Here is a 144,179-nt window from a genome sequence, read left to right as displayed (position 1 = left end):
CACTGGTGGCTGAGTTCTCCTTCACTCCATTTAACTAATCTAATGAAGGGTTGAAGCAGGTTTCCTAAGGTACTACAGTACTTCGGCTTTGCTTCCTTAGTGGTTTCCTTTCCTTCTGTTGTGCCTGGACATACCCAAGGGGGCACCATCTCTCTTTTTCCTCACAAGCATTCAGCAAACTCACACTCATTTATGGGCAGATCTTTGCAGCAAACTCATTATTTACCACAAGACTCATCAATGGGACCTTGTCCCGGTCAATTTCTCTACTCTAATGGATGGCAGTAACAATTCAGGTATTTTTAGTTCTGCGACGGCTTCCACATCCTTGCAACAAAAGTTGCCTGCTTCTGTCAAACGTCCTAAGAAAGACACATATTTGCCCTCCAATTCACCGCCTACTCTCATGTTCGAGGATGTTATTGATGAAAATAAAGCCCTAAAACCCTTTGCGGTGGAAACAAATGTTGCTCTTATACGTATTGAGGAGAAATGGCCCATGCATGATTAACGACTTTCAGATGTAGAGCAGCGTATCATTGAGGTAGAGAATTCAATACCAGATGTTTCTCAGCTGAGAAAAGACATTGAGCAACTCAAGAAAGCCACAGAGGATTTGGATAGACAGAACTTGAAGGAACAATCTGCGTCTTTATGGCATATCAGAGTACTCAGAAGGCTCGAACATGATTTCTTTTGCAAAAATCACTTCCTTTCATAGTTCATTTACATAAGCACAACTTTCTAAACATTCAAAGGACTCCTCACCTGGGTCCCACAACTCCTGCTACTTCTTCGAATTCTCGACTTAGGGACATAGTTATTCTCTTTTTGCAGCATACTGACATAATGAGTATTCTTTCCGCTGCAAAACAAGCAGGGCCCTTGCAATGGTCTGGCCATAAGGTTTATATCTCACAGGATGCCTCAAACGTAGTGACTGCCAGACAGAAATGCTTCCTCGAATTTCGTCCATAACTAAAGTCCATGAACATCCAATACGGCTTAGTCCATCATTTCTTCGTCAACATCGTAATGAGGATATAGAAATTGGTGCTGCAGCCAAAACAGGACTGATGTTCTGATATATTGCTTGTTATTATGCTTAACCTATTGTTTTTTTTCCTTTCAGGAACTATATTTCCTTTGGGTAACTACTCATTTAGCCTTCTGTTTTCTTCCTTTGTATTTTAATATCAGGCCCTGATATGGAGTATTGCATCCGTCGTCATGCTCCCCACTCTCTTGTCATTATATACTGCTCCCGTGGGCTCCCTCCCTTTGTACTTGTTGGTAAGTCTTATGTTGTATTATTTGTCCATTTGTTTTTACTTGACTATTATGAATATCAAATTGTTCTGTATTTTGTTTGCTCCTTCATGTTCTTTTTTAGCGGTAATTCATAATCTTTTCTAAGTTCATTGTATTCCTTCTCTGGCACCGGGTCATACCTACTTCTATCTTCTTTGGGCACCCCATTCTCTCCACATCACTCGGGATGACTCTTTTCTTCATTGGTGTCACTTCGGCCACCGAGGTATTTTTTACTTCCAGTGTTGCCTTCCTGGCTCTATCTTTCTTTAGGGGTTTCTTCCCCATTATTTGTTCTTTTCTCTATCCTTATTTTCTATTTGTTTTCTTTACCCTCTTTGATTTCTCTAGTGGATACCCATTCTGTTTTCAACTAAGAAGTCTATGTATTATTTTGCTGTTATTTTATGACTTCTTTTAAAATGCCATTCAAAATAACAAGATGGAACCTCAAAGGCTTGAAAAATCCTTTCAAGCGATAATGGGGCTTGTCTCACCTCTCAAGATTAAAACGCCACTCAGCATTACTTCAAGAGACCCATGTCACAGGTGCAGATATTACCAAGCTCGAGAAACAATGGGTGGGTGAGCCTTATTTTTACCTCTCTGTTAGGGGTGGGTGGAATTTGTGAAATCCACTTTCGCAAATTATCGCGAAAATGTTAAAAATTATCGCAAACACGCTGAAATATCGCGAAGATGCGAAAGTTTTTTCCCGCATGTTCGCGAGATTTTCTGCATGGTTGCGGCTCGCCAACTTACCGATGTGGTTGCTCGCGGGCGCAGCCTTCTTGTTTTCAGTTGTCTCGCGGTGCATGATCGCGAGAAGAAAGAAGTGATCGCGCGATGCATGACGTCACTGCGGGCGCGAACTGTCGCGAGACAGCGCAAATGGCTAAAAACAATACAACATCTCATGGAGAACGTGACCGGATTAAGAAAACTTGTCGGCGAACGCAGGTATCAGGTAAGGCGATCGCGCGCGCGCGAGAATGTATTATTTTACAGCACGAGCAAGAAACAAATTATCGCCAAGCTGCGGAATGCGGAAATTTTGACATTTTCGTGCTCTCTGCGGAACGCGAAAATGTCAAATTATCGCAATTTCCGCGAACGGAACGAAATTTTCGCCCAGTCCTACTCTCTGTTCTACACAAAAATTGTGTGGTAATTTTGTGTCATAAATGTTTGAATATTTTGCTTGTTTCTCAGGAAAATGAGGAGGAGGGTAGGTGGGTTTTGGTTCAACTAAACATTGATGATGTAATTTTCACAATTATGAATGTTTATGGCCCTACACACCCTGACCCAGCCTTTTGGAGAAATATTTCTCAAAAGATTATGCAATATTCTGCTGCAGGCTTCAATTTGGGAGGAGATTGCAATCAAATCCTGGACCCATTCCTTGATAGACATTCCACCACTAAGTTCCTCCCTCATAAGGCCCACAAAGATTTTAAGAGCATCATTTCACACAACATTTTAGCTGATTCCTGGAGACTAGTCAACCCTACTCTCCAGGACTTTTTCTTCTACTCAGCCCCTCACAATTCCCAAACTCATATTGACTATATCTTCTCAGTAAAAACAAACCCAACACCTAGTTCACTGAGAGATCGGTTCCATTTTGATCTCAGACCATGCCCCTGAAGTACTGATCTGGATATTCTGCTGGATACTTCTTCCAAATCTCGTTGGTGATTTCATAATAACTTATTATCCAATAAGGTTTTACTTTCTTCTTACACAGCTTTTGTTCACAGCTTTTTTGCTACAAACGATGCAGAGGAGACCTTATTTTACTCTGTCTGGGATGCCTTTAAGGCTCCCTCTAGAGGTTTCATTATCAGCTATGTTTCTAAAAAAAACGGAAAGCTATGGAAAAGGAATCTTTTTCCATATTATCCACCATCAAACAATTGGAGCACAAATATTTGACCTAAAAAAATAATAAAACTGATTTGGATGTGTTAGTAGTGTTAAAATTCAATTGAACAAATCCACTACAGACAAAGCATTTGGTACTCTTTTAAAAATTAACCCATGGTATTACGGGGGCAAAAATAAAATGGGTTCTCGATTGGCCAAATTACCATCCATCGGGTGATAACCGATCTCATAACGATGACTTTGCTTGTTGCTGTGCAGATTATTATCAACCCTTGTATACTCCAGAATGCACACCTTCCGAAGAGTCCATTGAATACTTTTTTTTCTCACCTCACAATGCATAAGTCTACTCACACTGATTTGCCCATGCATTAACAATCACTTCACATTGAAGAATTATTTATTGCTGTCAAACACCTTCCTAGAGGTAAAGCACCTGTCCCAGATGCCTTCACCATTGAATTCTTTCAATACTTCCCAAAATGATTATTCCATAAACTATTTAAACTACTTCAGCACTTCCTCTCATTGAATAATTTCTCTGGTTCCTTCACAGAAGCTATGATCTGTTTCATTACAAAAAAGGATTGTGATTTATCCCAATGTCAGAATTATCAAGCTATAGCCATGATAAATACTGATTGTAAGATATTCTCTAGCATTAACCCTCCAACTTGATCATATCCAGATCTTGTAGGTACTGAACAATAGGGGTTTGTTTAAAATAGAAATATAGTTGACAATTCATGCATCTTTCTTAATATCCTCAGTAAAGCCCCCAAGCTTAATCATTCTATTGTGGCAATAGCTGTAGATGCTGAAAAAGGCTTTGATAGAGTTAACTGGCAATTTCTCATGTATGCTCTTTCTTGGTATGGTCTAGGCCCTCAATTTCTACAACTAATCTCTTTACTCTACTCTTCACCCCATTCATCTGTCATGGTCAATGGAGTCCAATCTCTTTAACTTCCCCCTATATTGAGGTACGCGGTAAGGGTGCCCCTTACCACCCCTGGTATTTATTCTTGCTCTTTAGTCTTTAACCCTTTCTGTATTGATTAAAGCACCCTAATGATATCTTTAGCTTTTTTTTTAAATGATAGGCATTTTAAATTTACAGAATATGCAGATGAATTCTTTCTTTATGTTTCCAAACCAGAATCGTCTCTTCCATCCTTTTTAAAGAGTTAAAAGTTTATTTGGAGTTATCTGGTTACAAGCTTAATGTGGATAATTTTGAAGTAATGTCATTGAACAAGTTATGTTTCAAACCCCCTTTGCTGGAAACCTGGTAAAATAAAATCCTGGGGGACTGGTATAGTAATAATCTTAGAGACACTTTAAAATCTAATATGGATGTTCTTATTTCCAAAATTAATAAACTCATTAACCTCAATACTATTAAAATGATGCTACTTCATATTATTAATTTCTATCTTATGATGTTACCTATGTTGTAGCGATCGACAAGCTTCTATCACGCTTTCTCTGGAATGGAAAAATTTGTAATAGATCTTTACAACATCTAAGGCTATCCAAATCTCTAGAAGGGGTTAATTTCCCTGATTGTACCCTTTATCAAAAAACAATGTCAGGGTTCCTTCTACAATCACCCTGGCTCACTATCTAAATTGTGGTATCTATTTAAACTTGCCATGATTTCCCCCTTTTCTCACAAGCACATTCTTTATGTGTCCTATCCTCCTAAGTATCAGATACATTCACTTACCTCTCACTCTTGTTCCTTATTCATGCCATATCTGGCTTCTCATCCATCCTCTTACGAGCACCTCGTTCAAAGTACTATTTTGTATAACAAATGGCTTTTAAAGAAAGGTAAATCACTGTTTTGGAAAGATTGGTCTAGTAGAGGTTTGCTAACAATCTCTCAATTGCTTCTACATGCGAATTCAGTTCTTTCTTTTGTGAATCATTCCCTATCCCATCACTTACCACCTAAGTGTGGGAAAGAATATCAGTATTTGCAACCCTTGCTCATGGCCACGCTCAATTCCTCTTCATCCTCTCTCTCTTAATATCATGGTTCCCAGATCACCCACTGTTAGACCTGTCAGCCCTTTGGGTGGTCCCTCCTCATCATTATTTATTTTGTCCCACTTTTGCCTCAAACCCTGTTATCATTTTTCCTTTTTGGGAACCACCAGACTTTTTAGTGTTGATGCAGGGTCAGGGAGCCATTTTCCCTACCCCTGGAACTTCTGTCTGAGGGCCTGAGACACAAAATGGTGGCCACCCATTGTCACCTGTGACATCACCAGAACACACTAGAGGTTTCTAGAAGCTTCTGCAACATTCTAGAACCCTGGGATAGAGGGAGGCAGTTTAGAATGTTGGGAAGCCATCTCAGGTTGGCAGTTGGCAGTTGGCACTTGACTGGAGAGGAGAGAGGACAGAGATTCAGAAGGAGGAAGGAGTGAGGCAGCAGGGGTGGAAACCAGTGCTTGGAGTGGGGTCCAGAAACCCACCCTTGATGCTAGTCCCTACTGACCAAGCCCAGCCTAGAGCCCTGTGTGGGACCAAGACCAGAAAAACCATCTTAAGGACCTAAATATTGTGAAGAGGCCTTAAAGAAGACGACCAGCAAGTTCCTGACCTGTACAGCAGTGTCCTCCTGGAGTCCTGACGTCGAGAAGCCTGGAGACCTGGAGCCCGAGGTGGAGAAGCGGCGCTGACGGAAAGCAGACGTCGTACCCGGAGCCGCCAGAGGTCGATAGAGGGCGCCGACGGAGGTCGTGGAGAGTCACCGGAGGTCGAGTAGGAAGTCACCTGAGGTCGAGGTGAGGCGTCGACGGGGGAGTGAAGTCCGCCCTCCGGAGTCGCCGGATACCAAGGTGAAGCGCGCAGGAGGTCAGGAGTGGAGATCGCACTCCGGAGTCGCCTGAGGTCGAGGTGAAGTGCGCAGGAGGTCGGGAGTGGAGATCGCACTCCGGAGTCGCCGGAACCCGAGGTGGAGCCGACGGAGGTCGGGAGTGGAGGTCGCACTCCGGAGACACCCGGAAGCGGGGAGACCGTGACCCTGTGACGCCGGAACACGACATCGAGCCAAGGCCGCCCAGCGACATCGATCCGGAGCCGCCTCACGGCACCGACCCGGCATCAAGTAAAGCAGATCGACGCGACATCGAACCGAGGCCGCCCAGCGACATCGAACCGGAACCGCCAGACGGCATCGACCCGGCATCAAGTGGAACAGATCGACGCGACATCGAACCGGAGCCGTCCAGCGACGTCGACCCGGCGCCGAGCGGAGCCGATCATCGTGAAAAGGGCAGTAAGTGGTAGAAAGGGCATCTGAGGCCCTGTGGAGCCCTAAAAGACCATTCTAGGGGCTAGAGGGGTGTTAGAACCAGCCTGGGAGTGCCAGGGGTGAACTGAGACTGGTGTAGTGACCTCTGTGAGGGGTTGTGTATTGTGGGGGAGCCAGATCCATTGGTTACCCTTATTCTACCTCAGTTCAGGCCCAGCCTTGACCAATCTAGGTGGGACACCCCCCATGTCATCCAAATGACCACAAGCTGTACTTGGGCATAGTGAAACCAGACTACCTCATAAATGTGATCTGATTTGCAATTGTTATTGATTGCTTATATTATTTATTGAAGGTGTTGTATTTATTGTCTGACAGTATTTATTTGCCCTCTGTATTTATTGCACCTATATTTATTCCTTGCTTATTTATGACCTGATCCTATTTATTGAAACCCCACTGTGGTATTATTTATTTGACCTGCTATTTTCAAGAAAATCTTATTGTATTGTATTGTATTTATTTTATGAAACCTGCAACTAAGAGAAAAAGATAAAGACAAACTACTTTCTTTCATAATTTTTACGGTGTAGTGTCGTTTTTGGAACAGATGAACGCATGGTTATTGTGAGGGTGTGACGTACGCTTAGCACGGTGCCTGACCCCCGACCGCTCGAGCCAAGCTACCATTGTGCTGGGAACCTGGTGACTGCTAACCCGGTTGCCCGGTTTCCAACATAAAATTGGTGTTCAGTGGTGGGATAGAGCTGTGCTTGCGTCTACTGGACAATAACTGTGGGTAGTCCATAGGCCTACACCGGGAGTTTTCTCCAAGCGGACTTCCTGATTTTGAGTTTTGTTTTTTCCAAATTTACTTCTGGTGGTGGGAGGAGGTATTACAAAAGGTACCCCCCTGCATAGCTTCTGTAAGCAACTGTCTTCTAACCTGAGTGGGCAAAATGGAGTTTGTACTACAGGATGTGGAAACTTATACTGTGGCCCAACTCAGAGAGTTTTGTGAGCGAGAGGGGGTGTTTTGCCCCCAAGGTGCAAAGAAGGGTGAACTCCAGACCAGCTTGAGGGCTTGGGGGAGGCACGGCGAGAAAGTAAGGTTGAGAAGGAGGACAGGGATGGAGAGCCTGACAGCGAGGGGGCTGGTTTGTACCAACCTGAGGTGGGGAACCTAGTAGCGGGGACCAGAACACCTTCAAGGAAGGGCAGCAGTGTCTCTAGCCACGGCTTATTAGAAGCAGAATTCACTGACCGGAGGGAGAAAAGACAGCTCACATGGGATTTGGCGAAGCTGGAGAATGAAAACGAGGAACGGAGGATGGCTCACGAGTTGAGGCTCAGGGAGATAGATCTCCAGATCCTACGGGTCGGGGCACACACTGTTCCTAGTGGTGGCAGCGAAGAAAGAGAAGTCACCAGGGAATCCAAACCCTATTTGCCAAAAGACATAGTAGCTAGTTATAGTGCGGGTGATGATATCGCCAAGTGGCTAGCGGCCTATGAGATCTCATTAAGAGTCCATGGGGTTCCAGAGAAGTATTGGGGAGGGGGATTGTATAAATACATGCCTCCAGCTGGTAGGGATACATTATTGGCCCTAGAGCAGGATGAGCAGACCCACTACCCCACCATGAAAGTGGCGCTCGTGAGAAAGTTTGGACTAACACTCGAGAAGTACAGACAGAAGTTCCGGGGTAGCCACAAACTGGGCACACAGAATTGGGTGGATTTCCTGGACTATGCAAAGAAGGCATTAGAGGGTTGGATACAAGGCAGTGAGGTGAGGGACTACGAGGGGTTGTTTGATTTGATATTGAAGGAACACCTGCTCGAAAAATGTTTCCCTGAACTGCGTCAACACCTGGTGGATAGCAAGCTGACCAATCCCCGGAAGCTTGCTGAGGAGGCGGACATTTGGGCTAGTTCCCGGGTGTCCACAAGGGGGACTGGAGGGGACTCTCAAAAGACCGGACAGGGCGCCCCCCAGAAGAAAGAGGGAGGGGAAAAGAAAACGGAGTTCTCTAAAGGCCCCCAAAATAGTTCCCAAGGGAAGGGAACAGGATTCACCCCTAGGGCTAACCCACCCAGAAACCCTAATCCTGGCCAGAGTCAGCAGCCAAGGGTTGTCCATTGCTACGAGTGCGGTGGTGTAGGACACTATAAGGGAGATGTGAAGTGCCCGAAAAGACCACACCCTCCCATCGGAGGAAAGACCCCCGGAGTAGCTAGTGTAGTGCTCGGGGAGGAGATGCCCTTAGATAAGGGAAGGGAGTGGGTGGGCGTCACTTTAGTGTCCCTGGGAGAACGGGAGATGGTTCCTAAGATGCAGGTGCCCGCAAATACCACAAAGTATGGGCAGTGGGTCACCATCAACGGCCAAAGAGGGGAGGCTCTGAGAGACACAGGAGCCAGTATGACTATGGTACGTAGCCAGCTGGTGTCTCCAGAGCAGGTGATTCCCCATGTACTCCACCCTGCCGCGATAGCTGACGGCAGAATGGGCCACTATCCGGTGGCCGAGGTTCCATTTGAATGGGAAGGGGTTGCAGGGTTACTTCGAGTTGCCGTAAGCCCTGCCGTGCCAGTCGATTGTCTGCTGGGGAATGACATGGAGCATAATGCTTGGAAGGAGGTGGAATACCGGACTCATGCTGAGATGCTGGGTACACCTGACTGGGCCTGTGTCAGCACAAGGTCTGCGACTACCCGGAAGGGGAGTTCGTTTAGGCGGGAGCCTGGAACAAAGGCACCGCCGGCTGCCAATCAAGGGAAGAACCGAGGACAGGAGGAGCCTGCCTCGGCATCCGCGCCCCGTGTGACGGATAGGCCACCGGAGGAGGTGAACCAGGAGTCCGCGGAGGGGGATGTTACCAAACTGGAGAACCTACCCATCCCGGCCGAGTGGCACATGGAGGGAGGGCCGACCAGGGAGGAATTCTGCAAGGGCCAGAAGGAGTGTCCTACCCTTGAGGGACTGAGGCGACAGGCCGAAGCCCAGGCAGCAGGGAACGTTGAGGGGAACTATAATATTTACTGGGAGGATGGCCTCCTCTACAGTGAACCCAAGGCACCCATGCACGGATCGTCACGGGCCTTGGTTGTCCCTCAACGTTACCGAGCCTTCCTTCTGGAATTGGCTCATGAGATCCCCTTGGCAGGACACCTGGGGCAAGACAAGACCTTTGCCCGTCTTGTCCCACACTTTTATTGGCCTCAAATGAAAGTGTCGTCCGACACCTACTGCCGGACGTGCGTGTCTTGTCAAGCCAGTGGGAAAACAGGGGTGAAGCTGAATGCTCCCCTGGAACCACTTCCTGTCGTTAGCACCCCCTTTGAAAGGGTGGGCATCGACATTGTGGGTCCGTTAGATCCACCTACTACAGCTGGTCACAGGTTTATCCTGGTTCTGGTGGATCATGCCACACGGTACCCAGAGGCTATACCTCTGAGGACCATTACTGCACCTGTTGTGGCTAGGGCCCTGATGGGAATCTTTACCCGAGTGGGTTTTCCCAAGGAAGTTGTGTCCGACAGGGGGACCAACTTCATGTCAGCATACATGCGGGCGATGTGGAAGGAGTGTGGAGTGACATACCGGTTCACCACTCCTTACCACCCCCAGACCAATGGTCTGGTGGAGAGGTTCAATAAAACCTTGAAAGGCATGATCAGAAGTCTGCCTGAAAGCCTGCGGAGGAAATGGGACGTCCTCCTACCCTGTCTACTGTTTTCTTACAGGGAAGTGCCACAGAAGGGAGTGGGCTTCAGCCCCTTCGAGCTTTTGTATGGGCACCCTGTGCGTGGACCTCTCAGCCTGATGAGAGACGGATGGGAAAGAACTCCCAGAAAGCTTCCCCAGGACGTGGTGAGCTACATGCTGGCCTTCCGAAGCCAAATGGCTAAGTTGTGGAAGCAAGCTTCTGACAACTTGGAAGCCAGCCAAGCAGTGATGAAGGCGTGGTATGACCACAATGCTCACCCGGTGGAGTTGGAGCCTGGCCAGAAGGTGTGGGTGATCGAACCAGGAGAGCTTAGCGCCCTCCAGGATCGCTGGTCAGGACCCTTTGAGGTGTTGGAGAAGAAGGGTAAGGCTACTTACTTGGTGGACCTGAAGACCCCTTGTCAGCCCCTACGGGTGCTGCATGCCAACCGCCTCAAACCCCACCATGAGAGGCCCGAAGTCATATTGTTAATGGTGACTGACGGAGCAGAGGACGTGGAAAGCGAGCCTCTCCCCGACTTATTTGCGTCTCAAGAAAAGGATGGGTTGGTGGAGGGAGTGATTCTCTCCCCGTCCCTAACTCCTGAACAGCAGGAGGACTGCCGCCAGGTCCTGGGGCAGTACTCTTCGTTGTTCTCCCTTGTTCCGGGTAGGACTCACCTGTGCGTCCATGACGTGGACACAGGAGACAGCCCACCTGTGAAGTCAAAGATCTACCGGATGACAGACAAGGTGAAGGCCAGCATTCACAGTGAAGTCACTAAGATGCTGGAGCTAGGAGTGATTGAACCTTCTAGCAGCCCCTGGTCCAGTCCGGTGGTACTAGTACCAAAAGCTGTACCACCGGGTGCCCAACCGGAACTGAGGTTCTGTGTGGACTACCGGGGACTGAACTCAGTAACCAAGACTGATGCTCATCCGATCCCGAGGGCGGATGAACTGATTGACCGGCTGGGAGCTGCCCAATATCTGAGTACCTTTGACCTTACTTCTGGGTACTGGCAGATCTCTCTGACTGATGGAGCTAAGGAAAGGTCAGCCTTCTCCACGCCCAAGGGCCACTACCAGTTCTGCGTGATGCCCTTTGGGCTCAAGAACGCACCTGCCACGTTTCAGCGTCTGGTGAACCAGATCCTCGCCGGAATGGAGAGTTTCTCTGCTGCTTATCTGGACGACATTGCCGTCTTCAGTAACAGCTGGGAGGATCACTTGCATCACCTGCAAGCTGTTCTCCAGGCCCTGAAACACGCTGGTTTAACGATCAAGGCCAGTAAATGCCAGATCGGGCAGGGGTCGGTAGTGTACCTTGGACACTTGGTGGGTAGGGGAGCGGTGCAACCCCTCCAGGCAAAAATCGAGGCAATCATGGCCTGGGAACCCCCCAAGACTCAGACAGAGGTCCGAGCTTTTCTGGGCCTCACCGGATATTACCGCCGCTTCGTGAAGGGGTATGGGACCATTGTGGCCCCCCTCACGGAGCTTACGTCCAAGAAACAACCTCGACGGGTAGTCTGGACGGAGGCTTGCCAGCAGGCCTTTGTGAAACTGAAGCAAGCCATGTGCGAGGCCCCGGTCTTAAGGGCCCCAGATTTTTCCAAGGAGTTCATTGTCCAGACGGATGCATCGGAACATGGCATTGGGGCAGTGTTATCGCAACTCAATGAAGAAGGTCTGGATCAACCCGTGGTCTTCCTATCCCGGAGACTACTTCCCAGAGAACAGAAGTGGAGTGCAATAGAGCGTGAAGCCTTTGCAGTGGTATGGGCTCTGAAGAAGTTGCGGCCATACCTGTTTGGCTCGCACTTCCTAGTTCAGACCGACCACCGACCCCTTCGTTGGCTGATGCAGATGAAGGGGGAGAATCCCAAGTTGCTCAGGTGGTCTATCTCTCTACAGGGAATGGACTTTCAGGTGGAACATCGGCCTGGAGTGGACCACGCCAATGCAGACGGTCTCTCAAGGTATTTCCGCCTTAGTGATGAGAACTCCCAAGGGGTTAGGTAGCTCTCCCCACTTTCAACTGGGGGGGACGCGTGTTAGACCTGTCAGCCCTTTGGGTGGTCCCTCCTCATCATTATTTATTTTGTCCCACTTTTGCCTCAAACCCTGTTATCATTTTTCCTTTTTGGGAACCACCAGACTTTTTAGTGTTGATGCAGGGTCAGGGAGCCATTTTCCCTACCCCTGGAACTTCTGTCTGAGGGCCTGAGACACAAAATGGTGGCCACCCATTGTCACCTGTGACATCACCAGAACACACTAGAAGTTTCTAGAACCTTCTGCAACATTCTAGAACCCTGGGATAGAGGGAGGCAGTTTAGAATGTTGGGAAGCCATCTCAGGTTGGCAGTTGGCAGTTGGCACTTGACTGGAGAGGAGAGAGGACAGAGATTCAGAAGGAGGAAGGAGTGAGGCAGCAGGGGTGGAAACCAGTGCTTGGAGTGGGGTCCAGAAACCCACCCTTGATGCTAGTCCCTACTGACCAAGCCCAGCCTAGAGCCCTGTGTGGGACCAAGACCAGAAAAACCATCTTAAGGACCTAAATATTGTGAAGATGCCTTAAAGAAGACGACCAGCAAGTTCCTGACCTGTACAGCAGTGTCCTCCTGGAGTCCTGACGTCGAGAAGCCTGGAGACCTGGAGCCCGAGGTGGAGAAGCGGCGCTGACGGAAAGCCGACGTCGTACCCGGAGCCGCCAGAGGTCGATAGAGGGCGCCGACGGAGGTCGTGGAGAGTCACCGGAGGTCGAGTAGGAAGTCACCTGAGGTCGAGGTGAGGCGTCGACGGGGGAGTGAAGTCCGCCCTCCGGAGTCGCCGGAAACCAAGGTGAAGCGCGCAGGAGGTCGGGAGTGGAGATCGCACTCTGGAGTCGCCTGAGGTCGAGGTGAAGCGCGCAGGAGGTCGGGAGTGGAGATCGCACTCCGGAGTCGCCGGAACCCGAGGTGGAGCCGACTGAGGTCGGGAGTGGAGGTCGCACTCCGGAGACACCCGGAAGCGGGGAGACCGTGACCCTGTGACGCCGGAACACGACATCGAGCCAAGGCCGCCCAGCGGCATCGATCCGGAGCCGCCTCACGGCACCGACCCAGCGTCAAGTAAAGCAGATCGACGCGACATCGAACCGAGGCCGCCCAGCGACATCGAACCGGAACCGCCAGACGGCATCGACACGGCATCAAGTGGAACAGATCGACGCGACATCGAACCGGAGACGTCCAGCGACGTCGACCCGGCGCCGAGCGGAGCCGATCATCGTGAAAAGGGCAGTAAGTGGTAGAAAGGGCATCTGAGGCCCTGTGGAGCCCTAAAAGACCATTCTAGGGGCTAGGGGGGTGTTAGAACCAGCCTGGGAGTGCCAGGGGTGAACTGAGACTGGTGTAGTGACCTCTGTGAGGGGTTGTGTATTGTGGGGGAGCCAGATCCATAGGTTACCCTTATTCTACCTCAGTTCAGGCCCAGCCTTGACCAATCTAGGTGGGACACCCCCCATGTCATCCAAATGACCACAAGCTGTACTTGGGCATAGTGAAACCAGACTACCTCATAAATGTGATCTGATTTGCAATTGTTATTGATTGCTTATATTATTTATTGAAGGTGTTGTATTTATTGTCTGACAGTATTTATTTGCCCTCTGTATTTATTGCACCTATATTTATTCCTTGCTTATTTATGACCTGATCCTATTTATTGAAACCCCACTGTGGTATTATTTATTTGACCTGCTATTTTCAAGAAAATCTTATTGTATTGTATTGTATTTATTTTATGAAACCTGCAACTAAGAGAAAAAGATAAAGACAAACTACTTTCTTTCATAATTTTTACGGTGTAGTGTCATTTTTGGAACGGATGAACGCATGGTTATTGTGAGGGTGTGACGTACGCTTAGCACGGTGCCTGACCCCCGACCGCTCGAGCCAAGCTACCATTGTGCTGGGAACCTGGTGACTGCTAACCCGGTTGCCCGGTTTCCAACACCCACAGATTCATAACCACCCCTTCAAAAGCGGCTGTTATTTATAATCTATTGAAAAACCTTCAATCAGACAGACCTAAATCTAAAATTGAACTCTCCTGGGAATAAAAGATACAAACTAATTGGTCCGCACCTTTTTGGGAGAAAATATGGGACATGGTTCACAACACCTGACACACTGCCAACTTATTCTACTCCTGTACATCTTTTTAAACTTAACTTGCTTCAACAAGGTATTCGTTGGAGATGTAACACGAGTTCTGAAACCTAAAAACATATTTTTTTTCAGTGTCCTAAGCAATCTCAATTTTGGGATCAAGTGTGTTCAAGTGTAACTGCCAATATGGGTATTGTGTCTCCATCTTGAATAACTGCGTTATTTCTAGGTAGCTTGGAAAATCTCTAGTCTCGTGATAGGGTGCATAAAAAATGAGTAGACCTTTTTATTGCAAGTGGTTTTCAGGTAATTACCTCTCACTGGAAATCCACGGACACTATTACTCTCCAAGAATAGTGAAACTTGGTCTGTCATAACCATCGTTGGGATCAACATAATTCACTGTCTACTTTCCAGCTTACTAAACGAGAAGCATTGTGGGAACCAATTACTAGATTTTTGTCCATACATGTATGCAGCAACTCCAGTTAACTTTAAGGTTATGGTACATTCCTGTTTCTATTAAGGTTGTATATTTACCATGCTATTTGTTTCTCTTTATGTCCTTGGTATTGATTTAAATTCACAATGATCAGATTACTTGATCAGTATATACTTTGCTTATTCTCTTTTCCTCACCTGTTCTCTTTCTCTCACCCTCTTTTCCTTTCCTTTCTTCTCTCTTTCTCAGTCTCATTACCTTTTCAGTATATCTGTTGGTCAACTTCTATATCACAAGCGTAACTTCCTCTATTTCTGCAGTTGAATATTGGGCAATATTTGTCTACTTAGTTTTCTAATGTAATATTTTTGAAACACTTGTCAAAGTTGTGTATAATGGTTATTACTCTTAATTAAAAATATTAAACATAAAAAACAAGAAATAAAAAGAATTTGAGATACGAAGTTTAAAATATGGCATTCAAGATCACCAGGGACACGGAAGAGATACTGAAGACATGGGAGTATAAATTAAATACAATCTACACAGCTCCTCCTACTTTTCAATTTGTAATCCCAGCCAGTGCTTAATGTGTGAAGAAATTAATAAGTGCCAGGGCACTCATCAGGAGGCCACTGCAGCTTGCAAAAACATTTCCCCCTGCTAAGTGTGACAATTCTGACTACTCGTGGCCCCAAAGCTATAAGAATGGCTTGGGTGGCAGGTTTTAGTCACTTTTAATGTATATTGATTGAATAAACAATGATTGTTGTGTTCATCTCAAAAGCAGACAAATAGCACCACCAATTAAATGTCAGTGCCAACCACAAGAAACAACCATCTCAAATTAAGCACAGCTTTCCCTGCTCCAACTTATCCTTCCATTTCACATCTTCCTTTTTACCTCCCAAACCTTCCCCTTTTCCCCTACTCGATTTCCTTTTCTTCACTTCTGTTTTTCAACCCTTTCTCTCCCCTTACTTATCCTACCCTTTTATACACTCTTTTCTGACTTATCCTATTTTCTTTTCTCATTTGAAATTTTCCTTCTGGTTCATTGGTCCATCCTTCTTTTCACTTAAAGCATTCTTCCAACCTTCTCCAATCCTCATCTCTGTCCCTATCCCTGCCTCTCTTTTTTTCTTTTCTTCTCTTGCCATTTCCAGTCCTTTCTCTTCTCTAAATTATTCTATCCTTTCCTAAACTTGCCTCTAGTTCCTAGTTCCCTACCTTTGCTTTTCCACCTTTCAAGTCTTCCCTTCCTACCACTCTTTTTTTCATCCATTTCCCGTTCTTCCTCTAACCTTACCTTTCATTCCCTTTCCACTTACTGAGCCTCTTATTCATTTTATACTTTTAGTTCTAGTCATTCCTTGCCTTTCATTCCCTTTCTTTATCTTGCCTTGATTTGTTAAGGCTTTCCCACCTGCCCCATATCCCCTCCCCCTGAGCCTTTCATTCTGTTGATTTCCCTTACCTTACCTTTCCTCTCCTGCCTGCCAATTCCTTTCCTCCCCTCTACTTCTATATTCTTTCCCATCAGTCCCTCCCACCTCTCAACTCCACTCACTCATCTGCCCTCTCTTATTTACTCTCCCATCATTCCCTTTCTTCCTCTTAATTTGCCTACTATTCCACTTCCTCATGTCTTATCTTATTTCAATATACTGTACCAACCCATCACTTTGCTTTTCTTGTCTTCCCTTGCCCTGTGTCACCTCGTTGGCCCTCTAGCTTTTCTCGATTTCTTTCCCCTCCATTCTCATTCTTTTTCTCCACTCTCCTTTCCTAACCTTATACTTTCCATAGCCTCCTCGCTCTGATTCTTCACCCGTGTTGCCTTCCTCTGAATTACATTCTATTCTCCTCATCATTCCTTCCCTTTCACCTTTCTGTCCATGTACCCTTTCTTCTTCTTTCCTTTCCTTGTCCATCTTTAATCTTTCCATTCCCTTCCTGTTTTCCATTCTATACATATTCTCATTTCTCCCTACTTTCCTCCTTTCAACTTTCCTTGCATTTTCTTACCCCACCTTTCCTGCACTACATTCCCTTTCCATTTCAACTTCCATTTTACTTCCTTTTCTTCTAATATCATCCCTTCCCTTCCCCTGCTATTGCTTTTCCCTTCCCTTCTCCAATCTACATTTCACCCTTCCCAAACCTTACCTTTTCGCTATGTCAATCTTTCTCTTCCCATCTCTTCACTTCCATTCCATTACTTCCCCACATCTCACATCACACTCCCCCATCTCTTCATTGACCCCTAACTTACCTCTACTCCCCTCTTTCTACTCTTCCCTTTTGCTTTCCTACCCCCCAATGTTCCCTTTTTTTTGTCTTAGCCATTATCTTCGTTCAGCTCCCTTCCTCAATCCCCTGTTCCCTCAGCATCCTTCACTTTTCCTTTCCTCCTTTCTGCTTCATTTTCCTTCTCATTGATTTACAATTCCTTTCCCTTTCCCATCATTCCAGGTCCTTTCCTTCACTTTCCCAACCCTTTTTTCTTCATCCTTCCCAGTTCCTACTTTGCATTCTCCTGGCCTTCCCAAAATATATTTTTTCTTAACAAATCCTACACCTTTCATAATCGCCCCTCTTGTTCCTTAGCATTCCTTTTCCTTCCCCTCTGTCCTGCTTTCCGCTCTCTCCTGCCCCTCTTTTTCTTCCCTTCCTTTTGTCCACTTTTGATTTGCCTACCTTTTCTTTATCCTTCATTGACTTTTCCTCTTCTTTTGCTCCAATCCTTTTGTCATACCCCTTCTCTCTTACTTTACCTTCAAACTCCCTATCTCCCTCTGATTCTCTTCATTTCTCTCCCTCCCCTCTGGTTCTTTAGCATTTACTCTTCCCTGTCCCCTTATGCCACCCCTTCCCATTCCTATCCCTCCTTTCCATTCCGTACCCATTTTTTAATTTCCTACTTTTCTTCCGAACTTTTTCTCCCATATTCCTGATTTCTGCTGCCCCTCACTCTAATTCATTTACTTGCCCTCCTTTCCTTTCCATCCCATCCCAGCTCTGTTCACTTAGCCTTCCTTAGCTTTTCTGTCCATTCTCTTGAGCTGAGGAGCTGGTGAATTGATTGGATGCAGACAGGAAACTGAGCACATGTGGTCTGATCATTGACTACTGGCAGAATACTTGGAGGCTTAATGACAAGACAACCTCATTCTCCACACCTCAAGGCACCTCAAGTTCATATTTATGCGATTCTGATCAAAAAATGCTCCTTTCACTTTTCAGGACCTGGTGTACGATGTGCATGATTTAAGAAGTTCAGTCTGGCCTGCTTGGATGTATTGCTGTGCACAGTGGTTCCAGGGAAGACCATATGTTGCAGCTGGAGCAGGTGCTGATGACAATGCAGGGGGCTGAAACTAACCATAAGAGCAAGTAAGTGCCAGACTGTTAGCCTACCTTGCCACCAGGTGGGTAATAAGAAGGTTTGACTGTTGGATGCGAAGGTCCAGGTAGTTCTGGACCAAGTTCCCACTCCTCAGAACCTGATGGAAGCTTTATTGGGCCTCCCAGGAACTTTGTAGATAAATATGGGACCAGAGATGCCCCCTTGTCAGCGCTGACCTCTATGAAGCATCCTATGAAACTGAAGTAACCAGTTTCACAATTATCTTCTTGATTTTAAGGTTACCCTTTGTGAAGCACCTGTGCTGAAGATGACTACTCCATAGGGAGCAGAACTCAAAAGGCCTAGTTTGGAATGATGTTTGAGGTCAAAACAGGTCATAAAACCATAAAGCACTGATGATGATGATGCATGGTCAGAACCTGAATTAGCTTCAGGGGTCCATTTCACTTCAGGAACTGTGTAGCTTAAGGCAGGTTTAATGGTTTGGAAAGCAGATATTTCCTTTTGGTTTACTAAATATATTGACTGAGCTTCTCCAAATGAGGATCTGGGAAGGGTGAACATTCGGATAGGGATGTCACGGCTATGGTTCTATAGTGCATGCACCCCTTCCTGGCTTTGCTTTCCTCAGTATAGCATAATTGTTTTTTTATTTCCCTCCGATGAGCCAGAAAATAAGATGGGTCTCGCTGTTACATAGATTGAACCCTCAGGTCTCCGCTCTGAGGTCAAAGGGGCACCCAAGTTCATCACTGTTTGAAAAAGTGGCTACTGCCCTCTCTACCCAGGCTTTGTAGTATTGGTGGTGGCAGCCATGCAATTGTAGTGAATGGGCAGGCCTGTTTCCCTGTTTACTTTGGAGCGGAATTCCTGTCGGTCTCCCCTGTTAAAAGGTTTTGCGCTAACTTGTGTCTTTCACTCAAATCTGCACGGGTAAGTGAAAGATATATCTGCATGTTTTTGTGGGTGGTGCAGAATGAGTATGGAGCCTGTGTGGCTGGTTACAGTGAGCAACAGAAAATGGAGGGTGGCTTTGTGCAAAGCTAGACAGATGTATGTTCACTTGGAAACCTGCACCTTTGTAATCCTTCCCTAACTCCATTAACCTACTGTAGAGGGTACAGTGTCCTCTGTGTGAGGGTGTCAAATTCCTCCCATTGTTGTTAACCTTAAAGCTTAGCATGCGGCCTTCTCCCAAACAATGATACACATAAATCTGTGGTAGTTTGGAAAAACATTGGTCGCAGTTTATTAAAACATTGATTTACAGCATGTGCCCTTTTCAAGTCTTTTATTAGGGTTAAAAATAATTTTGACAGGCCTAGCATAAATCGTATTGACATTTTAATAACCCGTTTGGGACCATAAATCATTGGTGACAACCTGCCATACATCACTTTGACATTTTTATGATGCTCAATAAATCTGTAAGCCCATCAATCACTTTCAGCATAATTGTCTTGTCATCCTGTCACTCATAAATCAACTAGCCATAAATCAATCAAAATGCTTGTGAGCAAATTGAGTCTTTGAGCTTGTGTTTCTCCTTTTGTGTGGGGGTACTCCTTTTAACCCTTGTAGGCTTAAATCACTACCATTGATCATTGGCTGCATCCTGCCTTCCGGCGGACTATGGCGGCGAGCAACGTGTTTCGATCACCCCTTCCACTGACTGTCTTACCCTGCCGTAAGGCATCCCGCTGTAAGTTGTCCAGCCACCCCTCAGTGTCGGGTGTGGCCTCCCCATCAACCTTATGCTCCTTTCCACCATCCTTCTGCTCTTTTACTCACTTTTTCACCTCTGCCCTGTCTGCAGTTTTTCTGGGATCTTGTCCTTAGGGGTGGGTGGGTGGGTCCTATTCCTATGTTTCATTGCCATCCCATTGAAATGTAGGGGTCCCGGCAGAGGAGGCCTACTTTTCAACACTCCAAAGCCCCTCAGGGGGTGTTTTGAACTTAAACACGGCCTACCATTAGCTGCTTGTGTTAGCACCCTTTTTGGTACATTTGGTGCTCTTTGCCCTCGTTTGCCTCCCCTCTCAGTCGGATAAGGGGGCGGGGTGTCATTTCCTCTTGGCACATTTTTTACACTTTTTGCTCTTTTGGCCGTGCCTTTTCCCAGGCCTCTGGGGTGTTTCCACTCTGGCCCCTTATGCCCCCTGCGGGTGCGGGCCTTTGCCCTAAACCCAAGCACGCGGTCTACTCCCGAACAATGATACGCATATATCTGTGGTAGTTTGGAAAAAATTGGCTGAAGTTTATTAAAACTTTGACTTGCAGCATGTGCCCCTTTCAAGTCTTTTATTAGGAGACATAAATCATTCTAGACAGGCCTAGCATAAATCACGTCAACATTTTTATGACCCATTCAGGGCCACAATTCATTGTGACAGTCTGCCATAAATTACTTTGACATTTTTATGATGCTCAATAAATCCGTAAAACCATCAATCATATTCATCCTTATTGTCTTGTCACCCTGTCACTCATAAATCAACTAGCCATAAATCGATCTAAATGTTTTTGAGCAAATTGAGTCTTTGTGCTGGCATATCTCCTTTTGTGTGGAGGGTACTCCTTTTAATCCATGTAGGCTTAACTCACTACCAATAATCATTGGGTGTGTCCTACCTTAAGGCGGACCTGTGCTCCCGGACGAGGCAGCCTACTTTAATACACCACAAAACCACTCTGGGGGTGTTTTAAACTTAAACACAGCCCACCTTTGGCCGCTTGAGTTTGCCCCCTTCTTGGTATATTTGGGGGGCTTCCTGCTCCGGCCCCTTAAGCCCCCTGCGTCTGCAGGCCTTCAACCTTATTTACCCCACCAGAGCCCCACCAGCAACCCCCCTCTTCCAGTCTAATCTGCCTTTCAAAGGAGATGGTCTCCTGTTTGGGCGCAACACATATCAACAGCTGAACTGAACAAATTGCTGAAAAGGGGATGTGAAGGAGAAAAGTACATATTAGACTAGGGAAGGAGATAGGGTAAGAGAAGATTTCGAAAGGAGAAAGGATGGGAAAGGATGCAGAAGGATGGCAGAAAGGAAAAGTTAAATAAAGTAGTGGGGGAGATGGGAGGAAAGGGAACTTGAGGCATTGAAGCCAAAACAAATAAGAAAATAAATGGCAGAGAAGCAGGTTAGAGAGGAGGAGAGGCAAGAGTAAGGTATGGAATGGGAGGGGAGCGGATCGGAGGGGAAGACCAGGCGAGGGGAGTGAAGTAAAGTAAAGGGATTTGAAGGGAGAGGAGGGAGAAGCTGAGAAAGGATGAGAGGTGACGGGAGAGCAAAGTGTGGAAGAAGAAGGGGCAGGGTTAGGTTAAGAGATAATGAAATAAAAGGAAGGAGGAGAAATGATGGGGTGCTAAGGTTGGACAAAGGGAATGGAAGGGAAACAAAGTTTTGATGAATCTAGTAGGCTGAAGGGAAGGGGAATAAATGGAAGTTAATGACAATAAAAGTATCAAAGAAAGTGGGGAACAGGTGGAAAAGGAATGGAGAAAGGTGGTGGGAAGAGAAATAGAGGGGAGTAGAAGAACGAGAATAAAATGGCATGGAGGGACAGGAGGGTGGGAAAGAAAACTGGCAAAGGTAAGGGGAAAGGGTAGAGACGCGTAAGGAAGGGTACAGAAAGATTTCAAAAAGTAGGAGAAGCTGATTTGCAAAAAAAGGTAAGGAAGGGAAAGGTTTCCCAAACTGGGGTCCGCGGACCCCCAGGGGTCCGTGACACATTCTCCGGGGGTCCGCAGGCAGCAGTTTTAAAAGCTCTGCAAAGTTCCTTGTATAATTAGCAGTTTGTGGGCAACAATAAAAGTGTCAAGATAACGCCAGTGATTAATGTACCTGCTAGAGAGAGATTAGAGTTTTGTCCAGTAGCAGCTTTGAATTATCTAAGGTAGCACAGAGGGTTAATATGCCTACAGCAAAGAACGTGTACCATGCAGTTTAAAAAAACTATTTTATGTGCATAGTTCAGTGGATTACTGCTTTTCTCACTTAGATTCTTTTGTTACTGCACAGTTCATAAATTACAATCGTAATCTAACACAGTGACCTATAAACTGTTGAAGAGCTGCTTGCAAACTGCATGGTATAAGTTAGTAACTTATGTTTTTCCCCAGTCTTTCATTATCCTGATGCTGCTAAAAAGGTTTATTGGTGTAGAAATACATTTTTATTATTAAAGTCAATGCTAACCACTTTATGTTCTGAATCCTGGGGTTTTGGTTTTTCAGAACAAGCACTCTTTCAAAATGCCTACCATTATGGATGACGTGTGAATCCTACACCTTGTAGTCCCTTTGCCGTATGTAACAATTTCTATACGCTGATTTACACATATGATTCATTGTCTCTATATGTGTGAGATGTAAAGTGCTCTGAAATCCTATACTGGCATAAGAGGTGCTATAAAACAAATGAAATACATGTGACTGAGGGGCTAAGGAGAGATGAGAGGCACTGTTGAAGGGTGATATTTAGGGAATCATTGAAGAACCCCAATAAAGATTGTCGTATCCTGGTGCACAGTAAGGCCATCATCTACTATTCTTTAAAAGCTAATACAATTCAATCTATAATGATAAATGTGTTTTAGAATGCACCATTGTTTCCTAAATTTTCTTGGGGGGAGAGCCTCCCAAAGCTCCCTTTGTTGTGGCCAGGCTCACTCACTGCACTTGCTGTGCACCGTATGTGGACTGGTCTGAAAACATTTGCCAGGGCTGTTTTGGGTATCTAGTCCGCCCCTGGCAGAAGCCTCTTACTGTGAAATAAAAACAACCATTTAAAAATCAATAAGGGAGACGCAGCACCAACCTTCCTATTAAAACATTTCACTTTTTGTAATTCTTTCAATATAAAATCCTTAGTAATTTGAGTATTTGTTAAATGTGCACAAGTGTTTATTTTTTTCAAATTACTGTTTTAATTAAATTTAAATCATACAAATTGCTTTGGGGTCCCCAGCTTCCAGTGGTGACTCAATGGAGGTCCTCAGGAGTCAAAGGTTTGGGAGCCACTGGTTTAGAGGAAGGCAAATGAAGAGAAGACTAGAAAGGGAAGGTATGTAAGGTAAGAGGGAAGGAAGAGAAAGGATTGAAAAGAAGAAACGGGATGAACAGATAGAATAGCAGGCCTGCGGTAGTATTGGAGGAAAGGCGAGGTTATTATGGTAGGGAATGGAAAGTGAAGGAGTTGGAAAGGAGAGGGAAGTGACGTGTAGGAACAGAGAGGTGATCACAAGAAAGGGAAAGTGCAGGGGTAGGGAGTGGAAGGGAGGGTTAGAACGTGAAGGGATTTAGAGGAAAGGTAATGAAACAGACAGAGAGGACGAAATGAAATAGTATTTGAGGAATAGGAAAGAGCTGGGAAGGGAAGTGAAAGGAACAGAAGAAGCATTGAGAAAGAAGGGGCTCAACATAAGATCTGAAGGTAGCAATAGGAAGGGTAGGGAGAGAAAGAGAGAATAGGAAAGGGAATGAGAGGGAAGGAGACAGGGTACAAGAAGGGGAGAGGAAAGGAAATGAGGTGTGGTGAGTAGAAAGAGTAGGTAAGTGGTGGCATAAACTCTTGTGGGTGGGAGAGCGGGGAAGAGATGTGGTGGAGAGAGGAGAGGAAAGGAAGGAATTGGAGAAGAGAAAGGTATGGAAATAAAGATTGTGCGACAGAACAACGCAGGGAAATAGGTCGCAAGCCTTAACCACGCATTTCTTACCACATTTGTTTACAACATGTATGTTTTTACAATGGGTGCTATTACCACACATTTTTGTATTCATTTAAGAACTACGTATTTGTGGAGGGAGACCTCCCACACCCTCCAACTTACCATAAATGCGCTGTAAAGGCATCCGTTGTAAAAACATACACGGTGTAAAAACAGGCATGCTTATAAATGAGTGGTACAGTCACAACGTGGGAAAAACCTGGTTATAAAGGCTATTTCCCTGTAATAAAACTGAGGGGGTGGAGGGAACGGCTGAGCTGGTATTGAGAAGGCAATAGAGGAAAAAAAAGTGGTGGAAAAATATCAGGGATTCGAAGGAAAGGTTAGGAGGGAATATTAAGAAATGGGAAAGATAGAGGAATAGGATGGTATTTAGAGGAGTAGGGCGAGTGAAGCGAATGAAAGAGAAGGGAATGCTAAGGGAAACGCGGAGTGTGTGTGTAATGGAAGGAACGTGACTTGGTCGTATAAACGTAAGGAAGGGCAAGGTGCAACGGAGCATAGGGGAGGGAAGCATAGAAGAAAGAAGAGCAGGGGAGTGCAGGGAAATTTAGGGAAAGGGGTAGCGAAGGGGCGGAAAGGAACTGGTGTACAATGATTGGAAAGGAAAAGTAAATGGAAAGGCACTTGTGGTATTGCGGTGTGCTGGAGATGAGGAAAGGAAAGGGTGGAAGTAATTCTGGGATTTGGGGAGGATTCTTGGCGGACTGTTACAATACATGATGTTGGAATAAAAGGCTACGGCAGATGTGGATTTAACTTCAGTTTTCCTTTAGTTTATTTACTTACATGTGTTCAGTTCCCCTCACTCCTTGATGATTTACTTTTTGGGCCTGGTCAACACATACGGCTCCTGGCCTTTCTGTCTTTTCGAGGCTGCAGCTACTCTCACGCCAGTCGCCTTCCGTGGCCATCGTCCAGGTATTCAGTGCTGCAACTCCCTGGTTACAGGCCTTGTATACAGAGCACGTCACAATGGCAACCTTTCCAATTGTCATGTGACATCACTACGGTGTGGATCAGACCATGGGCTTACAGGCTAAAAGGGGGAACAGGGCACGACATGCAGAATATCGTGTTTTTGACAACATTAACTATTAAGTCGCTAAATGTGATCTACACGTGAACTTGAGACGAAGGTCCTGTGCTACGCGACATGCTGCCTTAACAGTGACATCTCATTGTCTTTTCGGCACCGTAAGGCCGCCCCTATGGAAGTCCCCTGGCCTCGTGACATCACATTCGAGGGACTGTTGTGTCACTAGTGTTCCATTACCAAGGATCTGGTAAGACGGCCAGGCTTTAAAGGCTTTCAAATTAACTTTAAACTTGACATGTTTTCAGTCCGTTTTATGAAATGAATGGAATCTTTAATGTAATGCTTATTCCTATGATTTCTCTGCACAGTGCTCCCCCAGTTCGATGGTACTGCCCCATCGAGCTGAGTTGAGCTCTGAGCTCCAGCATCCAAGAGCAGTACCCGGGGGATTACACTGAGGCACCTGCCATCCGGACTGCAAGTAGGGATGCGCCGGCTCACTGACAGCGCGTGCAAACTAAGTCAGACAAACGGTGTGTCAGCTAGCAGCTCCGTCTCACAGTATATGTGGCTAGTTACAGTCGAAACACCACAGCCTCGAGCATCGCCTGTGCCTGTAGGTTTTTTTTACGTGACTGCCCACCAATCCTGGCTGCAGTTTCAATGAACGCAGAAGGGCAAGCACCAATCTGGCATTGCAGACAGGGCCGGCTCTAAATTACATTGACCGGGACAGCGCCCTGGGCTGACAGAAAACTTAGGGTCAGATTTACAAGCCCCGTGCGCCACCTTTGCGCCGCCGTTGAGTCACTTTTTTGATGCAGCGGCGGCGCAAAGCAAGCGCCATGCTGCGCCAGATTTACAACGTGACGCATCTAGGGAGATGCGTCACGTTGTAAAGCCCTGCGACACATTAAACCTGCGTCAGGTTTAATGTATGCAGGGTGGACGTTACGTCAGAAAAAGCCTCGGAAAAGTGACGCAGTGAAATCTACAAGATTTCACGCAGTCACTTTCCCGACGCTGGTGCGTCAAATCCTTACGCCTGCTTCAAGCAGGCGTAAGGCGTGACGCACCATGTTAGGGATAGGGTAGGTTGAACAGTGCAGGAGTTGCGTCGCTCTTGCGACACAATTTCAGCACTGCGCCAACCTTACGCCGGCAGATGCGTCACGCATCTGCTTGTCCTTGCGCCACGATGCACCGTATTGTAAATGCGGCACATCTGCGGTGGCGCAAGGGCAAACTTGCGTGACGCATCTTCCCTGGCGCATCCCTGCTGATTTGCAGGGATGCGCCAGGGAACATAAATCTGCCCCTAAATGTGTTTGTTGTGGAGGTGGGGGATGTTGCGGTGTGACTGGAGGAGGTGTTAGGAACATGGGAGGTGGGCTGGGGGTTGATGCTGTGATAAGAACTACGCTGAGGTAAATTAAGGACTTATTACAATGCCTTTAATGGGACAGGTTGAGACCAGATGGGATGGACGCGCTGCTGTTTGTATAACATTAAGTCAGGTAGCTCCCTGCTGCGCCCCTCGGAATATTGGTACCCTGGGCACAGCTCTCCCATGCCCAAGGCCGGCCCTGAGTGCACAACCCACCCCCCTGCATTGGTGGCCAGAAGGTCACATCCATTCTCATGTGATTTGTGCAGCCACCCAGGCGGCTGGTCACAGGCATCATGGGCACCATGAAGACGAAAACTAACAATAACACACTCGGCTGAGTTGAATGACTATTTTTGAATCCTGAGCTGTGAGGACCTTCCTCCAGAATGCGTTAATCTAACAAGGAATGTGCGGGAACTGGCAAGGCTGTCAAGACAAAATCTGAACGACTATCCTGAAAGACAACAGTGGCTCCAAAGGTCTGCTGTAATCTGTGAATCACTGCTCCAGCTGACCCATTTCACCATCCTTCCTCGTTACAAAATGACCTGAAACAGACATGGGACTGACAACTGTTGCCCAATAGTATACTACCCCTAAAGGCAAATAATTATGGCAACATAATCCTCTTCTCAATCATCAAACCACTCCCAGCTTAATCCCTTGCACACCTCTTTCCTATTGACGCGTTCTCCCTCTTCGCAGGATTCTTCCCCAAACAGGCCTAATCCTTCCCTTCCTAAGAAAACGAACCCTTAATTCAGACGAACATTTAAACCGCTGCCACATCATCTGCTTCCTTTTCCTTGAGCGAGCCCCACACAAGCCAGCCAAATGTCAATACCAATCTGGATTCCCGCAAAGCTCCACTGAGAATCCTATGGTCCGGGAAGTCAATGTTGCCCTTAGGACTGCCGATAACAGCGATCATTGTCTGCTAGTGCTCCCTTCACTTGTCAGCAGCATTTGATAGCAATGCCCATCTGCCATTGTAAGTAACCCTCAGCAGGCTGACAATACTCAACTTCATCTCAATGTTTGTTCGGTCACTAATATTCGTAAGTTCATGTCTTGCTAGGACACCATTCGAACATGGATGCCCAGTGTTTACCTTAAATTCAGCGCAACCAAAACTTTTCACGGCTCTCCCCACCACCAACTTTAGGCTTAACATTATCTGGAGGGCCTACCAGCCTCCCGCTCAACCCGTGAAAAGCCCCTGGCACTTTACACTGACTCAAGCCCTTCCTTCGTGGATCAAGAGACAGAAAGGACAGACAGCCAGGGTCCGAATCAGCCGACTACGCGTTATCAAGCACTTCTTCCAACAACGCAGCTTCTGTTTTACTGTCCAGGCTGACGTCCTCTCTCACATGGACCAGAGGCATTCTGCTGCTATAACACTACACTCGACACAGCTCTTCCGCTTCCTCTCCATTTTCCATCCATTACACACACTGATTGTTCTTTAACTCCCACACAGCTTTTGAAATGCAACATGGAATGCCACTGGTCGGATGTAGTCAGTTGGCATGTGCCATGATCCTTGGTTGTGATTCATACCCTTGGTCCCAGAGCAGGAGTACGCAGGGCACGTCCTAAAATAAGAGAGTCTTACCAAATTAGGCAGTATGCAAGTGACATCACAGTGCGTGTCATCGCTTGTGGCATCACAGGAAGTGACATCAAGACTCATGACCTGTACATTGATTTCCACACTTGTGTGCTTTATTGTCAATGTATAATATGTGTATGTGATTTAAAGCACTCTGACACCCTACATTGCGATGAGTAGCGCTATAAAGGATATACAAATAATTAGTGGCATCTAAATTATTGGTCGTCTAAATGCTCTTACAGACCAACACATCTGATATTCTTAAGGTGCATGCCAGAGAAAGAGTGATCGACTGGGAGTGACTGTTTCTTCGTGTCCGCTGCAGGTCGCTGTCGAGCACTGTTGAGGCGTTCTCAGTTTGGCGGCATCAGTGGAGACGGAGACGGAGACGGAGACGGTGCGGCCAGTGGGAGCAGTCGGGGTAGCGTTCGACCGAACCCCGGGCAGCGCGGACGGTGCGGACAGTGTGGACAGTGTGGTGGTCAACGGAGCGGCAGCGCAACGACAGAACAGTGGAACAGCCGGCACAGCGATTGAACAGCGGCACTGCCGGTATATCTAGATCAGCGGCGGGTCGACAGGTGAGCCGGAGGCTTGAATTCATTTCCGCGCGGCCTCTCTGTAGCTGCCTGTCCCCGGCCCCGGGGGAGCTGTACTGGTTTACCCGGCAGTATTACGCCTCGCCCGGCAGTGGTTAGCCGTTGCTGTTGTGGGCTGCGGTTTTGCAGGCCACGCATTCCACATAGTGCGGAGTACACCAAGGGCTTCGAAAAAAGGGAAAGACACTGAGGAGCTCAGGGGCCCTTCTGCTCCGCTCTGCTACTGCGGAAAAGGTTTACTCAATCACCCCACCTGCTCGCTGCCCAAAATCTACCTTCCTGCTTGTCTCGCGACATCGGTCCGCTGTCGGCGGCGCTTGGGTGGCACAGGCGGCACTGGTAGGGGCTGGGCGAGGGGGCAGGAGGGAGTGCCAATAAAGAGGGCAGTGAGGGTGGCAGAGACTTGTCCCCATAGGTATTTGAGGACATTTGGAGACACCAGGAGCCTTGTTGGCGGTTCCCATATCCTGACTTATTAGCCCGATTTACAGCACACTAGCCGCGGTGTGCAGCAGAGGCAAGCAGGAAACCTTAGCCACCATCTCGGCGTCCTAACCGGAAATGAGATCTGGAAAAGTCCGGCAAACGGCGGTAAGCAAAAGAAAAAAACCAAATCAAAATTCCAGAAATTAACCGAAGGAGGCTAACTCTCTGCCACAGAAAGGATTACAACGCACCAGAGAGAGCCCTAGAGAGAGGCTAGTCTCAGCACTGACCCCAGAACCATCTTTAACTCCAAGACGGAAATCCGGTCTCTACAAATTCTTTTATCTAAAGGACCCGTTGTCAGCGATTTACTCATCAACATCAACAGTTGAGGCTAGTAAATTACCAATCCCTATCGTCCCACTTAAGGCATCGCCCCCCTGTATCAAGAGTGGGACAAAAATCAAAATTGACGCTACGGGGTCCCAACCCTTGCAGCCACAGCTAATTCTCACAAACCACCCAAATCAGGCTTTAGTGTCAGTTCAAATGCATCATCCCAAAACTCCCATAAAGGAGATGGAATCAATAAAGAACACAGGAAAAAAGGAATGTACAGAAGACCCATCATCAAACGCAAAATGAGAATTGCGGAGCAGAATAGCATCACTGGTAGTGAAAGGCAAAGAACCGGGCTCTGTAAGTGAAGCCAAAATCTCTAAGGAGGAAAGTTTAAAATCAAGCATACCACAAACATTGTCCACCCAAGTGCCTGATTCATGGGCTAACTCTCTCGTTTTATCTTGCGATTGCCAACTCGAGGAACTTATGGAAATATTAACAAAAAATAATGTCAGCCAAGAGTCAGAGCTGGGTACTAATGACAATCAGATAAGCCCAGGTATAGCGGTCTCGACCCCTTGCAAAAAAGAGCAAAAAAGGCTAACCTTGGACGACAGTGGTATCATGCCAAGAAACCAAAATCTTCTAAATCACCCCAGTCAAACAGCTCCAATTACAATCTCGTCAGTGTGCACATTGGATCCAGTCGAAGAGCCAGATGAAATGCTAAATTGGTATAAAGAACACCCATCGAATCCATCAAATTTATGGGCCCAATCCCTCCTAGGCTCCCTAGATCAAGCAATAAAGGTGCTGAATTATCAATCAGACAAACTGGAGGTCCAGATTGACCTCATAAACCTAATAGCAGGCCACATTTCTGGAATAAATATGAAATTGGACCTACTGTCATCCCATTTGACTAACAGAGAGAAATTAGAATCCCGTGTTGTAGAAGAGAAACAACAACCCAGTTGTGGTTGCGGGAGCATTATTGAAAAACTAGTCAGTCTCCCGGACACACTCAAAGACATCCTAGAGGAGGTTAAACTAACCCGAACAAGTAAATTCGGCAAGGAATTACCTCAAAAGCAGAATATAACGACAACCACAAATACCAACGACACAACAGGAGACTCTAAAATCAATCTATCAGAGGACCCAGGGCAAATAATAGTAGGAAAAAACCTAGGAAAAAAAGAAAAGGAAATGGATATAACGCAGCTCACATATCAATTCCTCATTGCGGGAAAATCAACCAAGAGGGAAAGAAAAAAGGCAAGGAAGGCTAGATTAAACAACAAAAAGCAACTACAAACAAAAGACGGAAACATCTTTTCCATATTCAAATCTGTCACTCCAAAGGAGGAAAAAAATCGACAATTACAGGACGAAACAAAGGGAGTCCAGGCACCATCAAACAAGGGAGCCCCAGAAAACTCAATATGGGAAGGCTGGCAGGGACCCAAAGAGTCACAAGACTCACAAGAGCGTAAAATAACCAAGTCTTTCCTGTCAGAAGGAAACCAACAGAGTCTAACAACTTCGGCTCCCAAGTCAAAGTGTCATGGAAAACAACCAGTCAAAAATGAGCTCATAGTGGAGCCAGGGCATGTAGGTCCTTCCCAAACAACATCTTCTTCGAATTTGGTAGGACAAACGAGAAAAAACAGCGCAATTGGCGAGAAGTCCCGACAGGGAAGGGAAGCCAGCAACGCCCAGCTAACGCCAAACAAAACGGAGAACAGAACAATCGCAAAACATGAGGAGAAATCAAACTTAGAAAGCAACAGCGGACCAATCTCCTTGAGTGTCACCATTATGGGAAGCAAACGCAAATGTGCGCTACCCCTTGGGGACACCGCGATCGTTCCAAAACGTTCAATAAACACAGGAATAACGCAAATAATCAACGGCAAACCCAAGGAGGGGAAGGATGACCAAGACCAACAAACATACCTCAGGAGTGGCAATAATCCCACAACTTATGATCCTCTTCCACAAAGATCAGTTTCTCTAAAACATTCTAAAGATCTTTCAAACTACACAGAGGCTTTTGAATCCAAGTTGTCATTTGTGCCTGATTATCCAACAAAGGGGCAGCAAGATATCCTAAATCGAGGTAACCTGCTAAAACTGTTTAAGGAAATAGCAGAACTCAAAGAGATTACTTCCCAAGATCTAGTTTCTGTGGAATTCCAACCGAGCGCCCACAATATGGGCACCGAGGAATCTATAACAACTTGGGCTTCAAAGGACCTGGTAAACAAGATTTTTTCCGCAAGAACTCAGTTTGGTGCATGGGGTATCATTTTGCTGCAGCATAAGCGTCCAAGATATCCCTATCCCCTTTTAGAAAAATCTCATAATTCGAAAAAAGAAATAGGACTGAAGGAAATACAATCTACTTGCGTACGAGGAGCTAGAGGTCAATCACCGAAATTTTTAACAACAGGACATACAGGCACATGCATCAAGCAAAATACCGGTCGCAAACGGGCAGATTCTCAGAATCTGACCCTTTGCTCCCGGTATTTTTGCATTTGGGATGCATCATCCTAAATGCAAAAATCGCTATTTGAGGAATCTCAAAATTGGGATTCCTTAAATAGCGATTGCATTTAAGGAATCCCTAATTGAGATTCCTTAAATGCAATTCATTACAGTTTAAAAAATAGCGATTTCGCTATTGGCGTGAGCAAATTACCATGAGGCTGGACCTCATGGTAATTTGCGAAAACTTAGAAAAATGCACTTATTTGCATTTTTCTAAGTTTCATGTTGCCCACACACATGCCCTTAGAGCATGTGTGTATGCAACATTTGTGCAGAGTGAACATACATGGGTGCAATAGGGTGTCATTTTGACACCCTTGCACCATCGAAATTGCGGGAGCAATTTGCGAGTACCTACTGGTACTCGCAAATTGCTCCCACAATCTCTAATTCATTCCTATGGGTCTGGAGGCCCATAGGAATGAATGGGAAGACATTCCTTAATTGCGACACGCAATTTGCTAGTCGCAATTAAGGAATTTGTGGGAATCGCTATTTCTTTAGCGATTCCTACATGCATAGGGTTTTGCTATTCCTTAATTGCGATTCCTTAATAATCGCTATTAAGGAATCGCAAAACCCTATGATGATGCATGTGCCTGCAAGTGCCTTATCACCTGAAGGTCAACAAAGTATCAGACAGCAAACAGCTGTTAAGTTGGACTGGTCATGGCTGCCTAGGATTTTAAGCAATCAAAATTCCTAACATAGAGCATAATTACTCTGACGGAGAGCAAAGCCAGAAACAAAAACTTAGAAGATTAATGCCACAAAGTATTTCATTTTGTTCCTGGAATGTCCATGGTTTTCAAGAAATGGCCCTTGAGAACGACACATTTACCTTTTTTCAGCAACAAGACGTAATTCTGATTCAGGAATCATGGAAAATGTCTCCCTCGCCAATCGCAGGGTTCCAAGATTATCATATATTGGCAGAAAGATTATCACCCTTCGGGCATCCACGCGGTGGTCTGTCAACCTACGTATCCCAAAAATACAACTGGGCAACAGAAGAGCTGGACGTGGGCCTGTCCTGGGCCCAAGTGATTAAAATCACCGATTGTTCATCAACAGGAAACAAGAAATGGCAACTATTAGTGATTAACATCTATATCAACCCGAGAGGAAAACCCAGAAGGAGAAATATGCAAACTTATCATCTTTGATAATAGTTTTACAGAGATCGCACGCGCAATGCCCGATGTTTATTTCAGGAGATTTTAACAGCAATCTCATAGGGGAAAAACAGGTAGAAAAGACCAAAAAAGTAGTACGTGAGTTAGGAGACTTAGGTTTGTTAATTCTAAACGGAAAAACTAGGGGCGACATTCCGGCAGGCGTTACCTATCTGAGTGGTAAAGTCCATTCCATAATAGATTTCACAATAATAAGCAAGGGTCTAGCTTCTAGCATAGAATCATTCCAAATAGTCAAGCGTTTAGAAAGTGACCATTTTCCTCAAATAACTAGAATAAATATCGCACTCACTGCATTGCAAAACCTGCCGTCTGTACTACAACATGCCGAGAAGTTCAGTCTAAAGAAGTTAAAATGGCGTGGGGGAGGTCTGGAAAGCATTCTGGACACAGCAAAACAACACATGTCCAATTTAGGCCCTCAGCCTGAGGAAGATCGTATAAAGAATTGGGAGAATCTGATTCTGGCCCTCTTGCACAAATTCCCAGCAGCACCAGGGAACCCGGGATGTATAAAGGCAAGGAAGGAGCCATGGTTCAATCTGGACCTAAGAAAAAAAAAGAGAAGTGTTGCACGCGAGGTCAGGGCAGTTGCACAGGAAAAAAAAACGGGGACCAGCTCAAACAACCGCAAATTAAAAGAAGCAAGGAGCGTGTACAGGAAGTCGCTAAGGGCTGCAAAGAGAACGTATAAGGAAACCATTTGGATTAACCTACTGAGTGCGGGAAAACGACTGAAAAGCAGGGATTTTTGGGGAATCATTAATGACCTAAACAAAGGAGCAAGCCTTCAGCAAGAAGCAGGGGTAGGAGAGGATTCCTGGACTCGCCATGTGAAAACATTGTACGGAAATTCAGATTCAAGTAGTATTAATAGTCAACGGGGGAGAAAGTTGGATAACGGGAAAAACATAAGAAACGCTCTGGCAATTAAAGGAAAAGAGGACCAGGAAGAAGTAAATGGGATTACGGAAACCCCTCTTACCACCAAAAAACAACTTAGGGGTATAATAACAAGATTGAAGACAGAAGGAGCGGCAGGTCCGAATGGGCTGCCAAATATGCTCTTCAAATCGGATCCGGATTTCTGGTCAGAGTCTCTAACTCCCCTTTTCAACTACATATACACTCAAAACAAAGTCCCAGCATCTTGGCAAGGGAATATCATTCATCCCATTTTCAAACAGGGGGACCGTCGTAACCCCGCCAATTACAGGCTGATATCCCTAATAGACGTTGAAGCTAAGCTCTACGCCTTCTGCATCCTAATACAGCTACAAGATTGGATAGAAGAGACCAATATTATCCCAAAGTTCCAAACGGGGTTTAGGCAAGGAATGGGTACCATTACAAACTTGGCCAGTCTGTCGCTCTTAATGGAAAAAGCATTAACTGAGGGCTCCAGACTATATGCTTGCTTTATTGATATTAGGTCAGCATTCGACCGGGTATGCAGAGAACGCCTATGGTTAAAGTTGATCACTTGGGGATTCCCGAAACCCCTGTTAAACACCATAGCTACCCTGTATAATACCACATGGGCAAGAGTCAAGTTGGGCTACGGCGGTAGTATAACCTCGAGGATTTCGACGCACCAAGGTTTAAAGCAAGGCTGCGTGTTGGCCCCAAGCCTTTTTAACCTATTTCTCTTGGACATCAGTAAAGTTTTGGTTGCAGCAGAATGTCATCCGCCGAGACTGGCTAACAATCCAATCAACTTTTTACAATACGCGGATGACATAGTAGTATTGAGCAAATCACCAATCGGCCTACAAAGAGCAATCACTAAATTAGCGGAATATTTAAAACAGGAAAAGCTGGAATTAAACAAAGGCAAAACGAAGGTTGTCCGATTGGTGGAATCAAGTAAACTCAACTACAAATGGACGGCAAATGGGGAAACAGTAGAAGAACAACCATCATATAAATATCTGGGAATCACAATAGAGCAAGGTCTGAAACATAAGGAGCAAAAAGTTGCGATAAAAGCAAAAGCCCAGTCATTAATCTTTGCATACCGGCTACTGAAATCCAAATTGGACTGCCCCAATTTCAATCATCTATTGAAGGTTATGGCCGCGCAAATCCTGCCCACTTTGTCTTATGGGCTGGTTACTTGGCGCGGCAAGGAGGCAGATCTGCTAAACGCAATGCAGACAAAGATTTATAAAGCTGTTTTTAACCTGCCTCAATCTGCTTCCCCGTCGCAGATACGGTTAGAATTTGGCCTGCAAAATCAAAACTTCCGGAGCATGAGCGGCTTCGTGAAGCTTTGTAACAAATTTCGTTCTGCAAATCAGGAGTCCTTGGATCATCTATGCTGGGCAGAAATTATGCATCAGGCGGACAATAAATCCTTGAGTGCCTGGGGAAAGCATCTGAAAACTTGCTTGATAGAACTTGATCTAGAATCATTATGGGAATCCAGGATGGACAAAGCTGGTTTAAGTAGATTAACTAATAAGGCAGCCAAAATGAAATCCCTCGTGGAAGACAAAAATTTATTGGCCATACGCCGGCATGGGTGGACAGTTATTGCGTCCTATAAAACCACAAGCATACCTTTCCTCTCATTTCAGCGGGTTCCTAAAGAAATTCTTCATGGATTATCGGATGGGCCAGCATGTGTCAAAAGATTTACTTCCCTCCTGGAAACAGAGTTACCAATCAGAAAAATGCCGTCTATGCGGATACAAAATTGAATCTCTAGCCCATATTCTTTGTGTTTGTTCAGCAGTAATGGAGCAGAGAAGACGGTATTTAAAGCAAATTTTTAATGTCCTAAAAATTCAAACTTGCAGACAAGCAGTCATAAGTTGGCTGGGAGGATCCTCCATAATCCTGGTATGCAGGGGAATCAAATTTCTGGGGGAGGTAAGGACTCGCCTGAAGCAACTAGAGCAGGTAGATTGTAATACCGGAACTTTTGAGAGGGAAAAAAAAACAACAAAAAAACCAAACAGTATAAATAGACAATTTAGATTTTACAGAGATTGAATGTCCCGAGCCTGAAGCAAATTTTTAATAACTGTATATAATACGTTTTATGGAACTTTGGTGATAATGATAAGATGTTTTTCGGTAGTTTATAATTTTATATATATTTATTCATACATGTGGATATTGTGATAATTTTAACAAATTATACAATAAAACTTTTTGACTTTAAGGTGCATGCATATCACTAATATACCACGACTGAACAAAGTGACAAAGTGGAAGGCTTGCCTCCAAATTGTAGTTTTTCCTAAGTACTTGTGAAGTGATAATCTGTATGCCTTTGTTTCCTCTTCTTTGCATAATATCTCCCAGCCAGGATCAAACTGGAACAAAAGGCGGGCTGATGGCCCCTTAACTTTGGCCTTTATCATGGGACCAAAATGCAAAAGCCTACTCGCCGCTTGCACAGTGCTGCTCTGAACGGAAAGTAGACAATGTGCAGGCTCTGCTGAATGTGTCCCGGTGTCTGAAAATCCCATGGGATGAGTTCAGCATATTACATTGAGATCCCAACTTCTTGGCAGGGGAGACAGCGTCCATCCTGTGAGAAAAGTGGGTGGGCACAGTCTACCCACTTGTACCCCAGACTTGTACCATGGGAGTACCACACATTGACACCCGTTAAAAGATCACCTTTGGACGACTGGCATGATGCCGAATGCACAGATGGTCCTTGTAAGTTGCGGTGCCTACATAAACTGCACACAGAACTCCGACCTCACGGTATCATGGGTCAAAGAGGGGTTGAGTGTTGTTACTCAGAAGAGGAATGGGGGGACTGCAGGTTAGAGCCATTTAACTCAGAGGTGGGATTGGTCAATCGCTTCTCATTCATAAGGAGTTAAGATTAGGGCGAAGCATGAGGAATCGTTTCAGGAGGCAGCAGTTGGGATGTGAGAAGGAAGATGCAGGTGGCCTGTGCTTAATTTGTAAAATAGTAAGTGCCAGGGCCCTTGTAAGGAGGCCACTGCAGCTTGCACCACCCATTACCCCTGCCAGCACTGCCAGTGACAGTACCAACACAACTACTAACCATCACACTCCTACAAGTGTGACAATTCAGACTATTCCCTGCCCCAAAGCTATACGAATGGCTTGAGCGGGAGGTATTAGTCATTTTTAATGAGCATTGACTTAATAAACAACTGTTTTTGTGTTCATCTCTAAACTAGACAAACAGCGCCACCATGTGGCACACTGTTATAAGTGCGGTGTTGACATTTCGGTGCCGGTGCCAGCACTGGAAACTATCGGCTTAAATTAAGCACTGACAGAACAACTTTATTATAGATTCCTCTCAGTATTGCACTGGACATAATGAAGTGAGGCATACTTGATGAAAGAGGGTACACCCCTAACCTTCTACCAAATACAACCAAACTTGGCTGAGCACATTTTGATTGTTACTTACTTTGCAAACTTTAAGCCTCCATTTAAAAGTAAAACTCTTGAATAAGACACCTGTGTTGTAGATCGCATTATCAGCAAAGGCCACTTAGCTTCTTCTGACATCTAAAAAATGGTAACCTACACTTGGCCATGTTGAAACAGCTGCAAGGCTGGTCACTCGATATTATGCAATTAAACAATGCTCCGAGAACATATGGACCAATGACTTTGCCATTCTTTTAGAACAAAATTGAGTTATTCTCTCAAAAGAAATTGCACTTAATCCATCACACAAGTTGGGCCCCACACAACCTACTTAGGGTAGGCGTAAATGACGCAGAAAATTCTGGGACTCTGGATGCTCAGATGACTCATACATCATATGAGGATTCAGTGTCCAACCCTTCACATCCTCTGCTTACCGACAACTCTGTCAGATCATCAATATTAAGATGGCCACAAAGCCTAAATGTCGAAAGTCCAGACCAACAAAGTTTCAGACTGCGGATATGAATCAGGATAGACAACATCACTCTTAAGGTGTTAAGATAAATATGTTGTTTGTACTTCTCTACTTAGACCCTCTTTTACCTCTCCTTTGTTTGCAAATTTCAGAAAAAGTCTGAAACTGCATCACTGCACTTTTATCTGCATCACTCGACTCTACGCCTTTCTTTTCTACACTACTCCACTCTACTCTGTACCACTGCACTCTACCCCACACTAGTCCTCTATGCACCACTGCACGTTTCGCCACTGCACTCTAGTCCACTCCATGCCACTCCACTCTATGCTACCCTACTTTGTGACACTGCACTCTACACCACTTTACTCAAAACCAATGACTCTACGCTAGTCTATTCTTCACCACTGCCCTCTATGCAACTGCACTCTACACCACTCTACTCTGTCCCTGCACTTTACGCCACCCTGTTCTACTCTGCATCACTGTACTCAATGCCAGTGCTCTCTATGTCAATCTACTCTGCACCACTGCACTCTATGCAATGCACTCCACGCCACTCTACTATATACCACTGCACTCTACATCAGTATACTCTGCAGCACTGCACTCTCTGCCACTCTTCTTTTTGCAACTCTACTCTATGCCACTGCACTTTATGCCACTGAACTCTGTGCCACTCTACTCTGCAATGCTCCACTCTATGCCCATCCACTCTAATTGCTCTGCACTACTGCACTCTGCAACACTCTACTCTATACCACTGCACTCTACACCACTCTATTCCACTCTGCACTACTCCAATCTATGCCACTCCACATTACGCCACTCTATTCTACACTGCTGCACTCTGCCACTTCACTCTACACCAATGCGCACTACATGACTTTTCTCAAGACCAATACACTCGATGCAACTGCGCTCTATGCCGGTCTACTCTGCACCATTGAACTGTACGCCAATATGCTGCACTCTACACCACTCTACTCTACACCATTGCACTTTATGTCACTTTACTCTGTATCCTTCTACACCACTGCACTCTACACAAATGCACTCTACACCTTTCTACTCTACAACACTGCACTCTACAACACTACTCTGCAGCACTGCACTCTCTGCCACTGAACTCTATGCCACTGAACTCTATTTTTTTTTAAGTTCAGAAAATTTTTATTAAAGAAAAATGTTCAAATGTTACAAAATAAGACTTAAGATAAGAAAAGGATAACAAACAAAAGCAAATATCAGATTAAGTAATGGCAACAACACAGGCTGTAATATGGAACATCAAAGATTGAGAGTAATTATAAGCAAAAACTGGCAAATTATATGAAATAATGCATTAAAACAAGGGATATGAAATATACATTATGCATAAAAGATAAGTTAAAAAAGAAGGAGAAAGGAATACCTTGTTTAACAAAAAATAGGAAGTCATGGAGGTTTAGCAACTTCTTGCTGTAACGGGGATAAGGACAGAGAGGTACAAGCACTCAAGTCAAAAAATACTGTAACTGGACTCCACAATTCTCTTCGCTTAGTAGCTAAGGTTAAAGGATAAACAAAAGTCGTGTCTAATCTATGATTGTAGCAAACAGCATACCACCAAGCCTTATAAGATAGTTTGGTATAATCCTTCCAATTTTTAGTTATTTGCTGAAATGCTACCGCTAATAGCAAATCTATTATTCTAACACTGCAAGTACAATGACCCCAGATGGGAGAGAGACTCCCTAGGAAAATGTGCGAGAGAGAAAAGGAGTGGGTGGAAGAAAAAATCTTATTGATTTGAGACCAAACCTGCTTCCAGAAGCTAAGAACAAGGTGACAATTAAAAAGCATGTGAAAAAGATCTGCATTTGGTAAGGAGCAGGACCAACACCTGTCAGAGGTGTCTGGGAAGTGTTTGCTGAGAATGGATGGTGAAAACAATAAACGATTATAAATAAAAAACAGTGTTTGAGTGGTACTAGCGGCTCTGGAGGATCTACGAATCTTCAACCACAACTTGTCCCATAACTCAATGGGCCAAGAGGTTGGAAAATCTTTTTCCCAATTCTCCTCTGTCGCAGTTTTAATGCGGGGGAAGGATAGAGAGTGAAGAAAGGCATATATCTTTGAAGCTTTAGAATGTTTAAGAAGTAAAGAATTCAGCGAGGACGCATCAGAAGGTGCGCGATTTGATGAAGGAGGTACAGCAAGATGAACCTCGTAGGCTTGTTGTAATGCGTGTGTCAATAACAAATATTTGGCTCGAAAGGCGAGAGGTAAATTGAAGGAGGTAGCAGCTAGATCAAAGGAGATGATATGAGTATGATGAAACAGTTGGCGCACCCAAACAAGGCCACGAGATCTCCAGGATTTCCAAAAAATCGGCTTATTGTTGATTAAAATAGACGTGTTATGCCAAATAGGTTGATCAAAAAAGGATGAATCAGGTAAACAAGGAAAGATTTTTAAAGTATGTTTAAGAATGGGAGTTGATATAGATTGGGGACGACGAGAAAACATAAGAAATTCTTTGAAGGAAAATGGAGAAATAAAAGACTGTTCTAAGGTCAACCAGAGCGGAGAGGATGATGAGGAGTCTTCAATCCAATGAGAGACTTGATGTAACAGGAAGGACATGTGATACAAGGAAAAGTTCGGAAAGTTCACCCCACCTTCTCTTTTAGAGCGCATTAGCCTATATAAAGACATACGGGATTTTTTATGCCCCCATAAAAAGAAAGATAGAATAGAATTAATTTTCTTGAAATATTTTAAGGGAATAGCAAGTGGTATGTTGGATATTGTAAACAAAACAATGGGAGAGAGCATCATCTTGATTGTGTCCAATCGTCCCCACCACGACAAGTATAGAGGATGCCATTTGTTAGTGAGAGTGGTTAGTTTTTGTACACAATCGTCCATACACCTAGCGATCGTACCCGAAAGAGAGGAGTGAAAATTGAGTCCTAAATATTTAATGTAATTAGGGCTCCAAGTAAAACCTGAAGCAGAGAAATCACCTTTAAAAGTTACTTTAGTGAGTGGTAAAATTTCGCATTTATCTCTATTTAGTTTATAGCCCGACATTTGAGCAAAGGAGTGAACTTCGTCTAAAAATGCTGGAAGGGAAGTATCTGGTTGGGACAAAAATAATAGGACATCATCAGCGTAAGCTGCCATCTTAATGTCGGTACCATGAAAGTTAAAACCATGTATATTATCATTCTGCCGGATGTGCAAAAGAAAGGGTTCTAAAGCAAGATTAAACAGAAAGGGTGAAAGTGGGCAGCCCTGTCTAACACCTCTCCCTAGCGAAAAGTAGGAAGATAAGCCCCCGTTTGCCGAAATTGCTGCTCTGGGACAAGAATAGAGAAAAGATATCAGGGAAGAGACTTTTGTTCCAAAACCAAACCACCTCAAAGTTTTAAACAAATAAGGCCACTCAACCCGATCAAAAGCTTTTTCAGCATCCAAAGCTATGACTGCGAGGGAATGAGGGTAATGTGAGGACTTAGAGAGAATGTCAAAAAATAATCTAGTGTTATCCGACAACAGTCTGCCTTTGACAAAACCGGATTGTTCTTTCCCTAAAAGGTCAGGTAATGAAGACTCTAAACGCAAGGCTAATGCTTTGGAAAAGATTTTATAGTCTATGTTTACTAGGGAAATAGGACGGTAGTTTTTGCAGTGCTGAGGGTCCTTGCCCGGTTTCGGAATAATACAAATAAGGGCATCAGAGAAGGACACAGAGGCAGAACCGGTTTGAAGAAAGGTAGAAATAAGCAGATGTAATTTGGGGATTAGCAAATTAGAAAAACAGGAAAAGAATTCAACAGTGAAGCCATCCGGTCCCGGAGTCTTCCCATGTTTGAGGGTGTGAAGAGCCCGGAGGAGCTCCCTGTGAGTAAGATCGGTTTCTAAAGAGGAGAGATCCGGAGGAGTATTAAAAGGAGGAGAGATGGTTGACAAAAATTGGGATATGGACTGCTCAGTTGAAGATGCTTCGGAGGAATACAATGTTTCATAGAAGTGTAAGAATTCCTGTAAAATGTCTTCGCTTTTATGTTTCAAGAACCCGTCATGACCATAAACCGATTCAATGTTAACGTTATTTTGTCTCACCTTTAGATAATTAGCCAATAATTTTCCAGCCTTATTCTGCCCGCCATAGAACTTGGCACTGGACTTTAAGAGAAAGTTAGAAGCAAAATGTGGAATCTTTATTAAATTGAAGTTTGGCAGAAATGAGGTCGTTTAAGCAATCTTTTGATTTAGAAGTATAATATAAGTGCTCTAATTGTTTAATTTTGGAAAGTAGAACATAGGTGGCTTGCTGGGCTTTCTTTCGTTTACGAGAAACATAACTGATGATGAAATCTCTGGATGATGCTTTGAAAGCGTCCCAAACTACAGGAAAAGGAACTTCGCCTGTATGATTAAACAAAAAATATTCGTGAAAAAAGGATGTAAAAGAAGAAACAAATTGTTCATCAAGAAGGAGAGCATTATTAAAGCGCCATTTTTTAATGGAAGTAGGCTTTCGCAATACATTCAGGGTAATGGAAACTGGGGCATGGTCCGAAATCAAAATGGAGCCAATATCAGAAGAAATAAGGGATTGGGTAAGATGATGTGAGATGAAAAAATAATCTAGTCGAGATTGAGTCTGGTGAGGGGGTGAGAAGAAAGAATATTCACGCAAGGTAGGATTACATAACCTCCAGGCATCAGTGAGTTTGTATTGTGCAATGAGGTGAGTGAAAGACTTTTGTGATTTATGCGGAGTGTAAGCGCTAGCAGAATATCTATCCAGAAAGGGGTCAAACACTTCATTGCAATCACCTACTAAAATGAAGTTATCAACATAATGTTGAGTGATTAATGGAGCTAAAGAAGTCCAGAAGGAAGCGTCTCCACTTGTTGGAGCGTATACATTTAAAATGGAAATAGGAACATTATCTAGATTAAAATTAACTAACACCCATCTACCTGAAGTATCAACAAAATGCGTCACTGACTTGACTGGAAGAGATTTTTTAAATAGAATCAAAACGCCATTGCGCTTACCATCACCTGGGGAAAAATACACTTCACCCACCCACCCTCTTTTTAGTTTGGCAGACTCATCTGCTGACAAATGTGATTCCTGTAAACATGCTATATCTGCATTGAGTTTGGTCAGGTGAGATAGAACTCTCTGTCTTTTAATTGGTGAATGTAAACCTCTAACATTCCATGAAATTATTTTCAAAGGCATAAAACAATGTTAAGGGATTATATCAAGATACCAGTAAAGGATGAATTATGTAAATGAAAGATATTAAAAGCATATATACATATGGAGAAGAAACAACAAATATAAAGGTAGATAGATTCATAAAAAGCAGCAGAGTGAAAGCCAGTTAAATGATGGAGAAAAAAGGGGAGAATACAAACGAAGAAATCTAGTGAAGTCATAAGCAAAAAAGAAGAAAAATGAAGAGACTGAAACAGGGAGGAAGGACAGAAAATGTGCTGAAGAGAAATACAGCCAAGGGTGAAGTGAGGAACTGAGGAGCATAAAGAAGAAAGAAGAAGAAATGAAAAAACATTAGAACAACAGAGGAAGAATAAAAAACTTACATATTGTCGAGAACAAACAAAAGGGGAGGAGGGTGGAGGCCACATAGAACAGTGACGGGCCATAAGCTCCCAAGGGAAGGCAGGGAAGGAGGACAACCGCAACGAACTCCATGGATATGAAGGTGGATGGTGATGAAAAGGAAAAAATCTGTGCGAAAGGGAAGAAGGGGAACAAAGGATGCAAGTTAAACATAGAGAGTATATAAGCTTGACGTAAAACAAGCATTTAGGAAAACTGTATAAGCATAACAATCATGAAAAACCAACAAGAACATAGCATAGAATCATTAATATGAGATAAGTGAGTGATAACCAATTATTAAGAAGAACTGGATGAAGCAGCAATGTCCATATTGTTGACGTTATGAGAGTACAGAAAGCTTTTTAGTTTTATCGGGTCGTCATAAGTAGTAGTCTTGTTGTTGAAAGTCACCTTGAATAGGCAGGGATGAAAAAGTCCATATCTCGCTCCCATAGAACGAAGCTGTGGTCGAAGTGAAAGGAATTCTTTGCGCCGGTCAGCAGTGGCTTTAGCATAATCCTGTGAAAAGAAAAGCTGATTGCCAGACCAAGTAAGCCGAGGAAGTGCTTTGGCTGCAGATAGGACGGTGAGCAAATCTGTATATTCCAAAAAATAGAGGATAACCCCTCTCGGCCTTTTAGTGTGAGTAGTAGAAAAACCATTAGGAGGAGGACCTAAACGATGAGCCCTTTGTATGTTAAGATTACTGGTATCCGGCAACTGGAGAATCTTTGGCAAGAAGGATTTGAAAAAAGCAAGGGTATCAGACCCCTCTGAATTTTCCTCCAGGCCATAAATACGAAGATTATTTCTCCTACTTCTATTCTCCAAATTCTCAATTTGTTTGTGGAGCGTAGAGACTTGAACACACAATGGATCAACCTTGGCAACAGAAGAAGTAAGAGTATCCACATTTTGTTCTAGAAGGGTTACACGACCATCAATATTAGACCACTTGTCGGAAAGCAGCTGGAGAGTGTTTTTGGTTTCCTCAAGAGTAGTTTTGGTTTCTTCAATAAAAGGGCGCAAGGCTCTGATTTCTTCCAAAAGGATATCCATCGTTACTGATGAGGTTTGTTTGGGAGGAGAAGGTGGGTCTTTTTTTAGCCTTTTGGTGGAACCTTTGGTAACACCACTGGTTTGTGGCGCTAAAGTAGGAGAAGAGCTCTTAGTAGAGGGTTCAGATGAATCATCCATTTCCGGGCACCGATATCTAGATCCCGTGTGTAGGAGAAATTTACGAGCAGTCGGAGAAGGCTTGCGTAGCTCCTTATACAATCTACCCATAGAGGAGATGGCAAGAGCCACTAAAATATGCCACAGCAGGCAAACTAGCAATATAAGGCTCCTAACATAAATGCAAATCTAAACATGAATAAAATATGACCATATATAATAACAATTTTGAGTCATTAAAACAATTGGGCCATCGAAATAGAACTAGTAAACGAAATTGTGTACAAACAAGTGCAGTAAAACTAAGTGCTATGAGTACAAGTTATTATTGACTAAGCCTCAGAGATAGGTCAAGTAAAGATATAGCATGTTATATCAAGAAAGGAAAGAACTCCCAGGGAAAGAACATATAATGTAGGTAGTCAGTGTGAGAGGTTAATGAAGTTTGAAGGGTAGAAACAGGGAAGTGAAGAAAAAGGAAACGTAATATATAGTGTAGTGCAACAACAGGCTGGAAAAACATGACAGAAAAAGTAGAAGAAAAAATAGGGTCACCATTAGGTACATAGACAGTAACAGTTCTAGAAAAAAGAAATGATAAACTTAGCGATAAGAGCGCCAAGTAGAGCATGAGAAAAGAACATTTGATACATAAACAAATTAAACCTCATAAAAATCGGATATGGATTTACAGCAGTTTAAAGAAGAAATGCACTGTAAGAAAAAGTGACAATGACATCCAAAAGCGTGGTTAAAACAACCCTTCGTGGGTATAATTGAAAGAAACAGGGCTATTTATCCTTTAAATGAAACATTAGTCAGCTTAGAGGTACATTGCAAATCTACGGAGAGTAGAGCTCAATCAGCTACTTCAACAAGATGGCGGCTGCATTATCTGAAGAGAACACCTCATATAGTCATGGAATAATTAGGAACATGGCACATAAAAGTGAAAAAAGAAATGCGACCCATATTTGTTTAGGTGCAGAGGGGAGTATCTTCAAATAAATTAATGATTAGTCAAACTGCGACATCACTATGAAGGTGTAGTAAGAGTCAGAAGCGACAGGAAATGCAAACTGCTCAAAATTGCTCAAAAAAGAAAAAGAAACTCTCAAGCAGTAGCTGAATCACTTCAAGGCAGATAAGAGAGTCTGTCAAGGCGATCCACAGGCTGCCAGTAGAGAGAACACTCAGATTAAACCACCGATATCTTAACTGATCCAGAAACGCTAGAAGCGGAGCTCCGTCAGCGTTGGCACAAAATGGCGGCCGTTAGGCTGAATGCCGGCATCTCACACATTGCCGAGAGAAAAGGAATACCCACAGGCAATAACTGGCGTCCAAAATCATCCCAGCAGACCTTCACCCGTTCCGAAGTCGATATCCATGACTTCTGTGAGTGAAGACGTCGTAAGGAGTTTCATCGCGGTCCTCAACCTCTGCGCCGCCCGGGAGAGCTATTAAAAAGCCGCTATGTTCCGCGGGCGCTAGCCACGCCCCACGTTGACAACTTTAAATTAACTGCTTCTGTTGAGCTGTTCCACAACGTAATGAAAAGCAGAGAAGGAGTGTTGCATATTTGGACACAGCCAGTACTTCCTTCATTAATTAGTCTTCAAATGACAACCAACGTCAATATATCTTCACGTTGCCGGTGAAGGAATGCAGATATTAAGGCACAGACGCGCTACACTGTGAAAGCCGGTTCCCACAGCGCGCGAATGAAATGAAGAGCAAAAAGGGAGCGCTGCGTGTAAAACATGGCCATAACTCACTTTAGTAATTGTCCTTCAAATGACAACCTTCAGCAAAACATTTTCATGGACCAGTGAAAGAATGCAGACAGGAAAGCAAAGATGCGCTGCAATATGAAAGCCAGTCACCTCAGCGCGCGATAAGCGTCGAGGTAACGATGGCGGTTGCCGGAACAACAGCTGAAGGCTCAGTGAATAATAAACATGCTATTCATGTCGGAAAAGAGTTAAAGGACCTGTCGCTTCGTAGTCCCGATGTCCCGGTTGTTCACTCTTCATTATAACGGTGATTTATGATCCAGGCGGCGCAGGAAAATCCCTCAGACTGCCTCGCTTCCCCAGGCGAGTCACGGGAAAGCCGCCATCATTCTCAGGCGCTAGCCACGCCCCCTATGCCACTGAACTCTATGCCACTCTACTCTATGCCATTCTACTCTGTGCCTTTTTACTCTATGCCACAGCATGTTGTATTCCGCTTTAGGTGTCCGTATATAGGTTTTCATGATACATGTCCTTATATAGTCACAATTCGCATTGCCCTTATATAGGCATAGGATCCCAGTCCTTATTTAGGCATTAGTCATGCTATCCAAATACAGGCATGGTCACCTACATCCGTCCACCCCAACGTCACAACGAGTTCTTAGAAACCAGACCCTTAAGCACTTGGGAGTTCCCCTAGCACAGGATTATTGATTTCTCCAAGAACTCATTTATTATGTATAAACCGCTATTCCTTAAGGGTTCATTCCTGACGTCTTCCTCTGCCTGACTTTATGTCAATGCTAACATTCGAAGGCACCTACCTACCGGGTATAAATATACCTTCCCTTGCCCAAACAAGTAGAAGGAGACCTCGACTTTAGAGGAGCCCGTGTCCCGCCCTGACGCACTGACAAGAGACGCTGTCATCCCTGCTCGCAGAGAATCCAGCTTCCAGTGTTCTGACTCCCTTCACGGGGTGTTAGAGTTCGAGACCCGGAAAGAGATTCCCACCTCTCTCATTCTCAAGGTATGGAGCTGACTAGAACCTAGAGGGACTCTTGGCATCGTAAACTTGGCATACTAAACTTGGCATACCAGACTTGGCATACCGGACTATAGCATACCATACTATAGCATACCATACTATAGAATACATCACCTACTTCTTACCTTGTACTACACTTAGGTTAGGTACACTGGGGTAGAACTAGCTAGAGAAGCATCTTATGAGTACTCGCATTTTTAGCTTATGTTATTTATGTATATGAATATGTGTCATAGCTAAAAGATAATGCTAGCGCAGTATTATTTGTTTCTACTGCTTACGCCAGTGGTTCCCAAACTTTTTTGACCCGTGGCTCCCTTGACCTAATTGGCAGTTGGCCTTGGCTCCCCACCATTTTTTTCCGGGTGGGCGGGTGGGGGATGTAAGCCCGACCTCGGGAGTACTTCCTGTTGTCTTCCTTAAATTAATTAGGATGCAATGAAGGTATTATAATCATATTTGTAACAAAATACGAAGATAACAGCTGTTTAATAAAAATGTGTTAAGTGTGAAGCGATACAAGATTAATAGCCAAATATGTTTCCATGCAACTTTTTTTAACCACACAACAATAGTTCAAAAGCTGGGGTCAAAAGGGCGAGGCCGGGCCAGAGAGCCAGGCACAGCTGAGGCAGGCAGGGCCAGCAGGACTAGGCAGGGCCAGGCAGCGCCTTTGTTGCATTTACGCCCCTGTGCGAAGTCAGCACCCGGTGCGGTGGCACCGGTCGCACTGCCCTAGAGCCGGCCCTGAGTGAAGGGTGTCAGAGCACTGTACATAACACACACATTACACAGAGACTATCAAACATAGGTGTTCAAATCAGTGTATAGGACATGTTACATAAGACAAGGCATAACAAGGGGTGAATTCACATGTCATCCATATTGGTAGGCAGTATAGTTGAAGTGTACTTGGTCTGGAGAAGCACAAGAACAGATTTGTACACAAGTGAACCATTTGCTCAACATTTCAATAAGGAAAGTCTGGGGGGAAAACCCATATCTTCTAAATCTATACCTTGAAGTCTGCCAGCAGTTCTTTTATGACAGTTATTAGCTCACTGTAAACTGCAACTAACAAAAGGAAATCTCTGACAAACGCAGTAACCCACGGACATGTTTAAGTTACAATCAAAAGACCCATTCTCCGGAGCAAAGACGCACAGACAATGGCAACACTGAACCGATTAATTCAAGTATTACTTCAATCAGGTTTTGTGCATCCTGTTAGTCTCCCTAAATAGGATAGGAATGCTAAGATGTGGGTCCCAAACTCGCTGTGCCATAGGACTCAAACTGCACCTCAGTGATGAGGCCAAACAAGGCCAGAACCGGACTTGGATTGCTTGCATTCCTATTTAGAGAGGATCTGGTTTGGGAAGTCATTGAGAAGCTACATGCACAATTTACTGCTGCGGACAAACAATGCTCCAAGTTACTCTTCCAGGCGCTGTAGTATTAAACTGCCTGTGACGTCTGTTAGACATTATATATGTAATTCGACATTTAAAAAAAGATCTTGGATAAGGATCAGTCCTTTGCGCCACCAGAAGCTGCCCAAAAACATTTTTCTGGGTTAATTTATGTCCCAGTCTGTTCAGGTGCATTTCTGCACTTAAGTGCCAGTTCTTCTAAGAGTGAGTGCTGAGGCTCGAGCTAGTTAAATACGTCGCATGCCAAGGGATGTGGGCTTTGGACACATGGAGGTCAGTGGTCACTGCGGCCTCGGGTGAAGAGGTTGCACTCTGTGTATATTAGACACACCAGGTCTGCACTATGAGGGGCCAAGCTCACTGCAAGGGGGAGCTGAAAATAAACCGGCGAATCCCCTCTCCCCCTCAGCCTGGTTACAGAGAACCTCAGCTGCAATGTCAGTGAGAGCGTGCCGTGCAACACAGTCACTGAACGGACCCCACAGGAATCCCTCCCTTGCCAGGGTGTTTTTGTATTTTGAGTGTCTGCCATTTAGTGCAGTATTATACCTCTACTTGTACTTTGTACTCTTTTGTAACATGCACTCGTCACCTTTCCTTTTGTAACGTATCGTTTGCTACCTCTTGTATTTTGATTGCCTATGATACATGCGCAACGGCCACCACTGCCTCATGTAACGTAACTTTTGTTTTAGTGTTTTGAGTGTCTGCCATTTATTGCAATTTTTTTACCTCTACGAGTCTACGTGTACTTTGTATGCATTGTGCATGTTACCATTAAGAACGTACTACTCTAGCAGCTGGGATTTTTCTTTGCAAAGTATTTGATAACCCAGTAAGTTTGTTCAGTGCATATTTTTTCTGTTTAACTTCTGATTTGTGGTTCATGTGTATTCGACATGGTTGTGGTTCGAAAAGGCATGCAGTTTCCTTACAGTTTGTGTACAATCTCTAAAATGACCATAAGATTATCTTCTGCTGGTACGAGTTATTCTGTCATTATTTTTGCCTATAAATAAACCGCTTAACACTTGGTTGTAGTAAATCATGCACGCGCTAACGTTTGATCATTCTCATTAGCGAGAAACTTTGACGGCTGTTCACACTGCAGACCACGCATCGCTTGCCCCTTCCCACTCACACGTCACTCGCAGTGCCATGGCTCTGTGTGTGTGTAAACAGCGCGCGCTTCAGGCTGCGCCCACTGCAAGAGCTCTCTGCTCCCTCACCCCAGCCCCTAACAGCCCCGCTACTGTGGCTTCTTGGAAGCGGTGTGCGTTTCACCACCTCATTCAAACGCTGTTTTTTCTAGGGACAGTGTCAAGGTTTGATCCCGCCGTTGGAGGAGCCCCTGGCTCCTCATTACGGCACACCGGGGTGCCGCGGCGCACACTTTGGGAACCACGGGCTTACGCTGTACATAATATATCTCGCATACTGTCTTGTGATTGCAACAGCTCATATCTCTTACACAAGAAAAAAGACTGTTCAATAAATCCTTTTATTGAAACGTCCGTCTATTCTTTCTGTGTAACTCTGAAGAAACTAAGCATGCACGATTAGCTGAGTGAAACTGTTATCTGTTGTTTCCACGATTCTGAGAGTGTTCCGATTCTAAAGGGAAACAAAGTTGTCATGTTTACGCGGTTGCCAGAAACTAATCCCTTCTTGTTTACAATGAGTTTCTAGTGGCCTCTGAGTTAGCTGGTACAAATTAATTAAGTTTAATATACTTGATAGGGGCATACTGACCTCAGTCCTATGCCAAATCTATAGGGTATATTATTCCAATACGCAGAGCCTATTAGGGAAATAGGAACTACACTACAAGCACTCTGCTCTACACCAAGCTATGTCCACTCTACTGTACTCTTTGCCAATGCACTCTGTACCACTACACTCTATGCCACTCTATTCTACTTTACACCATTGCACTTTGACTCAGCACTCTGCACTGCTCCCCTCTACACCTCTATACTCTACTCTGCACGACTCTACTTTATGCCAGTACACTGTACAACACTCTAATATGCACTACTGCACTATTTGCCACTGCACTCTACAGCACTACGTCACTCCAGTCGAGGCCACTCCACTCTGCACCAATGCATTCTACGCCACTACTCTATACCACTCCACTCTACCCTGCCCCACTCCACTCCATTTTCCAGAAACAATGGCCCCTCACAACAAATATTTTTTTGAAAACATTGATATAGAGATACAAGGATGTCTATATTTATCTGTCCACCTGGACATGATCATTTAATGTGAGCAATTAAAAGAACAACATACAAGTGGGACCATATACAACATAACAGAAGAACTCAGGAATTTAGAGTAGCGAAGTCAGAACGCAATTTGATAGGCCAGTGAAAATACATTGCGTCACCATAGCACATCGTGAAAAGGAGTATAAGATTGTGTCAAGGTGCAAGAAGTTGACGTTTTGATCCCTTTAACAAAAAACTGGGCTCATCTTCAGGACATGTCAATTGGTGCTTGAGACAGATCCCTTTTAAAGTGTGGAATAGAAAGGGAGAACAAAAAAGGGGAAAAAGAAGGGGGACGAGAAATAGAAGGTAGAAAAATGAGGTAAGAGAATACATTATTAAAATAGGTAGGGAAAGATAATCAATTACTCGTTATCAACAAGTCATTCACAAGTGAAAGTCATGCTCAGTAATCTCGTACAGTCTCAGAACGGCTCTAGCAAGTATAGAGAGTGACAATCTCATATTGCTCAATATTAATCTGGTGCTAGAAAAGAGCCATTGGAAGTGAGGCATGCTTAAGAATTGGCATGCTCATTGTTAAACTTAGTGTGTGTTTGACGCAGGCAATTTTGGGTAAAAAGGCGTAAACTGTAAGTGAAGTATGCACTTGCACTCAGCATGCTCAGTGATGTGATGGTACAGTGAGATAAACTGGTTTAGGTGAAACAAATGAGTCATTAATTTCAGATAATGCTGAAGTGAATGCCAATATTAAGGACTGACCACTGAATGGTAGTGGACCCAGTCAACAGCGGAGAGTAGGTGGAAAAAGCCTGACATGGGCACTCTCGATGGATCTGGTAAAAGAAAAGTGGGGTCAGGCAGCACTGACTTGAACAATTAGAGGTATTGTGCTAAAAAATAAATGGATTACAAACTCTGAGGAGGTCTCTAGTGACAAGAATTGGCGGGCATGGTCTGGGCAAAAAAGCGATGGCTCACAGGCGATGGAGCAAACACTGTGGGGGATTAACAAGGATAGTTAGAAAATAGTGAAACTGGTGAGAGTCGATGTGTAGGGCCTGCATTAGTTCTTACCACTAGTTGTGAATGGTGACCTTCCTAGTTAACGATGGTGTTAGCGCGCTGCGATCCAAGTGAATGGCGAGCACGGGAAGGATTGACGTTAAAGGGGTCGCATTACCCTGGCAGAATGACGTAGCTAATGTGTGTCCGGATAAAGTGCTCTGTACCAGTTGTGAAGTGGTGCGGCTCTATTGGAATGGGGCATTGAAACAAAGAGCTGTATAGGATAGTGAAAAATGGCATTAAAGATACCGTAGTTGGTGCTACATAGAGAAGTAGAAGAAAATCACATTGGATAATAGTATAAAATGAGAAACAATGTTAGCAATGCATCAAACAATGGACCCATAAAGGTGTAAGTCACAGCATGAAAAAATGCAAAAAAGAGTCATTAAATAATAACAGCATTTTGGAAACGTGTTACTCACAAAATTGTGGAAGTAAGGATTGTGGAAAGGCATCAATTAAACTAACCATCTGGTATAGGAGAGCATACACATATGTAACAGTTGTGGTAGTACTATATGGGGGCACATATTAGGACAAGCATTGATTGAAGAAATCATCTGGTATTGGCGTGTATCTACATATGTAACATTGGTGGTAATCCTATATGGAGGGCACATATTAGAGGTCCATAGGGGGTCCGTCTATATAAGAGAGGTCCAATCCTCCATTCTTTTTAACCCTGTGTATAGACTCTTGGTGCGAATAATCCATTTGAGTTCCTCCTTGTTAAGGATTTGGTTGATGTCTGCACCTCTTGGTGGTTGTTTAACCACACTGATAACCTGCTAACGGAATTCGTCCTCTGCATGTCCCTTTAAGGAGAAGTGGTCCACCAGTGCAGCGGAGATGACTTCAATGTTGTCAGATGCAAATCCGTACCTTTTGAGTCATTTGTCCAATGTAGATCAAGTTATATAGACAAAAAATGGCATAAATCACATTGGGAGTGTTACAATTAGAAAACTGTTCCAGAGAAATTCTAATGGTATCAAATACAGATTCTTTGCTTTCAATAGTGAACTGACATGCAATACAATTACCACATTTAGAATGCCCGACTAGTGGTGAGAGACCCCAAAAGTCATTGAGTGTCTGTGTTGTTTTCTTTGGTGGGAGACTGGTTCTGACCAAATGGTCTTTAATGTTACTATTCTTGCGAAATACAAAAAGGGGTCGTTCCATATTGAAGTCACCAGCATTTAATGCTGGCCAGTGTCTAGGATACCTTTTCTCACTTTATTAGATATGGGTGAGAAAGTTGTCATGCATACTAATCGGTTAGTGGTGTCCTTTATTGTTCTTGGTGTGAGTAGTCTGTTGCCTGGGCAATACCAGGCTCTTTTGATTCATCCGCGCACTATTATGTGTGGGTACCCTGTGGGCAGCAGTCTATCAGTCAGAATGTTGGCTTCACGAAAATAGTCCTCTTTAAATGAACATTTTCTCCTGATATGGAAATATTGTGAGAATGGTAGTGAATCCCGTAGGGCACTTGGGTGATGGCTCCCATATAATAATACTTTCTTTCTTTCTTTCTTTATTTCTTTATTTCGGCCATATTAGGCCATAAAAGATATAGCAATATGATATCAGCATAAAACAAACTTGGGTAGGAACAATGAATAAAAATCAATAAAAGTACATTCAAATGGAGGTGTAAACACAGGATAGATTTTACAATTCATTTAATTAGAATTTAGACATTTAATAGTTTTCTCCTTATCTGCCACATGGCCATTATAAATTTAGCAACTGCGAAAACTATATGGGGGAGAGTGCTTGTTTTCAATATTCTATATGAGTGCAGATAGCTCCTTATGCCCAGATTTCTGCATAATGGCACTAGCCAATATTTCCTTGGTCTATTATAGGCTGGGCAGAAAAACAGTACGTGAGCTTCATCCTCCTCATGGTTACTACACCCAGGGCAGATTTTGCCGTCCCCCTTTGTCCATTTACAAGTAAAGGTTTTAATGGGCAAGGTGCCTAGCCTCCATTGAATAAACAATTTTCTAGTTAAAATAGGAAAAATAGTGTCCAGAAAACCCTCAAAGCAATAAGAATTTTTGAAAACCAGGAATCGATCAGTTAGAATACCGTTTTTAGAAGCAGAGACCAGAGAAGATAAACATTTCTCCTTATATATCTCCGCAAGTCTTTTTCGTGAGACCCTTTGGCAGCCTTGTTCAGGGAGCTCCCATAACTCAGGGAGTCTCAGCCGATACAGTTCTTTCTTTATAAAGGCCAACCACGGGATTCTATCACACTGGTTCAAATTCATTACGTGAGAGAGCTCTTGTCTATAGTGTACGAGCTCACCAGTGGACCAGAGCCTATGCCAGAATCTTAATGGCATTAATTCCAAATCCTCACCTATAGAAGGAAGGCCCAGATCTAGTCTCAAGGGAAACAAGGGTGTGCCGCGGGGGAGGGCCAGGAGACGTCTGAGGAAACTATTTTCTACGGTGACCAGTTCTGCCGCCGCTTTGTACCCCCATAACTCTCCACCATAAGATGCGGCCGCTTTAGCTTGAGTTTTATACACTTCTACTGCCGGGCTTATGGGTTTAAAACTAGAAGTGTTTACAACCTTCAAAATTGCCCCCGACAGTTGGGACAACTTTAGCCGACATCTTGCTATTTGAGGTTCCCAGGATAGGTTCTCTTGGAGGGTTACCCCCAGGTACTGGAAGGTTTTTACCCTCTCCAGTCTTACTGAGCTCAGTAATGGATTAGTTCGGGTTTTGGGTGAGGGATTGAATATCATGAACTTGGTCTTCTCTGTGTTGATCTCTAGACCATATTGTCTACAGAAAAGACCAAATCCATCTAAAATCCGCTGAATCCCCAACAGTATTTCTCTCTGTGGGTTTCCTGTAGAGAGAGGTAAATAGTTTACCCTTTATGTGTCTTAACATGAAATCTCGAAAGGTAATTTCCATACAGCTATATGTTAGTGTGAATCTTAACCCATTGAAGTTAGTATTAAGCCTTTCTAGGAAACTCAATAATGACCCTTGCAACCATGTCAAATTAGAAAATATCATCTGTGTAGCGTTCCCAGGTGGTTATGCTGTATAGGTACGAGTTAATGGGGGTCAACATTCTGGTGGCCTCAAGGTCGTCCATGTAGAGTATAGCAAATTTTGGGACAAAAACAGCTCTCATCGATGTACCCTTGACCTGCTGGTAAAATTGGCCATCGAAAGAGAAGAAATTACATGTTATCTATTCTATGTCACTGCATTCTATGCCACTGCACTCTGCGCCTCTCTACTTCACTCTGCGCATCTCCACTTTTCCCTACTGCAGTCTAAGCTGCATCACTCTTTACCATGCACACTATGCCACTATATGCCACTGCACTCTACACCACTACTCTGTACCACTCCTCTTCCCTGCACCACTCCACTATGCCCTGCACCACTCCACTCTACACCACTTCACTCTTCTGTGAAACAATCTTCTCTATTCCACTGCATTTTATGCCACTCTAAACCACTCCACTCTAAGCCACTGCAATCAACACTGCGCTACTCCACTCTATGCATTGCACTCTACGCTACTACACTATGCCACTGTGTTCTACCCTGCACCACTGTACTTTACCCATCACCACTCCACTCTACCATGAAACAATCTACTCTATGTCACTTCACCTCTATGCCACTGCACTCTACCCAACTCTACTCCACTCTATGCCACTGCATTCTACGCTTCTGCAGTCTACGCTATGCTAATGTAGTCTAAACCACTGCACTCTATGCAAATGCACTCTACACCACTTCACTCAAAACCAATGCATCCTATGCCACTGCGCCTATGTCAACTACTTTGCACCACTACACTTTATGCCACTATACTTCTACTCTATATCCCTGCACTCTATGCCACTGCACACTATGTCACTCTATACCACTGCACTCTACACCACTGCACTCTACGTCACTAAACTCTACGTCACTGCACTCTGCACCACTCTACTCTATGCTGCTCTTCTCTACACCACTCTACTATTCACCTCTGCACTACTCCACTCTACCATGCACCATTCCACTCTATGCCACTCTACTCCACTCTACTCTACACTATTGCACTCGACCCCACTGCAATCTACTCTGCACCGCTCTAATCTATATCGCCGCACTCTATGTTAATGCACTGTACATCACTTACTCAAAACCAATGCACTCTACACTACTGCACTCTACACCAATATACTCTGCACCACTGTACTTTACACAGCTTCAATCTAGGCCACTCTACTCCACTCTGCTATACTCCACTCTACAACACTCCACTCCAAGATACTCCACTCTATGATGCTCTACTCGATTAAACTCTGCCCCACTGACAATCTCTTTGTTTTTTTCAGTGAGTATATATATGTATTCACTGAAAAAAACAAAGGTTACAGGTATGTTATAGTTTGGCTCAGATTTCACTCATACAAAACTAGTGAAATTCAGCTGTTATAGTTACCTTAGCGGACTATAACTTACTCACCTGCAATGCACTGCTAATGACCTCATATATTACATCCCTGATGACATGGTCAGTGACATCACTGATGACATCACTAATGACATCTCAAATGCCGTCACTGATGACATCATCCAGTGAGTGTAAGTGTTTTGTAAACCTTTCTTTGACTTAAAGATATATACTAAGCTACAGCATAAGTAAAATTACAATTCTTTATGTACAAGTAATTAGTCAATATATTTGTAACATATCTCATCTGAGTGGCTGTGTGCTTGTCTGTATCAGTGTGTGTCTGAGTAGCTGTATGGATAGTGTGTCAGTGGCTGTATGAATGTGTTAGTGGTTGTGTGAGTATCTGTATTGGAGACCGAGTGGGCATGTGAGTGGCTGTATGGGTGAGTTAGTGGCTGTGTGAGTGGGTGTGTGAGTGGCAGTATGGGTGACTGAGTGGCTGTATGGTTGAAGAAGTGTGTATGTGAGTGGCTGTATGGTTGAGGGAATAGCTGTTTGAGTTTGCGTATAGGTAAGTGAGTGGGTGTTAGTGGCTGTATTGGAGAGTACGAGTCTGTGTGAGTGGCAGTAAGGGTGAGTGAGTGGGTTTGTGAGTGGTTGTATGGTCTATCAATGAGTATGTGAGTGGTTGTGTGGTTATGTGAGTGGGTTTATGTGAGGAAGTAAGGGTGTGTGAGTGAGTGAGTGTGTGAGTGAGTCTGTAAATGATGTCATCAGTGATATAGTTTGAGATGTCATCAGTCATGTCACTGTCCATGACATGAGTGATGAACTATATGAGGCCATAAGCAGTGCATTGTGGGGGTGTAAGTTATAGTTAGGTCAGGTAACTATAACTGCTGAATTGTGCAGGTTTTGTACAAGTGAAAATGAACCTAACTATAATGTCCCAGTAACCTTTGCTTTTTTCAGTGGATTTCTATTTTTTTATGTTATTTCCAAATTATAACATCCCTGTAACCTTTTGTTTTTAGCGAATTTCTAGCATTTTTAAACTTGTATTTCCTAACTTTAACCTGTAACCTTTGAGAGTGGGTGTGTGAGTGGCTGTATAGGTCAGTGAGTAGATATGTGAGTGGCTGTATGGGTGTGTGAGTATGTGTGTTAATTGATTTTGTGGGTGTGTGAGTGGCTGTATGGATCTGTGAGTGGGTGTATGGGTCTATGAGTGGGTATGTGAGTAACTGTATGAGTTGGTGAATCGTGTGTGAGTGGCTGTATGGATCTATAAGTGGGTGTATCAGTGGCTGTATGGATCTGTAAATAGGTGTGTGAACAGCTCTATGGATCTGTAAGTGGGTGTGTGAGTAGCTGTATGGGTGTGTGAGTGGGTTTGTGAGTAGTTTTCTGGGTGTGTTAGTGGTTGTATGGGTATGTATGACTATGTGTTGTGTGAGTGGCTGTATGGGTCTGTGAGTGGCTGTGTTAGTGGTTTTCTTAGCCCTCCCCCTGGGGGATCTTACAGAAGAACCGGAGTACTGATGTGTGGAGGCTCACTACCCTTCTGTATTCCACCGCACCCAAGTGGCTAGGGAACCTTGGATATATATATATAGATATATACCACCAAACTCAAAATCAGGCCCTTAGACTTTTAGGTTTGTGAACAGCATTTTTAAGTACTTTAGTAGCGTAACCGTAGTGCTACTAAATGTACTTCGTGGCTAGGCCCCTGTCTTTTCTAAGGAGTGGCCCTTACACATGTAAGTATACTACTTAGCAGTAAATGTGGGAGATACCACAGAGAATGGCTGGGACAAAGGGCATACTTACACATAATCAGAGGGATTTAGGGAGGAATAAGGAGGGATTTAGAAAGGGCTAGTGAGGGGTTTAGGGACTGACATACACTCACCCACAAAAGAATAAGGCCATTGCTATTCACAAACTGCCCTCCTAAAGTTACTATAGACAAAACGGGACCCCAAATAGTAAAAGGGTATTACTCCAGCTCATAACTTTAGTAAGTCTAGCACCACACATGTCCAACCACTGGTATAGCAAAATCCTCCTATAGAAAATAATAGTGATGGGCTCTCAAAATAAAATCCCAAAGGAAATAATGTTAAATTAAACTACATTATTTTAAATATTTTAAAAAAGAAATACATTTAATATAATGTTATAGAAAAATAAAAATCTATATTTATTATTTAACAAAAAAATATTTCAAGAACCTTTTTTCAAATGTATAAATTAATGTAACATTCATTTTTATTGAAAAAGAATTAAACTACTCTTAATTAAGGATATGAATCATTAAAAACATTAATGCATAATGAAAATATTTTTCGCTTTACTTGGGAATTTATATTTTAATATCAAAAACATACTTTTTCATTTAATTAAATACATTCAAAATATTTAAAGATTAATTTCAAAATTCATTTAAAAGTGCTATAGCATTTTCATTATTTTGTTCTCCATCTAAAATATAGAAAAATAGGTTGCAAACACAAACGTAAACAAGATGCCCCAGGATATTTTACAATCTTCCTCAGTTCATAAAAGACTTCCCCCTTGTCTGTCTGAGGTTTGTTGAGCACCTCACAGTTACCAAGGATCTATCCAAATGGTTGATTTCTGAAACATTGTAAGTAACAGTGGGAGAAACAGAGGTAGTGGAACTCGACACAATAGATATGTCAGAAAACATGCACCACACTCTTGTCAGCAAGGAGATTTCCCAAATCACACTAGTGGTCAGGGCAGACCCTGTATTATGGCTGCACCAGTTTTTTTGGTGCAGCCATGACACAAAATGCCAGTCAAGATTTACAAAGTCATATAAGAGCAGGTTTGAAAATAAAAATAAGAAAACGAAGCGCCTTGCGCTGTGTTACATGAAACAATGCCGGGAAGGCGTAACATGGGTGAAGTACAAGTGTTCCCATACATCCACCCATGTATTTTGATGCACACCCAGATTTACTACAGGCTGTAAATCTAGTTTTGCACTAAAATGTTGCACCTACCCGAGAGAGGTGTAATCAGGAGAAATATCTTCATTTCTCCTCCTTACTTCCTCTTCCCTTGTGTTCTACATTCAGTATCACACATAGAAAGAGGAATATGCATTACATTTTAAACACTGTTTTTGTGCAGGAAGGTGCTCATTACTGCCAAAACCAATACTGCCAATAAATTGCGGGTGACCTTGGGTCATGGCACAAGGGTCCCAGGATAGGCGCCAGCAACCACAAGTGCGCGCCGAAGAGAGAGCTGAGCAGTGCCATATCTTTGTGAATATAGCAATGTTCAGCTCTCTCGACTTAATGCAACTCAGTGCAGCAACTTGAATGCAAACATTTACTAAATCTGCCCCCCCTGTGTATACTACTGAAGAAGTATATTCATGGATTGAAATAGAAGATGCTGAGGCAGCAGAGCTATGTGCAAAATATGCAATAGGATATCCTCCAAACCACTGTGAGCTGAATGTCTTTTTTGAGGTGTCATTCTGCTACATGGATCACATGACTGTATGTCAAAGGAGATTACCATATGTGATGCAGAAAGTACTCATAGGTCCTTGGACCTTGCCAGGGCAATCATGGCTCACTTTAGCCACATCAACACCTCCAGATAGGGTTCATATTCCCCTATAATACCTATATATAGATAGCCAAGACAGAGTGAACTCCACCAGCAAAGCACTTAAATCTTTGGTACTGATCAGGCACTCATAAACACACAAGATATTGCAATTAATCCCTAAATTATAAATGCATTGTATATTGTCCAGGTAAGTGAAATGAAGTCCTGCTTTGAGTGGCTAGGAGGCTTATCAGCTGGAATCTGCGTATCCTCACTCAACTCTACCGGATAGGTACTGTATAATGAGCATGTGCCTTCCAATGGAAATGGTACCAAATCCATGACAGTGCCAACTAAGTGATATTATATGTGTTTCCTTGTACATCATCAAGCATGTTAGCAGTTTTTTCTGAGATCCTGATCCAGAAACAGAAGGAACATGGTGCTTCACCTGCAATTGACCTAGGTATGATATTACCAGCTAACATTAATACCATAGCTGAAATTATTCTGGGAAATATGAACAGTTATGTGGTTCTGTGGCCATTGACCAAAGATATGCTACAACTCCACCGGACCAGAAAGAAGGAGAGTTACCAAAGATTATTTCTCAAGTTTATGCCTCCATGGGAACATCATTGATACACATAAATCTGAATTAAAACTGAGATTAGAAAAACGAAAAGTAAAGAAACAGGAAGCGGAATGATTCCAAGAGGAGGGTGCAAAAATCCAGAGAGGATTTAGTAAAAAGAAAACCCAATATTACTGTAGAAATGAAGACCAAGGATGGTATAACTTGAGCGAAAGGAGGTAAATTAGGGCTCCAGAGAGATATTAACCTTCTGATCAACATTATTCTCATTCTTCACTGTATCATGGAAATGGAGAGGACCACTTTTCACAAGAACCTGACAGGTAACAGACCTATCTGCCTGTGAGATGGGACAGCTGGGGATTAGGACCAAGTAATCAGCACTTTCAGAAGAGGTAGCCTCAGCCAGAAATCAAGATGCCCTGTAGAAAGAGGGTCCTATTGAGCAATGGGGAGTGAGCAGTACCCATCCTAGACAGTGCAATGAAATAATAATAGCCCATCTGAAGCTCAACCCCTTCTGAACATAGAGGAAACTGAGGATTTTATTCCAGTAGAAATACTGAACAGGCAAAGCTTGGATTAAATTTGAAGGGGCTATTGAGTGGATGAGTTCATTAATTTTCTAGCACTCAATTGACTCATTCATATGTAATAATACTTGTCATATTGGAGATTTTTTCTTCTTTAATGCCCCAGTCACTAAAGAGTAAACCCCAAAATGGTCATCACTAATGGCTATAAAAATTAAGTGGAATAGTACATAAACAATATCTATCAATCTAGAGGCCAAACAGGAACTCAAAAGAATTTGGATGAATTACATTATCAAGAAACAATCACCCCATGCCCAACTACCATGAACAGTATTTAAACAAGATAAATCTGATAAAATTATTACTGGGTTTTTGCAGAATGAACCGACATAAGGGAGAACCAGTACATCATTAAAAGAGTAACTCCAGGGTAGAAGAATAGCCCAGGAATATTCACAGCATGAATAATCTAATTACTGCAAGATGATTTGAGTGTTATTTCTTATGTTTGAGCTATACATATATCTGCAGTACCAATGGCTGTGATTGGCTGGCAGAAACATGAAGTGAAATGTTGTGGCAGCCATTTTAGGACTCTGGGTCTGTACTGAAAATAAAAATAAAACAAATATAAGGCGGCAGGGGAGGGATACCCTGACCCCTTGGCACCTGTGTGTGGGGAGGTCCCTGAGTGTCAAAGTGAAAATAAATTACATTTATATAACTTATGGTTAGGTTCACAAATTACACAAAGAAAACCATAGAAATGCAGCAGATACAGTTAGATTTACCTTAGGGCATGTGTTATAGTTTATTGAAATAACTCTAACGAGGACTGCTGAATTTCTGTGGTTTTGTGTGTGTAAATTGTGAACCCAACTATAACGTCGCTGAAACTTCTGTTTTTTATAGTGAATTTCTAAGGTTTCTTAAAGTCTATTTCCTAACCTTACCATTCCTGTAACCTTTTTCAGTGAATTTCTAATGTTTTTTTAATGCAGCGGGAGATGGCCACAGGGCCCGACCTGGGGCACGAGCTAACCCCACGTGTGAGCCTGGTGGATGGTGCCATTGGTGTCTCTTTGTGTCCAGGTTTGTCCAAGGCCATGATGCACAGTGATTGCATTAGACCATAAGGCTTCTCTTAAACACTAATCTTTTAATGGTGGCCAGGAACATCATTTGAGGTTCTTTCTAACGGCTGTGGGATTTATTTTTTGAGTAATGTTCCCCAAGTGACAATCAGAGGGCTGCTTTAATTAGTTTTTTTCTGGTGTGTCCCAGGTCCTAAGCTCCTGCTTCCAAGAGAAGAAGTCAAGAAAATGAGGGTGCCTCAACATCTTCACCTCCACTCCAAACTCTCCAGTCTGACGAGTCTTGCCTAGATAAAATTATTTGCACTTTCACCCAACCCTAGTGTGTGTAGATACCCAGCCCTATTGCGACAAACCCATAATGAGGACATAATTGTTCATATTGAAAATGTTCAACATTGTTCAGATACAACATATAAACTAGAACAGAGTGTAATAAGAAAGAGAGGAACTTCGTACCAGGAACTCAAGACTGTGGGTCAAACAGAGCAGTGATTACTGTCCTTTGGTAAAAGCTACAGGGAAGGCACATCCAACCTTCACCCAGTGGGTTATCTACCTACCTGCAGATGCAGATGAGTTTCTTTGCTGAACATTGGTTCTATTTTTCAAAAGAGGTTTGCGGGTGTGAACCATCTCTGAAACTTGAAGTAGTACTCTTTTAGCGGTAAGTTTAGCTTAGTTACCCAATAGGAAGTTGTAGTTTGAGGTATTGATATAAAGATGCTTTAGATTGTAATCACAATATTATAATATTTTTTATTATCCATCCTCCTGATATGTATCCTTGCCACTATTTTGCTCTTTGTTGTAGTAGTTGCTATTAATAATGTATACACTAGGATAGGAGTTTGATTTTAAATAAACATTGAAAGTATATTCCAGTTTCCTAGTGTTGTTGAAGGAGTCTTTATAGTATGAAAGACTTTTGGTTTCCACTAACAATCATTGTGACTTCATACAGGACGTTTGCTAGAATGCATCTCACTGAAGAAATGTTCAGTGGTTTGCAGCGTGGTTGCAGTACACTGGGTTTCCTGTCCAAGTTTAGTATATTATATAAGACCTTAGTACCACAGAGTCTGAAAAACATATTTCTCAGCTGTATTCTGGAACAAAACCCCCCAAAACTATCAGGATTTGTACCATTCACTCAGACCATGAGTCGGCTAATATTTCTGCATTTTTAGCAGAAACACTCACTGAAGTGGGAGTACATCTCCAATTCTAACATACCTTTAGGCCTAGCTCAAATAGGGTCATCAAGAAAGCCAAGATTATGCTTGACCAACCTTTGAATATAAGGGTCTAAAGTGATGATGCACCCTGTCTAAACAACCTATTGAGTGCAAAGAGAACTTTAAATATAGTGGATATTTTGTTGAACCATACACCCTACAAAATGCTGTTTGGAGGCTGTAGCAAGCACAAAGATTTCCAGAGAACCATAAGGAATGTTTAAAACAACCACAGCAAGAAAGGTGTCTGCTCCTATGTCTTAGGGTATAAAATTCTCGGTCTGGAAGGGACTGTACTACACATCTTTCATTTGTACCTAGATGACATCTTACTTTCAGGGCTACCCACCAATGACTGGGATAGGAACACTACAAAAACATTCTTGCAGTACTACAGTCCCACACTTCCACATATGAGGCAGATCCTCATCTCAAAGTGAACAACTGCAAACATTTGTATTGCTATAATCAATAGGCTGATTGTTTCTTACACATATCCAATGGCAAGAGTGTGGTGTTTCCATGCCATTCATGGGGGCATGCACCTGCCAATGTGAGACAGTGAACCCACATTTGTTGCAAAATTCCTGCATTTCAAACCTCCATAAACTACAGGTGTGACCCTGACACTTATGTAACCAGAATTAAACAAACCTGGCTCTTGTGTTTCTCGATGCAATATGATCTATTCACTTACAGCTTTAGGTGAATATACTGAACGGGGGTTTGTGGTAAGCTTGAGTGTAATGTTAATTACACTGAAATAATGGGAGACATGTTGCTAATTTTGCATTACTCTTGTGATTATAAATAAACAAAATGTATGCAAATATGCCTGTTCTCATAATTAAGAGCACAAATGCCTACCCAAGACACAGGAACAGAGATTGTGGCGCTGATGGTTGCTGCTGTTCTTGTTCTGTTACATTTAGTTATATGTTCGTCTTGGACACTGGGGTACATTTTGTGTTAAGAAAATAGCGCTAAATGCAATGTTATGCTCCTCATGTAATTCCAGGTAATCTTGCATTATTGTGCTATAATTTCATGTATTTACACGACAGCAAATTACATGAGTTATGCCCACCCCAAGTTTATGGTTTGGAATCATTCAATACCATTACAATCAGCATGGTGATATTAGGGTTGGCAAATTCAGGGATCAGACACATTATTTACTGCATTTTACTTTTGTAAATAATTCATCTTCCTCAATGACAGCATTCAAAAGAACATGTGTTTTGGTTTTGTTAGAGTTGAAAAACTATTAATTCCATTGGTGTGTAGAAATAATTATTGAAATTTTCTGAATTGTGGGTGGAGAAGAAAACTGTGCAGTTATGACACTTAAATAGGAATGAATGTCATCACAATATTTCTAAGCTTTTGGTATGCAGTTTATACTTCTTTATTCACGGTTGCTGAACTCACCACATTAAATTCATGGGAAGCTACAGGTTTAGGTATTTTCTCCAGGCAAAAAAATCACATGGTGCAGGAATGCTTTGCTAACCTTGCCCTCCTGTTGGACAAGCAGCTACTAACCATACACTAGAGTGTTAGTGGTTGTATGGGTATGTATGACTATGTGTTGTGTGAGTGGCTGTATGGGTCTGTGAGTGGCTGTGTTAGTGGTTTTCTTAGCCCTCCCCCTGGGGGATCTTACAGAAGAACCGGAGTACTGATGTGTGGAGGCTCACTACCCTTCTGTATTCCACCGCACCCAAGTGGCTAGGGAACCTTGGATATATATATATAGATATATACCACCAAACTCAAAATCAGGCCCTTAGACTTTTAGGTTTGTGAACAGCATTTTTAAGTACTTTAGTAGCGTAACCGTAGTGCTACTAAATGTACTTCGTGGCTAGGCCCCTGTCTTTTCTAAGGAGTGGCCCTTACACATGTAAGTATACTACTTAGCAGTAAATGTGGGAGATACCACAGAGAATGGCTGGGACAAAGGGCATACTTACACATAATCAGAGGGATTTAGGGAGGAATAAGGAGGGATTTAGAAAGGGCTAGTGAGGGGTTTAGGGACTGACATACACTCACCCACAAAAGAATAAGGCCATTGCTATTCACAAACTGCCCTCCTAAAGTTACTATAGACAAAACGGGACCCCAAATAGTAAAAGGGTATTACTCCAGCTCATAACTTTAGTAAGTCTAGCACCACACATGTCCAACCACTGGTATAGCAAAATCCTCCTATAGAAAATAATAGTGATGGGCTCTCAAAATAAAATCCCAAAGGAAATAATGTTAAATTAAACTACATTATTTTAAATATTTTAAAAAAGAAATACATTTAATATAATGTTATAGAAAAATAAAAATCTATATTTATTATTTAACAAAAAAATATTTCAAGAACCTTTTTTCAAATGTATAAATTAATGCAACATTCATTTTTATTGAAAAAGAATTAAACTACTCTTAATTAAGGATATGAATCATTAAAAACATTAATGCATAATGAAAATATTTTTCGCTTTACTTGGGAATTTATATTTTAATATCAAAAACATACTTTTTCATTTAATTAAATACATTCAAAATATTTAAAGATTAATTTCAAAATTCATTTAAAAGTGCTATAGCATTTTCATTATTTTGTTCTCCATCTAAAATATAGAAAAATAGGTTGCAAACACAAACGTAAACAAGATGCCCCAGGATATTTTACAATCTTCCTCAGTTCATAAAAGACTTCCCCCTTGTCTGTCTGAGGTTTGTTGAGCACCTCACAGTTACCAAGGATCTATCCAAATGGTTGATTTCTGAAACATTGTAAGTAACAGTGGGAGAAACAGAGGTAGTGGAACTCGACACAATAGATATGTCAGAAAACATGCACCACACTCTTGTCAGCAAGGAGATTTCCCAAATCACACTAGTGGTCAGGGCAGACCCTGTATTATGGCTGCACCAGTTTTTTTGGTGCAGCCATGACACAAAATGCCAGTCAAGATTTACAAAGTCATATAAGAGCAGGTTTGAAAATAAAAATAAGAAAACGAAGCGCCTTGCGCTGTGTTACATGAAACAATGCCGGGAAGGCGTAACATGGGTGAAGTACAAGTGTTCCCATACATCCACCCATGTATTTTGATGCACACCCAGATTTACTACAGGCTGTAAATCTAGTTTTGCACTAAAATGTTGCACCTACCCGAGAGAGGTGTAATCAGGAGAAATATCTTCATTTCTCCTCCTTACTTCCTCTTCCCTTGTGTTCTACATTCAGTATCACACATAGAAAGAGGAATATGCATTACATTTTAAACACTGTTTTTGTGCAGGAAGGTGCTCATTACTGCCAAAACCAATACTGCCAATAAATTGCGGGTGACCTTGGGTCATGGCACAAGGGTCCCAGGATAGGCGCCAGCAACCACAAGTGCGCGCCGAAGAGAGAGCTGAGCAGTGCCATATCTTTGTGAATATAGCAATGTTCAGCTCTCTCGACTTAATGCAACTCAGTGCAGCAACTTGAATGCAAACATTTACTAAATCTGCCCCCCTGTGTATACTACTGAAGAAGTATATTCATGGATTGAAATAGAAGATGCTGAGGCAGCAGAGCTATGTGCAAAATATGCAATAGGATATCCTCCAAACCACTGTGAGCTGAATGTCTTTTTTGAGGTGTCATTCTGCTACATGGATCACATGACTGTATGTCAAAGGAGATTACCATATGTGATGCAGAAAGTACTCATAGGTCCTTGGACCTTGCCAGGGCAATCATGGCTCACTTTAGCCACATCAACACCTCCAGATAGGGTTCATATTCCCCTATAATACCTATATATAGATAGCCAAGACAGAGTGAACTCCACCAGCAAAGCACTTAAATCTTTGGTACTGATCAGGCACTCATAAACACACAAGATATTGCAATTAATCCCTAAATTATAAATGCATTGTATATTGTCCAGGTAAGTGAAATGAAGTCCTGCTTTGAGTGGCTAGGAGGCTTATCAGCTGGAATCTGCGTATCCTCACTCAACTCTACCGGATAGGTACTGTATAATGAGCATGTGCCTTCCAATGGAAATGGTACCAAATCCATGACAGTGCCAACTAAGTGATATTATATGTGTTTCCTTGTACATCATCAAGCATGTTAGCAGTTTTTTCTGAGATCCTGATCCAGAAACAGAAGGAACATGGTGCTTCACCTGCAATTGACCTAGGTATGATATTACCAGCTAACATTAATACCATAGCTGAAATTATTCTGGGAAATATGAACAGTTATGTGGTTCTGTGGCCATTGACCAAAGATATGCTACAACTCCACCGGACCAGAAAGAAGGAGAGTTACCAAAGATTATTTCTCAAGTTTATGCCTCCATGGGAACATCATTGATACACATAAATCTGAATTAAAACTGAGATTAGAAAAACGAAAAGTAAAGAAACAGGAAGCGGAATGATTCCAAGAGGAGGGTGCAAAAATCCAGAGAGGATTTAGTAAAAAGAAAACCCAATATTACTGTAGAAATGAAGACCAAGGATGGTATAACTTGAGCGAAAGGAGGTAAATTAGGGCTCCAGAGAGATATTAACCTTCTGATCAACATTATTCTCATTCTTCACTGTATCATGGAAATGGAGAGGACCACTTTTCACAAGAACCTGACAGGTAACAGACCTATCTGCCTGTGAGATGGGACAGCTGGGGATTAGGACCAAGTAATCAGCACTTTCAGAAGAGGTAGCCTCAGCCAGAAATCAAGATGCCCTGTAGAAAGAGGGTCCTATTGAGCAATGGGGAGTGAGCAGTACCCATCCTAGACAGTGCAATGAAATAATAATAGCCCATCTGAAGCTCAACCCCTTCTGAACATAGAGGAAACTGAGGATTTTATTCCAGTAGAAATACTGAACAGGCAAAGCTTGGATTAAATTTGAAGGGGCTATTGAGTGGATGAGTTCATTAATTTTCTAGCACTCAATTGACTCATTCATATGTAATAATACTTGTCATATTGGAGATTTTTTCTTCTTTAATGCCCCAGTCACTAAAGAGTAAACCCCAAAATGGTCATCACTAATGGCTATAAAAATTAAGTGGAATAGTACATAAACAATATCTATCAATCTAGAGGCCAAACAGGAACTCAAAAGAATTTGGATGAATTACATTATCAAGAAACAATCACCCCATGCCCAACTACCATGAACAGTATTTAAACAAGATAAATCTGATAAAATTATTACTGGGTTTTTGCAGAATGAACCGACATAAGGGAGAACCAGTACATCATTAAAAGAGTAACTCCAGGGTAGAAGAATAGCCCAGGAATATTCACAGCATGAATAATCTAATTACTGCAAGATGATTTGAGTGTTATTTCTTATGTTTGAGCTATACATATATCTGCAGTACCAATGGCTGTGATTGGCTGGCAGAAACATGAAGTGAAATGTTGTGGCAGCCATTTTAGGACTCTGGGTCTGTACTGAAAATAAAAATAAAACAAATATAAGGCGGCAGGGGAGGGATACCCTGACCCCTTGGCACCTGTGTGTGGGGAGGTCCCTGAGTGTCAAAGTGAAAATAAATTACATTTATATAACTTATGGTTAGGTTCACAAATTACACAAAGAAAACCATAGAAATGCAGCAGATACAGTTAGATTTACCTTAGGGCATGTGTTATAGTTTATTGAAATAACTCTAACGAGGACTGCTGAATTTCTGTGGTTTTGTGTGTGTAAATTGTGAACCCAACTATAACGTCGCTGAAACTTCTGTTTTTTATAGTGAATTTCTAAGGTTTCTTAAAGTCTATTTCCTAACCTTACCATTCCTGTAACCTTTTTCAGTGAATTTCTAATGTTTTTTTAATGCAGCGGGAGATGGCCACAGGGCCCGACCTGGGGCACGAGCTAACCCCACGTGTGAGCCTGGTGGATGGTGCCATTGGTGTCTCTTTGTGTCCAGGTTTGTCCAAGGCCATGATGCACAGTGATTGCATTAGACCATAAGGCTTCTCTTAAACACTAATCTTTTAATGGTGGCCAGGAACATCATTTGAGGTTCTTTCTAACGGCTGTGGGATTTATTTTTTGAGTAATGTTCCCCAAGTGACAATCAGAGGGCTGCTTTAATTAGTTTTTTTCTGGTGTGTCCCAGGTCCTAAGCTCCTGCTTCCAAGAGAAGAAGTCAAGAAAATGAGGGTGCCTCAACATCTTCACCTCCACTCCAAACTCTCCAGTCTGACGAGTCTTGCCTAGATAAAATTATTTGCACTTTCACCCAACCCTAGTGTGTGTAGATACCCAGCCCTATTGCGACAAACCCATAATGAGGACATAATTGTTCATATTGAAAATGTTCAACATTGTTCAGATACAACATATAAACTAGAACAGAGTGTAATAAGAAAGAGAGGAACTTCGTACCAGGAACTCAAGACTGTGGGTCAAACAGAGCAGTGATTACTGTCCTTTGGTAAAAGCTACAGGGAAGGCACATCCAACCTTCACCCAGTGGGTTATCTACCTACCTGCAGATGCAGATGAGTTTCTTTGCTGAACATTGGTTCTATTTTTCAAAAGAGGTTTGCGGGTGTGAACCATCTCTGAAACTTGAAGTAGTACTCTTTTAGCGGTAAGTTTAGCTTAGTTACCCAATAGGAAGTTGTAGTTTGAGGTATTGATATAAAGATGCTTTAGATTGTAATCACAATATTATAATATTTTTTATTATCCATCCTCCTGATATGTATCCTTGCCACTATTTTGCTCTTTGTTGTAGTAGTTGCTATTAATAATGTATACACTAGGATAGGAGTTTGATTTTAAATAAACATTGAAAGTATATTCCAGTTTCCTAGTGTTGTTGAAGGAGTCTTTATAGTATGAAAGACTTTTGGTTTCCACTAACAATCATTGTGACTTCATACAGGACGTTTGCTAGAATGCATCTCACTGAAGAAATGTTCAGTGGTTTGCAGCGTGGTTGCAGTACACTGGGTTTCCTGTCCAAGTTTAGTATATTATATAAGACCTTAGTACCACAGAGTCTGAAAAACATATTTCTCAGCTGTATTCTGGAACAAAACCCCCCAAAACTATCAGGATTTGTACCATTCACTCAGACCATGAGTCGGCTAATATTTCTGCATTTTTAGCAGAAACACTCACTGAAGTGGGAGTACATCTCCAATTCTAACATACCTTTAGGCCTAGCTCAAATAGGGTCATCAAGAAAGCCAAGATTATGCTTGACCAACCTTTGAATATAAGGGTCTAAAGTGATGATGCACCCTGTCTAAACAACCTATTGAGTGCAAAGAGAACTTTAAATATAGTGGATATTTTGTTGAACCATACACCCTACAAAATGCTGTTTGGAGGCTGTAGCAAGCACAAAGATTTCCAGAGAACCATAAGGAATGTTTAAAACAACCACAGCAAGAAAGGTGTCTGCTCCTATGTCTTAGGGTATAAAATTCTCGGTCTGGAAGGGACTGTACTACACATCTTTCATTTGTACCTAGATGACATCTTACTTTCAGGGCTACCCACCAATGACTGGGATAGGAACACTACAAAAACATTCTTGCAGTACTACAGTCCCACACTTCCACATATGAGGCAGATCCTCATCTCAAAGTGAACAACTGCAAACATTTGTATTGCTATAATCAATAGGCTGATTGTTTCTTACACATATCCAATGGCAAGAGTGTGGTGTTTCCATGCCATTCATGGGGGCATGCACCTGCCAATGTGAGACAGTGAACCCACATTTGTTGCAAAATTCCTACATTTCAAACCTCCATAAACTACAGGTGTGACCCTGACACTTATGTAACCAGAATTAAACAAACCTGGCTCTTGTGTTTCTAGATGCAATATGATCTATTCACTTACAGCTTTAGGTGAATATACTGAACGGGGGTTTGTGGTAAGCTTGAGTGTAATGTTAATTACACTGAAATAATGGGAGACATGTTGCTAATTTTGCATTACTCTTGTGATTACAAATAAACAAAATGTATGCAAATATGCCTGTTCTCATAATTAAGAGCACAAATGCCTACCCAAGACACAGGAACAGAGATTGTGGCGCTGATGGTTGCTGCTGTTCTTGTTCTGTTACATTTAGTTATATGTTCGTCTTGGACACTGGGGTACATTTTGTGTTAAGAAAATAGCGCTAAATGCAATGTTATGCTCCTCATGTAATTCCAGGTAATCTTGCATTATTGTGCTATAATTTCATGTATTTACACGACAGCAAATTACATGAGTTATGCCCACCCCAAGTTTATGGTTTGGAATCATTCAATACCATTACAATCAGCATGGTGATATTAGGGTTGGCAAATTCAGGGATCAGACACATTATTTACTGCATTTTACTTTTGTAAATAATTCATCTTCCTCAATGACAGCATTCAAAAGAACATGTGTTTTGGTTTTGTTAGAGTTGAAAAACTATTAATTCCATTGGTGTGTAGAAATAATTATTGAAATTTTCTGAATTGTGGGTGGAGAAGAAAACTGTGCAGTTATGACACTTAAATAGGAATGAATGTCATCACAATATTTCTAAGCTTTTGGTATGCAGTTTATACTTCTTTATTCACGGTTGCTGAACTCACCACATTAAATTCATGGGAAGCTACAGGTTTAGGTATTTTCTCCAGGCAAAAAAATCACATGGTGCAGGAATGCTTTGCTAACCTTGCCCTCCTGTTGGACAAGCAGCTACTAACCATACACTAGAATGCCCAACACCCCCCGGCTCATTCCCAATGGCGCAAGGAGTTACGTTACTCAAATGGGGTGAGACAGAATGTTCTGCACTGCATTGGGAGGTGGTCCGTCGTATATGCCGACACCCTAGAGCTGCAGCGTGGGATACCATGCTCATGCAGCACAAGGAACTGGTTGAAGAGGACTCCCTTACCATCCCTAATTTAAAGGCCTTTGGTCCCCAGATACCCTCCCCATCACAATATGCTGCAGTTCATAACCGCTCTACATACCCCCTACTTTCTGTGTCACATCATTTTACTGTTGTCGCTTTTGCTTCCCCTGGTTTCTTCTTCCAAGTTCTTCATTGTGTTCCTCTTATCCTTCTAGGGCACATAGGGAGACAGTGCATTTCATTCCTGGCCTGCATAGTGTTGCGCAAGCTGAAATTCACAGTATGCTGTTACTTGATATTTCTTTTACATGCTATTTGCGCTAATATTGAGAAAAACCTGGTTTCATTCATGCATCAAAAATGAAATGTACCTGCAGAATACTAATGCAAATATTTCAGCAACACTCAGGGTAGTAGCTAGTGATATTAGAATGCTAAAATAAAAAAAGATATATTCAGTTACTCTAACGTTCCTTTTAGAATGGTACGGGACACCGGAGGCGTGAAAGGAAGATGGCGGATCGTATCCGCCGCTGAAGGACGCGCGTCTGCCCTCTCCGGGGGACCGGGATGCCTGCCGCGATGCCTCTCCATCCATGGTGGTGATCTTAATACATGGACGGCAACACGAAAACCAACTACGGGGTGAATACCGAATATAACACTGCTGCAGCCAAAAAACGAGGAGCACTTACGGTTTCACAACGCTGCGCGTCCATTCCCTCCCCCTCCGGTCCCGCGAACTGATGGATGTGCCGGCTCACTTGTGTGGTTCACGGCGCTCGTGCAGTGAGATGGTTTACAGCTAGGAGGTCGCTCAAAGCATTTGTTCAGCTCCCGCTGCTCAATTTTCGTGCTCCTAGGTTTGTTGGCGGCGATCCTGCTGGCGTTTGGGTGATCAGGGGCAGGAGCGGAAGCGCTGGCTGTGAAAGGCAGACACCAGAATCCAAAATCCTTTCAAGGGAGCAGCTGGGAGAAATGGCCCCCCCACGGACAACCCGTCGAGGGCGAATTGAGGTTCAAGCAGAAAGCGAAGGCCATTCTGTAGCAGTGGATCACCTGGAAGGTCAGACTGTTTTTGAGACTGATTTAGCTGTTGATAATGTAATAATGCCCCAGAGAGCTTTACCAGGTTACAACGCTCCAGCCAGTCTAATAGATCCTCAAGTGGAGAAGCCTATTCTAAAGCTCTTGCGTTCGAAATTAAAAAGGCACTATCTGAGGTCACTACCAAGGTTCATCATTTAATAGTGGACGTCACTGAGTTGCAACATCGAGTGGCAGACATGGAGGAAGTCAATACTCAAACTATCAAGTTAGTTACCGAGCAGGAGTCACGGCTGGTCTCTATGCAGCTAAAGATCGACGATCTTGAAAATAGACAGCGGCGACATAACCTGAGGATTTTTGGGGTACCAGAAGGGAAGGAAGGCTCAGACCCTCGTGCACTTGTCATGGACTTATTACAGAAAGCTTTCCCGGACTTGGGGGACTGGGATATGGACACGCAGGTTCAAAGAGCACACCGCCTCCCATTATTCCTATCATCAAACTCTCAAGCTAAAACAAAATTCTCTAGGCCCATTCTGGTATTTTTGGGTAACTTTCTACTTTGCCAGGCTATTTTCCTTAAAGCCCGACCAACGGCTCCTGTCCAAGTTGACTCTATGTCAATCTTCGTGAGATCTGATTTGTGTAAATCATCTATGGAAAAAAGATGGCAGTTTTGTCAGCTTATGGACTCATTTAAGTCTGTTTGCTCTCAGGTCTTTCTGCAGGAGCCTGCACGGCTCAAAGTGATTAAGGATGGTCGCTCATACTTTTTCTTAAGTGAACAGGAGGCTAAAAAAGAGCTTGCCAACTGGCAAATCACCTCTAATCCTTGATTATTATAACGTCTCGGCTTGATGTTCTTGTTCTCTTTTTTTATTTCTTGTTAGCACAGGGGGTTGGAAATGCCACTCGGGTGGCACTTATGTAAAGAGGAAAATGTATTGCTTCGATTTGGATGGTGGGGGCAGGGTGTGCAGGCATGGCGGGGGACTCTTGGGGGGTCGTTGTGGCGTTCTTCAATTGCTGTCGGGTCAGGACAGCTTTAAGGGGGGTGATTCCTTTCTTAAGAAACAGGGTGGGGGGTTGGGGATGGTTTAAGGGGGACGGGGGGTTTGGAGGGGTCAAATAGTCATGGCATTTTTAAAGTAGCACAGGAAATATTTGAAATTAAAAATGTGAAATGTGAGGAGGAGAAATTATTTAGTATTTAAAAAAAAAAAAATTGGGAAATGTCTAGATTCAAATTTATGAGTTGGAATGTTTGTGGGCTGAATTTGGCTAGTAAAAGGCGATTGGTGGCTGAAGAGCTCAAAGGATTCAAGCTTCAAATAGTCGGACTGGTGGAAACTCATTTGGCTTACAAAGATAGAAACTTTTTCAAAGAGCTTGGCTTTGACTTGACCGTCTGTACTTCACAGACGGTCTCTATAAGGGGGGTCGCCCTAGTGAAGGATACATTCTCTAAAATTGTTGTATTACGAACTCTTGCTGGTAGTTGGGGTAGGTGGGCAATTGCGCAACTCTCTATCTTTGGTAAGAAGGTTACAGTATGCATGGTCTATGGCCCTAATACAGACTGTCCTGAGGTTATTTCTCATTTTAATTCTGAACTCTTAGATTGGGCCGGTGATCTTATTGTAATGGGAGACTTTAATTGCATTTTAGATAAAAAAATTGATACTATAAATACACTTGCAAGAGCTAAAATGGTCTGGGTCAGGGCTGCAATACGAGATCTACTACATGTCCATCAACTGGATGATGCTTGGAGAACACTGTTTCCTACAAGTTCTGGGTTTACTTTTTTTTCTCATCCTCATAAACAATATTCTAGGATCGAGTTGATTTTCACTAATGACAGGCTTTTGGTTAATGCATTTATGGTCGTATGTCCAAAAGTAACCTCGGACCATAATCCTATTATGCTCTCTGCATATCTTGGCTCGTCTAGACAAGGTCAAGTCAGGGAATTTTCATTCCCTCTGCATCTTTTAAATAATTCTGCTTTTATCGATTACATGCATCTGGCCCTGAAGGATTATATTGCTTACAACCGTTACACTTCTTCACTTGCGTTGGTATGGGATTGTTTAAAAGCTTGTGTGAAAGGGGCTACAGTTCAGTTTATAGTCAGGCAAAATAGATCCAATAGTATTCAGCTGGGTAACGAACGTCGCCAGTATATCGAATTAGAGCAGCAACATGCCCGGGCAATCGCCTTAAAAGATATTAGTGAGTCACTAATTTACGCCCAAATCATCGAAGTTAGAGCAAAACTCAGTAGAGGATTGAAGGATAAGGTCGCCAACAACTTTCTTAAGTTTAGATCTCTGCAGTACGAGTATGGGGAAAGGGTGGGAAGGGTACTGGCTTACCAACTTGCTGATCAGAAGGCTCAATCACATATTAAGACTATTAACGGGGTAGACGGTGTTACTTATACGAAGTCTGAGGACATAGCCTTGCAATTTAAGATTTTCTATGCTAGCTTATATAAGGAATCTGGCAGTTATAATCAGCAGGTGGCCATGAATTATTTACGAGAGAGCGTTCTACCCTCTCTGGATGTATCTCAAACTTCGAGCTTAGAGAACATTGCTAACCTGGAGGAATTTAACGTAGCAATCAGGACTTTGCCCAGCGGCAAGGCGGCGGGCGAGGACACTATCCCGCTCGAGTTCTATAAAACCTTCAGGGATCTGCTGACGCCAGTTCTTCTTGAGCTGATTAATGACATATTACAGGGAGGGGAGGCGCCTCCTTCATGGAATAGAACTAACATTGTGGTTTTTCCTAAAAAGGGCAAATCTGTAGAAGACCTAGGGTCATATCGACTGATTTCTCTCATCAACACGGATGCGAAAATATTCTCCAAGCTTCTTGCCTCTTGTCTTGCCCCACTTCTACACTTATTGGTCTCAGAAGAACAGCACGGCTTCGTTCCTGGAAGAGACACAGTAACTCATAGAAATACCGCCTTTGCAGCTTTCGATGTTGCTGGTCATTTGGGTCACCGGATTGGCATGTTAATGCTGGACGCCGAGAAGGCCTTTGACCGAGTAGCTTGGGGGTTTCTTTTGGTGTACTATGCTCTCTCTAGGCCTCGGTCGGAGGTTTGTCTCGGCGGTCCAGCGACTCTACCATAATTCGTCTGCTGTCATAAAACTTAATGGCTGTACATCTAGTCCTGTTAGCATCCAGCGGGGTACGCGTCAGGGTTGCCCGCTTTCCCCCTTACTATTTGCTCTCTATATCAAGCCTTTCATCAGACATCTCCTTCAGAATACTTCTATATTGCCAGTGTCACTTAACGGTATGACGTTAAAAAGTCACAGCCTATGCAGACGATATCGCTGTATTTACTATCAGGCCTGAAATGGCCATAGCCGTACTAACACATGAGGCACAACTTTTTGGTTCCTTTTCGGGTTATAAGCTTAATATAAATAAAACGCAGTCTATCCTTAACTATGCGCCTACACTCGTAATACCTCACCTAGGTTTAGCTACCTCTGCTATCTATCTTGGTGTTCGTATTAGTGGCCGCACTGAGGACTTTATGGCCATGACTTATGAACCACTGCTTAAAAAAATCACAGCTGACCTGCATAGGTGGCATAGGCTGCCTCTAACTATCATTGGGAGATATAATATAGTGAAAATGAACATTTTGTCCAAATTTCTTTATTTGTTCCGCTCTATTCCTTTACGAGTTCCAATGTCTTTTTTTAAACTGCTTGATTCTGCTATCGGAAGCTTTATTTGGGGCTTTCGAAAATCCAGAAGAGCTCTTAAATATATAAAGCTGACATACGAGCACGGTGGCTTCCTTCTCCCTGATTTTAAGACTTATTTTTGGTCAGCCTTTCTGGTTTCCGGGCATATTCTCGGACTCGGTATGTAGGTTGTGGCAACAGTGTGGAATAACACTGTTAGGGCAGTTGTATGATGAATGTGGTTTTAGGTCATTCTCCTCTTTAAAAGAGGAATTTGGGCTATCCCACATTTCCTTTTTTAAGTACCTGCAAGTCAGGGATTATTTTGTACAAGGGAAGGGCCTATCTGCCCTCCCTTGTACTTCAGAGTTACTGCGGGCTATCTTTAAGACTTTTGGCCGGGGTCAGATTGGGAAAATATACCAGATTTTTCGGTCTGTAAGTGGAAGTGATGGATCGCAGATTGCAGCTAAACTCACTTGCATGTTTTCAACGGACATTAATACAGAAGAAGTCGCTGACTCAATGGCCATAATTAACTCTGTTATTTCAATCAATTTAAAGTTGCAACAACATCGCACTATGTTTATGTTATACTATACCCCGCAGGTCATTTAGAAATGGACTACCTTGCAGGTGTCATCAAAGTCATACTGCCCAAATGTAACAAATGTGCTGCTGATCTCAGACATATGTTTGTCACGTGTCCTCGACTAACTACGTTCTTGCATGATGCTACGTGTGTTGAGTAGGTTGGCTGGCAAGGAGATTCAATTATCTGCGAAAGTCTTGGGCCTGGTAGCAGACCCAGGCTGTTTATCCACCTCCTTAGTTTCAATCATTATCATAACTGCTCGGCTGTGTATTGCCAGGGTTTGGATTGACGCACCGTGTCCCAAGATTATTTATTTTTGGTTATTATTGAGGGGGGTTTATGACATGGAGCTGGCAGTAGCTAAAACTCGGGGGCTACGTTCAAGGGTGAAATTCGGAAGGGTCTGGTCAAGCCTTCAGTGGGATTAACTGTCTTATTATTTTTTGTCTCTACTTCTACCATGAACTATTGATAATCCCAGTTATAAGTATTCCAAATCGGGATCCAACAATATTATGTTTATGATCAATCTGTATATGTCATTTTTTACAATTTTGATGTCTGATATTCTTCTTTCTTTTTGCATTCTTGCTTTTCTCCCCTCTTCTCTTCTTTTCTTTCTTTTTTTCTTAAATATTTCATTTTTTCTCTGTGCTATGTATGCTTTTTTGGTTTCTGTTGTTATCTGTGACTAAAAATCCATAAATAAAATTTACAAAAAAAAAAGAATGGTACGGGACACCTTAGATAGCTATAACTGGGAGCGAGAACAATATAAAGCTATATTTGCATTGCAGTGTTTTTGTGCAGTGCCATGGAACCTTATCAACCGTATCAACAAATTTCAAACATTATAAAATGAATGAGCATCAAAGAATGATAAGTACATATGATTAAAGTTATAAATTGGTCTCTGTATATGAGTGTGAAATGTCTCCTTTTACTTATAAAAATCGGTTTCTTTGCAATATCAATCAATGTAGTAAATTTTGAATGTTGCCCCTGTAAGAATATTTATTATGCAGTGGCATAGACAATTCATACAAATGTATCTATGCATTATTCTTGGAAAATTACATATTTGTTGTATTGTCTACAAAAATATCAGGCTGTTTCAGGGTGTGCGAAGGGAGTGCACTTAATTTTGTTTGTGACCAATCTGCTTTCGGGGGTCTCCTGCTGCAGTCCACCTGGTACCTTCTTCCTGGCGAAGTAATCTGCATCCACTTTTGCCATCAATGCAGCAGGTGAACCGTCACTGGGTTGTGACCGCTGGGGACAACGAGTCCCATAACCTTCTGCAGGACTTTGAACAGCTTCCACCTGGGCTTTAAAAGGTGTCTTTGTGCCCCGCTGTGCTGGTAGTGCTTTTCATTTTGCTTGTGACCATTTTACTGTTGGGGTCTCCTCTCATTGCTCAAGTGCACCTGGTGCCTTGTTCCTGGAGAAGTAGTCTGCGGCCACTTTTGCCATCGCTTTGCGAGGTGAGACGTCACTAGGTTGTGACCACAGGGGACTACAAGCCCCATAACTCCCTGCAGGACTTTTAACAGCTTTCACCTGGGCTTAAAAAGGCGACTTGGAGCCCCGCCGGGTGGGATGTGTGCAGACATTGCCAGGGCAAAGCCTGGGCCAAGGGCGGGCTCGTCCCGTGCCCGTCAGGGACAGGAAGAGGCAGGGAGCCCATGCCCTTGGCTTTGCCATTAATTGTCATTGGCGTCCGATCAGGCTGGATTGAGTACCCTGCAGGTGTTGGCCTTTTTATGACGTTAAATTAGTGAGACATTTTGGTTATTTAAATATTTATTATCCAGTGACACTTGGATTTGACAGCTTAATACTTTCTCTTGTTTGTGTTTGCTTTGTGTATGTTTATAACTGTCTCACAGTTTTACTCTTCTGAATTAACCTCACAACAGTGTGAGTTCGATTTAACCTCCTAAATAGCTTTTAGACACCCAAGTATAATCATGGTAAAAAGGAAAGCAACTAATAAAATATTTGGAGCAAGGTGTGCTAGGAAAGTGCCCAGGCATGCAGCTGAGAACTGCACACTTGATGAAATGGACAAGTTGATAGAAGAAGTGGAGGGATTACATGCCCCAAAAGATAAAGGGATAAGACAACAAGGTAGGAGGAGGAAGAGAATAGTAAAGAAGAATGATAAACAGCAGGATATTAAGACTTATTTTAGCAAACCTGTTGATGACCATCTGCTAGGGGTGTTCACTAAAGACACCCACACCATTATTCCACCCTACTAAAGTAAGTACCTCTGAAATCCCTATCCAGGAAATGCCTACTGAGCAAGGACCTGAACCCACTCCTACTATAGTTAATATTGAGTGCTCCAAACAGTTTGCAGCATTGGAACCGGTAGGAAATTATCAACACCCTGAGAGCAAGGGTGTTGAACTGCCAAAGAATGGTGTGAGTGGGGGAAGTGAGAATTCAATTGAACAGCTGGATTTGATAAGGGGAGAGATAAATTCTGAGCCTATGCGACTGTATGGGTAGGTTGTCCAAGGTTTTAAATGAAAAACTGGATAGGCTTTCAAGTCTGGTAACAAACATAAGTTCCGCACTAGAAGATGATAAATATAAGGTTCCCTCAGCCCACTCTAAACACTCTTTCCCTCATAAAGATAACACAAATGGAGCTAAAGTTGGGAATATAGATACCGAGGATAATTGCAGAATAGGTTTAAAATCTTCTTATTTAGATGTCAGGTGGATGTGGATGCCTTAAGATATACATCTAATTTATGACAGGGGATTTTCTCAAGCACACAACCTAGACAGAGACAGAGAGGGATTACCACACATAGTAATCTCAGGGAAAGGAGCAGCCTTGGTTTCCATGATTAAGCTCTATGATATTTATATGATAAATGTCCCTAAAATCCTTTATGGAGTCAGGGAATCGTATGACTCACTTGTTAACAAATTCTTTCATTGAGTAAGACTTACATGCGGATGTAGAGCTATCATAAGGGAAGATATAGGGCCCGATTCACAAAACTAACTTAAGACAAAATCCTAAACTTACTGCAATTTACTCATTTTGGTATTCACAGAAGGCACTTACTCATTTTGGTATTCACAGAAGGCACTTACTCATTAATGAGTAAGTGCCTTCTTTGAATACCAAAATGAGTAAGTGCCTTCTTTGAATACCAAAATGAGTAAGTGCCTTCTGTGAATACCAAAATGAGTAAGTGCCTTCTGTGAATACCAAAATGGTAGTAACTTTAGGATTTTGTCTTAAGTTAGTTCTGTGAATCGGGCCCAGTGTGAATTAGGCCTGGGCGAAGCACTACGCTACGCTCGCGTAGTTTGCGAAGTTCGCGCTACTTCGCACTACGCGAACTGCACGTAGCACAGTGCGAACACGCGTAGCGTAGTGTTGCGTAGTGCTGCGGTCATTTTTTGCTTGCTCGCGGTCCTCAACGTCAAGTTGGCGACCGCGAGCAAGCAAAATGACATCCTGGCGAGACTTTTTCCTTGTTCGCGATCGCGAGCATGGAAAATAAACCTCCCGGCGAGATTCCCAACGCGAGAAGGTCAGGTTTCTCATTGCGAGAGGTCGCGTATGCTCGCGACCGCTCGCGATGAGAAACTACCAGTTCGCGTTGAGAAAGCTGCAGCTCGAGTAAAAATCTACTCGAGCAGCAGAAAACTACAGCTCGCACTGTGCAAGATGCCATTTTCAATGATTGCACAGTGCCAGTTGCTTGTCCGCACTGTGCAATCATTGAAAACAACATCTTGCACAGTGCGAACATGTTACTTCGCAGTTCGCGAAGTGCTACGCGTAGCTCGCGTAGTGCGAACTTCACTTTGCGTAGCTTCGCGAAGTGCTACTTCGCGAACTACGCCCACCCTTAGTGTGAATGCAACAAAGTTCACTAACACGAATGAGGTATTATTCCAATACAATAGAAGCTTCTGTTATATGTAAACAAAGTATTTTCTATGTTGATTGTGCCATGACCAATTCAAACCATACTTGAGGATCTCCAAGACGACAAATAATTGCAATCTTTATAACAATGAAAAACGGTCCACCTTTAATAGGATTCATAAAGAATTTATATTCTATGAAGAAAGGTTATAGTTATTTATTGAATGTGAGCGAGGCAATTGAGCGTTGTACTTATAAATTGTGCCCACCATTAAAAGGAGTAATTACCTTTCTCTGTCGGCCAACTAGCAAATACTTGTATGCGAGCATTGGCACAACAAGGTTAGTTTCCCATATAAAAGCAGCTGGAACGTGGATATTAGATGCATTCAGATATACATTAGAATTAGCTCCACAGTCCGTGAGATATCTAACATCTAGGGGCATATTTACAATATTTTGGCATAGGGCAGTGCTACAAGTCTTCCTACTGAGCTGCCCTACGTCAAAAGAAAAGGGCAGGAATGTGCCGTATCTACAAGATACGGCGCATTCCCGTCATTTCTGCCGGCGCACAAACTGCAGCCGAGCACCAACGCAGACACCCTTGCACCATGGTGCAAGGGTGTCTGTGTTTTTGGCATGATTGTTTTTGTGTAGGAAGGGACACTTTCTGCACAAAACAATCAAAGGAAGCGTTTTCCTCGTTCTATGTGTACTGCAGAATGCAGCAAATGTAAATATTTCTCCTTGTTACGCCTAGTTTGGGAAGGCGTTCCTTTTAGTGCTGCCTCAGATTTACACTATATTGTACAGTGTCGAAGACCACGGTTGTTGTGTGGGAACACCCACAGCACCACCCATGGGATGCCTATTCCAAGCAGAGTAAAGCATTGCCTTTCTTCATATTTACAAGGCCATGAAAAGCCACATGGTTGCCTTGCGTGGCCGTGTAAATATGGGCTGGCACACTGCGCCTCCGGAGCGTCACAAAAGTAACACTGCGGTGGCGCATAAGTGCTGCAAGGGCATTGTAAATATGCCTCAGTCTCTTCACTGGATTGGCTCCAGTTCTTATAGTGGTTGGAATCACACTTGACACAATACTTTTGTTGAACAAATAAGTGAGGTCGGTAGACCGAAGAAGGTTTTCGGAGTGTAAATCAAGAAATTAACAATCATGGATTAAGAATAACCCTCAAGCACAAATTAATTGGCCAAACTTCCAGTAACTCTAAAGATTCTTCTACATTTGACCATTTCTGACCTGTGAGTTGTCTTTCTATAAAAGTGCTCCATAAATAAAACTTAGCTCTCCACTGATTCACCGAAGAGTATCCACATGAAGAAATGATGGCCTGAAGCACTGAGCAGTTCTCGAAATAACCACTGAGCGCTTTTTCTGCTTACAAGGCATACCATTCACACCACACTGCACTAGTGATAAGGGTGTTCATGTTATTGAAGTTATTAAGGCCAGGTGTGCTAAGAGACAGATCACAAAAAGCAGCTACATATTCTACACTGACTTTTTGTAATATATATGATTTTACAAAGAGACCGAATAGGTCACATTACAACATGTCCAGTGGCAGGGGCACACAGAACGACCTGTCTACAGAATAATAATTAAGCTGGCTACTATTTGAACCTCCCTATGATTGGCTACAAACAGAGGGATGTTCCCCTGGAAGGAACAGCAGACCAGCATCCCTGTGTTTCCATTCCTAAATAGAACGTTTTTTTAAAGGCAGGTGATATTCCTTAAAGGTACAGTGCTGCTTTTAAAAAAAGATTTCCATTTGGGAATACTTCAGGAAAATCTGGGGTTTTGTCCCAAGTTCACCAGACACCATTTATGAAGGGGAAGGTGTACCAAGAGAAAACCATCCCCTTTGCTAATCGCTTACCACCTCTTTTCAGGTGTTGGTTACTCAGCAAAGGTTTGTGGCTTCAAAACATGCCATACAGAATTGCAATTAGGAGGATTCATGCCACTTCCTAACTACGAATAGGTATGGGTCACTAAGGTAATATAAAAGTCGGAAAGGCTTTTCTGTCTCGAAAAAAATGATTTAATACATACCTAAAAGCTATTTTACGGTTGCTAACTCAGGGGCATATCTACAAGGCGGAGATATAAAATTTTCGTCCGAAAAGCGGCGATAATTTTATCGCTATATCAGCAAGGTCACGCTATCGTGTGAAACCTTGCCTTAGCGCCTGAATTCCGAACGCCCATCTAATGAGATGCAAAGTGGGCGTTCCTCCCCAGGATAACAGGAGAAATGTCGCAAAGCGTCAGGAAAAATGTCGCTAAGCGTCATTTCTCCTATTATCAACCCTCACGCAAAGCAGCATAGCGACAAAAAAAGTAGCGATAACCTCTGTTTTCTCTACTTTACTTACACCTGCTTTGAAACTGACTTAGCCATGATATCCTATGGAAGGTGGATATCATGGCTAAGTATGTGAGGCCCTATCAGCAGGCTATTGCCAAACTTCGTGGGATTATCGCTGGGTTTCCAGCGATAATCTCACGTTTGGCAGTTAGCGCTAGGATTTTTATCGCTTTTGAGATAAGCGTTGCTAATAGCACGCTATCTCAGCGATAAAAATCCACGCTAGCCGGTGATAAGTATCCTAGCGCTAAGTGCGCTTAGCGATAATTATCGCCGGTTGTTGCTGATATGCCCCTCAGTGATTTTGCATATCGCAGGGTTTGTAATGACAAAATGTACATCTGACACTTAGACTGCATACAAGACGGGACAAATGATTGTCAATTATGCCGATCATTGGAAAAGACTGAGGTGTTGTTTGTGGCTGGGCTTTCTTATGATAATTTTGCATGCTAGAAACAATGTTTGTCTGATTGTGCATGAACGTGATTGCATTTGATATTAGAGCATGCATTGTAACAGGCTCAGGGAGTAGAAACTAGAAAGCAGACGTGTGTTAATGGTAATGTTAACAAATCCGTGCTCAATTCCAATGCTTTCTCATTAGATACTGTTCAAACTAACAGGGTAGAGAAGGGAAGCTTTTCATTCTTTGGTGCATGCTTTGTAACTGCAGCTGCAGGGGAAGATAACCTTCTGGAAGTCCAATTTGAGAGGAAGGAATGACAAGTAGAATTTGCATTTTTACGCGTCTACAACGAGGTATTGTTTGCACATTTCTGTATCAAAGTTGAAGCAGCGGGCGAGCGACCGCTTCTGACTCTGTGAGACATCATTAGCAAAAAAGTTTATAAGCTACCGATGCAGGGGCAGACTTAGACACATGAACTAATTGCTGAAGGCAGATACTGAATGACTGAGTTCTGACTAGGGACCCGAAGACATCATATGTCTTTTGTTTTTATTTATTTGTGATTTTATATAGCAGAGATATAATCCAATGTTATCAGCGTTCTCTTGGAAACTACACAAGGCTTGACATATTATAAGCTTAGTAAACTAATAAATTCATATAAATTGGATAGCTGACAACCCTTTAGATAGCTTGGGCAGGGAATACACTGATAAGTTATGGGTGTGTGGTGAAATATGATTGGACCCTTGTTGACATTTGTCCTAATTTTCACATTATCTGCTATTTGTTTCTAATAATAATGATCCTTTTTTGAAGTTTTTTACGCTTCTTACATTTTTTTGTATTTAAAAAATTCTCTATACGGTTCAACTTGAAAAAAAAAATAGGGCAAATTAACTTGGAGAGTCAACCCACATTCTTGCTGCACCTCTAGCAGTAAGTCACCATCTCCTGGTACATAGAATTTAGGCCTGATTGACCCTGCAGCACTTCGGTGGGCACTGGATTTTCTGGTCCAATAGAGGCAAGCCGATTAGGGTTTACGTACTGCATATACTTCCCATACGAGAAATACCATGCAAGTATTTTTTTTAAGTTCCTATTGAGAATTTCTTCGTGCAGATGTTGCATATTACATGTTTTAGCAGATGTTCTACTCTCCTTAAAGTGAGCTAAAATACTGCCATACCAATGACTCATTGGAGGCTTTTGCAGTCTTGGGTTCTTGCTTCTCTTCAATGTCTTCCTCTCACTCCTCACATGAAGCCATGGTTTACCCATCAAAAGCAATTGCAAAAATGCAACAAAAAATGGCGTGAGGCACAGCAAAGTATCTGATTACCACAAAGTGGTAATCCCAAACGAGATTAAAAGTGTGGGAACTTTCTGTAAATGAAGTAGGACAGTGATTTCAACTTATCAGATGTCTTTCATGTGTGTGTCATAGGTCCGGACCGCAGGACCCCAAAAACTCGTTTTTTTAACAAAAAAGGCTCAAGGCATTCTCTTTAATTGACCCAATTAGAAAAGTGCTAGGCTCAAACATAAATAAAAAACACTCTTTCTTATTGAACATAGCTTTTTTCATTTTTTAGCAGTCATGCAGTACTCCCTTGGGACACATAACAGGAAGTAAAACCCAAACAGAACACCCAAAGGGGCTATCCATTGGTTTTACAGGTCCAGCTGGAGTACTTCAGGACTATGGAAAGTGAACACAGAAATAATGCAATGCCTAGCACACATTAATTTATAACATTAAAGCATACCACTGAAAATTCACTAGAACATCTAAAGACAAAATAGACATTATGGTTAACTTTGAAAATAAGTTTTACTTTATGTTAAAAATCCCTAGAAATTTACTGAAAAAACAAAGGTTAAAAGTATGTTATAGTAGGCAACAATATCAGTGTTAAAATAATGTTTAAACCAGAAAAAACACAGAAATTTGCCAGTTATAGTTCAGTGAGGTAACTATAATTTGTTCTTTGTGCCCAGTCATGCGCTGCTTCTGACCTCACATATTACATCACTCATGACATGTTCAATGGCATCTTTGATGACATCCCTGATGACATTTCAAATTACATTATTGATTATATCACTTATGATATCACTGATGACATCATCCACCCTACTGCTGAACAAATTACTCTGTAAACCAGTACAACATTTCAAATATGAAAGTAAGTACTAAGTAGGGCAGACCCATTTTAAGCATGCATTACACTTCATACACACAAGCCCCCTTAGTTAAACCAAGCTCCTCCTACTCACAGCCTTCACCCTATACTGAACACTTTATGAATAGCATGGAGTATGCCACATGGAGCCAGAGGACTCTCACACGACTTGCAAATGATAGCAGCCATCATGAATGGTTAGAGTATAAGTTCTCAGTGGTTCATAGCATCCTTGGTAAGCAGAGTGACAAATAGTTTCTACTGCTATGTACTTTCTATGTATAAGTTTGAAATCCATGTAAACTGATGTTGTAAGAAGTCGACCAAAGACATATATGGAGTCAGAAAAGTATTCTAGTGTACCACTTGTATAAAAATATAGACTTGCACTTGTTTCTTTTTTCACAAGGACTCATCTATTATGATTACAGAATCTTATTTGCAGTATGTCTATGTCCACAATGACTCCTCCCTTAGGATTAAGAACTCAGTATTCACTTGCACTGTTTCTGCAGAAGGAGTCAATTGAGTCTCATCTTGAAAAGTTGTTGTCATTGTTCTTAGAGCAAGTATGGTGCTAAAGTATTACTTTGAATGAGTATATGATTGCTGATTTACTATGTGAACTATATGATAATACTGAACACTTTTAATATTACAGCTATCAACCAGTTACATTGAACGTATGAGAGCCATGGCAAGTTATTGCATAATATTGAAAGGCGCTCGCTTTAGCAAACAACATATTATAACTTAGTGTGTTATCAGTAGTTATCATATTAACTTAAAGTATTCTTCAGCCCGGGAAAGAGAGTTGTGGATACAGAGAGTGTCAGCAGGAATATTATATACAATATGAGAAGTTAGATGGCCAAGTTAATCACATGGCCATACTAAAAGACTTCTCTTGTATTTAGAGATTAACGCTCCTGCAGTACAGATCAGGCCAAGTTGTGCAACCAGGCTGTGTGACTATATATTTTGGTGGTTCTATTTCCCTTTCATGTCCCATTCCCTTTTCTATAGGTCTACTTCTAACTTGCATATAGTTAGCATAAGATTTTTAAAAAACAAAAATGTTTTTATTTGCATTTTGCTCAAAACAAAAAACAAAAGAAAGCTGAGTTCCTTCGGTTACAGTCTTACAAAGGCATACATATACAGTCTTCATCACAACTAATCCCACATCCTCATCCCTTCGGGCATCTGAAGCTTGAATAGCCCACCCCCACTGCAGCATGCCATGACTCTTCCCAATCTGGAATGTTCGGGAACAAGCGGGTCGATGCCCACCCCCAGAGGGAATGTAAGGACCCCTGGAAGGCCTGCTAATCATCACCCAGTCCTCCATCCAGCCCAAAGTACGCCCTCCATTTCCCCCATACCCTAGAGAACTTTCTCAGGCAGCCCCTCGCCTTATATGTGACCCTCTCTGCCGACCTGTACAGATCCATTCCCATCTTCCATTCTCTGAGCTGAGGTGGGGCTGTAGCTTCCCACGTTCGAGCTACGTCCTGTTTTGCCACCACCAGGGCAAACATGGTGAAAATGAGCTGTGGGTGGCCTAAGTCTTCATCTCCGGGGATGCCCAGCAGTGTGAATTTAGGGTTCAATGGTAGTGTCACACCTAGAACCTTACTTAGCTCCCCCAAAACCGCTCCCCAGTAGACCTGTACGACGGGGCAGCCCCAAATGATATGGTAAAAGTCTCCCTTTGTTTGTCCGCATCGCAGGCAGTTTGGGTCACTGGCGCAGCCCATGCGGTGAAGCCGGGCCCTATCGTAGTAAATCCTATGCAGGACCTTGTATTGAATGAGACGGAGATGGGATTTGATGGCCACCTCGCGTTGGTGCATCAAGGCCGGCTCCCAGTCTATATTTTCAAGTGTACCCAGGTTAAGTTTGCAGGACTCCCTCAGTCTCCCCAACCTGTTTGGCGCATTATCATTCAAGGTCCGATATGTTAGCGAGACTGCCTTACTAAGTACGTGTTCTTGTAGTAAGTGGCCCTCCAATGGTGCATATTCCGGCAGCGAGGAGAATAAGGAACCCTCCGCCTGCCAGGCATGTCGGAGTTGGACATATTTGAGAAATTGGGAGGCGTGCAACCCGAATTCCGTCTGCAGCGCACGGAATGTTTTGAGTTTACCCTTAGCTAGAACGTCACCTATGGTAGAAATGCCAATACCATCCCATCCCTCGAAACCCCTCAGTTTTTATATCTCTTTTAACCAGGGAAAATGCCACAGAGGTGTTTGCTTTGTAGGTTTGCGATCCCACCCCAATGCTTTCGATGCCCTGTCCCAGACCTCTAGCATAACTTGCGTGGCTGGGAGAAGTTTTCCCTTGCCCCTTCCCCCATAGAGATAATACATAAATGTGCGGTTTGCCACTGTGTCTCTTTCCAGCCTGTAGGTGGGGTGATCTGCCGAGGCATGGAGGCAGTCGTTCACCGAAGTTAGATGTTCCGCCCAGTAGTAGGCCTCTATATCGGGCAGTAAAATCCCTCCATTGTATTGGTTGCGGCGTAGTGTGAACAATGCAATCCTCGGCTGCTTTCCGAGCCATAGAAGGGAGCGTAGCTCAGCATCTATCTCCCGAAAGGTTTGCCGGGAGAGGGGGAATTACTCGTTCTGAAGGGTGTAAAGAAAACGGGGCAGGGTAATCATTTTAAACATAGCTGCCCGCCCTAGGATAGTGAGGGGGAGGGATTTTTACCTGTGTATATCTGATGCGAAATTGGACCCGCTGGATATTTTTCTGGTATGAAAGTTTCCTGTCTGTGGTAAGGTAAATCCCTAGATTGGTAAATCCAGTATGGGCTATCTGCAAGGTCCCAGGGAGAGCAGGCCAGGTGGCCATGGCTCGTGGGCTGTAGATGACCGATTTGTGCCAGTTTATGGCGTAACCGGAGCATGCCCATTAGGAATCCATGACTTCAAACAGAGCAGGGATCATGTTGGTCGGGTGAGTGATGTAAAGCAGGATGTCATCCGCGTAAAGCGACATATTTTCTTCCACAGCATCTGTTGGGGTGATGTGGAAACCTCGAATCTCAGAGCTCTGCCTAACCACACAGGCCACAATCTCTATCGTAAGAGCGAAAAGTAGTGGGACGAGTGGACATCCCTGTCGGGTGCCCCTTCTGATAGGGAAATCACCAGAGGTCTGGCCGTGGACCTTCACGCTCACCTTCACTTTCACCCGGGGATCCCTGTATAAAAGTCATATCCATTGCCGGGTCGTCTCGGTCCTGAACCACCATGAGCCAGTTGTGGGTCCTTCGTAGGTTCAGCCGGGTCGCCCGACCGGGCAAAAAGCCCGTTTGGTCTTGGTGTACTAGGTCAGTGATAACCTGATAGAGTCGCAGGGCCAGAATGGTCAGTAATATTTTCACCTCCATGTTAAGGAGGGAGATGGGGCAATAGGATGCCCAGTCCGTGGGGGTCTTCCCCTGCTTGTGGATAGGTATAATCGTGGCCATTCTCAGATCCAGATTCCCTCTTAAGAAGCATCCTGGAAAAGCTGCAGGAGCTGTGTACCTATGAGATCGGCGCTTTTCTTATAGAATTTGGAAGGGAGGCTGGTTGGGCCCAGGTTCTTCCCAGGACGCAGCCTAGTTATAGCCATTTTGATTTCGTCTACAGTTATATCCGAGTCTAGGCCCTCCCTGTCAGCGTCATCCAATGATGTGGTTTGAATGCCCAGCAGATAGTCGTCTATGGCTGCAGGCTCCCTCAAGTCACGGGCTTCATAGAAGCGCTGATAATAGGACGCAAATGTCTGTACTATCTGTGTATCTTGTGTCTGTGTAATTCCTTGGGAGTCTACCACGCTCTCCACCCAACGTGCTTCCATCTCTTTGCAGCTAAGCCATGCCAGGAGCTTAACCGATTTGTCGCCCACGTCGTACAGCCTATGCAATGTCGCTTGGGCCTGTGCCTTGGCCTCTTGCATAGCATGAGCCCTATATTGGTGCTGTGCGTCCGTTAACTGCCTCAACACCTGCGGGTAAGAATTTGGGCTTCCAATGTGGTGAGTTCTTCCTCAGCCTTCCTCTTTTCCCAGGCTACCCGGTTCTGGGCCCTGTCTCGCAGCACTGTTTTATAGGCTTCCCATATCGTGACCCTGACTGCACCGAACCCACATTTTCAGCAAAGAAAACCTTAGTTTCCTCACGGAGACCCTGGAGCACCTCCTAATTAGTAAGCCCCAGGCCGCTAATCTCCAGCCGCCCCCGACCAGTGCGGGACTTTTGCTCCCACTCGAACGTATAGGGGTGAGTGGTCAGACAAACCCCGGGCCATGTATTCGCCTCATAAATGTCCTTAATGACTCCCTGGGGGAGCAACACATAGTCCAATTGCGAATGGACTCTGTGCGCCCCGGAGTAGTACGAGTACTGTCGATCCCCTGGATTCAAATGTTGCCACACCGCCACCAGACCCAGAGTGTTGGTCAGGTGGGCTAATTGTGTAACCGGGGGAGAGTGGGCATGACTGCCCGAGTGGTCCAAAGGGACGCACATCACGTCATTAAAGTCACCCCCAATTATGTGCGTTGATCGCGGTGTCTCCAGCAGTATGTCTGTCACCCTGTGTAGGGTTCTGGTCTGCAGCTTCGGGGGGGCATAGACAGAGAGGATAGTGACATTCCTCCTTCCCCATGTCCCTGTCACTCCCACATAAGTTCCTTGGGGATCTATCCATGTCCGTGTGATCCGGAAAGGCTGTGACTTTTTAATCAGGATGGCAACCCCTCTAGAACCTGAGGTTTACCCTGCATGTGCCAGGACCATATAGGCACCCCGCCTATAAAAGCAGACACCAGTCCTCTCTTAATTTTGTTGCCCAAGCTGTTAACATTCCAGGTAAGCACTGTAAAGGGGCTAGCCGTCGGACCCATCACATTCAATTATTGTGTATTGGCGGGCCACATGTATGTGGGTGATGAAATAATACCATATCCTGGAAATGTGGGGATGGTGCGCGTTCTCCAGCCCCTGTGACTGTACCTCAGAAAAAAACATTATGAACCATAAATACAAAAAAAGTGAATGAAACCCCCTGCAAGCTATTCTGGATTTAGGACTTCTGGGCATTTTTTCAGTATACCAAAGAGTAAGTGCTAAAAAATGAGGTGGGGATAGTGTGAGAGAATAGCCAATATTGGCTGTTGGAAATTCTCGAGTCACCGGCCACTACTCAGGAGAAAACTGACACATTACCATCACCTCCTCAGAACATTCCTGGACCTGAGAACACAGAATCTGAAAGAAAGAAGTCACAGCTTTAAGAAAAGGACTCAAGGACTCTTGACTCCTGCTTGCAGCTAAGCACTGGAAGTGGTCTTCAAGGGTCATGCGGTTGACCTCCTGTTTGCCTGCTCCATTGACATAAAAAGCTGAAGGATTCCTAACTCCAAGACCTAGTTGATGGCTGATCACTGGATTCTGCAGTTGCAGTGCCTAACGAGAGACCTAGTTCCTAGAAGCCTGAGTTCTGCGACCTGAGGCTGCAGAAGTGATCAGAAGGGCCTCTCCAAGCAGTTGGGTAAAAGTGACACTGTTCACCTCCAGAGGACTGGACATACTACTGAGGCTTTCCCAGGCAGTCTTCATTGTTGGCAAACAAGAAAACAAGGCTTGCCCATCTTGGAGTTATTACTGTGCTCAAAACAGGTTTAATAATCAGTGAGTAAATAAATTACAATAACAACAAAATGGTGCTGTGAGGTGAGAAAATCATGCTCGGTGCTCAAGCAACCATGGTACCCACGTGTTGACTTCTAGGATATATGTGTATCAGATTTTGCTCACATAGGTATGGCTTGAGTGTCACAAGTTAAATATAAGGAAGCGAGTCTGCCTTGTTGGTTGACGGCATTTCAATGGGAACATGGGAGGAGAGAAAACAAAACAGGGCACATAAATGTACAATGTTGTGTTTTGAGCTAAACGAAAGTAGAACTCAGGGAGAGATGAGGAGATAGAAGGTCCCTAATTTATAATATAGGGTTACCACAGTGATATCATGAACTCACCTATGAGGAGATGCATTGTACATTTATGTTCCCTGTTTTGTTTCCCTCCCCTCCCACATTCCCATGCAGCTACCGCTCTGGCTCATTAATTAACAGAGTCCTGATGACGATCCCAATATTCTTATGGATCAAAACGGTGTTGGCGAACAAGGTGTTGTCTCTTTATTATATTTGTAATGTAATGTAATATAGGCAGATTCATCGAGGGCAAACTTATCAGCTGTGAGGGTATCCTTGCACTGAGTAGGTGTGGAGAACCTGGGATTCACTCAAATAGCCAAGTCTTCAGTTTCTTGTGGAAGATTTGAGCGATGAGGGTGTTCTGATATCCAGCAGGATGGTGTTCCAGGTCTTTGCAGAAAAGTTGGAGAAGGAGCGTCCTCCAGATCTACTCCTGTGGATCCTCAGGATCCGGGCGAGAGTGAGGGAGGTAGAGCAGAGGTTTTAGGTGGTGGAAGTTCAAACAATGGTTGAGGTAGGCGGGGCCCATCCGGTGCAGTACTTTGTAGCCGTGGGTGAGTATCTTCAACTTGCAGCTTTTCTGGATGGGGAGCCAGTGCAGCTTTCATAGGTGTGGTGTGATGTGGGCATGATTAGGAATGTCAGTCGGGCAGCGGCGTTTTGGTTAGTTTGGAACCTGGGGTGAGGTGGGTGGAGTGTCCGAAATGGAGTGCATTGCATAGTTTAGTCTGCTTGCGATGAGGACCTGGGTGATGGTCTTCTGATTGTCCAGTGGGAGCCAATTAAAGATCTTTCAGAGCAGGCGGAGGATGTTAAAGCAGGCAGAGGAGACAATGTTGATTTGTATTCTCATGGAGAGGTTGGTGTTGATGATTATGCCCTGGTCCTTGCTCGATTGGTGGGGGTGGGTCCCATCTCTGAGTGCCACCAGGTGGCATCCAGTGTGAATTGGAGGGTCCCAAGATCAGGACTTCTGTTTTCTCAGCATTGAGTTTCATGCAGTTGGTTTGCCACTTCCACCATGCAATGTTTGAAGTTGTTTTTGGTGTTGGCAGGGCTTTCTGAGAGGGAGCTGATGAGTTGCGTATCATCAGCATATGAGTTCATGCTGAGTCCCTGGGATCGGGTGATCTCTTCTACTGGTGCCATGTAGATGTTGAAAAGGGTGGGGCTGAGTGATGATCCCTGTGGGACTCCGCAGATGACGCCTTTGGGGGCAGAAGTGAAGGGGGCCATCCAGATCCATTGCGTTCTTGTTGTGAAAAATTCAGCGAGTTCATTGCAAAGGTCCTTTGATGGGGTGTAGGAGTTGGTGAAGGCTGTGGGGTGGGTGAATTATTTGACAATCGAGAAAAGTTGTCTGAGGTTTTTGTTACTTGCGTCAAATCTCTGAGCTAGAGCCCTCTTATTTGTGTTTTTCTGGTCTAGGTGGTAGACTCAGAGCGAAACTTCTAGGCGTCTCTTTTGGAGGACTCCTGGGAGGAGTGCCACTTCCTTTCCAGTTGTTTGCAAAGTCGCTTCTTTGTTCTTAGGCTGTCCTTGTACCAGCTGGCATGTTTCCAAGCCCTCCTGGGCTTGTTTGTCTTGAGGGGTGCTAATTTGTTGGGGCAGGTGGTGAACCATCTGTTGAGTATCTTGGCCTTTCTGTCGGTGTCATTGGAGAAGGCAGATGGGTGTTGCTTGAGGGAGTTGGTCCAGTCTTGTTATGTAACATTCTTCCAGATGCGTCCGTGATGGGTGGGGCTCCTGGTACCAACAACGGGGAGGTCAGAATATTGAAGTGCGTGATAAAGTAGTCCATCCATGTGAGCTGAACTGTATGTTTGACCTTGTCTGTGTTGCTGATAGAAAAGATGGGGTCCAGGGTGTGGCCTACTGTGTGAGTAGGTCTATCGTGTGCTGCGAGAGGCCGATATTTTGGAGGCTGTCCAGTAGGCTGGTGGAGTTGGGATCAGTGGCATTGTTAAGGTGGAAATTGATATTGCCTAGGAGGAGCAAAGTGTTCGGAGCTGAGGACGATGTGGGTGAATAAGTCAGAGATGAGATTGCTGAAATCCCAATCTGGGACCCGGTGGCCATTAGGCAAGTAGTCCTTTGGTGGTGGATTTGCCATACGTCTGGATCCTGACGTGGAGGTGCTCAATAAAGGTTATGTCTGGGTCAATGGTGTGGTGCACTTTGTGTGACAAAAGCAAAAAGAACAATTGATGAACAGAATGTTGAACAATGTTAAACATTCACCCCAGTACAGAGACCTGAGTCTAAATCCATAGTTTTTTTGCTCCCCATGCCATTCCAGTTTAAACCCAGCCATATGCAAATCAGTCTTGACCCTGCTCACTATGGGAACACTCCAGCCCAAACTGCCAGCGCAGGTTCTCCCTGGACAAGAAACAAGCATCCTAGTATCGGTTTTAGAGTTTCGCCCCTCATCAGCCAGGCTAGCTTGACTCCAGTAGCATGCAGAGCTTGGGACCCACGTCAAGGCATACCCGTCCCACTCAGGGTGACAAAAGCAAAAAGAACAAGTGATGGACAGAATGTTGAACAATGTCAAACATACACCCCAGTATAGAGATCTGGGCCTAAATCCATCGTTTTTCTGCTCCCCAGTCCATTGCAGTTCTAACCCAGCCATATGCAAATCAGTCTTGACCCTGCTCCCTATGGGAACAGTCAAGTCTGAACTGCCAGGCCAGGTTCTCCCTGGACCGGAAACAAGCATCCTAGGACCGGTTTCTGGGTTTCACCCCTCATCAGTCAGGCTAGCTTGACTCCAGTGGCATGGAGAGCACGGGACCCATGTCTGGCATACCTGTCCCACTCGTGGTAGCAAAAGCAAAAAGAACAATTGATGGACAGAATGTTGAATAAAGTCAAACATTCACCCCAGTACAGAGATCTGAGACTAAATCCATAGTTTTTTTGCTCCCCATGCCATTCCAGTTTAAACCCAGCTATATGCAAATCAGTCTTGACCCTGCTCACTATGGGAACACTCCAGCCCAAACTGCTAGGGCAGGTTCTCCCTGGACAAGAAACAAGCATCCTAGTATCGGTTTTAGAGTTTCGCCCCTCATCAGCCAGGCTAGCTTGACTCCAGTAGCATGGAGAGCTTGGGACCCACGTCAAGGCATACCCGTCCCACTCGGGGTGACAAAAGCAAAAAGAACAAGTGATGGACAGAATGTTGAACAATGTCAAACATACACCCCAGTATAGAGATCTGGGCCTAAATCCATAGTTTTTCTGCTCCCCAGTCCATTGCAGTTCGAACCCAGCCATATGCAAATCAGTCTTGACCCTGCTCCCTATGGGAACAGTCCAGTCTGAACTGCCAGGCCAGGTTCTCCCTGGACTGGAAACAAGCATCCTAGGACCGGTTTCTGGGTTTCACCCCTCATCAGTCAGGCTAGCTTGACTCCAGTGGCATGGAGAGCACGGGACCCATGTCTGGCATACCTGTCCCACTCGTGGTAGCAAAAGCAAAAAGAACAATTGATGGACAGAATGTTGAATAATGTCAAACATTCACCCCAGTACAGAGATCTGGGCCTAAATTCATTGCTTTATGTGTTCTTTGTAGATTATAGCAACACCTCCTCCTGGTATAGGATCATGTAGCCTTTCTGGGATGGAGATGGAGATGTCCGGGGCAGAAGTCTGGTTGAGCCAGATTTCTGTGAGGAAGGCAAGATTGGATGAGTGTGTGTGGATGAGGTCCCAGACCTCTCTGGTGTGTTTGTTGGGGAAGAGGATGTTGAGTAGTATGCATGTGAGTGGTTGTGGGTGTTGATCAGGGTCGTGTGTGTGGCTGTCTGGCGTGACACTATGGTGCCAATTCCGATCCTGTAAAACCCGGGTACAAATAGTCGTACGGAGCGTTTTCTCCGTACGACTCGTACCCGGGAATTCCACCGTACAAACCAGCAAGTACGATTCATAGAGAAATACCATTTCCGTACGAATCGTAAAAAACACCGTACGGCTAAAAAATACATACAATTTCGATCCTGGACAGCGCGTACGCGACGTCCACACGGAGTCAGGCAGCGTTTTACAGACCAGCAAGTACGATTCGTACCCACAGCACTCCGCACGGCTATATTTTTACGGAAGCCAAAAAGTGGCGGAAAAGCTAAGTACGCTGCGATGCACGAGGAAAAGGGGGCCGCTACGCGACGTACACGCCATCACCCACATCGTATGTGTCATCATGTACGGTGCGTACCCCAAAATTGCATATGTACAGACCGTACCCCCAGCCCCCCCATATGTACGCGCCGTACCCCCAGCCCCCCGTATGTTCGCACCGTACTCCCAGCCCCGTATGTACGCGCCGTACCCCCAGCCCCCATATGTACGCGCCGTACCCCCAGCCCCCCATATGTACGCGCCGTACCCCCAGCCCTGTATATATGCACCGTACCCCCAGCCCCCCATATGTACGCGCCGTACCCCCTGCCCCCCGTATGTACGCACCGTACCCCCAGCCCTGTATATACGCGCTGTACCCTCAGCCCCCCATATGTACGTGCCGTACCCCCAGCCCCTGTATGTACGCGCCATACCCCCAGCCCCCCCGTATGTATGCACCGTACCCCCAGCCCCGTATGTACGCGCCGTACTCCCAGCCCCGTATGTACAATCCGTACCCCCAGCCCCCCGTATGTACGCGCTGTACCCCCAGCCCCCTGTATGTACGCGCCATACCCCCAGCCCCGTATGTACACGCCGTACCCCCAGCCCCCCGTATGTATGCGCCGTACCCCCAGCCCTCCGTATGTACGTGCCGTACCCCCAGCCCCCCGTATGTACGCGCCATACCCCCAGCCCTGTATATAGGTGCCGTACCCCCAGCCCCCCGTATATACGTGCCGTACCCCCAGCGCTGGGGGTACAGCGCGTACATACGGGGCTGGGGTTACGGCACGTACATATGGGGGGCTGGAAGTACGGCACGTACATACTGGGGGGGCTGGGGGTACGGCACGTACATACGGGGGGCTGGGGATACGGCACGTACATACGGGGAGGGTCCTGGGGGGCCGTACGACTCGTACTCCGGGCACAAGTGTACCCGGGGTAGGGGTCGTACAAAGTTTGCGTCGTACGGGACGTTTTCCATACGCTTGTGCATTCGGAACGCCGGTACGGATCGGACTTGTGCACTCAGACTTACGACTTACGACTCGTACGTAAAACTGTCCGGGGACATCTTGTAGACTTTTCCCGAGGCGATTTGTATGTATTTTTCCCGTACGAATCGTATTTCACCGTTTGTACGGTAATTGTACGATTCGTACGTAAAAAAATACGGATACGAGTCGTACGGGAAAAAAAAATACAGGATTGGAATCGGCCCTATGTGTTTGGGTGGGGTGAGCGCTGTGTTTTAAGTTGAGGAATGGAGCGAGAGAGTGACTGCAGGAGAAGTGACAGAGTGAGCATGAGAAAGTACCGCCCATGGTGGTAGGTGAGGCACAGACGCGACGTTCTTCTCATTGGCTGGTGTTCAGGCGATGGAGTTCCTTGGAGGAGCTGTGGGTGGTGAGAGGTCCAGGGTTACTGGTGCTGTGCATGGTCCAGGCGAGAATGGGTGTAGACGGGCTTGCTTCTGGTGTACCTTTGGCGTGACAGCGGTGTGGCCGCACTGTGGCTGTCAGTAAGTAGGTTCTGGGGGTGGGCAGAGCTGGGAAGCAGGGCTGAGGCATGGAGGGAAGCAGGAGCTGGTCCATGGAGAAGTCCCTGTGAAGAGAAACAAAGATGAGCAAAGAGACAGACAGCAACCAAAGAGGCAGCATTTAGGCATACGAGATAACGGGCTAAAAAATAAACAGCAGATATGCAGAAAAGACACATAGCAAAGGCGGCAGAAAAATGTAGGTTAGACTCTCAGGATGACTTCAGAAGGAGAGCGGTCCTGCAGCTACTGGGGCACCAGGAACCTACTCAATTAGGTATTTAATTTGTGACATGCAAGGTGTACCTTTGTGAATAACATTTATGCTCTGTTTTTTAATATTTGTTGCAATTTATTTACTCATCGAATATAAAATCTGTGATTGAACTATTTAATTATATGGTATGCTTTATTTCAATATAGACCATTGTTACTTGTGGATCACTGACAAAATATCGAGAAGGAGACTATCGACCTACCAAAATATAGAGGAAAAAATATAGAATGCCAAAATATCGAATGCCTATCTCCAAACAGGTAAGTACAAAAATATAGAATCCAAAATATCGTTGTAAAAAATATAGTTAGTCAAAATATCGAATTTTTGAAATGTCTTAAAAGTAATGTAAAATTAATGAAATAATACATATAATTAACTGAAACATACTTAAAAATACTTAAATAACTTTAACATTAATAAATAAGTAATGTAAGTAAAAAAAAAAGAATACATATATATTAAAAAATTCAATATTTTTTGCGTAGGATAGCCGGTTGGTAAAATTTACTATTACCACTCCAGTAAGTGCAATAGTAGGGAAAGCGTTGGATAGCGGGAGGGTAAAAATTACTATTCCCACTCCAGAGAGTGCAACAGTAGGGAAAGCATTGGATAGCGGGAGGGTAAAAATTACTATTCCCACTCCAGAGAGTGCAATAATAGGGAAAGCATTGGATAGCGTAGGGGTAAAAATTACTATTCCCACTCCAGAGAGTGCAACAGTAGGGAAAGCGTTGGATAGCGGGAGGGTAAAATTTACTATTCCCACTCCAGTGAGTGCAACAGTAGGGAAAGCGTTGGATAGCGTAGGGGTAAAAATTACTATTCCCACTCCAAAGAGTGCAAGAGTAGGGAAAGCATTGGATAGAGTAGGGGTAAAAAATACTATTCCCACTCCAGAGAGTGCAACAGTAGGGAAATCGTTGGATAGCGTAGGGGTAAAAATTACTATTCCCACTCCAGAGAGTGCAACAGTAGGGAAAGCGTTGGATAGCGTAGGGGTAACAATTACTATTCCCACTGCAGAGAGTGCAACAGTAGGGAAAGCGTTGGATAGCGGGAGGGCAAAATTTACTATTCCCACTCCAGTGAATGCAACAGTAGAGAAAACGTCAGATGGCGTAGGGGTAAAAATTACTATTCCCACTCCAAAGAGTGCAACAGTAGGGAAAGCGTTGGATAGCGTAGGGGTAAAAATTACTATTCCCACTCCAGAGGGTGCAACAGTAGGGAAAGCGTTGGATAGCGGGAGGGTAAAATGTATTATTCCCACTCCAGTGAGTGCGATAGTAGGGAAAGCGTTGGATAGCGTAGGGGTAAAAATTACTATTCCCACTCCAGTGAGTGCAATAGCAGGGAAAATAATTATTTAATATTTTATTAAAAATAAATTAATTATTAATACCCATAAAAAGTATTAAAAATTAATTACCAATCACACAATATTTAATAATTAATTAATTATAAATACCAATAATTTATTGTTTAATTAATTACCTATTAATAATTAATTTACAACCAATTAATTTTTAATAAATAAAATAATAAACACAATTAACACCAATTAATAATTAATTAATAATAAATTAATTATCAATATACAAAAATTATTTCAATAATTAATTATTTACAATTAAATTACTTCCCACCATATTCCCCTATAAACCCACAACCCGCTACAAATAATAAATTAATACAATTAACATAATTATCAATTAAACAATTGATACAAATTATTTACCAATTAATAAAAATTATTTGCCAATTCATAACTAATCAACAACCAATTAATTTTTAATACCAATTAATAATTACCTAATAACAATTACATTACTTCCCACCCTATTCCCCTATAAACCCACAACCCGCTACAGAAGTAAAATGCAAAATTAAATTAAAAATAATTAATAATTCCTAAAAATCATTATTTAATGTACTATAATTAAATTACTTCCCACCCTAATTCCCTATAAACCCACAACCCGCTACAGAATTAAATTACACAAAAATTAAATAACCTAAAATTCATTACTTTAAAAATATTCAAACATACATTCCAAAATTAATACATACTTTTAACACACATACTAACACTTAAAACACTATAAAACAATTCTATATTTTTAACAACTATATTATGGCTGTCGATATTACTTACTTCTATATTATTTAACTCGATATTTCTTACCTGATTTTCGATATTCTTCACCACTATATTTTGGCAATTCGATATTCTGTCCATTGTGTATAAAAAAACTCGATATTCTGTCCTGTCGATATTTTTTATTCGATATTATGTCTGTTTACCGTTACTTGTACCTTACTGACACCCCAGGTCCCTAGGGATCACAGGGTATCCCTTGGGTTAACGAATATGCTGAAAACAGGGTCATTGGGGCCATACAGAAAAGGTGTTTGGCCTCATGTAGTAAAGCTTAAAAACCTTGCCCCACTGGTGGATTTTGAGAAACAAAAATTCCCGAAAAGTCCCGAATCCCTGAACCGGGATGAGACAGAAAATCTACCACAGCAGCGAAGTGACCTGGGAAGCTATAAAAAGAGTTTTGTTCCACTCAAAGCATTTAGCACCAAACCAGCAGCTTCAGTAGGAGCTTAACAATGACTTATCTGACTTTGTGGTACCTTTGATGGCTTTATCTTTGGATCTTGCCCCACAAGAGCACTTTGACAACAAAATGTGGACTAATGGCATGATTTAAATCCTGGTGGTAAGGATACTCCATTGCAACAGCAGCAGAGTGTCCTCGTCACCAAGGTTGTTGTCTGCTGCTGCATTTAGATGCAGGCGGACCTTCAGGTTAATTACGTTGGAGACTACTCAGTCTCTGCCATGATTAACCCCCTCCAACGACTCTGGGAAGCAGGGACCATTGGAGAAATGACAGATGTTGGCACCCCCCCAATTTGGATTGGCAGACATGTAGTAATTGTTTACTGTTTCTTACAGCCATGTAAACTTTGACGATAAGGAACAGTAAAAACATTTAATGCTCCCCCCACCATGGTAGAAGCCTCCTCCCGTTTCAGAAAGATTACTGTTTGGTACTGGCAGATGTCCTTCCGACACAGTACTGTAACAAATAGTAAATTCATTGACAGGAACTGCCATGACGGCGGTTCACTCCAATACTAAGTGATCATTTATAAATTTGCCGGGCGGAGTATTCTTGGCCATGGTGGATTGAAAGTCCTCCAGCAGGCCAATGGTGACTATGTCTGCCAATAATCAAACCAGGGTTTAAGTCCCAAGGTAAAAACTTTGACCAACGCAACTTGGTTGATGTATCAAACCTCTGCTCCATCATGGTTTACCTCAAATCACACCTTGGTCGCAGTCAATCACAAAATTATACTCTGCATTGATTATTTAATTTTTCACTGCACTTTTTTCTCAAAAGTTTAAACATTTATATCTTTTGTTCCCATACTTTGATTTTGACCGTTTTGGCGTCTTTTTGATTATTAAACATTTAGGGCCCGATTCACAGAGGTAAACTTTTGTGTAAGTTTACTACTTTTTGGTATTCACAAAAGTAAACTTAGACCAAAAGTCTTACTGTACTACTTTTTGGTATTCACAAAAGTTAACTTAGACCAAAAGTATAACTGTACTACTTTTTGGTATTCAAAAAGGTAAACTTAGATCAAAAGTGTAAGTTTACCTTTGTGAATCGGGCCCTTAGTTTGCGAATGTATTTCTTCCCTGGCCGTCACTTCTTGAAGATAACACACTGCTCAGGGGAATTGCTTTTGCTGCTCTCAGTTTCAGTTTCACTGAGTACTGTGCTGAGACCGAACTATGGAGAGGTTATTCATCTGGTAAGACGCCCTCAACCATTTACAGAATGATAATACAGTTTCTGTGCATGCAAGGCATAACTTATTCTTGTGTGGCATTGACACATTTGAGTAAGTAAGAAAAACCAAGCATGAATTTACTAAGAAAAGAAAATGTAGGAGTTGAAAAAAAAAATGTTTGGGTGAATTGAGTTGATTTTTTCAAAGTAAAATGCTTGTATGTGATAGGAAAATGATGGCACCTTTTCATAAATGGTCATGCTGATGTTTGGGGACAAAATGATTGCATTTCCAATTCATATAAAGCTCTAACTTCGAATGATAATAGATGATAGAGTCAGTAGCCTTCAAAATTAGAGTTACCCGTCTACTATTTGAACTTGTAGGATCTCTGTAACGTAGACAACAACACTGTTGTACCAGCCTCAAAAATCTTCCTTGCTCTGTTTGATGCAAGTCTATAAAATTGGCACACTCTTTATTTTGTCCTATCCCCCAGGAACCTGACGACAGTGCCGTCTTAGCACATGGACACCCTGGCCAGTCGCCCAGGGGCCCCACGATTATGGGGCCCCCATGCTTTTATATGCACATACCAGAATTGTTTAATGTTGATGAATCTTCTCTGTACAGCACGTTCTTTTCAATAACAAAACACGTATTTTGTTGGAGATACCAATAAATCTAAGTTTATTTTAATGGATAATTTAAATATTTATTCCTGTGAGTGGTTGTGTAGGCAGGGCCCAGTGCACTGCTTTGTCCTGGGGCCTATAATGCTGTTAAGACAGCCCTGCCTGGAGATAGCCTTAATGTCACATGGCGTTAAAAAATCTGACAGATGTTTCCCTTCCCACCTCTGGGGTTTTTCACAGTAACAGGGTTATATGGAGACTGCATTGATCTTCCAGAAACCCTCGATGAGCATTTTTAGGAGAGTGTCTCCCAATGTGGTTCTGAGAAGGCAGTGAACACATTGATAGTATACCTACATTTCTTTACTATTTGGGAGTCTAGTGTGTAAAAAGCAGTTATTGTTAGAATAATAAAAGTGTTCGCACATGCAAATGTTTAAAAAAAATGCAAAGAAAAAGAAAATATTATTGTACACAAACTTGTCTAACAAAGTCCTATATTGGTTTATGCTGTCTTGCAAAACGTACCTAGCCTTGGATACTTCATTGTTGTCTGCAGTGAATGCAGTTCGAGTCATGGACTTATTTCACTTTTGGCCTTCAGAAAGTCTTCGGTCACAGCATTTTCCCCTCTAACAGCCATTTAAAAATATAGGATTTTATTAGTATATTGTAATGATTCATGAATTTTAAAAATGCGTCATCAGGCACTGCTTATTACTGTGAGAATAAGTTATGAGAATCACGATGTCAACAGTGAGAATTCTGGGGCATATCAGCAAGCAGGCGTTAAAAAATTATCGCCGCTTTTGTGGCCGTTTTCGGACGAAAAGCAGCGATAATTTCATCGCCTTATCTGCAAGGTCACGCTTTAGCGTGAAACCTTGCCTTATGTCCATTTCCCTTAATGCCCATCTTTGCATCTCTAATGAGATGCAAAGTGGGCGTTCTCCTATTATCAAGCCTCACGCAAAGCAGCATAGCGACAGGAAAAGTAGCGATAACCTCTGTTATCGCTACTTTCCTTACGCCTGCTTTGAAACTGACTTAGCCATGATATCCTGTGGAAGGTGGATATCAGGGCTAAGTATGTGAGGCCCTATCAGCAAGCTATCGCCAAACTTCGTGGGATTATCGCTGGGTTTCCAGCGCTAGGATTTTTATAGCTTTTGAGATTAGCGTTGCTAATAGCACGCTATCTCAGCGATAAAAATCCACGCTAGCTGGCGATAATTTTCCTAGCGCTAAATGCGCATAGCGATAATTATCGCCGGTTGTTGCTGATATGCCCCTCTGTTTCCCAGTGTATTGGATATTAAAAGCATAATGAAAACACACCCATGTGACATGTGCTATTATATAAGAACATTATGAACCTGCAAGCATTAATAACTTAAGTTTTTATTAAAAAGTCATATTGTGTTGCTGTACCGGTAAGGGCCAAAATCCATAGGTTATAAAGGTATCTGACAGCAAAACTTTGTGCACAGCCTAAGATTAACAGGTTTATAGAATTTTTGTATTTTCCTCCCTGCCCCTACCAACGAGGTCAGCCAGAATATTTTATTGAGTCTCTACTTGGAAGGAGCAGGTTGGAGAAATGAAACAACATGAAATGCAGTACTGTACACTTGTTTTCACCATCACCATAGCGTGGGATATTAATTGTTTGGCACTAACAAATACATCAATTTGAAAATCACAAGTTTGTATCATGGTAAGGCAAGTTCCACCTTTCATTCGTCAAAGATCAGTGAATTAGGCATCTTGAATTAATAAGACTAATTATTTCGCTGGACCTAATGCATGATTAATATGAAGAAAACAATATGATTAAATTTGCTTTACCCGCACACACATTACATCATGAGAGATGAATATTATGCATTTTTTTTTTCATTTTGACACTCTTTCTTAGCAGTTGCAGAAAAAAAGGAGGACTGCATTTCCCTTCAATCTTGCTAGCTACTGGCAGGAAAATGCACATCCTTCAAGTCCCTCCCAAGCACATAAGCCTTTCCTCATTCCCATTCTCTTTTCCGGAGGCACAGAGCTCATAAGCCACAGATGAAACGAAAAATAGAAACAGCAATAGAAAACCCACACAAGTAAGACAACATTGCCTTTCACAGTTACAGCAGATTCTCATCAGATTCCCACAATGACAGTCCACAGATCCCAGACTTGTGGATCATATCCTACGTGTTATTCTATCTTCTCAAGACAGAGGCGCAACTACAGCCAAATTTCGGGAGGGGCTAAGAAAAAATTTCGGGGGGGCTGAATCTTTTTTTTTGTGTGCATCTTTTATATAGCGCGAACTTGACCCAAAGGTACATGAGCACCGGATTTACATTACATATTGAAGACATGAAGTGATTTGCCCAGAATCACAGGATGTGGACTCGACCTCGAGGCTCGAACCCTGGTTTCCAGCACCAAAGTCGGCAGTGTAGCAGACGGACCACATCCTCTCCCCTTTAAGCAATAGGCAGAGTGGAGCTGCAGGAGCTCTTAGGTGAAACAACAGCGAGGCCTCATTAACAAGCAAATGGTCTTTTAAAGACCTGTGAAGTCCTTAGGTGCGGCTGTGTGTGCCCGGGAAGCTGTCTCATCCCGGGCTGCCACACACGACGGGGGGGCTGAAGCCCTTCGAGTCCAATGGGTGTTGCGCGCCTGTCTCAAGATTTGTTTGATGGTGTTGAAACTGACACTATGGAGACATGACAATCATTAATTTTTCAAAAACTGATGGAAGGGTCAACAAGAATCATACCAAAATCAGCATTATGGAGGATGGATAATATTTGCCTCAGTGTTTTTAATAAAATCAAGGCTTTTCCACACAAACTAGCTAGGCAAATGTGCCTTTTATTACAAGATTGGAAGTTCTACTACGCATGTGCGAAGCCCATCAGTTACAGCAAACACAGCATGAGGAACTGGTTTACACTAAAAATGCTCTGAGTGTAGTTACTCTTGACCAACCAGCAGAACTTAGAATAATTTCCAATCGTGCTCTTGCCCAAAAAGCTTTGGAGGCCATGGCTTCCCTTCCAGAAAGGTCTTTAAAGAATTTGTATCCACCACCGCTAAAGACATAACCCTATTCACCCAGCGGGCTAAGGCAGGGAAAGAGAGAGTATAGGATTTTCAGAAGTAAATCAGTAACTGAGTAGATGTTCAAACGCTTTTTAACCACATCCTAATTGGCACAACACGTTATACACACATTTGGATGTAAAGGAAAACAAGGATACTGAACCGAAGTGGAAGTGTCATTTGTATGTCTTGAAATAGTAAAATGTACACTACCTGAAGGAAAGTAATGTATCGTGGAGATATGAAGGACTGTGACATTAAAACTCCTTTAAAAGAGATCAAGCAGAGTAACATAGTTAGGTTTTCTGGCAACAACATCAGAGAAAGAGTTCCATTATCTAATGAGTACTCAAATGATTGTAGAAATAAATCCACAACTGATAATGTTGAATAGACTGCTTTTGGAAGACTGGTATGTTGAATACTTTAAATCTATGTGCAAGCTAAAGGATATTCCCTACTTTTTTTTAACATTCACTCTTTCGTCACTTGACAATATTGCTGATGTAAAACCATTACACAAAAATACTTCTGCTGATAGACTAATCAATCAATCAATCAATCAATCAGGGATTTGTGAAGCACACTACTCACCCATGAGGGTCTCAAGGCGCTGGGTGGGGGGGGAATTCGGGCAGCTCCGGCTCATCTGAAGAGCCAGGTTTTCCTGAATGCTTGCAGTGTGGGGGGTTCATCTGATGCTGAGGGGGAGTTTTATTCCAGGTCTTGGCTGCGATGTAGGAGCTGGATCTTCCTCCCCTTCTGGCTCTGCGGTTGTGTGAAATTTAGGCCAGGGCAAGGTTGGTGGAGTGGAGGTTCCTCTTGGGGGCATAGAGGGAGATTCTTTTGTTGAGGTATTGGTATAGAAGGGTGGAACTGAAGGAGGAAGGACGGACTAGATGTAATATGACTGGCAGAGAAGGATACGTTGGAAGCATGCATAAGTGGCTGATAGGAATCAGATGCATGGGTTGTTGAAGGATGGGTGGAAAGTCAAAGACAAGATGCCTGCATGGGTGCCCACAACGTATGGGTGTATAGGATTGCAAGAATTGTCAGTGGTGTTTTGGTCGCACCCAAAGCCAAGGCAAGCAAGGAAGCACGCATGGGTGGTTGTTGGTGAAACAAACTAAGGTTTGTTGAGACTAAGAAGAATGTTAGATGTTTACTTTGAATGGATGGATGCCTGGATGTATTTTAGCATAGGTTGCAAGTGTGACTGTCACTGGATGCAGAGTTGCAGAGTTGCATGCAGACCAGTGTCTTTGAGGAGAATGTAAAAGAAACCGCGCCACAGTAGCAAAGCTGACTACCGAGGGGAATATATAAGTTGTATTTTCAGAATACTCCCTTGACTCACAGTAGTTTGCAAGCACATCATATATATATACTGTGTATGATGTATGTAGTTATCAGCGCCTTCCTCCGACTCAGAGGACCACTCCCTACCTACCTATGTTAATTTTACTGTCAGCCAGTCTGCTTTTGGGGGTTGCCTATCTTTTGGTTATACAATCAATCAAAATAAAGGACCTCATTTCGTCACATATATAAGCAATGATCATTAGATCAGATATATAATCTGCCTTTTTGTAGTAGTCAGGGCAGGGTGAAAGTGAAATTGAGCAATTTCCCTTAATGTAACAGAGAGACTATGTCAAGTGCCACCCGTAATAGAAAATTACGAGCTTCACCACCTGCAGATAGTAGTAATACTAAATAGAACTAACGTGAGTCTGCGTCATCATCATGAGTCAGACTCAAGTATGTTTGTCTTCCGCGCAAGCTGACTGAGCTGGCATGTGTCGGCTACAACAAGGTTATGTAATTTTGCTAAACTAAAGAGAAAAAGAAGACTGGTGTACTGTGCCACAGTGCTAGTATAATGTCTGAAAAACTCCCACAAATGTTAGAGGCTGAGGAAATGGGAGGACAGATACATACCACAAATGTTATGTACTGTGCTTGGTAGTGCTACAGCTACTATGTGTTGAAATAATTTTGTGTTACTGTTTTGCTAAGAATATTGGTAAAATATTATTTTTTTCTTTCTTGATATAGCTCCTCCTAAACCAACAAGGAAGTAGTTGGCAGTTCTGGCCTGGCGCTGAAAGCTGGAGGCCATCTGTGCCGAGTACCGATGGCTGGTGGCTCTGGAGGAGGAGGAGTCGGCAGCAGCTGCAGCCTCCTCCAATGCCCCGGGCCCCAGCCAGGTACCTCCAGTTGTACGTTGCCGTGGTCAGGCAGCCACTCGTCGCCGCCCACCAGCAACAACATCCAGCAATACTGCTGCCCCCCTTGGATGCAACTGCAGGGCATATGCGCGCCGCATGCTCCTCTGGAATGCGCGGCTGGAGGAAGAGCTAGAGGAGTCGGAGAAGCGTCTGAAGGTCCTGGAGAGAAGAGCCCGCCGCTTGGAAAAAGACCCTGTTCAATTGCCCCTTTTTTATTGGTTCTTTTGGTGGGTGGGAATCGGGCATTGGGGTTATGGACAATTGGACTTTTTCATTTTGGACATTGGTTGGGGTTAGGGAGAGGGATGGGTCAGGTGTTGTGGGATTTTTTTCATAGTTTATTTTTGTTAGGGGATTAAATTAAATATATTTTACTTTACATACGATGTGGTTAATGTTTTGTGGGTGGGGTTACTGTTTTACATCATACTGTTTCCTTGCTGCTGCAGGGCCACAGCCAGTGTTTGATTTAAATAATTGGCTGACTTTGTAAGACACAAACAGATAGATGCGGTACCCCTCACTGATTGACTTGACTTAGTAGCACGGTCACTCTCTCCTCCTCCTGTCCTAGTCCATTATTATACCTCCACCAAACATCTTTTCTTTTCTTACCTGTGATTGATGTTTAAGTTAGGCACAGCGATGGTTGCATGACGTTGACGATGCAGGTTGGGTTTCCAAAGAGAATGCAGAATCAGATGCCATGGTTGTGGTGGTAGTAGTAGTAGACACTGGCAGTAGCATTTACAAAAAAAGAAAATGAGACAGTCAGTCGCCTGAGAGAGACTCTGGGAGGAGTAGTAGAGCGAAGTAAATAAAACTTAATGGTGTAGGGGATAGCCTAGTACAACAAGTTACAAACTGTTGTTGTTTTCAAGTCACTCAACTAGACCTAAACTAGACACAAGCGTAACCTTTAGTGCTGTGTGTAATAGGAAGGATGACAATCGATGCCGGCAATTAATGATGATGGATTACGTTCCTTTGTTAAAATAGTTAACTCGCAATTCGCAAATATACGTATCGTCATGGGTGGGCAGGCAGAAAAAGATCCTCCACATGCCTTGAAATTGAATTAGTGTTGCTTTCGCCACGTCCACCCCTGCAAGCGTTTGATCAATTATTGGTGTACATTAATATAGTCACACCTCAATAAATCACACAGCCCGGGGGAAGAAGGTTAGGGTTTGATGAATGGTTGGGAAGGGGGGTTTGGGGAAAGGTTTGAAAAACAGTACGCATGGACAAACAACAAAAGAAAACACAATCTTTGTAGACTAACATATCCATAAATGTGTTAAGGGTGAAAAAGGAAATGCATGCTTGATGATGATGATAACTTGATGGTTAATGATAAGTAAAACTTACTAACTACTACTAGACAATTAGACAGTAAAGGGCATCAGTATATAATAATATTAGGCACTTTGCCTTGCCTGTCTGCCCTCATAGAGAGAGAGACACAGATTACAGACAGTTTGTGTTCTGTTCTGTTGTACCGGGCTTACTTTTAAAGATAGCAAAGAAAATTTAAAAATAGCTGTAGGGATGAATTATAAGCAGAGAGCACACATAATTAATAATAACAACAACACACAGCATTAATGATTGAAGACCAAAAATGAATCAAATTGTTTAAAAGATTACGAAAGTTGATACTGTTACTGTGTTATGATTGTTATCCTGGCCAAATGGGAAGTTGCAACTCGGCATTCCTCTTGGTCCTCAGTCCCTTCCATGGATGCTCCGTCCATCAATTTTGGGTGTCGCCACTGCCTGGCATATGTAGATTCATTGGGAAGGTAAGTGTGCGTTGTTTTTCCAAGTATAGCACAGGGTAGAAGCCGGCCTGTAAGTGTAAATGGAAAAACAAATGGGATACTCAGAAATCAATGAATAAAAAAAATGCATCAATTACGGTGGAGAGCAACAAGAGTCAGACAGAGAAGAGAACACTTTTAGACTGAGGCTGCATGGATAGATACATCATGTCTGTCTACTCTGGTTACAGCATTTTTTAAGCTACACCAACAACAGGACAGAGCATGCCACGCCACGGCACCGGGCCGTGACCAAACCTCCATTTAGCTGAAAGTTTGACAGAGCCAGACAAAGCACATATACAGGAACCTAGTATTTTCAAAATTAAGTGAATAAATCAAATCAATGGCAATGCACCGCTGTCAGTCATACCACTGCACTACTCGACTCCACCACTACACGGACATGTAGGTCTGCTGTGATTGTTGACTTATTTATCGTTTTATGCCACTTGATTTGAAATGCCCAGAGTTATTCCATCAATCATCTCTGATCCAACTGACTGACTGCGAAAGTGCGAAGATAGTATGGTCATGACTCATCATCATGGTGTTGTTGTACGTGTTGGCCAACTCCAACTCAGTCTGTAGTATACCAAGTACGACTCCGACTAAGTCCATATTCCATATTACAAATTGCAACGGCTATTGGCCTGCAGTAGTAGTAGGAGTACAATTTGGTTATTAAACAACAAGAAGGGAAACATTGACTGTCACTTGAGTCACTTTTGGTTGGTAGATTAATTACTAGTACAGTTTGACTTCATGCACAACGTCATCAACATCAACACAAAAAACAGCAATCACTCTGATTCTGCATACAACGCATGCATTGCCAACATTAGTACATTACCTGTCTTGCTCTTCTCTTTTGCTGTCAGATGCCTAGTTCTTTCTGACAGGTGTGTGTTTTTTTACCAAGCCAGTGGCCTCATTATTACTCCACATTCATTTTGAGTGTTAGTCGCTGTTTCGGTTTTCTTACTCATCTGTGGCATTTCTTTGTTGCAGTTGAAGTTGGTTCACATCATCATGGTTAATGCTGTGAGATGGGCCATGGCCTGGGTAGCAGTCATTGTTCAATTTAATTGAGTTTGCAGAAATGTGACATGTCAGCAAGTTTCTTCAAAGAGTCTATTGTCTTTCTCTGCCAAGTACCTTCTGTTCTGACATTGATGAGCTTTTATGCCTGCCGAGGCGGTAGCTTATTTCTGACAAGGGCGAGTTTCGGCTCGGAAACAAAAGGAGGATACCTATAGTCACCTTCCACTTCTTCTGGAGGGACTGTTAGAGGCAACAATTGTTCCTGTACCATTCTCCATCCAATGTCTGGCTTGAGGGAAATGTATTTAGGGCGAGTCAGGCAGATGGAGCAGGACTCTGAGGAGTGGGCAGTAAAATGCACAGAGGTGCAACTCCAATAGGGAAATAAAAAGAGAAGGCGGTGGTGATGGATTCATTTGTTGTGATTTGATTTGAAGCAGAAAAAGAAAGATATGCGCACAAATAAAGGAAGGTAGAAAGTAACAATTTAAAAGCCTAATAGTCAGGGAAGAGGAGCTCGTCCTCAAACTCTGGTGGTTCGGACAGAAGTAGGTCATGTAACCCACTACTTATGTCATCAAATTCTCTCTCCTCTTCCTGCTGTGATTCCCGTATTTTGTAGTCCGGTGGTATAAAGTGCTGATTCATTTTGATCATGGTAAACCTCCACGTTTTTGGGAGAGAGACTGGTCCTTTTCACTGTTACAATGGCACCAGCAGCATTGAAACCACGCTCAGAAGAGACATTTGCGACAGGGGAAGCCAGATACTTTATCGCCAGCCTGCTGAGCACTGTCCATTGGCTTCTTTTCCCATACCAATACACCAATGGATTTCCATGCATGAAGGCCTCTGGGTCCTCCAGATATGCCTGGACCATCCACTCAATGCTCAGGGGTGTTCCGATGTGCTTGGTCTCTTTTGCCTTTGCATCAGCTGTGGACTTACCATACCCCTGCCTTAGAAACAAATCAGTTGCCGATTGTAGTGTGGAGGATCCTGTTCTTGCTGTTGATGTTATTGGTAGTGTTGGTGTCGGTGACTACTGGGAGGCAAACGCACTGCCCTCAGGATCTGAAGTAGAACTTGACTCTGGAATCTGCTCTGGAGTACTTGTTCTGGGCTGGGGCGGGGGGCCTCTAATTACCAGCTGTTCATTTTCAAAGTCAATGGCTTGCTCAGCTATCAAAGTTTTGTACTTGGCAACATCCACTTCTGAAAAAGGAATTACTGCCTTACTGTTCAGAAATACTTTGTACCGTGGATCCAAAATTGCGGCAGTAATGTAATGTGGATGTGACACAATGTTATTTTAAATCCTTCTATTTTCAGATAAGCGAACGGCTAAGGATTCCGCCAAATAATGTGCGTCTTGTTTGTCATCCTCACCTGCGTACGTTTCAGACACCTCCTTCAGCTGTTGCTCTAGCATGTGCAAGAATGGGATAGCTTGGCCCATAGTACAGTCCTACCTGCTGACTTCACGTGTAAAGACCTCAAAAGGAAGTAGCATCTCTGTCAGGCATTTAGCGAGGTCCCATTGACCCATCTCAACGGTCATGCCTCTCACAGTAGGATCCCTTAATCTTCGCATGACATAAGCATTGAGTGGTATGTACTGCTCAAACAGACGATCAAGCATGTAATAAGTTCAATTCCAACGTGTTGGCACCTCCTGGATGAGTGCTTTGACTGGCATTTTATGCTCACGTTGAATGACCCTCAGCTGCTTCCGGGCTTTAAAAGAATGGCTGAAATGTGTGCATATTCTTCTGCAGGTGACCAGTAAGTTGCTGACTTTGTATTCATTTTTCAGAAAGTCTTGAACAACAATGTTAATGCAGTGTGCCAAACACGGGACCCTGAAATAGCCACCAGCTTTCATGGCCCTAACTACATTACTGCCATTTTCCGTGGCAACAAAACCAATGTTAAGTCCTCTTGGGAGCAGCCTTGTTGTTAAACTCATCCATAATGTTTACAGCAGTATGAGATTTCTCCATGGCAAACATGGCTACAGTTGCATGTTTGCGAGTGGCATCAAAAATCTCAGCAACGTCAACACCAGCAGATATCTGTTCTCTAACCCCCATGAAAGAGATCCAGTGTGCAGTTATGCACATGTAATCAGTGGCTTGGCAACTTGTCCACATGTCTGTTGTCAGGTGAATACTATGAACAGCACTCTGCTTCAAGGCGTTTCCAAGCAATTCCAGCACGTCGTGATGTAGTGCTGGAACAGCAACTGTGGCAAAATAGTAGTGGCTGAGAACCTGCCATTTTAGGCAGATGGCTGTCACAAATTCCAGAAAACCCACCCTTTCAACAAAAGAAAAAGGGAGAAGGTCCAGTGCTAACATTTTAGCCAGCTTCGCATTGTACAAACGTGCTATTGGGTGGTTGCGTTCGTACTGCCCCTCCACCGGCCTAAACATGCTAATAATGGTGGGCTGCATGGTTTTCCTTCCTCTTAGGCTCAACGACGCACTTCTTTTCATTGCGGTACTCGTTGCTGTCTCAGGCTGACTCTTACTCTTGTGCCACTGAGATGTTGTTGAAGATGTGGTCGACAATAACACTGGGACAGGGCTACTTTGTGTACCACTACCAGAGAGAATGTCTCCCTGTCCTTCCTCTCCCACCGTGATCAGATCTTCTTCTTCTACTTGTTTATCCCCACCAACACCAATGGTTGCAATTTTTATGACGCGAAGGTGGTCCTCCCAGTTGATCAAGTGGTGTTTTTTCAGATGGGTTATTTGGCCTCCGGTACCATAGTTTGTACCAAGCTTACCCCGACTAACAGAGGTATTACAAATGGAGCATATAGCAATGTTCTCCTCCTTTTCACTAACCGTAAAGAAGTCCCAAACTGGGGAGCTTAACTTTTGCCTCCTACTGCAGGTGCCACTTCCAATGCCGGATGAACTGGAGGGTGTGCGTTGAATTTGACTCTGTGCTGTACCACTACATACTTCTAATGAGGTGGTGGCTGTGCTGGATGTAGGTTGCTGACAGGCCTTTGGTAATGCAAATATGGAAGCTGTAGGTCGTGTTGGCGTTACCTGTGATGGCGGTATGTGTGCTACATCCCTCGCAGCGATTTTGGACAGGGTAATAATGTTGGTCTCTATCTCCTCGGGGTCGGGAGTGATGTTCGTGATGACTGGCTCATAATCATCATCATCCTGCTGTTCTACATCAACCTCCATAAGTGTAAGGCTTTCTGGAACCTTCCTTTTCCCTAGCCTGGTCTTGGGACGTGTCTCCCTCTCAGACTCAGTTTGTGGCTTCCAAGTGGCATCTAGATCATCAGAAGGGGGAATAGGCGAAGAACTTGGACTAACCCTCCTTTTTCTTGGTGGGGATTTGGAAGACAATGGAACTTCTGAATGAGTGGCTTCCTCTTCTTCCTCTGCATGAGGCTCAATTTCCTGAACTGCCCCTACTTCGAGAGGAACAACAACTACTATTGCGGGTGGTGGTTGCGGCTGTTGTTGTTGAGCACTTATCTTCTGTGTTTCCTCCTACGTTGATTGGGTACTACCTTGAGATAGCGATAAGTTTAGCTCAGGCTCAGCATCACTGCTTTCCACCATTAGGCTGGCTACCTCTTCCACACTCATGTGCTTGGGCCTGGGTTGGTGGGTTGAGGCCACTGATGCGGAGGTGCTGGCCCCAGCTTGCCCCCCGGACCCCGCTGCAGCAGGCGTCATTTTCGGTTTCCCAAAAAACAATTTGGGCGGCACACCAGACTTCAGTGTCACTTTCTTCTTTGTTTCCTTCTTCTCAATAGCAACTTTCTTGGTACTGGAGGACCTGCTACCTGCTTTCTTTGGGCCCATATTATTCAGATGTCAGCAGCACTCAGTTGCACAAGTTGCAGAGATGTCTGGTCAGGTCACTCACACGTCACGTCGTGTACAGCAGCAGGACGTCTGTCTGGCAGCACAACGGGCGATGATGACACACCTCCTCCTCCTCAGTCTTTTGTGCACCTAAAAGCAAAAAAGCCAGAAGAACATCAGTCAAACGATAGTACAATCAAACTAATATAATATATACCTTCTTAGTGTGTAGTGGTGGTCACAATTATTACATTTTAGTAACTCAGTGAACAACAGTGTAGCCATTTATGAGACTTTTACAACAAGTCCAGGGCTTTCCTGGTGTACTGTACTGTGTACACTCAGGAAGAATAAGAATAGAAAAGAACAAAAACAAAGATGTAGTGGAGCCTGTGTTTGGCCTACATTTGTGCATCATCTTGGATGGATGCAGCATCAACGAGCTGCAGTTGGCAATGGGGATGGATTTGGAAGCAGACAAGAGGAACAATGGAAAGACACGCAGGCCTATGTGGCAAAAACAGCAAACTACTAACTACCACCACAACATGGCCGCCAGCCAAATGGTCAGGCCAGCCACAATAACAAGAAAATGAAGACAAAAACAGGACCAGGAAGTTGGAGACTCTGGGGAACTTCCTTCCTCTTTTAAAAAAAGAATTGTAAAAAAAAAGAAAAATGACACCTTGCTCCAAAAACGACAGCCAAATGACAACCTGAGGAGTTTTTTTTAGCTAAATGAACAAAATCATCGTTTTCGAGAAGGTTTTATGCTGCTCGCGAGATATTCTTTGCCAGATTGCAAATTCTGCGTGTTCGGCATCGCGATCTTTACAAAAAGTCGTTTTTGCGTTCGCGAACACGCATATTGAGCGTGCGAAGAAGACAAAAAGTGTAAGTCCATGTTGTCGTGCAGTGCAGAGTTGCCAAAACTGCCCGAGCTGAACACCTAGGGTTACCTACTGGCTGATAAGGCCTATTTATTTAACACACACCAAAAAACTGAAATTCCACCCCAAAAACCCCATTTTGCAATTCAATCCAATGCCATAAATGGTGTTAAAATTCAACTGACAACACAGAAACAGTTTTTAGGCACCCATGATGAGATGACTACCTCTGGGCCTACTGGCAGACTAGGCCACAAGCTTGGGACTGAAGCCTATGGCAAAATCAAGCACACTGCCTAACTCCACAAAATGGCCACCACCCACATGGCCAGGCCACCCACAGAAAGTGAAGACACTAGACAATGAATGCAGGCCTATGGCAAAAGCAGTGCACACAGCCTGGATGGCTCCACAAAATGTCCACTAGCCACCCACAACAAAAAGAAATGGAAGACAGACAATGCAATCCTATGGCAAAAGCACACTGCCTGCCTTCACAAAATGGCCACCACCCACATGGCCAGGCCACAACAACAAGCATACGCCAAGGGGAACAAAGAAAAGACATGCAGACCTATATCGAAAAAGCAGCACACTACTAAACTACCACCACAAAATGGCCCCAAGCCACATGGATGGTAAGTCACAACAGGCCATGGCAAACAATGAACAAGCAGGCCTATATGACCAGACAAAGGAGGCCTGCTAAACAACACAGCTTTAATACAAAAATGCAGAAACGAAAATCAACAGGGCTACGAAAGGTTGGAAAGTTACACAGCAAGCACAAACACACATCCAACAAAGGTATTTATTTATTAACAACACACACACCCAAAAAGTGAAATACACCCCAACCACATTTAGCAGGTCAATCCAATGGCATCCAGGCCCTACATGATGTTTAAAATAAAATTCAACAGACACCACAGAAACATGCACCCATGGGTAACTCTGGGCCTACTGACTGAAACTTCAAAGAAAAACAACTAGGCCCCTACTGAAACTACAGGCCACCCACAACAACAAGAAATTTTTGAAAACAATGAAAATGCCAAAAAAATGTAGGTACAAGCCCCAATCAAACAAACAAGTACACCAATGCCCCAATTTACTTGTAAAATCTCTATTCCAAAAGTCCTCAAATCCAATCGAATGATATATGATGCAGCAGACAGACACAAAAAGTGATCCTTCCAGCTCCAAAATCCAAATGAAAATGAACAGCACATGGACAAAGCACTGGGAGGAGCCTGCTGGACAGGAACAGGAAGTTGGAGACTCAGCGGCACTTCCTTCCTCTTAAAAAAAAAATTAAAAAAGAAAAAGGGCTCCTTGCACAAAAAACTACAGCCAAATCACAATCTGAGGAGTTTTTTTGAGCAAAATGATCATTTTCGGGAAGGTGTTATGATGCTTGAGAGATATTCTTCGCCAGATTGTAGTTTCTGCGTGTTCAGGATCGCGATCTTACCAAGACTGCCACCGGAAGTCAGCTTGCACGTCCGAATGACGGGAAGGGATAGAAAATCGAGTCGGCGAACGCAGAATCACGGTACGTTGTTAGCGCGCACGCGAGAACGCATATTGAGCGCGCGAAGAAGAAAAACAGATACGTTACATTGCAGATTGCGTAGTATTCGGTAACTACGCGTTCTACGCGAACCGCAAAGTTACCGAAACTACGCAAACTCCACGAACGGAGCGTAGTTTACCGCCCAGGGTTACTTTTCTGTGGAAGGACACTGATGTGTCTAAAAAGTGTACAAATTCTAATTAGCTCCATCTTTCCAAAAAGTCAGTAATAGATGTTATTAGGGCAGTTGAAATCAATAACAGTAGAGCTCAATCAATCAATCAATAAAACTTTATTTCGGTTTTGTTAAAACAAACCATAAAAGTACACACAAGTACGACACAATAAGAGTAAATATTGGGAATAAATTAATCATTAGGATACATCAGTGCTGAGTTAGCAGGAATTTTAGGCGGCGCATACTTATAAATCCAGGCATTTTCTATATTTAACAGCCGACTTTAAAAACTCTAATACAAAAAGAATACTATCACTACATAGTAGTTGTAAATACATCATGGCAGGTCTGATCTGATAAAAATCAAGTTTCTTTAAAAGCGGGACCAGATAGCGTTTGCGGGGAAATTCGTAAAATTTACATAAAAACATAAAATGCAGCATGTCCTGCGGAGACTTTCCGTCGCAGCCGCAGGATGCTGCTTCTTTATTAGAAAACAAAATATATGGTCTGACAAGCAAATGATGAAATAAATTAATCTGAAATCTAGTTAATAAAAATTTCTCATGAGAAGACAGAGATCCAATTAGGTAAGGCTCAGTGTGTGGAGTTGTTTTTAACATAAGAAAAGTCCTGACGCTTGATTTCTGTGCCTCCTTAGCTTCCCTCATAATTTTCCTGTCCATCATGAAGGCTGTTTTTATTGCCTCCACATCCTCCTTAATAATACATTCGGTAGTTTCGAATAGCTCACCCCGCTCTAAGCTTAAAAAACCTTTCCTGATATATTTCAGCCAGGGTACAGCAGATGAGTTATCCAAAGACAAGCAATCTTTTAAGATCATGTGCGTTAGGGGGATATCTGGGTTTAACCATAGTTTTAACCAGCAAATCAATGGTCGAAGGGAAAAAATATCAGTGATATACTGTACCCCCAACTCCTCATGAACAGCTAAATTAGATGTACCTTGTGGGGACACAGTAAGCGTTTCAGGAAAGTATTCTCCACAATCTGTAACTGCTCACCCGAGCTATACCCCCAAATTTAACTTCCAAAAGATGCCATAGCCACTGATTTGGCATTATATAATTGCAACATTGCACCAGTAGGCTTTTTCCCCAGTTTCGAGGCAAAATTAAAGATAGCTGGGTTCACCCTAGTAAAGTCCCCTTTCTTTTTCAGAATGTACGGGCCCCAATTCAGTTTATTGTCAAAAAGGACACCGAGATAGGAGAACGTGCTAGAGATGGGAATCTTTTCATTGCCCACATTAAATTGAAAATTCTTTTTTGGGGTTTGGCCTACCTGCATAATGAATGATTTGGAGTTATTTATTGTGAGATCCCTGTCAGACATAAAAGATTTAAAAGCAGTTAAGAGTGCTTGGAGACCCCTTTCAGTCCTAGATATAAGGACCGCATCGTCCGCATATAGTAGGACCGGGAAACCCCGTCGCCCCACTCTGGGACAATCGGCCCCTACTTCCTGCAAAAAACTATCTAAGGGGCATATTAACAAGCCAGGCGATAAAATTATCGCCGCTTTAGCGGCAGAAAACAGCCGCTAAAACGGCGATAATGGGCTTGATAATATGCTCTATGGAATTCCAATTGAAGCCCGTGTTAGACGTCCTTCACATCTAACATGGGCTTCAATTGGAATTCATTAGAGCATATTATCAAGCCCATTATCGCCATTTTAGCGGCAGTTTTCTGCCGCTAAAGCGGCGATAATTTTATCGCCTGGCTTGTTAATATGCCCCCTAGTCATTAATATAAAAATTAAGCAAAAAGGGGGCCAGTAGACAACCTTGTCGGACTCCCCTTTTGATTTTAAAGTCCTTCGTCACGCTCAGATCCTGAGAAAATCTAACATTTGCTCTGGTGGAACTATGTAGATCTAAAAAATCCACAATGCCTCCATCAACCCCCTTTGCCCTCATGGACAGCCAGAGCTTCTTCCTGTTCACACAGTCAAAAGCTGAGGACAAGTCCATGAAGACTAGGTGGACAGTCTCCTTATAAACCACGGTATATTTACTTAAAATCAAGTATAAGTTCAGACATTGAGTGGTCGTGGATCGGCCTCTACAAAACCCATACTGGGAGTCGGACATGATATTATTGTCCTCTACCCAAGAGGTGATCCTTTGCAGGAGGACCCTACCCATTACTTTCACCATGGAGTCTAGGTGTGAAATAGGTCAGTAGCAGTGTGGACTGCTTTTATCCCCTTTTTTAAAGACAGGTATTATAGTTGAAGTCCCCCAAGACTGAGGGCAACCTAGTTGAACTGCGGCGTTAAAAAACGATTCCAAAATTGGTGCCCAGAAAGAGGGGTCAGTCTTGAATAGATCGGGAGGGATCCCATCGGGACCAGGAGCTTTACCGGCTGTTAAGCCTACAATACCTTCCATTATTTCACCCCTCCCAAACCTGAGCTTCTTAATGTTAAAACCAAATACAAATCTATCATCCTCTTCATAGGGGCAGGCACACATCTGCTGAAAATGGGCCTCCCATTCCTCCTTCGTTATATAACATTCAAGACCTGCTCCTGTCTCCTGGGCAAGAAATGTTTTTTTTAATATACCCCAGAACCTTGAGCTGTCCTTGAGTGTTTCAGGGTCCAATAACTCATTCCAGGCCTCATCCCTTATTAGAACATTGGAATGTGGAGCACTCCATTGTAGACAATGGAGTGCTCCATGCTTCTACGGGCCGGTAAAGGCCCGCAGAGCAACATTCCGATGTTTTACAAAAGCCTTTCGAAGTTCGAGGGGATTTAAATCCCCTCGAGCTTCGAGAAGCCTTTGTTTAATTTGTTAGAACATTCTGCCCTCTAGTGGCAGAATGTTCTAATAGCCTTATAGCCCTTCGTAGCAGGGCTATACCGCTATTAAAGTCCCGCTGCTTTTGTTAAAGTCCCTCGCCTTCGGCTCGGGCCTTTAACGCTGCAGCGGGCTTTTAATAGCCGGTATAGCCCGCTACGGCGGGCTATAAGGCTATAAAAGTTCCTTACGTGTAGATAATACTAATTTATAATCCCTACGACAAGTTGTTACGTCAGCTTGCACTCTGGGTCTAGAAGCAAGAGCAACCCTCAAACTTCTTGCTGTTTTTGAACACTGCTGATCAAACCATTTTGGGCCCACTTTTATCTGTTTCTTGGCTGGTACTGTCAACAAGTCAGTAACCTTATCTATAACAGTCTGGAAAGCCACTAGAACCTTCGTATGTTGATATCCCCCTGTGTGCAGATGACTATTTCATCTGCACATACAGATTTTATATCATTGTAGAACAGTTCCGGGATAACTTGAGACCATCTTAGTCTTCGCTTCCCATCATCCATGCTAAGAATCCCCCGTATGGGGTTTGATCCTAGTTTCGTTACCCAGCGACTGGTTAAGTAAAGTAAGAGTGGGTTATGATCACTATGTTCACTCTCGACAATTTAGAAGGAGTGTACAAAGTTTTGCATAAAAGATGTAATCAGCACAAAGACAATAAAAGTCCCCTTCCCATGGCCCTTAAAAGTAGGCACCACAAAACGTATATTTGGATCCGTCAGAACCATGGTTGATGTCATGTCGAGGTCATTAATCATATCATTTAACAACTCCCCTTCAATTGAATGCTCAAAGTGGAAGCCTTGAGTTCTTGGACAGCACAACTCAGAAATACTTGTAGCTAAGGGATTGCCGCAGGGATGAACATTAAAATCACCTACAACCATGAGATTATGTAGAGTATGTCTCATAGAGTTATTAATAAAACTATTCAGAGCAGTTATGTGATTTTGATCGGAGCATGTAGAAACTGAATTATAAAAATAAATCAGACCAACCATACAATTCCCACTTTGCAGAGTTAGTGCAAGAATACCCAAATCGGCGGAAGATACAACACGAACTTTGCATGTCAGCGCTACAGAAACGTGAATGACCAATCCCCCCTTTGGTCTCCCTCTGTTAGATACAATTGCTGGTACAAAATATGCCTTATATCCCTCTAGAAGAAAATTACATTCAGTCAACCAAGTTTCCTGCAGACAAATTATCATAAATTATCTGACAAAAGTCAAGTTTGAGCTGTTGGCATTGCTAATAATAATGCAACACTAGAAGCTCCAAGATTCAGTAATGTGAGACCTATTGCATTGCAATTGTTTTTTTTTTGGTTGTTTTATTTTTATATAGCACAGACTTTAGTGAAAGGTGTGTATTTATGTTGCATTGAGTACAGTGTAATTATGTGGCACAGATTGATATTATGTGGAGTGTATTTATGTTACATTAAGTAGAGACTAATTATGTGGTGTGCAATTAAGTAGTACTGAGTGGTATGTGGAGTGTATTTATGTTGTACTGAATACAGTGTAATTATGTGATGTGTAGTTATGTGGTACTGAGTGGTATTATGTTGAGTGTAGTTATGTACTCTACTCAATGCAACATAAATACACCCCTCATACCACTCAGTACCATACAATTACAAACCACATATTTACACTCTAATCAATGCAACATAAATACTCTCCACATCATTACACTCAATACCACATAATTACACAACACATATTTACAACACATATTTACACTCTAATCAATACAACATAACGACACTCAACATAATACTACTCTTCTGCATCCACCATTTGCACTTTAACCAAGCTTACTTTTCTTGCTAGGATTCCTCTGATGATCTATGAAAAGTTCATGCTTGTGGATGTCGGAGACAAAGGGTGCTTGGCTTCTAGTAGCCATGTTGTGCTCATGTTCCAGTCTGTGCAGATGGCTGGCATGTCCATTTTCAGTGTAAATGGCTTGGGAGAGTGCGGTGGTCGTTATAGCCATGGACTCTTTTAGGTCTACTTGGGGGAGATGGCTACAATTGCAAGCTCTGTGCCTTGCCAATTCTTGAAGGGACAAAGCACTAGCCAAAATAGGCAAATTGAATGACGTTATTTGTCCTACCCCTGCCTGGTGAGTTAATTTGCAGTTCTAGTTCCCCGTTAGCGCAAAGCGAGCTGGTATTGCAAGGTGCTTCTAAAGCCCAGATGCTCGCTCTTAGAACCCTGGTACATACTGCCTTGGTACCTGTCTTGCCTGTAGATTGGACGGCAGGGAGGGATAACCTCTGGGCCGACAGCAAACACTAATATTGTTGGATCAAGGAAAAAGTGTTTGGGAAGAAGCCACAACTGGCTAACTGTACCTGGCTTGGACTTAGCTTCTTTCTCTATCAAAATATGACATCCTTTGTGAGCTATTCTTTTGGGTCGTACAGGCTCAAGCAGGGCAGTCTATTGTCAGTCCAGCTAAACAGAATACTACTTTTCTCTTTCGGTGAGGGGCTGCTGTGCTACAATATTTCTTTTGTTTTTACTTACTCGGTTTATTTTTTTGTGCAACTTCAAAAACAATTACCTGCAGTTGTACGTTTGCAGCTTTTATTACGTAGTTGGTGCACACGCTATGAGTAATCCTGGTATCTAGGGGTTGACTTGGAAAATTGGAAGATGATTTTTTCAAATTTAATTTTTGGACATTCTCTCGAGGCAGGACTAGAGTGACTCATCCCAACGTCACCCTCAAGCGAACAACGTGTTATAGCCAATATCCCTGCTGTTACCTACTAAACTGTGGTGTGTAGTGCTTTACAAATCTTCCACATGCATGAAGCAGTAGTTTATACGAGTGTGTTTGTGAACTGCAGCTGTGGTATCCACCAATCCCAAGCGGCTACTGGTTGTCAGTTCTGGGGCAGGTCAGCATAGAGGGTCTGGAAGGGCAGCAGGAAAACCCCCTTGTGAGGTACAATCCATTCTGTTAGGTCTGTAGGATCTAAAGACCGTTGCCTGGGGCACAATGTTAAGCGATATCCAACATGACTTCTAGAAGAAAAAAAATAGGCTACAGAATAGTGGATCCTAGAGGCCACATTTTTAAGCCCCATTAACTCCCTGGTGGTCTGAATAGTAACATGAAACTTTTTTAAAGGTGAATTGAAGTACGCCCATGGTACAGTAAGTTGACGGGCATGCCATACATGAAGTCATTGCCTATTTACCAAGAATACATGCTTGTTTGTGCAAGGCTGAAGAGTAGCATTTGTCCAAGATAAGTCCTTCATTGAGGATAACTTACTAGGTCTACTTGTAAGACCATGTCAACTTCCCTTACAAGGACTTACGCATTGATGGAATGAGCCCTTACACAACGTGATCTTAGGTCACCTTTGTGATGAGCAAAAGGTATATTTATGTATCATTATCTTGCACTAAACTGTTTGCGGGCAGGAACCTATTCCAGAGTTTAACCAGCATAATCAAGCTGGATTTTTTAAAAACAGGAAATGATATAGTTTCATGAGTTTAAGATATCCAAAAGAAAGTGCACAGGTAATTTTATAAATAAGTTCAGCCTTTGTAAAACTAAGTGTTTATGGAAGGCTTGGAAATGTTAATGCTTGTACATTTTTGAAACTTTAACAATGGTGTTGTTGTAATACAAGTGCTGCCTTTTATAACGAATCAACTGCGGAATACTATTTAAATGTGTAATATTTTAATTGAAATCAGTTTGTTTAGTTACATAGGGTTCAAAACAGACTTTATGAAATAAACAAAGAAAATGAGCGCCTACATGAAAAAAATAATTTTCCTGAGGCGTCAAAAATACTTACACCACAATTACTCTCTGCTCCTCTGCACCTAACAGTTGGCCAACGGTGAACAACAAAGAGGGTGGGACACTGCAGAATCCACCCCAGTGGACGACCAGGCCGACCCCACCAACGTGCTATGAGTAAGAAAATCAAGCACCTTTACCTCAGAAGAGGTCTTCGAAGGCCGGGTTACTCTTCGTGAGTGGAGTGATTCCGGGTCACCAGAGGTGGTGAAAGCACAGAAGTAAAGTTATCACACGTCATGCATTATACCCCACACTGCTTTCAACTCTTCCTCATCTCTCCTAAACGTGCCCCCTCTTTAGAACGCCAGAGCAGCTCGCGCAAACATTTGGCCTTCAGGCAGGACATTAGAGCGCCCTGTTTCAGGGCGATTCCACCTTAGCCTTTGTCTGCAGGCTGGTCATGTCACATGTCACAGCCCCGCGCCGGACCTCGACAACAGGCTGGTGGTAACTTTGATCTTTATTCCTTTGACGTGTACAAGTGGTGTTTACTGAGTAAATATTGTGCTGTTTACAACTGTATTTGCAAGGTTCTTGCTTGCATCCGGAACGGCGATCAGAACTTCTAGAGGCTTCGGAGGGACTGGCAGGCCCCTGCCAGAGATGAGCCAGGCTCGGAGCGGGGTGCTGCCATCCTATGATCTGATCTGTGACTGTGATCTGATCACCAGTGAACGTTCCACGCGCGTGATGTCCCGAATCAGGTGACTCGGGCAGCCGCCTGTCACATGCCAAACAGCCAAGCTCTCTTTTGTCCGTGGCTTGTCCCCCCAGGGCGTCAGAGACAGTCTACGATAGAAGTTCTTACACAAACAGAGGGATTGTTTTACCCAGGAAGAAGAAACAAGCTGGAAGTCAGGCGCCCTTGGCTGGGACGTGGGCGGGGCCTGCTCCGGCAAAAACAGAAACCGGCATGCCATGCTGAAGAGAGAGCTCCGCGGTGGCGGCCGGGCTGGAGAGATACCCCGGGTCCCAGGAGGGGGCCGGGTGAAGAGTGCGACGGCCGAGGCTGCCCACAGCAGCGCGGGGCTCCCAGGAGTGCAGGGAAGCCCCGCAAGAGAAGTGCTGCAGCCGTGAGGAGGAGCCCCTCCCCCAGAAGAGCAGCCCGGTGAGTGAAGAATGGCTGGAGGGCTCCGTGTGGGCTATTGTTGGTGCCTGATCGAGGCACAGTGTCCTGTTGGCATTCTGAGCGGCCCCGTCTTGCAGCGGGCCGCTCCAACTTGCCTCGGAAAGGGGACAGGAGATGTGCACATCGCTTGTGTGGATGTGCGTGTTCACGTGCGCATACACCAACTCAAATCCGCCAAAAGCCTGCGCGTGCCCATCTCCTGTCCAACTTCCGAGGCAAGTCAGCAACAATAGATCTCACTGCCGGACAGCAGCACTTTGCGCTGCGTTCGCCAGGCGAGACCTAAAAAGCAGTGCAGCCAGATTATTCTATCCAATATCCGCCAAGTCATGGTTGGCCTAAAATCGTGCCTAGGTCTCAGTTAACCAGGAATAGATACTTTACATTAAAGCTTTACTTTTTCAAGGTGCATTTTGCCTTAAAAGAGAAAAAAAGCCACTGCTATGTTAAAAAATACAAAGAGAAGCAAAATGGAGACCGCAAGCGGCAAATGAGAAGCAGGCAGGAGCATGTTCCCAGGCATGAACCAAAGCCAAAGGAGAAGAAAGCTGTCATACACCAAATGGGATTCAGCAGGAAACAACCACAAGAGCAGGTCAGCCATCAAGGCGAGAGGCAAAGAGTGCAATGCGTGCTGTGGTGTGAACAGACAAGAAATACACAACCATACAAAACAATTATCAAAAGAACAATAAACAAAAATGTTACCTATCTGTGATATGCAAGAATCAAGAAAACAGGAAGGGTACCTCTTATGTAGTAGGAAGGAACTCGAAGGATATAGCCCAAGGATATACCCCTTCCAGCCAGGAAGTAGTAGGATTTATGGCAAGTGTAGGCCCAGATTCTCAAAGGTTTCGGGTAGGGTTAGCATTACTTTTTCAGTGCAAACCCACCACTAAACCTGTTTTGGGATTTACAAATGAACACAAATTGGTATTTGTGTTGGTTTGTATGTAAAAGTAGCGCAAAGCAGCGCAAAACGCTGCTTTGCATTGTTTTGCATCAAGGGTCGGTACATGGAACCACTCATGCTTTTTGACGCTAAAACCTATTCATTAACATGAGTAGAAAGGGATTAGCGCCAAAAATTAACACCGTTGAAAAGTAGGCGTTAAACTCTCGGTGCTTTTCTGACTTTGTGTGAGTGACAGGTTTCAGAATATTGGCTGTAGTATGTGGTATTTTCTCCTGTGGCTGCTGAGAAATTATGTGGCAAAATAAAAAACACATAGCACCGATTTTGCAATAAAAATCTGGTGCATCGTGATTCGACCTTATGAGAAAGAGTAAGGAAAAATATCAAGAGATGATTGGAAGTTGAGCTTAAATAGCAACACGTCTGAGAGTTGATGAATTCCTTATATTGTCCTCCATAAGAGCGCAGGAATTTTTGACGGAAAACCAGAAAGTCACGTGAGAAGCCTTCCTATAATTTAAATGATTAGATTATCAAAAACTAACACACAACATTTCTTTCAGCGGAGAAAACGCTGCAAACCTTGTAACTTAATACATATTAGCTTTAGTGGTTTTGTGTGGCACACCAGTCAAAGCAAAACATCCTGACAAGCAGTGCATTGCCAGGGACCACAGATATGCTTGTCTGCGGCTTTGCATAAACCCCAGTATTTGAACCGGCTGTGAAACGGCCTCTGTTCTCGCATCCTCTTCTTTCCTTCGGTTACTGGTCTTTGTACGTATTTAAATCCACTGCTTATGTTGTCTGCGCAGTAGCGAATGCTACAATTTGCTCGTTTTTTGAAGCGCGGTAGTTTGCCTTTACCACTGTATATATCTTCTCCTTCATATATTTACTATATACAGGAGATGCAGAAAGAGATATAAGGAGAGTGGCACTTCTAAAAAGTTTGCCTTTGCCACCTGGAAAGCTGGCTTTTCAGCACGTTTGATTGACCCTGACAGCTTCAATCCTCCAGTCTTCCACCTGTCACATTCTGAATACAGCGGGCCTGCCCGGGATTTCCAAGCCTGGAACCCTGCTTTGGTTGACTTATGGCAGCTTTTAGCCGCAGCAGGCTCGAAACCGCTTGGGCGCAGACAATGTTGTCAAGAGCTCATTCTATGGTTGTATCTGGTCACAGTGAGTATATTATTCTACTGGTGTTGGGGCGAATTCAATAGCTTCTCTAAGTCAGACTTGCTTTTGAAATAGCAGCTTCTGGTTTTTAAAATGAAACAGACTTCTTGATTCACAAAAAATGTCTGAAATGTACTCACGTAGGGACTATGCATTAATTTTGAGTACTTAGCAGATTTTTGAGAATTAAATAAAAAACAGGAGTTTTCTTGGGAACGTGTGACTGTTGTCAGTGGCACTCACATCGGGGAATATTTTTTCCTATATCAAAAAGTATGTTTACGGAAATATGCTGTGTATTTCACTTAAATAGCTTGTTGGCTTCAAAATAAGGAAACATTTTTTGCACATGGAGAAACTCCTGCTTCTTTATCGCTACCATTTTTGAGGCTATGTCCTCCATTTTTCCACCGTCTAAAGATTCGGAGAACAATCAAAAACGTTTGCGAATACTCACAAATTTGAGACTATGAGAATGTCCACTACATTTTGCATGTACCCACAATTCTTCACAAGCCTGCCTTGGTGAGCAGATGTTCTGACACCTAAATTACACCACACTGCATGGATATTCCCAGTGAACAAATATTTTTATGAGTTTAAATCACATTTTGTGAACCATGAATGTGGTTTTCCACCTTTAAATGAAGTAATGCACACTGCTAAGAAACTCATGTGGTTTGCCAATTAAGCCCACAGAATCTAGTAGATTTCATTTCGTGTTGTTGCAAAAAATCGTCACAAAATGTTTATGGTTTGCCAATCAGTAATGTCTTGATACTTATTTTACTAGTGCAATGACAGTTTCTAACAAAACTCAAGTCCTACTTAGAAAACATTCTTGTATGCACTTCTAGGCCGCTAAACGGGAACCATTTTCTGAATGGTTCTTTAAGCCTTTGGCTGTGATGCATGCTTTACTACAGTAATACAGTTGCTATGAGACTCTTTAGTTTCTGTTTTAGTTTTTTTTGTTACCCAATGGATTGGTCTTGTATATGCTTGTTTTGATAAATTGTTTCTTTGATACATTTTTATTACTCGCTCTGTGTCCACAATTGATTTCAGGCAGATCGCAGCATGCCCACCCTGGCGGTGCCCCAAAGGCAAGCACTTCTGCTTGAATATTGTGTAGTTGCCAGTGGAATCTAGCTTATTTACCACCCTACAAAATAAAAGTCTTGCTTTACATGACACCAGTCAAGAACTATTCGAAGTGGTAGCCTATGCTTTGCTGCCTGTGGTTATTATCCAATGGTTGAGCAACTGGAGGAGTGAGAATGTGCAAACACTCCCTTCCAACCCTATTTGATTGTTCCTGCCCAAAGGGACACTGTTATCTACGGAATGAAGACTGAAGCTGGGGTATTCAGGTGCATTGGTTAAATATTGCTACCTGGTTCTCCATCACAGAGAAGTATGCAATATGCGTATTGATTTGTAATTGTAATGTAATAGCATTTATATAGCGCTTAACACCCCTGACGCGGCGGCAAAGCATGCTACTCTGGAACTCATAAAGGATTAGTGGTGTATTAGTATAGTGAAAATATGAAAGTAATTTGAGTGGTGGATATGTTAGTCAGTTATTTGGATTGAGGAGGATAGTGGAGAGATGGAAGAGGGAAAAAGGTTTGGATTAATATAGCGCTTGCTACACTTGATGGGGTGTTAAAGAGCTTTTTTGGCGAGTACCACGCTACTTCAGAACCCACAAAGGGTTAGTGGTGAATTAGTATAGCGGTAATATGAAAGTAATTTGAGTGGTGGATATGTTAGTCAGTTATTTGGATTGAGAAGGATAGTGGAGGGATAGAGAAGGGAAAAAGGCTTGCATTTGTATAGCACTTGCTACCCCTGATGGGGTGTGAAAGTGCTTTATTGGTGAGTAGCACGCTACTGTGGAACCCATACAGAGTTAGTGGGGAATTAGTATAGTGAAATATGAAGGTCATTTGAGTGGTGGATAAGTTAGTCAGTTATTTGGATTGAGAAGGATAGCGAAGGGGTAGAAGAGGTAAAAAGGTTAGCATTTATTTGGAGTTTGCTACTCCTGATGAGATGTTGAAGGGCTTTATCAGCGAGTAGGACGCTACTCCGGACCCATAAAGGATTAGTGGTGAATTAGTATAGAGAAAAAAGAAATTAATTTGAGTGGTGGACATGTTAGTCTGTTATTTGGATTAAAAAGGATAGTGGAGAGATAGAAGGGAAGGACGTAGAAATGTATTTTCTTTTGCTTGTTTGTTTGTTTTGGAGCTCATAGTAGTAGTAGGAGGTTTGTTTGGGATGAGTAAAAGGGAGGTGGAGGGGGGATGAGTAAAAGGAGGCAGCAGAGAGGTCCCAGAGAAGTAGTGCAGCAACCCTGTTGCAGTCAACTGTGTTCTTCAGGTCATCCCAGATGGCAAGGAGGGCAGATTCTGTGCTTCTTTCTGGATGCCCAGGAAAGGTCCATTTAAAATCGGTCTGTAGTTTTCAGGGTTCAGCGGGTCCAAGTTTGTTTTCTTCAGTACTGGGTGTATGTATGACTTTTTTAGTTCTTCTGGAAATATTCTTGTAGTTAAGGAGTTGTTGATGATTCTCCTTACTGGAGTAGCAGCAGAGGTTGTTAGAAGAATTGTCTTGAAGGTTTGCGTTGGACCCAGGTTAGAAGGGCTGCCGGCAGGCCTGCTTGCTTTGACCAGGTCGATAAATTCTCCATGTGAAGTAAAACAAAAGCACATGTGCACCACACTAGACCAAAACAAATCAATTGGAACAATTATACAGTCCAACTCCAATTAATAGACGGATGGAAGTTCCTTGATTTTGTCTCTTTATTCCATATTCATGTAAAATTGGACATTGTAACAGAACACAGCCGACGCGTTTCGTCCTGATAGAGGACTTCTTCAGGGCTGTTGAAAACACAGACATACATGTATAAATATACAGAAAACAATTAAAAGACATCAGACATTAACTATCACAAAAGTTCATACAAGAGAGGAAAACATTTTTTTGTTTTTAAAATCAATGAAAGAAATTATAACCCAAACATGATATTAGATCTTGATATTCTTAAGCTTGTTCTTTGATTATACGACACCAATACAAAAACCTACAGACAGACAAACACTTCTCATATCAAATTTGTGCATTACTTTGATAACCACTATGTTTCCAATTTTTCTAATAACATATAATCTCGATGTTTTGTATATTCCATAGGGTCCAATGATCCCTTAAGGGCCACAAAAAGAAATATACTCTTCAATAAAGTATTTTATGTTTCAAATATATCTAGTTACAGCTGTAACAGAGACAGAGATGGAGAGGAAAAAAAGAGGGGAATTATATGCATGTGTAAGGGGAGAACAAAGCATCTGCAAGAGAAAAAATGCATGATGCTAAGGTTTGGATCTAGCCCTATCTGCTGTTCAGCTCCCATACAATGAAAAACATATTTGAGAGCTGTTATGATCGTGTATAAATAATGTTTTAGTCATTGCTAAACAACTGAAAGATTATGCTAATTGGGTTTTTTTTTTAAAATATATTTATATATAGCATATTCACAGTCCCTCCAACTTATGTCTTTGCACAATATGAAGCGAGTAGGTGAAATTTATACCTACCAATGTAAAACAAGGTCAGAGATGGCTTCGTAATAGACAGAAGATGTAAGAGAAATAATATTCTCTACGTCATAATTCTATATGAGGATATCTACAATATAAAGCAGCTTTGTATAATGACATATATAAAAGGTATCTTTATAGTTCACTGTCGATGTATCAATACAGGAGATAAGGATTTAACCTGAGTTTGCTCCCTTACACCTCCCATTGAACTTCAATTAGTAGAAACGAGACCACACCAATATAAAACAATAGTATGTCTAAAATCTATCACCACAGACCATATTTGTTATCTTTAAGTTCGCCACCATCTAATCTTATAAGAGAAAAGGCAGACAATATTATAGGCAGAATAGGACCTTCATTATGTTAGGGTCCAAGTGCACATGCATAGGTCTACTTATAGACTTAAGGAAAAAAGTGCCCAATAGTTAGATCCAATCAAAGACGTTTTATTATAGAAGAAGCCTCCATAGAGCAGGCCACAACATACCTTCACCAAATCAAATGTGTACGGAATCTCTGTACGTTCGTTAGGTTTAAAAGACCAATATATAAATTTATTTGAGCAATTGTAGCCGGACCTCGAATAAAACGAAGGGCAAATCAAGTTCAGGTTGAGCGCAATCAGATCCCAACCGCGTTGTGTGTAGATCACGGTGTGTATTAACTCATATAAGTCAAGGTGTGTGTAAATCTTTGGACGGTGAAATGACGGAAAATAACAAGGAGTTTTACCCCACCAAATCCAAATTAATAACAGTCAATAGTCCCAACATTCACCACCCTAGGAGCACACTCACCGTGATATGCTGGTCACAATCGACGAATGAGTACAACAACAAAGCTTCCTCCGGCACGATATTCCTACCATTGTTATGGTCCCGTTTAAATAACGCAGAGCATCTACTTGAATCGAGACACCTGTGAGTCAATACGCCCACCTAAAATCACATGATAAGTCCTAGACGCATGGGCCCATCTTTTAATGTATATGCTTCGCCCAACTTTAATATCAAAGAAGAGTAATTCAAACTGGAAAGATAAATGAAAAATCTCGAATATACATAAAAGGTAAACACTTACTCTTATATCAGAGCAATCAAACATATACATATTTTGTTCATTATTTCGAGTATCTCCGATCGGCTCAGAGCTTCGATCGAGCCTCTCACATGGGCAAATATGGACTAGACCACATTTTCCATCTACACCATACAATCATGCTAACAATGTATTGGTGTATAGAGCGAGACAACATAATTATTACAAAATGTGCCTCATATGTAGCCAAGACTTCCTAATATCTAAATTACGTGGCGGCCATCTTGGCTTGGTCTCGATGCTGGTTCTGAGTATATATCCGTCAGATTTCAATAGAATTTGAAAACGATAATTATGATGTGGCAAAACACAAAGTCCGCCATATTCGCTAAGTATGCTCAGCACAATTATAGCGCACAGCATACTCCCAATCCCTTCAACGGTAGCATTCAGTGCTTTAAAGCCTCATAATGGAGGAACATGATCCGTTCCTACCGATCTAAAAATATCCCCAAAATACACATCATATCCATGACAGAAATATATGGGAATAACAATCGATATGCCCATAGAGTCCCCAGCCTCCGTTCTTAACCATATGTATGCGAGGAAGAGGTAAGTACAGGTCCCAATCCATGTTATTATCCTGAACGGAAATTAATCCATTTTTCTGACCACCTTAGATCTCTAGATATCTTATTATAGTTGTCAAATCCTTGTATAAGTCAGATGGAGTAAGAAAAAAGTTTTTATGGTCTATCCCTATAAACCAGAAGTTCTCCTTGCTTGTATGATTTTCCTGCATGTGAAAGGTAAGAGGATATCTCAGATCGCCATTACGACACGCTCGTATGTGTTCCTGGATTCTTATCTTCAGGGGTCTCTTAGTGCTGCCCACATAGATCTTATCACATGGGCAACCTAATATATATACTATGTACTTGGAGTTGCAATTTATTAGATGTTCTATCGTATATTTGCGTTTGGTGAGAAGCAAAATTCGTTGGTCTTATTTCTACCTATTTTACAGACATTCCACTCTCTACATGTATAAAACCCTGTCACAGTAGGGGTAAGCCAAGTTTGTTTTTTAAGGGTTGTAACATAGCTGGGGCATAACATGTCTCATAAATTTTGTCCTCTTCTGTATGTCACCTTAGGTTTCTTATCCAAGATACCTTTTAGACGTGGTATCTCCATCAGTAGGTGTCAATGTTTTCTAAGAACATTGTATACCCTACTGCTACGCTCATTGAACTGTGTACTGAACAAGACTGCAGCTTTTTTGGACACTGCACTCTGTTTCACAGCTAGAGTAGTTGTTCTGAACATCTTCCTTACTTTTTTCTGTGCTTTACTCAATATATTTTCAGGGTATCCTCTCTCCAGGAAGAGTCTTTTCGTCTCCCTAAGTTTAGACACAAAAGCCTCCTCCGTACTGCAGTTCCTCCGCATGTGGATCATTTCTCCATAAGGGATATTCGTAATTACATGCTGTGGATGTGAGCTCTGGAAATGTAATGTACTATTACAAGCTGTAGTCTTCCTACGGGTACGAATATGGATATGATTGTCCTGTATGAAAAAAGTCACATCCAGAAAATCAATTTTTTCCGAGCTATAATTGATGGTAAACCTAACATTAAACGTATTATCGTTAAGATAGGTATGATACAACATGAGCTCTGGGGCAGGTCCATCCCATAGTATAATAACATCATCAATGTACCTGCCCCAGAAAATTACGTGTTCCATCCAAGCCGTCGCATGTCGTCCCCAGGCATGCTCCCGCTCAAACCAGCCCATAAAGAGCCCAGCGTAAGCGAGAGCAAACCTGGAGCCCATGGCAGTGCGCTGGATTTGATGGTACCAGTTGGAATCATGAAGAAAGTAATTTTTTGATAGGATGATAGGGGACCGTTTGTTTTGCTTGGGACCAGAGAACTGTCCTTGCTGCTGTCTTGGACCACCAGAACTGGGATTTTACCTGCTTCCAACGCTGCTCCTCGCCGGACCCGCTGCGCGGGTCCCGTTTCGTTCTTCCCTCTTGCGGTGACTCTGCGTGCTGTGAGGACTTCTGGGGCATTATTGCTGTTGCTGGTGTGTGTGTGGGGAACTCCAGGGCTGCGAGCTGACCCGCAGGGACTCAAAGTACCAGGAGTCCCTGCGTGAGGTCGAGACCCGCAACACCTGGGTCGCTCTCCCTGCCTGCCCCGCCCCTTCCTCAGCAAATAAGTTCCTGCAGCTGTGTAGCACCATTGGGACCGTTTGTTTTGCTTGGGACCAGAGAACTGTCCATGCTGCTGTCTTGGACCACCAGAACTGGGATTTTACCTGCTTCCAACGCTGCTCCTCGCCGGACACGCTGCGCGGGTCCCGCTTTGTTCTTCCCTCTTGCGGTGACTCTGCGTGCTGTGAGGACCTCTGGGGCATTATTGCTATTGCTGGTGTGTGTGTGGGGAACTCCAGGGCTGCGAGCTGACCCGCAGGGACTCAAAGTACCAGGAGTCCCTGCGTGAGGTCGAGACCCGCAACACCTGGGTCGCTCTCCCTGCCTGCCCCGCCCCTTCCTCAGCAAATAAGTTCCTGCAGCTGTGTAGCACCATTGGGACCGTTTGTTTTGCTTGGGACCAGAGAACTGTCCTTGCTGCTGTCTTGGACCACCAGAACTGGGATTTTACCTGCATCCAACGCTGCTCCTCGCCGGACCCGCTGCGCGGGTCCCGCTTCGTTCTTCCCTTTTGCGGTGACTCTGCGTGCTGTGAGGACCTCTGGGGCATTATTGCTGTTGCTGGTGTGTGTGTGGGGAACTCCAGGGCTGCGAGCTGACCCGCAGGGACTCAAAGTACCAGGAGTCCCTGCGTGAGGTCGAGACCCGCAACACCTGGGTCGCTCTCCCTGCCTGCCCCGCCCCTTCCTCAGCAAATAAGTTCCTGCAGCTGTGTAGCACCATTGGGACCGTTTGTTTTGCTTGGGACCAGAGAACTGTCCTTGCTGCTGTCTTGGACCACCAGAACTGGGATTTTACCTGCTTCCAACGCTGCTCCTCGCCGGACCCGCTGCGCGGGTCCCGCTGCGCGGGTCCCGCTTCGTTCTTCCCTCTTGCGGTGACTCTGCGTGCTGTGAGGACCTCTGGGGCATTATTGCTGTTGCTGGTGTGTGTGTGGGGAACTCCAGGGCTGCGAGCTGACCCGCAGGGACTCAAAGTACCAGGAGTCCCTGCGTGAGGTCGAGACCCGCAACACCTGGGTCACTCTCCCTGCCTGCCCCGCCCCTTCCTCACCACTTACCTTATCACTGGTCTCTGTTCCCGCTGCGCGGGAGCGCCCGGGGCGAAGCCCGGGCAAAGGGCGGGCCGTCTGAGGCCGTCAGAGGCTGAGGGAGGCTGGGCTGGGCCGTGTCTCTTTCGCCCGAGCAGGATTGTTTGTTGGTGGTCATTACAGCTGTCAGGGAGTATCATGGCTTCAAGTCCCACTGTTGGTATATCACTGTTAGCAGGGGGACTGAACCAAGGGACCCTAGATGGTTATTTTACTAGGACTTTACTAGAAGCTGATAGGGAGCAAGCACTGGTTGAGCGACGAATCGAGCGTCGTCGCTCGATTGAATCCATGAAGGGTAGACGCCCATCTTTAGACCCCCTACAATTGATTGTTTCACCTCCTCTGAGTATCCTTAGCTTATCCGAAGGCCCTGATGCATCTCAATTAGACAGCACTCCCGTACTCTTTCTCGAAAAATCTCCTGTACCTGACATAACTGCTCCTTTGTCTCTTATTCCTGTACTCCCTGTTAGAGGCCCAACCACAGTGGTGGAGATTCATCATGAGCCACGTCCTATAGTTGTAGGGACCGCACATGTGAATAGAGCTAGGAAAAAAGCGACTTCTAAGGTGCTGGGTCCCCCTCTTAGTAAAAGGAGAAAGAGGGGGGGGGTGAGCAACCTAAAGCCAAAATTAGTCATTCAGACTTTGGTAAACCGTCTAAATCTCTTGTATTGTCCTTAGATAAGCCAGCAACCACATCCCTACAGGCACAACCTACGGGGAATGAGGTAGTATCTCCTGCTCTCCTAGGTGGCATAGAACAGCTAATCAAATCCCTTATGTTCCCTATCAAACAAACACTAGACAGGTTGGAACAAAGGTTAGGGACCGTAGAGCAAACCATTGCTGCTAATACTGGGTTGTTAAAAACTTTTGAGAAATCGGTACTGCCCTCTCCAGCTTCCGTAGCACTTGCTGCTATTAGTACTACTCGCAGCAAAGAGGCAAATAAAACCCCTAAATCCACCATTAGTGCTAAGCAGAAGGCTCCGCCTAAAACTATTGAACAGCCTGTACAGAATGATGATAGAGTAGCTGTGGGGGGGCACAGTATTCTCCACCCAAAACCTGATAGCAATAGAGGGGTATGTAATGCGCAAGCAGTGACTGCAGAGTATAATGGGCGTACAGTTGAGCTACCCCCTGAATCAGTACCATACGTGGTAGTCCTTACTGGAGTTCCCGCGCTAGCAGAAGGTACAAGAGAGGGTTTCTTCCAGCTAAAGCACAAAGTTATGCATTGGTTGGCCCTGAATAGACCTCTCCCCTGTAATATCGATGGCGAGATCTTGCATGTTCGGCGCCTCCCGTGGCTAGGTCGCAGGGTTAAGGACCTACAGGGGGATATTATTATTGTCAACTTCAGAGAGCAGGGAGTTGTTAGGCACATATTAAACTGGTTCCTGGGGAGTGGAAGTAATCTTATCACTCCCTACGACCTAACGTATTTCTATCCAAGACCCCTGGTAGGTCCCCCAGTAAATCCTGGGATCTTAGCTTGTGATAGACCTAGTCATCATCCCGCACCCCGAAGCAACTGGCCTGTGCCCCATGTATTGTACCCCTTGGCTCCTAACAGATCTGTTGGGTGGCATAATATTCCACAGAGTCATTGTGGTCCTAGATGGAGAGGTATAACAGGCCCACTGACCCCCTTGGATGTGTCAAATAGATTTAATGCCCTCTCGGGTATGAGCGATTGTGATTGACAGTCAGGGCCCCTAGGGTATTCTATACCTGCCTCCATGGAAGTGCAGGGTTTGGCTGACTGTGGTAACACCCCTAAGATGCTGATACCCGACCAGGGATTGTACTCTCCAGTGGCCATCCATTCTCCTAATCGATCCACACTAAACAATCCATTAGTGGTAGCGGAGGTTGTGAATTCAGACGACACTAGTGCTTCTTGTATAAAGAATTCTGCACATGTACAGGGAGGGTCCGATGGCAATGGGCCAATGATGGGGGTTATGTGTTGGAATATAGCGGGCATTTGTAGGAATCTGGACCTCCCCGAATGGCACTCACAGGTAGAACAGCACTGTATCTGCATCTTCCAGGAAACTTGGAGCCTTGAACCTGTTTACAAAGTTGGATATTCCACATATTATCTGCCTGCCCTTCAGTCACCATCTGGGAGGGGCCGGCCTTCGGGGGGACTCCTCATCTGGGTGGATATCTCTTTGGGGTGTAGTATTACTCAGAAGTATAGTGGCTCAATGGACATCCTTAGAATCTCACTGAAAGGCCCAGGATTTAGGGGGCACCTAGAGATTCTGAATGTGTATGCCAGAGGTACTTGTCAAGAATTCCTGTCATACAAGGGAAACACGCCCTTATGTAAACAGGAGAGCTGTTACATAACTCAAGGGAAACACGCCCTTATGTAAACAGGAGAGCTGTTACATAACTCAAGGGAAACACGCCCTTATGTAAACAGGAGAGCTGTTACATAACTCAAGGGAAACACGCCCTTATGTAAACAGGAGAGCTGTTACATAACTCAAGGAAAACACGCCCTATAAAGGGAGGAACCGGGAGGTACAAGGCGGTCGGATATTGTGTTTACACCGACGTACCTGCTTCGTGAAGAGCAGTGTTCCGGAGTGGTGCTCCAGTAAGGCAAGAACGGAGGTAGGTCGAGTCGTTACTCCCTGGGCCGTGTCTTGCCCCATCGTCACCTGTGAAGGACCCGGAAGCTCTACCGGTCAACCATTGAGCTTCGCTTTTTGACTCGGCTGAGTCCAAGCGCAGTGGCGCTTTTGCTGATTGGAGTCGTAACTCCCAGCCCGACCAGAGACACAGGGACTGCCAGCTGTAACGCACACCAAGAGGTGTTTGCCGCGTTACAGACTCGGAAGTCCACAGGATCGATCGAGCGGCTGCTCTCGGTTCAGTCTTCTTGCTTGTGATTGGGGTATCGGTGACGCATCACCAGGAGGTGACTCCGCGTCCCGGTGCAGTCTGAGGAAGAGGTTGAGCGGCTGCTCCCTTCAGGTAGAGACCCCGGCTGGGTGTTTCCCTGACTCCTCGATTCTCCCCAACACTCTTCGTGCCCCTCACAGCCTACCGATTGGCATTGTCGGCCATTTCATTTCTGCCCTCTGTTGGCATACGCCGGGATCGGCGTATATGCAGAGGACGGTTAGGACCATCCGTGCTGTGGGCTGGTAACGTACTTAGCCTGGAGGATTCCAGTGACTATAACTTTTGTTTGTTCTTTGTATTTTATTTGCCTTCATTAAAAGAACTAACCCTTCACAAGTGGTTGCGTCCTCATTGTCGTGTCTGTTAAACGATCCTGAGACGTTCAGGGCGTTACAGTACTAGAGGTAGCTCTTTTTCCCCCACTATAGTATTACTGGAGAAAGCTTTAGATGAGTGTGGTGAGGATGCCCAAGTTATGATTGCAGGAGACTTGAATTGCACGTTCGAACCACTTGCCGCAGAAGATATTCTGGGTGTGGTAGAGGATGATGTGAGGAGGGGTATCCCAGCATTATCTGTTGAGCCGATAAAGAGATGGACAGAGAGGGCGATCCAGTTAAATTCTATGACCCTGGAGCACGGCCTGCGGGTCGTTAATGGAAGAACCACCTCTGACTCATTGGGCAGTCATACATACAAAAGGGCTAACCATTCTTCCCGGATCGACTACATCTTGCTTGATTTTGACCTTTGGCAGTCTGTTGTGGATATGGCTGTAATACCTACCATAGATAGCGATCATAATTTCCTTTCGCTTTCCATAAGGCACCTATGGTTAAATCATAGTACCCCAACCTTATCACCAGCCAAAAGGTCAACATCGGATGTCACTCTGTCTAATTGCGGTAGGCGTCTCAAATGGCGGAAAGTAGCCTCTGACGCACCAAAATTACAGGCCATAGATCAATTTTTGGAAGCTACACTAAGTGAGATGGCAACAATCTCCTTAGATCATTCTGCTATACCCAGGATTACGCTGATGTTCCAGGAGACCATCAATTCGATTGGTAATCTTTTTAAGGCGCAAGTACGTGTAGGTAGGCCGGATGGCCACCCCAGGTCAAAAGATAAGCAGGGGTGGTATACGTCAAAATGCAGAGAATTGAAGGCGTGCCTTATTCAAGCTGTTAGGACAAAATCGCAGCCCCTTGTGCTGCAGGCTAGAGCAGAATACAAACGAGTGATTGGGATTGCAAAAAAGGAATGGGAAGACGAATACTGGCAAACTGTAAGAGAAGCAAGCACTGGGCGGGATGCAGCCCATTTTTGGAATACTATTGGGGAAAGGAACAGACCTGATAGTAACTTTATAACGTGCAACATAACTGGTCAGGCCTGGTTCGAACATTTCACTAACTTGTATTCGAATCTTCAAGAGGCATCTGCCCCCCCCCGCATCCTACGGACCCTAAGTACCCACGAGAAATGAAATGGTTTCCCCGTTTATAATTAAAGAAGTAGAACACGCAATTAGGTGTATTGTGCCACAGAAAGCAGCGGGACCCGACGGAGTTCCGGGGGATCTGCTGCGATCAAACCTGCAGAGGTGGGGGAAGCTTATTCACCTTCTGATTAGTGCAATCGACAAAGGAGCAGCCATTCCCGAATCTTGGAAGGGGGCAGAGGTTGTCCCTATCTTTAAGAAAGGCCGGAGGGACGACCCTGCCAACTACCGACCAATAAGTCTATTGGATTCAACCCAGAAGGTTGTGGGAAAGGTGCTCCTAGAAAGAATCCTCCAATGGATTAAGGACGAAGAGATTATGTCGGACTATCAGGCTGGTTTCAGGGCTGGAACGGGCACGATAGAGCAGGCCTTCAGGCTCTTACTACTATATTGGAAGGTGGTAGTGATAGGCGGAGGCAGTCTTTATTTGACATTCATCGACCTGAAGACTGCCTTCGACCTTGTACCCAGAGAACAGTTATGGGGCGTGTTAGCTGAAATGGGGATTCCACTAAACATCCTCTCCATCTTAGTGCGCCTTCATGATGGCAATTATGCGCAGGTACGTTGGGGTACCGATGGCCAGAAAACTAGCAGGATCCCAGTGGCAAAAGGGGTGCGTCAGCGCTGTGTCCTGGCTCCAACCCTTTTTTCACTTTATGTGAATGGGGTTGTGGACCATCTACACAAACAACCTTCGGACGCACCATCATTGGCAGGGGAGAGAATTCCCACCCTTCTCTTTGCCGATGATACGCTTCTAATCTCAAAAAGCTCGGCGGGTCTACAGAGACTTTTAAACAACTTCCAGACCTTCTGTGACCAACGGGGCCTAGTAATAAACACAAATAAAACTAAGTACCTGGTATTAAACCCCCCAAAAAAATTAGGCCGACCCCCTGTTCTTAGTGAAACCCCTCTGGAAAGGGTCACTGTTTTTGACTATCTAGGGATCCGTATTACAGATTCCATGCAGTGGACCCCTCATTTACTAAAAATGTCTCTTAATCACAAAAGGGTTATAGGGGCACTTGTTAGAGAGCAGAGATCTTCTTCAACCAAGCCCATTGCCCCTGTTCTGGATATCTACAGGGCAAAGGGAGTTAGTTCCGCTTTGTATGGCGCTGAACTTTGGGGTACCTCTAACATCAGCGTCCTAACTAGGTCTGAGAATAAGTTTTTAAAATGTATTATATCTCTCCCGCAGAGTACACCCACGCTACCCCTCTTTTTGGACCTTGGTTGCCAGCAAATTAGTGACGTAGCAAAACTGCGTCCACTGCTTTTATGGGCTAGGCTATGGCGCGTCCCCGAACTCGCCAAGTATGCTAAAGGGCTAGCAGAGGTGATGTCGATGGTAGGCTGGTGTAGGATCAGATGGCTTACTGATGTCAAGTCTATGCTTGGCAAACTAGGCCTTAGTGAAGCTTGGGAAAACAGGTCTTCCCCTCCGAAAGCAGCCTTGAAAACCTTATATTGGAATTGGGTTAGAAGCAGAATTTCCACGGATCCTTCTCTTGGTAGGCTCACAGAAGAATTTTTAGTGCATAAGGACTCACCCTGTTTGGAGCCCTACCTGGATTTGGTTTGGAAGCCATATGATCGGGCCCTTTATTTTAGATTTAGAGTGGGGTCCCTCCCTGTGCGTGCCCTAACATCTTGCTGGAAACCGCCCTACCAGACAGTTGCATCTTGTCCCTCCTATAGCACTCCCAAAGAGACAATTGAACATTTTCTTTTTGCGTGTCCGGCCTATGTTAGCCCAAGGCAAACGTGGCTTAAGCCCGTGTGTAGGGCCTTGGGCACTAGGCATTCATCTGTGACACTTCGAATTTTAATATCGGATACCCGGCCCTTGTATGTTTTTAGCCTTTCGAAATTTCTGTCATGGGCTTGGTCAATCAGGGCAAAACGGCTGTTAATCACTGTTTAATTGATGACTTTTAATTTTTTATTTGTTTGATAACTCGCTTTTCCTTTTTTGTATAAAAACCTGTATTTGTTTTCCTTGTTTTTAGATACAAAATTTTAAATGACTGTGCTTTTTTTATCTGTCGCTTTTATGATGTAACAATCAAAATAAAGCTGTTGACTGACTGACTGACTGACTGACTGACTGACTGATATCCGTCATCTCCAATAGTATCTCATTATAAAGGAGATGATCCGCAGCCCATTGTCCCAAGTAAAATTGTAAGGCCTTGACCCCAAACTCCTTTTTGATGCAGGTATACAAGCTTGTTACATCCAAGGTAACAAAAATTAAAGTATCAGACCATGTGAAAACGAAGCAAAGCAGAGTTTTAATGACAGGGCGGGACACACACGGCTCCCACCCTGTCATTGCAAACAGCAGTGTCCCGGGACTGGGCACCCCGGGACACTTCAGGAGATGGCCCTGGGGGTGGCGGTCCCCAGAGCCATCAAGGGCTCCAGGAGGGGGGCCGCGTGGCCCCCTCCCTTCATTTTAAAAGCCCCAGGGAGGTGGTGGTCCCTGGGGCCTGGGGGTCCGCAACGGACCCCCAAATTTAAATTTAGATTGCCCTGGGGAGGTGGTGGTCCCCAGGGCATGTGGCTGGGCTTGATCCCCCCACACATGTTTAATTTTCAAACAGAGCCCCGGGAAGCTGCCGGTCCCCATGGCTGCAAGGGGGCCGCATGCCCCCCCTGCGGTTGTTTCTGAAAGCCCCAGGGGGGTGGCGGTCCCCGGGGCAGCGTGGGGAGATTGGGACCCCCCACCCATTATTTTCACAGCCACGGGGAGGTGGTGGTTCCCCCGTGGGCCCCCGCTAATTAATTGGCAGTGTCCCCAGGACCTGGCCCACCTGGCAGGCCTAGGGGGTCAGGGTGTTTCTACCCTGCCCCCTTTTATTGTTTTCTTGTGACTCGGTTCTACTGAGTCACAAGATGGCTGCCAACACTTTTTGGTTTGGAGTGTTGGCAGCCAATTAGAATGATGCTCGTGGTCGGGAGGGTTTGCCAACCCTCCTTGGCCACAGATATTGAAACTTTTTTTTTTCTAATCTCTCAGGAACTACTGAACCGATTTACACCATTTAACAAAAAGGGATCTTTCTGAAACAAGATTTACCTTTTTGCTAAATTTGGTGTAATTCCATTAAGCAGTTCGGGCCGTAGCTTTGTCTAAAGTTTGCTATGGAAACTAACATGGGGAAAATGCATTTTGGGACCCCCCTTTTTTCTCGTCCCCTGATTAACGAATCACCCTGAAACTTCCAAGACAGCAGCTGACCGGAGCGGGCCACTAGTTTTGAAAATTACGCAAAGATTCGTCAACCGGTGCCAAAGTTATTGGCAAAAGAAAAAACTATTTTTGATTATTATATATTACCTACTGGCGGTCGCCAGTAGGTAGTTATAGTTAGGACCGAGTTTCCATAGGAAATCTCAAAATTCTATTTTGAATAACTTTGGCGCCCGTTGACGAATCTTCGCGAAATTTTCAAAACTAATGGGGTGCTCCGCTCCTACCCTGAAAGTTTCGGGGTGATTCGTCAAGCGGGGGCCGAGAAAAAAGGGGGGTCCCAAAACACGTTTTCCCCATGCATTTTTCCATAGGGACTTTAGTCGCAGCTACAGCCCGAACGGCTGAACAGAATTATGTGAAATTTGGCAGAGAGGTAGCCATAAGGTCCATGAAGTGCCTTTTGCAGGTTTGGTGTAAATCTGTTCAGTATTTCCTGAGAAATTAGCATGTAAATCAATATATATATCTGTACACGCGTACCGTGCGCGCACTGAGCAAGTCCTGTGCGCGCACCTTGCCGTGTGCGAGCG

The sequence above is a fragment of the Triturus cristatus genome, chromosome 2_2 (genome assembly GCF_964204655.1).
Source record: "Triturus cristatus chromosome 2_2, aTriCri1.1, whole genome shotgun sequence".
In the NCBI taxonomy this organism is placed as follows: domain Eukaryota; kingdom Metazoa; phylum Chordata; class Amphibia; order Caudata; family Salamandridae; genus Triturus; species Triturus cristatus.
Note: the sequence above shows the minus strand (reverse complement) of the source record.